This window comes from Dryobates pubescens, chromosome 20 (assembly GCF_014839835.1).
Source record: "Dryobates pubescens isolate bDryPub1 chromosome 20, bDryPub1.pri, whole genome shotgun sequence".
NCBI classification, from domain to species: domain Eukaryota; kingdom Metazoa; phylum Chordata; class Aves; order Piciformes; family Picidae; genus Dryobates; species Dryobates pubescens.
In genome coordinates, this window is record NC_071631.1 from 3,764,988 (window position 1) to 3,896,249 (window position 131,262).

General features: G+C 49.8%; 4 protein-coding genes across 8 annotated transcripts; 2 read left to right on the forward strand and 2 right to left on the reverse strand.

The window, feature by feature from the left end:
- Positions 1-6,793: 6,793 nt before the first annotated feature.
- C20H1orf216 (chromosome 20 C1orf216 homolog) lies at positions 6,794-10,030 on the reverse strand. Its single transcript, XM_054170657.1, has 2 exons — positions 9,949-10,030; positions 6,794-8,422 (listed from the first exon to the last, which is right to left on the reverse strand). The coding sequence occupies exon 2, from the start codon at positions 8,404-8,406 to the stop codon at positions 7,576-7,578; it is 831 nt and encodes a 276-aa protein (XP_054026632.1). The 5' UTR covers positions 8,407-8,422; positions 9,949-10,030; the 3' UTR covers positions 6,794-7,575.
- A 14,704-nt stretch (positions 10,031-24,734) lies between these two features.
- On the reverse strand, positions 24,735-41,213 carry CLSPN (claspin). The gene is made up of 25 exons (XM_054170990.1): positions 41,144-41,213; positions 40,284-40,413; positions 39,295-39,743; positions 38,349-38,516; positions 37,908-37,994; positions 37,598-37,670; positions 36,962-37,070; positions 35,697-36,250; positions 35,049-35,240; positions 33,945-34,129; positions 33,209-33,411; positions 32,830-32,894; positions 32,008-32,213; positions 31,366-31,526; positions 31,063-31,289; positions 30,717-30,831; positions 29,956-30,046; positions 29,565-29,662; positions 28,298-28,462; positions 28,080-28,201; positions 27,563-27,687; positions 26,700-26,811; positions 25,807-25,889; positions 25,448-25,609; positions 24,735-25,261 (listed from the first exon to the last, which is right to left on the reverse strand). The coding sequence occupies exons 1-25, from the start codon at positions 41,156-41,158 to the stop codon at positions 25,148-25,150; spliced, it is 4,011 nt and encodes a 1,336-aa protein (XP_054026965.1). The 5' UTR covers positions 41,159-41,213; the 3' UTR covers positions 24,735-25,147.
- Positions 41,214-42,957: 1,744 nt separating this feature from the next.
- On the forward strand, positions 42,958-121,192 carry LOC104307356 (argonaute RISC catalytic component 3). 4 transcript variants are annotated; one of them, XM_054170529.1, is made up of 19 exons: positions 42,958-43,329; positions 46,253-46,418; positions 47,093-47,213; positions 48,197-48,378; positions 105,342-105,478; positions 108,384-108,518; positions 111,552-111,639; positions 111,783-111,930; positions 112,187-112,306; positions 112,547-112,669; positions 113,382-113,515; positions 113,968-114,152; positions 114,888-115,047; positions 115,681-115,771; positions 116,584-116,778; positions 117,033-117,167; positions 117,485-117,586; positions 119,155-119,354; positions 120,670-121,192. In XM_054170529.1, exons 1-19 carry the CDS (start codon positions 43,311-43,313, stop codon positions 120,776-120,778), a joined length of 2,550 nt encoding a protein of 849 aa, XP_054026504.1. In that variant the 5' UTR covers positions 42,958-43,310; the 3' UTR covers positions 120,779-121,192. The 4 variants fall into 4 exon arrangements, with proteins under 4 accessions (XP_054026504.1, XP_054026506.1, XP_054026503.1 ...); XM_054170528.1 differs by lacking the exons at positions 42,958-43,329; positions 46,253-46,418; positions 47,093-47,213; positions 48,197-48,378 and adding exons at positions 90,741-91,053; positions 100,157-100,328; positions 102,915-103,035; positions 103,569-103,777; XM_054170531.1 differs by lacking the exons at positions 105,342-105,478; positions 108,384-108,518; positions 111,552-111,639; ... (10 more) ...; positions 119,155-119,354; positions 120,670-121,192 and adding exons at positions 48,767-48,903; positions 48,990-49,124; positions 49,308-49,395; ... (9 more) ...; positions 56,300-56,499; positions 56,819-57,210.
- Positions 62,890-83,565, forward strand: LOC104307358 (argonaute RISC component 1). 2 transcript variants are annotated; one of them, XM_054170532.1, is made up of 19 exons: positions 62,890-63,032; positions 70,793-70,976; positions 71,705-71,825; positions 71,955-72,136; positions 72,383-72,519; positions 72,648-72,782; positions 73,049-73,136; positions 74,392-74,539; positions 74,842-74,961; positions 75,792-75,914; positions 76,660-76,793; positions 77,986-78,170; positions 78,327-78,486; positions 78,889-78,979; positions 80,744-80,938; positions 81,048-81,182; positions 82,059-82,160; positions 82,844-83,043; positions 83,354-83,565. In XM_054170532.1, the coding sequence occupies exons 1-19, from the start codon at positions 63,008-63,010 to the stop codon at positions 83,460-83,462; spliced, it is 2,574 nt and encodes an 857-aa protein (XP_054026507.1). In that variant the 5' UTR covers positions 62,890-63,007; the 3' UTR covers positions 83,463-83,565. The 2 variants fall into 2 exon arrangements, with proteins under 2 accessions (XP_054026507.1, XP_054026508.1); XM_054170533.1 differs by having other exon boundaries at positions 70,799-70,976.
- Positions 121,193-131,262: the final 10,070 nt, after the last annotated feature.

Consider the following 131,262-nt stretch of genomic DNA (forward strand, 5'->3'; position numbering starts at 1 on the left):
CGGCGCTCCCCCCGCGCCGGGTTATCAATCCCTGCTCAGCAGCGCCAGCGCCGGGCTGGGTCCTCTCCACTGGGAGCCCTTTTCCTACCCTCTGGCCACAAGAAAGACCAATGTGGCTTAATTCTGCACAGTATCAACACCAAACAGACTCAGCCCGACGCTACTGGCTTCTCTTAATTCGTCTTTGTACTCCTGGTTTTTCATGAATTTTTAAAAACTTTCCATTTCTCTGCCTCTTCCCCGCCGGCTCCGGGTGGCTCTGTGGGGGTGTGCGTGCCCCTCACGCCTGCCTGGGCTCTGCAGCCCTCTCCTTGTCCTCCCGGAGAAAACAAAGGAGAGGGGAAAGTCAGCTCGGATCTCCCCAGCCTGGAAAGTTTTTGGCTGGGCTGGGAAAGGAAATCTGCTGCAGCTCAGCTGAGGAAAGGAGAGGTGCAGTGGTTATCAGATCCCTGGCACCTGGGTCCTGGCACAGCGTGGTGGCAGGGTGGCATGATGCTCTGCCTCTCATCAGTATCCCTCAGATGTAAAGCGACAGATGGTGCCACTTGGAGGGCAGGGCTGGAGCGTGGGGTGGAAGGAGGCTTTTGGAAGGGAAAAGAAAATTATCTGAGCCCTCAATTCACTTGAACACAGCCTGGATGTGGCTCTGAGCAATCTGATCTAGTGTGAGGGGTCCCTGCCCATGGCAGGAGGGTTGGAACTAGATGATCCTTGAGGTCCCTTCCAACCCTAACAATTCTATGATTCTATGATTCTCCATCCATGAGCAGGAACTGAGAGCTGCCTTCTCCCTCCTAGTCCTTTCCAGGAGGCAGAGAATTTAAGGCAGGAAAGAGGGAAATGAAGATTCCAAGATGGAAAACACAGATCCCATGAACACAGCCAGGCTGGGCTTGTCCAGAGGCAGTGTTTTGCTTTGAATATAGCCACAGATAAGCTGGGAGCCTCCTTCCACCCATCCTAACCGGAGCCTGGCTCCTGGGGCATGCAGCCCTGGGGGTCTGTGTCTGCTGAGGATGGCAATGCTGTGGTGCCACGCATGTCACAGCAGCCCCCAGCCCCATCCTAACGTGCAGCTTCCCTGGAGGCATCATCTCCCCTTGTCCCACCCAACAGAGCATTGTGGTGAGCCCCCTTTGGGGCTGGGGAGGTGTTTCTTGGCTGTCCCAGCAGAACCTTTGTCTTTAAGCCCTCAGTCGAATGCTGGTAGACAGGCAGCTTGCATGGCACTTGGATTGTTTTCCCTTTGGAGGAATCAAGTGCATCATTGTGGCTGCTGGGATTCAAACTGATGGTTCCAGGGCCCCAGATCTTTCAGTGCTGATGCTGAAGAGCAGGAAGGCATTCCCTGCAGGAAGATATTCCCTGCAGGAAGGCATTCCCTGCAGGAAGGCATTCCCTGCAGCGAGACAGCCACTACATCAGACAGGGAGCACGCCACGGAATAATGATGTACAACTGGCCTTGGGGCACTCTTTGCAGCTTGATTGGCCTCGGTAGCAGAAGAATAACCAAGACTTTATTGCTCCTTTTCTACTGATCTTTACTCCCAGCTGCTTTCTTGGAGAGGCCTGGGTCCCCATACCTCATCCCACCAGTCGTGAGTTGCTGGCCAGGTGCAGAGTGCAGGTGGTTCCCAGGACAGGGCTGTGCTGCTGTGGGCTTCATCCCTGCAGGAAAGCCCGACACACACACACACACACTCTTTGCCCAAGACGGGTGATGAGATCTGGGCACCACTTGGAGCCTTTTCCCCCTCTTCCTGCAGGTGCAGTGAGCTCCTGGAGCTGCACCCCGTGTCCTTGGCTCTAGCAACCAACCTTTGAGGGCTGGGCACCTCTACTATGAAGAAAGGGTGAAAAAGTAGGGACTGTTCATCCTGGAGAAGAGGAAGCTCCAGGGAGACTTTCCAGTGCCTTTCAGTGCTTAAAGGGGCTGATCAGAAAGCTGGGGACAGACTTTTGTGCAGGGATTGTTGTGATAGGACAAGGGAAGATGGGAGATGCCCCGTCCCTGGAACCATTCCAGGTCAGGTTGTTTGGGGCTTCCTGCTTTAGTCACAGGTGTCCCTGTTGACTGCAGAGGGTTGGACTGGATGACCCTTCCCATCCAAACCAATCTATGATTCCACAATTCCATGACTCTCTACTGAGCAGAGAGCACCCTGCTGCTCACCCCTTCACGCCACGTCCCCTTCACCAGCACCCAAACCACCTGACATGCCTGGGCAAAGCCCTTGCAGCAGCAGTGATGCCCAGGAGCTGACTTCTGCCCTCTGAAATCCCCACTGCCCAGGCAGGAAAAAAGAAGCAAAGAGCCTTTTCCACCTGGGAAGCTGTTGGCAATGCCCAGCTCCTGGTGCTGTTTGCAGAGGGCGAAGGTTGGAGGGATGCAGGTGGTTTGGTTTGGGTTGTTTTTTGCCTTTCCTTATGAGAAGCCATGCTGCAAACAGCCAGATTTCTAAGATTTCTCTATCATTAAAATGTAAATGAAAACAGACACGAAAACAATCTGAATTTCCAGCCGAGTTGCTCTTGCTTAATATTCTACCCTGGAGGGGGATGTGCGGAAGCAACAACATTTCAAAGGGAATCATTAAAGAAGGCAGGCTCAAACTGTGTTTTCATCAGATACCATGGCACAGCCCAGCACTCAGGGTCTTGCCCATCCTGCAGCTGCTGGAAAGGACGAGCAGGGAAGAGCTTTGGGAAAAAGAATCATCCCAGGCGGGGTGAGGAGGACACACCCCCCACCCCCACCCCTCACCCCTGCCGAGCCAGGGCTGTGCTGGGACGTGTGGCTGCTTGCCTGGCCAGGGAGGGTTGTTAGAGAATCCCAGAGGCTTGGCGTGGCTGGGGTTGGAAGGGATCTCTGCAGATCATCCACTCCAACCACCCTGCTAAAGCAGGTTGCTCAGGATCACACTGTTCCTCTCATCACCAGGCAGGGGCAGGACAGTTCCCCTCCATCCCTACCCTGGACCCAGACCTCCATCCTTTTCCCCACTGCCTCTCCTGTCCATCCGTGCTTCCTGGCCTTCAGGATCCATGCTGCTCCATGCCAGGTCAGGAGCTGCATGGAAAACACTCCCACCTGCCTGACTTCAATGCCCACAGGTGGGATGGCAGAGCCCTGCCCAGGGTGCAGTGAGGATAGAGTCCCTCTACTCCCCACCACCCTCCTGGACCTCCCAGCCAGCAGCAGGTGCTCCCAGCACAGCAGCACATATGTATCCTATAAGGGTTGACATCATCTCTCTGGACAGCTTCTGTGAACTGGGGAGGGACAGTGGTGGTAAGACCCTGGGGCTGCCCAGGGGTGTGGAGCCCCTTGCCACGCTATGTACAACATTCAGGGCAAGGGGAGCAGCCTTGGCTGGGCTCAACTTGCCAGCCAAGAGCAGGGGAAAGCCTTTTCCTGCTACAAACCAAGCACAGGAGATGTGGAAGTCTCCAAGACACAATAAACAGGGGATCCCAGGATGCTTTACATGTGTCCCAGTCTAGATCACTGGATGCTAATGGCCCAAGGTGGTTAATGTTCTTCTGTACTTCCATGGCAGCAGTTATCACATCATTCCATTTTATTTTTAAAGACTTCTTTTTTAAGCCCACCAAATACTGGAAGGAGTTAGAATGGATTCCAATTACAAGGTAGAATATTTCCCTCCAAAGCTTCAATAAATAACTTGATTTATTTACTTTTTTTTTTGGTTAATGCTCTTATTTTAACCTCCAAAGAAAGGCAAAGTCTGCCAAATCTTGCTCAGTGCAGTAAAACCAGCCCAGTGTTACAGGGATTTCATATCATAATAACAACAAACTTCCAGAGGAGACCTTAAAAACAAAGGACCCTGTCTGCTGCTCATGGAAATTCAGCCTCATGCCCTGGGGACTGCAGCTCCTTTTTCCCTGCATGCCAGGGAAGCCTTCATGTGTGAGCCCCATCCCCTCCATGACTCCCTGCTTCTCCACAGCCCCTCATTATCACCCAGTCCCAAGCCCACCACGGGGAAAGTTGGAAGAGACTTCTGAGGGTCAGCCAGTCCAAGCCTCTTGCTAAAGCAGGGGCACCCACAGCAGCCTGCCCAGGGGCACAATGGCCAGGGGGGTTTGGAATCTCTCCAGAGAAACTCCACGATCTCTCTGGGCAGCCTGCTCCAGGGCAGCCTGCTCCAGGGCTCCCTCACACCAAAGAAGTTTCTGCTCCTGTTCAGATGAAACCTCCTGGGTTCCAGTTTGTGCTCATTTCCTCTCGTCCTGTTGCAGGGCACCTCCAAGAAGAGCCTGGCCCCATCCTTTTGCCCCCCAACCTTTAGGTATTGGTAATGGCCTCATCCAGAGTCTGATGCAATGCTCAGTCCTCCCCCTGACCTGGCAGCCTTCAGAGCCAAAGCATCTCCTCTGAGCCCCCAAGAGCTGTGAGCCAAGAATCCATCCCTGCTTTTACCAAGGGTTGGTAAAACCAACCCTAGAGGATGGAGATGTCCTCAGAGTGGTCCCCAGGCACATCCCTGTCCAAGCTGGTGCCTGCCCATTGCACCCATCCTGCATGAGGCTGGATCCACACCCACAAGAGAGCTCAGTGCTGGGTGCAGAGTTCCAGCCCTCTGGGGTGCAAGTGCCTGGGGGGCTTGAGTGTGATCTTGGCTCCCCCCAAGCTGGCCCAGGCTCAGCCTTGCAGCTTTTTCTGTCTTTATTGTTTTTCCCCCTGCAGTTGGTCAGGATTTTAATTAATTCCCAAATCTCTTTTGGGCAGTGGAGCTGGGGCTGGAAGAAGCTCTGTCTGAAGTCGATTTTGCAAATCAGGCCTGGCCATCTCAAACCAGCTCTGGGGGCAAAAGCATGGGGCGGGGGGGGGGGGCTCCCAATATCCGAGGGGGAAGCCTCCTGCTTGTGGAGCAGATCCTCCCCTTTGATGTCCTCCCGCAGTTATTCTTTCATTTCTTGAGCAAATAATCTGGATTTTCACAATATTTACCTTGGAAATAATTATTTGTGTAAAGCATTTGCCCAAGATAAACAGAGAATCACTGGGTCTCTGCGGGGCTGGGAGGTCTCCCGTTGCCCTAAGCCTGCCCCGGAGTGTGTGCTCCGTGGGCAGCAGCCGGGGTGGAGAAGGGGAAAGCCTTGGAGGTGCATGTCCTGATGAACCTGCGTGTCCTAATGAACCTGCACGTCCTAAGGAAGCCAAGGAGGGCTGGGGACAAACCTCCTGGTAGCCCAGGGCACGTACAAGGGTAGAAAAAAATGCAGCCTCTTCACCCTTCATGAATGATGTCTGTAAAAGGGGCTGTTGCATCCCTGAATTCCCACAGATTTGGAGGCTGTAAAGGAGAAGCAGGGAGGGGGGAGGATAAAAAAAAGGTGAAGGAAGGTTCAAAGACTGCTGCAGCTTCGGTTTTTCATCTCAAGTTAATCTCTGCAAGGCCTGAGGCAAAGTCACCTTTGGGTCAATACTCAGGTGTTTTTATCTGCCATCTCCATCTGCCCTGAGCTGCCCCCCAGCCCTCCCCAGGCTGCCCCTCCAGCCCTTCCCAAGCTGCCTCCCAGCCCTTCTGACCAGCCAGGGCTGCAGGGCAGGGCGGGGGGTGCCTGGGGAATCCAGTCCCCCTGGTTCCAGCCAGGTTCTCCCAGGGCAGAGGGTAAACCCTGGACCCATGCTGCACCCCAGCACCAGCTCCCCACCACCCACTGCCCCACAGCTCTGGGGACAGAGCAGAGCAGTGAAACACTGGAGATTTTAAAAGCAAAAAGGGTTTCCAGTTGAGCATGGATTAACTGCCAGGTTTGGGTCAGTGGTGAGCGCCTAGGGGTGGGAGAAGGGTGCCAGCACCCTCAGCCTGCCACCCACCTGCAGTGACCACAGGGTGGATGCTCCCAGCAAAGACCCACTGCATGCCTGGCAGGCTTGGGAAGGGCAATAAAAGAACAAATCCACCTGGGCTCAGCTCTTTCACCTCCAAGGCTTTTATTAAGGTGTGCAACATGCCCACAATCACGGCTGGGATATGACACAGGCAGCAGGCACTGGGCAGCAGCACGGCAAGCGGGAGGGTGATGAGGCAGCAAGAGCTTGCAGGGACACTGCATGGGGTAAGCCCTGGTCACAGGGTGACCTCCAGAATGTCCTTTCTAGCAGCCAGTTTCACACAGATCCAGCTTTTAGCCATGGGTGGAGGAGGCTCAGCCCAGCCCCTGGCCCATGGGTCATTGGTGGGCTTGGCTATGGTTGTTTATCTGTGGTGCAGGAACTTCTAGTGGTCAGTGGAGGCTTGGAGGTGTCCAGGCTACCAGCTGCATGTCCATCTGTCCATCTAGGTGCTGCTCTCTGTCACCAGAGCAGGGTCCTGCTGAAGTCATAGCTGCCTCCCAGCTCTGCTTCTCTAATGGCAGGAAGAAGAGCAGTTCTGAAACCTCTCAGAATCCTTTTCCAGAGGAGAAATGAATGTGTGGCTTTGCAGAGTGACCCTGGAGACGACAAGGAGCATGGTCCCCTCCTGGCTGAGCCCTCACTTGCAGCAAAACCACCCCAGTGCTGCTCCTTCCACCCCAGCACCTTCCACAGAACACACACCAGATGAACAGCACAGCGCAGCAGGCACACACAGCACCTCCTTTTTAACCTCTCTTTGAGAGGACTGCCGTTTGCATGCTGGAGAAAACCTGGATGAGGAAAAAAATACCCTTTGCTTTCCAGTGATAAAGGAACAGAAACACCACCAGCAGGAGCCTGCAGCCTCCTGATCACGCACTGTGCTGCAGCAGCTCCTGCACCGACAGACCTGCACTGGCTGTGAGGAGAAGTCCTGATGAAGCCTAACCCTGAATCTACAGGACATGGATTGGATTGGAATCTGTTGACATTTCAATGCAAGCATTCTGAGGTCACTTCTCAGAACAACTGGTTGGGTTTTGGGTGGTGGTTTTTTTTCTTTCCTTCTCTCTCCCTCCCCCTCTCTGTGAGTTCAGATCTTATCTGCACAGCTTTCACCCGGTGCAGTGGGGCGAGTCCCTGGGGCAGCTCAGTGCACCCTGCTCACCAAAAGCACCAGCCGTGGCCGGGGGTGGCTGGGTTCTGCTGGTGTGGGCATGATGTGAGGGATGAAGTGAGCTTGTGCCCAAGCACATGCTGAAGAGCTTTACCCAGGCACAATTATTAAAAGCTTCACTGCCCCAAGGCCCTCGTTGCCAGGCTCCTGCACGAGGATCTCACCCAGCCTGGCACATGTGTGGCTCAGGCAGGCTCACACAAAGGACCATAAATGAGATTTAAGAGATGAGCTTGGTCCCATCAAGCTCAGCAAATCCTGAGCCCCTGAGGTCTACCTAACCCAACATCCCACAGCCCCCAGCCCAGCAGGACATGGAGCAGGGACAAGCTCCTGTGCAGAGGGAAAACCAAGATGAAGGCTCTGGGGACTTGCAGCAATGATGGACAGGCATGGGAAGGACAGGGTGGGCACCCGGGGTGCCCAGTGAGTGCTCTGCACCAGTGTATGGTACAGTGACACCACCAGGCAGCCCTGTGCCAGCCAGGAGGGCAATGGCTGGGCTGGGCAGCACCAGTGGCATCTCAGGGGCTGGGGGCGGCAGCCGGGCACAGAGGGCCGTGCTGCATGCAGCGGATCAGCTCCTTGCGGTTGTCCAGGATGGTGTCGAAGCTCTCCTGCAGCCGGTTCTGCTGCTCCACCACTCGCTGCTGGAGGCCGTGGATCCAGCGCAGCAGGGCCAGGCGCCGGTACATCACCAACTGGATGTGGTGCTTCTCCTTCTCCTGCTCCTTGAAGCGCTCCTTGTCCTGCAGATGCTGCATGGCCTCTGCCAGCACTGGGAAGAAGGTCCCCGGCTCAGACTCGGTCATCCCCGGCGGGGGTGGGCTGCCGGGGAGGGGCGCAGCGGCAGAGGGGTCCCAGGAGCTGCCGCAGGCACTGTCGGGGCTGTCGATGCTGAGGGAGCTGCTGGCGTAGCCGTTGTCCTCCACGGGGGAGCTGGGCGGCTTGCTGTACCCCACGGCTGGCTCCTCGCTGAGAGGGTTTTGGCTCCCAGCCCCGCTGACCTCCGCTCCCTCGGGGGGGCTGCGCAGCCCCGGCTCGGGCAGACACAGGCGGGTGGCACCCGGGCTCGGGGCGGCGTCTGTAAGCCGGCCCTGGCCCATCTGTCTCTGCGTTAATGACAGCAGATTATGGGGTGGATTTGTGGTGTTTTCGTTCCGGCTGCAGCCCTCCTCCAGCAGGGTCCCCGGCGCTGGCCGGCTCCAGTTCTCGTTGCTGTCATACACCTCTCCCACGAAGTTGGAGTTGGAGTCCTGCCCAGGCTCCGGGATGGCCGTGCCCAGCGCCGGGACCCCCTGGCCCTGCCGGAACGGGGCACTGGCACGGGCACCGGGCGGGCAGATGGCAAACATCTCGCTGGTCTCCTGCCTGCAAGAGACACAGAGGCATAATGTGCCTGTGGGGCACCAGCCTGGCACAACCAGAACTCTGGGCAGCCACAGGCAGAGAAAATACTCTCTGATTTTATTTTATTGCTGTTGCAGGTGTTAAAAAAAACCCAAAGAGTAGATGTGGCACTTTGAGACATGGTCTAGTGTCCACGGAGGTGTTGGGTAGAAGGCTGGATGTGATCTTAGAGGTCTCTTCCAACCTTAATGACTTTATGAATCTATGAAAAGAAACTTCTTCCAAGCAAACCTCCACCAGCCCCAAATTACTGCTCTGCACAAACTCTGCCACCCTCCCCATGCTGGGCTGTTGGTCAGGTCTGGTCTCCACCAGCACCCAAACCACTTAACCCCACTTGGCTGCTTCCTTCTCCACAGGACTGGGAGCAGACAGGACCAGAACAAAGCTAACCCAGCATTTCTCGCTGGGTCACTGGCAGCGAGGGCTGGTCTCCAAGCGCTCCCAGCGAGGCCACGCTCACAAGAATCACATGAAGGAAAACCCATCATTGAGTGTCCTGGGTTCACCCTGGGAAGCAGCACAGAGGCAGGAGGGGCCCAGGGTGCAGCGTGCACTGCTTAGAGTGTGGGGCACAGGAATGGAAAGAGCCACGAAGATGCATCATGATGTGGTACAACCCTGGTGCCACCACCTCTATTATGGACCCTACAGCTCTGGACCCCGGGGCTGGTGATGCCCTGCAGTGTGCACTGTGCCCAGGGCTGGACAGCTCAGACATGTTCGTTTGCAAAGGCAAGGCTGGCACCAGAGAGAGAAGGGAGAAAGTCTGTGTAGGGCTGGCCCCATCCTTGCTCCCCGAAGGCTGGGGACCCCCCTGCTCCCCAATCCCCAAGAGCCTGGGACCCTCAAAAGACCTGAGACCTCGCAAAGGCTAGGACCCCTTGAATACCTAAATCCTTTCAAAGGTTCTCCACCCCAGTCTAAAACCCCTCCTAAGACTAGAACCTTCCCCAAAAGCTGAGATCCCTCAAAGGTTGTGACTCTCCCAAAGGCAGGAACCCCCTGAAAATGAGCTCCCCCACCTCCCCTCCCCAAAGACCTGGAACACCTCTAAAAGCAGGGACTTCTCTCAAGGCTTGAGACGTCCCCCGAAGATCTGGAACCTCCCCCAAGAGCTGAGACCCCCCCAAAAACTGGGACACCCCCGAAAACCTGTAACCCCCACCCCGGAGCCTGGTCCCTCGCGGACGACGCACCGCCGCCCCCTCCTCCCCCCGCCAGCAGCTCCCCGCGCTGCCCGGGAGGTGCTCCCGGCCCCGCCGCCGCACGGGTGGATGCGCCGGGGCAGATCCGTGCCCGCAGCCCCGGAGCCGCTGATGGGGACGAACCGAGGAACACCCCCTGCACCCGCAGAGCCCCCCACACCCGCGGGAACCGGCGCCAGGCCCCTCCCGCCGCAGCCGCATTGCGCCGGGACACAGGCGGGAGCCGGGGCGGCGGCTGCGACCCCCGAGCGCAGCCCGGGCCCGGCCGCGAGCACTCACCGCGGCCCCCGGGCTCGGTCCCGTCCCTGCTGCCGCCGCCGCCGCCACGGGTGGGAGCGGAAGCGGCTCACGGGGGGAGGTGTCACGGCAGCACTTCCGAGGGCTCCGGGCTGCGCCGGGGGGGGACCGGGATAGGCGGGAAGGACACGGGGATGGGCAGGGGGGGCAGCCGGGCGGCTCCCGGGAGCTGCCCGCTGCGGCTGCACCGACCGGCGGTGCTTGGGGGGGGTGGGGTGTCTGTCTGTCTCTCCATCCGTTTTTCTGGCCCTCCATCTATCTCTATCCTACATCCTATAGCCTCTATCTCTATTGCTGTCTATATCTACATCTGTATTTGTCACTGACTCAGCAAGTCATGGAATCATTTGGAGTGGGGAAGACCTTTATGATGCTCAAGTCCAAGCATTAAGCCAGCACTGCACCGTGTCCCTCAGCACCACATCCAACCAATTGTTTTGGTTGGAAGAGCTCTTAAAGATCAGCAAGTCCAACTGTTCTCTAACTCTGACAGATCTGGTGCTAAGCCATGTTCCTCAGCACCACATCTCTGCAGCTTTGAAACACCTCAGGGGTGGAGATTCAACACCTCCCTGGGCAGCCTGTTCCAATGCCTGACCACTCTTACAGGAAAGAAATTGTTACTGATGTCCAACCTAAACCTCTCCTGGTGCAACTTGAGGCCATTTTCCCTTGTCCTATTGCTTGTTACTTGGGAAAAGAGACCAACTCCCACCTCACTCCAACCTCCTCTCAGGGATTTGTAGAGAGAGCCAGAAGGTCTCCCCTCAGCCTCCTCTTCTCCAGGCCAAACAACCTCAGTTCCCTCAGCTGCTCCTCACCAGCCCTGTTCTCCAGATCCTTCCCCAGCTTTGTTGCCCTTCTCTGGACACACTCCAACCCCTCAATGTCCTTCTAGGAGTGAGGAGCCCAAACCTGAACCCAGTATCTGAATCCAGTGACTTCAGTGTGCCCTGGTCCTGCTGGTCACACTATTCCTGATCCAGGTCAGGATGTCACTGACCTTCTTGGCCACTTGGGCACACTCTGTATCATCTTCAGACGCTGTCAGCCAGCACACTCAGAGATATACCATGTATGACATGGCCTGTGTCTGTAAGCATCTATAGCATCCCACAGGAAATTCCTCCTGGAGGAAATGGGGAAATTCCCACCTGTGTCAGCCTGGCCAGGGAGAAGGGAGCAGAGGGCCACAGGTTGGAGCTTCTCACCACCCACAGCCCTGACATGGGATGGGAGCCATGCTGAGTGCATCCTGCCGTGGGCATTGTGGCCAGGTTTGGGACATGCTGACTCTTTCCCAGTGCCTGCCCTGTGGGTCCCGTGAGCCTCAGCAGATCCCTGTGGGGACAAGGAGGACAGTGGGTCCCACACACTCAATGGGGTCTTTATTCTCCTCACCCAGGGCTGGGGTGTCCATGGGCTGGGAAAGGAAAAGACTGAGCAACATCAAACAGCTCCCACGAGTGCTGGGCTGGCATGGGGGGGTCACATGAAGCACCATGAGTGTTTCAGGAGATAAAGGGGCTTTGTTGGGCTTGGGGCTGTGCTGGGGGGTGGGCAGGGAAGATGCATTGCATGGTGGCCAGGCTGGTGCTGAAGAATCCCACCCCCCCTCCTTGTTGCCCACAGAGCTGTCCTGAGAGGTGATCTCCTGCTGGGTCCACCCAAAGAGACCTTCACCAGCATCCCGTGGGAGCTCTGGGAGAGACATGGCATGAGCACAGTGCCATCATGCCAGAGGCTTTGCAGCCCAAGCCCACCCCATCCAAAACCAGGGCTCAAGGCATCCCACCTCTCCCAGAGGAAGAGGAGGAGGGCATGAAAGTGCTTTAAGTCTGGATGAAGAACCTTTCCAAAGCTCTGGACTGCTGGAGGTGAAGCTGGGGGAGAAACCCCATGAGCAGACATTCCCCCATGACATTGCAGGGGTTGAGAGCAGAAGAGCAACACTCACGAGTGACAAATTCTTTTAACTTTCCAGCTGCCTGACAGTCCCCCAGGCAGCTTCTCTTGCTCCAGGCTGCTCCAGCCCCAAAGGCTTTGACACCTCCATCGAGGAGAAATAGGTGGGGTAGGACCAAGAGCTGTAAGTAGGACACTTGTGCTGCAGCACTGCTTCTAGGAAAGCCTGAGATGAAAGAAACAAAACCTTCCCGTCACACAGGAAAGGCAGAAACCGACCCAGACAGGACTGGGAATGGGCAGGAAAGGAAAAAGAGCTCGGAGGAACAATGGGCTCAGCTCTGCCTTGGGCTGAGCCTTGGCTTGGAGTGCTGGGCTGTGTCTCACTCCCATTCGGAGCCTGAACTCAAAGCAAAGCAAATTATTTGTCACCGAGAGGAAGGAGAAGGTCTCATCCCTTCAGGGGCCTTCTCAGGTGTACCGGGAGGAGCCACAGCTGACACAGACCTTTTTCAGCACCGGTTTGGATCTCAGCAAGCAGAAGGAAGCTGGAAGTTCATCTGAAGTTTGGCTGGTGGGGTAGGAGCTGGGTTTGCTCCTCTCTCAGCTTTACTGTCATCTTCCCCTCCTCTTCCCCCACTTTGTTCCAGAAATAAATTAAAAGCTCTCCCTGCAGGAAATTAAAAATCGTTTAAGAAGACAGAGCACAGGAGCTGATGTGCTGGGGTTTCAGAGCTGGGTGACCTGGGTGAGATGAGCACGGTGCACCACAGGGCTTGGAGAGAAGAAGGGTACTATGGTGACCCCCACAGAGCCACTCCAGAAGGAACTGGCACCAGGTTTCTCCAACAAAGGAGGTCCATGGGACCTTGGATGCATCATCCTTGCTCTGGGCCCAGCATCCATCCCAGCTGTGGGACCTTCCTCGCACTCAGGTGGCTTCCATGACCATTGGGACCTTGCACCAAGACAGACCTGGCCCTGGCCATGGTAGAAATCATCCTTTAAACACAGCCCCTGCTGGGTGCTCAGAACAGGCTGCAGGCTGCCAGCTGCTCCTCATCTGCTGTGTCCTGCTAAGTGATGTAAGATGCAGCCTGCCATGAGCTTTGAACAAAATTGGTCCCAGAAGGAGTCTTCACGCTCAGCCCTGTGCCCTCCTGACATCAGCCTCATGCCATGGACACAATGCTAGGTGCCCAGTCTCTGTCAGGAAGGAGAGACACAAGGAGCTCAAAGCTACCCAGTGAGGGAGGGGTGAGGGGCTGCAGTTCCTGCAGGGTAATGGGCACATGCATGGTTGTGTCCAGTCCCACCAGCATGGGCTGGGATGGCAGAGGGAGGGGAAAACAGCCTTCAGCATCAGCCAAGGGCAAGGACCCCACAGCCTTGCTGGGGAGCTGTGGAATGCAGGAGCAGGTGAGTGCTAGTGTTGCTGGCCCCCAGTTCTGCCTGCAGCCCTTCTGCCCAGGGGACATGTGCAGTGCATGCCCACTGCACACCCACTGCATGCCGAGAGCACACCCATAGCACACCCGATTCACACCCACTGCGTGCACACCAGTGCTTGGGCTGGGAGAATAAGGGAGCCCTGGTGCATGGAGAGGCTGCGTGCAGGGCAGGGTGTGGGCTGGAGCCTGCAGCACTAAAGGAAATGAAACGTTTCTTTGGGAGATTTCCACATTCTTCCCCTTTCCAGACTCCCTTTGGTTCCCATCTCCAGCCCTGTCCTGCATGGGGCACCAGCCTGAGCAGGGAGCTGGGCAGGACCCCTTGTGTGGGCATGTTCAGCCTGGGCAGGGAGCTGGGCAGGACCCCTTGTGTGGGCATGTTCAGCCTGGGCAGGGAGCTGGGCAGGACCCCTTGTGGGGCTGTGTTCAGCCACGCAGTGATGCTGGGATAGGATCAGCTGGGCATCTTCAGGGCCAGGAGCATCCTGGCAGCAGCCCACCTGGCACACAGCTCACTCAGGAGCCACCACCCTACCGGCTGACTCAGCTTAGGACCCCAGTGCTGGGATGGGCAACCTGTCCTGAAAGAGTTAAGGGTGAAACATGAAACAAAAAAAAAAGACGACGAGAAGACGACAAAATTACGAAAGCACAAAGTGCCCTGAACCACATGCGACCCAACCTCCCCTCCCTCCCCGCGCTGCTCATCTGAGTTTAATAACGGAGCAGGGAAATCTCCCAAAAAGCTCCCGGAGAAATTAAAGTAAACAGCAGGCTGCCCCCCGTGCCTCGCTGCCCTCTCTGCCCCCCGTGCCTCGCTGCCCCCCTGTGCCTCGCTGCTCCCCGCTGCCCCCCTGTGCCTCCCCGCAGCTCCCTGCGCCCCGCTGCCCCCTGCAGCCTGCTGCCCCCTTGAGCCTCGGTGCCCCATTCGCTGCTTGGCCACCACCGCTCACTGCAGGCTAATTGCAAACACATTCCAGTAAATACCAGGGGGCAATGGGGGAGCTCTCCCAGCACCCAGCCGAAATCTGGGCTGAAACTGGGGTGTAAGTTTGGGCCCAGGTCAGTTGGGCAAAGATAGAGCTATGGGGAATGCTGTGGACCAGTGGCTCTGTGCCACATCCCTGGCTGTGAGGGGCTTCACACTGCTGAGGCTTCAGGTCCAACGCTGCTGGTGGGAACAGAAGCCACTGGGACCATCACACTGCCCAGTGTCTGAAGGCTGGGGCTGAAGAACCTGTCAGGAGTGCTGGTGGGTCCTGAGGGAGGAGGAGGATGGTGCTATAAAGAGTTTGTCCTTGTGGCCTCACAACATTTAAATCCTGTGGTCTTGATAGATCTTGGTCACTTTCATAGGCTGAAGGAAAGAAAAGCAGCCCCAGGCTGTACAAGTGCTGCTCACTGCTCTTCAGGGAGGGGACCACAAAGCCACCAGCCTTGACAGGTTAATGGGAGCTGAGCATTGCTGCCAGCCTGGCCCTAATCCACCTTCACCCCCATCCTCATCTCCACCAGCTCCATCTCCATCCCCATCCCTGTCCTCCAGTGCCCTCACACCCAGCACCCCACGGTCTGCATTTCCCATGGGATTTTCTGGGGAAAACACCACTCAAAGGCAGGGAAAGGGGGCAGAGTGGGTCTGCATCCTCTGCCTCTTTCCCCTGCCTCCTTCCCCTGTCTCTGTTCTCTTTGCTTTCCTAACTCCCAGCAGAGGTTCATGACAGTTCAGGAGCTGTGTTCTGCCAGTGGAGTGAAGCTCCTCTGGGCTTTATCTGCTGATGAGTTACAAAAGGGGAACCTTGACACCAGCTCCACCCCTCCCATCAGAGCAGGACCCAAAAGTCACCATTTCCTCTTGGCCTGTGAATCACTAATAAGCTCCAGACAGAGTGGCCTGATGAGGAAATTGTTTGGGAAATGGGGGAGGAAGGGGCAGGAAGGGGCCCACAGCTCCACTGGTGGCTCTGGGTGGCTTACCCCTTGGTGTCACCTCCCTGTGCTGCAGGACATCACTACCTTGGGGTCTCCAAATCTGCTCCAGCCAGGGGCCACATCTCTAGCCCAGCTGCAAGGGAGGGAGGTTCACCATTGGCTGGATTTGTCCATCTGTGAGGGTCTGGGGACAACAATCCCTGTCCATCTCACCCTGTGGGTTTTCCTCTGACCTCTGGCCATCAGCTGTGCCAGGGTAGTGCCACTCTAGGAAATCTCTCCATCATCTGATGGAAATGATGGTGGGTGGGCACCCACCAGCCTCTGAGCCCTGCACATTTCTGGGCTGTCCCTGGCCAAGGCAGACCCAGCCATCAGCTGCAGGAGCTCTCAGCTCACAAATGATACAAGGGCACTAGTGCCCACAGGTTCTGGGATGCTGCTTGGAGTGTGTTTGGGAATGGCTGTGCTCCTGCCCTCACCAAAACCCAACCACTCCCAGCAAAGCAAGCTCCTGCTCCTAGGAAGGTGTGGCAAGGAATTCAGAAGGTTGTGGTGATCAGCTCAGAAGGTTGTGGTGATCAGCTCAGAAGGTTTTGGTGCAACAAGACCTATTCTGTGGACAGTCTGTGCCAGTGCTTAGGGCAGCACCATCCTCATCCCGTGCTGGTCCCCGACCACTCAGTCCCACAGCGATGGGACTGTCCCCTCCTGCCCTGCAGACGACAGAGCAGCACAGCTCAAAGCACCTTCCAACTGCTGCACACTTGTCCTGGAACAGAAAGGCTTCACATTTGGACCTCATAACGCAGAGAACTACAGGATTTGGAAATTTCAGTCTTGGCCTCAAATCTGATACATTCCTCAAATGCTTTAATTTATCCCTTTGTCACAATTTTGGAGCAGAGGTTGGGCTTCAGCTGCTTTGAGCAATAACTGCAGCAGATTCTAACCTGAAGGATTCATCTTGCATTGCCTTCATGGAAATTAAATGTTTGATGGCACATCATCAGAATTTCCTGAGGTGGGAACTGCTCCTCCAGAGAACTTTGAACAAGCTCTAATCAAAGAACACTTTGGGGTTGTGGTTTTGTTGGGTTTTTTTAATCTCAGCTTCCCCTTCACCTAAACTGAGACAAAACATCTGTGAAAATTCAACCACAGCAAAACTGGCTGGAGAAATTAAAACTGGGGGTGTAAGATTCGGGGGCTGGCCACGTTGCAGCCAGGTGGGACAGGCTCTGCTCTCAGGGTGTTGGTGTGGCCTGCACTGCTGCAAGTCCCCGTTCAAGAAGGCTGAAGAGGGTACAGCAAAGGACTGCGAAGATGCTGAGGGGACTGGGACATCTCTCTGATGAAGGCAGAGGGAATTGGGGCTTTTCTGTCTGGAAAAGAGGAGACTGAGGGGGGATTTCATCAATGCTGATCAATACTTCAAGGGTGGGTGTCAGGAGGATGGGACCAGTCTGTTTTCAGTGGTGCTCAGTGGCAGGACAAGGGGTAACAGGCACAAACTTGGGCATGGGAAGTTCCAGCTAAACATGAGGAGGAACGTCTCTAATTTAAAGGTGATGAAGCACTGGAGCAGGCTGCCCAGAGAGGTGGTGGATCTCCAGAGCTGGACGTGTTTCTGTGTGACCTTCTCTAGGTGACCCTGCCTTGGTGGGGGGGTTGGACTCAGCGATCTCCAGAGGTCCTTTCCTGCCCCTACCATGCTGTGATTCTGCGAGCTGGGTCTGGTGGTGGGGAGGCTTCCACTGCCCATCCCCAGTGCCCTGAGCATCGTGCCAGCAGCACCTGCTGGGGCTGCCACTGCTGGGAGGTAGCCAGGTGCCAGCCCTGGTGTGGCTCAGCACATGGTGGGTTCCCCACAGCAAAAAAGAAAAAGCTCTTTTGAACTGAAAAAGGACCTTTTCACCCAGAATCGCAGGATCCTTATGCCTGAATCCTCTGCTTTTCAATAGAAATAGAATAAAAATACTTTTCCTGTATTTAATTTCAGAAATCAAAATAGAAATTCCAAGGCTGGATTCGTTTTCCCTTCCTCTTTCTTCCTTTTCCATGGCAAGATGAAGTGACAAAAGGGAAGTTCAGGCTCGAATCACCCTTTGTCACCTGAGCAACCTGCTCTAGCTGGGGGCATCCCAGCTGAGTGCAGGGAGCTTGCACCAGATGACTCTAAAGGTCCCTTCCAACCCAAACCATTCCGTGATTCTATGAGTGGTTTAAATTCCCCCAGGCTGTGAGCTGCGATGGGAAGCAAGAGGCAAACCCAAAACTCCTGTGGGCTTTTGGGTGCATTGGGAGCACCTTTCCTCAGGGACGGCACAAGCAGGCAGCTGGCAGCTGCTGGCTCCTCAGCTGTGATACTGGCCGCGGGTGCCCCGGTGCCAGACAGGGAACGGTGGCACATTTTTGAGGTCAGAAAGCAGATTTTCCAGCAAGGAGAGCAGCTTGCCAAGATAAACCCCAGCTTCCTGCCGGGTCGGTTCCCATCAGCCTGTTTGGGTCCCGGCGAGACGGACCCCGGCGAGGGGCAAATTCTCTCTGCATGGGTGAAATTCCCCCCGCCGCCGAGGTTATCATCCCAGAACAGGAACCAACAATATCCTTTCATTTAGACACTAATTTGAAAAATGTGCTGCAGCTGGGGGAGGAAGGGCCCTGGCTGCTCCACAGCCTTTGAAAAATCCAGGCGGGAGCCAAGCCAGAGGGAAAACAAAACCCCTCGGGGATGCGGATGGCTCAGCGATGCCGTGGGCTGTGCCCAGCGCGGGTACCAGTGCCATGGGCTCCAGTTGTGCTGCCTGTGCCAAGGGGGATGATGGGAAGAGCCATGATGTAGCCAGGCACAGGGACGTTCCAGGGCACCAGGGTCATCCTGGGGCACCAGAGACATCCCAGGGCACTAGGGACTTCCTGGGGCACCAAGCCCCCATGTCCCAGCTGGTATCAGGGAAATCAGGCGGCTCAGGCTGTCCTGGAGCTGAGAGCCACATCCATAATGGGGTTTTTTTGCCTTTAAGATCATCAAATCCAACCACTGTCTAACTATCAAGGCTGGTATTAAGCCTTGTCCCTCATTCAGGTCTCCAGAATCCCAGCATGGCTGGGGCCTTAAGAGACCTCTGGTGATCATCCAGTCCAACCCCCCTGCTAAAGCAGGGCACCCACAGAAGCTTGTCCAGGATCCCAATGCCCAGGTGGGTTTGGAGTATCTGCAGAGGAGACTCCACAACCTCTCTGGGCAGCCTGCTTCAGGGCTCCAGCACACTCACACCAGAGAAGTTTCTCCTCCTGTTCAAATGGAACCTCCTGGGTTCCAGTTTGTGCCCATTGCCCCTTGCCCTGTCACTGGGCACCACTGAGAAGAGTCTGGCCCCATCCCCTGGGCCCCCACAGGTGCTTTAGCTCTTGCTGAGCATTGATCAGGTCCCCCCTGGGGCTGTTCTTCTCCAGGCTCAACATCCTCAGGGCTCTCAGCCTTTCCTCCTCATAGAAATGCTCCAAGCCCCTCAGCATCCTCCTGGCCCCGATGGGCAGGATCAGCCCTGGGATCCCGGGGTACATCCCTGCTGGGGGGGTGCTGGGAGCACTGGGATGCAGGATGCTGGGACACGATGGGTCACCGGGAGCCTGGGCTGTCCCCAGGCTCCTCCACGCCCAGACAAAGAGCGCCGGCTCCTGCAGCCCCCCCAGCAGCTGGCACTGGGGGGACATTAATCCCACAAAAGTGCTGCTCCGGGGGGGGATCAGTGGGAGAGGTGAGGGGCACGCTGCTGAGCCCCCACCATCGCTGCCCCCTTCCATCCCCCTATTGACTGCCTAAACAGTTCTTTGGTGATTACAATGTCAATATTGCCTTTCATGGAGTAAAGGCCTTTTATGGGATCCCCACACACTTAACCACTTAACCCCGGGCACAAAAAGAGCAGTGAATGAGCTGTTCAGAGGCTGCTCGTGCAGAAAAGCAGGAGCTGAATGGGATTTGGGGAGCCCTGTGTATCAATTGCTATGCTTGAGGGGCCCTCAATGGGGCTTTTGGCGTTCGAGCATGTGCCAAAGGGCTGGCGTGGGGCTGGAGGAGTGGCAGGGAAGAAAAGAGAAGGAAAAAAGCAGCTGCTTCTCTGTAATAAAACAATGATTTATTCATAGCCACTTGGGGAAGGGGCTGAGGGGGAGAACACAGGGAAGTGCCAAAGTGATGCTTGTCCTTCTGCACACCTGGGAGGAGCTCAGGGGCTGAGCCCACCTGGGGAGCAGGAGGCTCAGGGACCCCCAGAGCTGCCCCTGTGCACCCTTGGAGCTGCCCATTGGGACCCCCAGATCATGGGGATCCCTGGAGCTACCCATTGGAACCCTGGAGCTGCCCATGGCAACAGCTTTCATGGGGCTAGGGAAAAGGGGAGCAAATTCAAAGCAGATCTGGAGTGAAAAGGCTGAGATAAAGAGAGGCACCAGGCAAAGCTAGGGCAGGAGGGATGGAGAGGTGGCAGCACATGGCTGGGTGGGTGGAAGGAGAGAGGCTGGCACCAGCCCCAGGTGGGCTTCCTGGTGGGCTGTGGGCATCCCCATGCAGAGCTGGGTGTACAGGAGCGGGGCTTGGAGTAGAGGTTGGTGGCTGTGGCCTTGTCCACCAGGAGCAAAAATCAGGGTTGCAGGGATAGGCATCACTCACCCTGGAGCAGGAAAGGGACACCAGAGGGTCATGTTCCCTCCTTGCCAGGCCACAAATGGGATCTCAGGGGAGTCACGAAGAGCTAAGGAGGAGCAGATCAAGCCCGGCTCTGGCCCTATTTTTAGGCCAGTGCAGATGGAAGGATGAAAGAGGCGGGGGGAGGCAGGGCAGGAACAGGAGCAAGGCAAACAAACGCCCAGCAGATGTCAGGAGCAGGGCTCTGCCCCTCGTAGGATGTGTGCACAGCTCCTGGAGACACTGGCTCTGCTGCCCTTGACCCACAGGGACCACGGGGTGCAGGGGGATCAAGGCAAAGTGGGGACCAATGTCGCCTCCATTGTCAGGGTTCACCCCGGGGTGGTGGCACCACATCATCCCTGAGCCCTCATTGATGCCTCTGCAAAACTTTGAAGCTATGAGCAGGAAAAATCCCAACCATCATCAGACCTCTGTGCCCCATCCAGGCTCCCTGGGCTGGCAATCAGGGAGGAAGGAAAAGGCATTTTCTCCCCCAATTTGGTGTTCAGCTATGAAAGGGCTCTTCAAAACCCACCTTCAGGCTTCATGTAAAAGAAAACCTGGTAATGCTCACCTTGGCATATCCCAAGAAGCCAAGGAGGTGGTGCTGGGGCCTTGCGAGCCCAAAGGGAAAGATACATCACCTGCTCTGCTTCAAAACCCAGCCCACGCTAGAGACCTTCTCACTGCCCAAAGCTGAGCCCCATTCATCACTCCTGGAGATGGGATGCACCAGATAATGAGTGGCTGAAAGCCAGAGAGGATAAATAACTGTGACATGGCTGCTCTTGGAGACACCCTCCCTGTCCACACTTTTGGTGGGTGCCTGGGGGGGAATCTTTCTGCCCTTTAACCCTCGTGTTGGGTTCAGGACAACTGATTAAAGGCCCAGGACAGCTGAGGTGTGATAAGCACACACCAAACATGCAGCACCCTTCTCCTCATGTGTCCAGTCCAACACAATTCTTCATGTGTTGGAAATACAGATGATTTTAGCCTGGGTCCATCTGGTTTCTCAAATAACCTGTCTACTTGATAAATAACATAAATTAAATTAGACAAGACAAACAAATAGTTTTGTTGGGGTTTTGTTGTGGGTTGGGCTTTTTTTTCCTCTCCCCTTTTCAGTCTCTTGGCAAAAAGGAGGGGGGGAAAAAACTCCACAGGAAAACATAATTCAGTGACTGCCTTGAGCCCTCGAGGAGCCAAGCAGTGGTGAAGGCTCTGATTATAAACGTGTCTGCAATGTTAACCTTTCACACCCAGCCAAGGCCCCCTCCCTCTGCTTACCAGTTCTTTTTCATGTCTTCACTGTCCTTTAGGTACCTGTCTGAGAGCTCCTTCTCTCTGCACACTCAGCAGGTAACATCCCACACTTAGCAGAGCTGCTCTCATCAAAGCTCCTGGGGGGCTGCAGGCTAGGATCAGGAGCTGAGGTCTGAAGGGCTTTGTTCCTTTTGCCCCTCATGGGGGTAAGGGAAAGTGAGGAACAGAGAGGTATATTTACTGCAGCTGCCTAACTCAGATGGAAACCTGGTGTCCTACCAAGGTGCAGCCCCTTTTCCATCTCCAAATCACAGCTGTAACCACCAAGAGTTAGCCCAGGATACAATTAGAGGGAAGTGGAAGGAGCTCTTCCTTCAGCCCAGGATGGCCCCACAGAGACTGTTCCTGTGCAGGGTGAGGTGCACCACTGCCCCATGGCTGTGGGAGGACCTTCATTCCCCCTCTGACACTCACCTTTGCTTCCACTTCTCTATTCCAGCCAGCCTGACCAGCCCCAGACCTCCCCCTTAGCCCAGCAGCATTTTCTCAGTGCCAGGAGGGATGAGCTGAATCGATACCTGAAAATGAGAAGCCAGAGCTGTGTTAAGGTGCCAGACTGGAGCTGGGGTGGGGGCAGCCCGGCAAGAGCCAGACAGGGGGCTGAGATGGACAGGCAGGAGTGCAGGCACGGGTCAGGCCCCCCCCCCAGCTCCCAGCCCCGCTGGGTAGATGGAGTCTGGCACAAGAAGCAGCAGCATCTCAGCACGTGTTCAGCCCTCCTGCCATCGAGACCTTAGCTCCTTCAGCGTGAAACACACTCGCCTGAAAGCAATTCCTGGGGTGGAGGCAGTGCTTAGCAGCATTTCACAGCCCCTGAAACTCCTGAAAGGTTGTGGTGGGGAAATTTTCCCTGAACAAGAATCTTCCCATTCTGTGCATTTCACTTTCCAAGCACTCCAAGCCCAGCAGTGTTGTTGTGGGTTTGTGTTTTTTTCACTCTTGGCTCTGGAACAAGCAAAACATATTTTGAAGGGAATGTTCTAAAGGGAAAGTGAAACAAAAATCATGGTTGTGGCTCCGTGGTGCTGAGGAAAGGCCACTAAGGCAAAGGCAACCCTCTAAAGTTGCTCTACCTTCTGATGCTAAGCTAAAAAAGCAGCAGTTATAGGTCTACATTAATTTCATCCTTTGCAACCCCATTGAGCATGGAAAACTAAGAATTTCCCCTTGAGTCAGAGCAGTCGAAGCTTCTGTCCTCCTTTTCTGTCATCCTTCTGCCCTCCTTTTGCTAGGGAAAGAGCATTCTCCTGCTGCTCTCTAGTGGCAGGATCAGCACCAAGAGGAGATGCTGAATTTCGCAGCTGCACAGATTGCATCGGGTTGGAAGAGAGCCTCAAAGGTCATCTTGTCCACCTCCCCTGCAGTCAGCAGGGACACCTCCAAGTAGATCAGGCTGCCCAGGGCCAAATCAAGTTTGATCTTGAATATCTCCAGGGATGGGGCCTCAACCACATCTCTGGGAACCTGTTCCAGTATTTCACCACTCCCATGGTGAAGAGCTTCCTCCTAATGTCCAGCCTAAATCTACTCTGCTTCAGTTTCAAGCCCTTGCACTTCATCCTATGGCTTCAAATGTAACTCTGTGCTGAAGGAGAACTCACCCATCAGTGCAGAAACCACATGAGAATTAAGTGGATGTTCAGAGACCTTCCTTCAGTTGTATTGTTCTTCAAGAAACATTTGATAAATGACTTTTCCTTCTTCATTTCATTCCCCTCCTGTGCTGGGCAACCCTCCCCCACCCAGGATAGGTGTAACCTAGCACACCTCCCATCCCAGATCCAGGTGTACAGCAGTTTCTGGAGCTGTTCAGATCACAGAATGGCTCAGGTTGAAAGGGACCTCAGAGATCATCTACTGCAACCTCCCCACCAACTAAGCTGCTCCAGGCCTCATCCAGCCTGGCCTTGAACACCTCCAGGGAGGATGTATCCACAGCCTCCCTGGGCAGCCTATTCCAGAGTCTCATCACCCTTGTACGGAATAACTTCTTCCTAAGATCCAGTCTCACCCTGCTCTCCCTCAGCTTCAAACCATTCCCCCTTGTGCTGCTGCCTCTGCAGCCTTCCTGTAGGATCCCCTCAGGTATGGGAAGGCAGCTCTAAGTTCACCCCAGAGTCTTCTCCAGGCTGGACACCCCCAGCTCCCTCAGCCTATCCTCACAGCAGAGCTGCTCCAGCCCTTGGCTCATCTTTGTGGCCTCCTCTGGACTCACTCCAACAGCTCTGTGTCCTTGTGCTGGGGACACCAGAACTGGAAGCAGTATGTGAGGTGAGGTCTCAGCAGAGCAAAGGGGATGATGAACTGGGAAAGGCAGCCTCAAGGCCAACCAGGAAGCAAGTTTTGTCTAGGAACAAACCAACCCCCAACTGTTGAACCAGTAAAAAAGAAACAGTTTTAGGGCCAAGAATTTTTATGCAAACTAAGTGGAAGACCTGAGAATTCACCCTCCACTAAACCCAGGGAGGGTGCTGTTTGTGTTGTATTCAAATATTATTGCAGCTGTTCCTAGAGAAGGGCTTAGTTGTGGCTACAAAAGCAAAACAGCTCTGAAGAAGGGAAAAGAAGGTGGGGGGGGAGAGGGGGAAAGAGAGACAAACATGTGGGAAATCCCCAGAGCTGAAATCCTGTAAATTGACTTCAAGTGCCTCCAAAATTAAACCCAGGGTTTTATTGTAAAATTGCACTCCAATTAGTACCAGAATTCTTTATAAACACAATATACAGTTAAAAATATTTTACATGCAGCACACCAGCTGTGTGCTGCTGATGGTACAACATTTACAGTCCAGGATACTTCACTGACAAGAGTCAGCAACCGAAGGAGGAGACATCAAACCACGGAGAGGTTTGGCCTTAGAGAGCAGGCCACTGCCTGGGCTCCCCCCATGGAGTCACAAGTGTCACAAAGGCTGGAGGTTGGCTCACTGTTTAGAATAGCTGTGAATGATGGTTTCCTTATCAGCCAGTTTCCTCACTCTGGGAATTTTGTTACTAGCTGCTCTTGGATGAGTGCAGTTTGCAAGAAAACAAAAGGAATGGCTGAGTTAAAGAGTTTCCAGTCAGGCAAAACAAACCAAACAACTAAAAATCAAAGCAACTAAACCCAAACACATCTTTTCCCTTCCCACATCTGTTATTCACATTCTTCCCTCTCCACACACACACACATTCAGATCCATGGGCAAGAATATAAACACTAATAAACCCCAGAAATTGATGCCCAGACCACTGCAGAACTAGGAAAAGCATTTTTGGAAGCTTCAGTCATATACTGGGGGTAAAAATCTGCTAGCATAAGAGCCTGGGACCTCTTTAACATAAATTAGAGCTTCTTAAAATGTCAAGCTAATAAATGCTCAACATTGGAGACAATCAGACACTGGGGGAAGCCACAGCTACCCTCATACTGTATGTCCTGCCACAAGCTAATCTCTGCCTTCTGCCCTCCCCCCGCAGCTGCAGAGATACCTCCTTGATCTGTGCTTTAAGCTAACTGCAGCAGGGCTGTGTCACAGCTCTCACATGAGCAGTGTTTTCAGATGGAACTGATACCACTGAGCCATGTGAGCTTCTGCAGGGACAGAGGACAATAGTGTGGGTTTCCTTAATGCTTGGGAAAGCCAAAGTTAGATTTCATTCCAAATCAAGCAAGGAATTTGTGCCCTCCCTTGCCACAGAGCACCGAGAACAAAAATAAAGGGGGAATAAAGAAGAGCATTGCCTGGAAGTGACTGGAACTGGTGAATTAAGGAGCAGCACAGAAAGTACTGCAGTTTGTTAGCCTTCCTGGTGACTGCTGGCAGATTTGCCAAACAAACTGCAGCTGGCAAAGAGATGAGATACAACCTTTGGCCCTACCCAGAAATGTTCAGCTCTCCAGGTACTGGAAAATGCTTCGGCTCTGAGTGGTTTCCTCTGTGCTGTCCACTCTGGGCCGTTTGGCCAGAGATGTTATTACTGCAGCAGGACCTCTTTTCTTCACCTGCAGGGGAGCAGGATACATTAAAATACAGAAAACCTCCCAAAAGGTGAAATTCTGAATGAGCAGAGTATCATTTAGAGCACATCCTGGGAACTCACAGAACATCTCTGATAGCAGCGCTCTTAACTTGGAGCCTGTAGGTTTAAATGATCTGCACCTGGCAGCACAACCCACACACATCTTTACCTGATGTTTTGCTTTCTCCTTTGCCTCTTCACTCTTGTCTGGAGAAAGGGTATGGAAGACAAAATTCCTGGAGTTTCGAGGAGCATTTGGATTCAGATCTGACATTGCTGCCAGTTTCTGAAGGACAGCTTTAGGTCTGTTCAAGAGTGACCCATTTTTTATCTGGAGGAGAAAGAAATGCTGCATTAAAGCACTCACACAAACAAGACTGCTCTTTTAGGAGGTTATTCTCACTAGCACAGACCACTCCCTACTCAAATGTTACCACCACACGAACCAGAAGTGGTTAGAATCCAAGGCCAGCTCACCCTGCTGTGTTCTGCAGCCTGGCAATGCCAGTTTGCAGAGCCACTACCCACCTGGACATCACTGGCAGGTCTGAATGTTTCAAAAGGGTTGCTGGGTACCAAGGTTGCATCCTTTACCACCACTGCTGGGCTGGCTGCCAGAGACAGAGAGGAGAACATCAGTTTCTGAATTCCTTTGAAAGAGCCACAGCAAGATTGAGGGAACCCTCAGCAAGCTTGCAGATGACACCAAGCTGAGTGGTGTGCTTGATGAGACTAAAGGATTTGGGTGGGTGCCATCCAGATGGACCTGAATAGGCTGGAGAGGAGAATCTCACGAGGTTCAGTAAGGCAAAGTGTAAGGTCCTGCACCTAAGTCAGGGCAGCCCTTGATATCAGTCCAGCCTGGGGGATGATGAGATTGAGAGCAGCCCTGCAGAAGGGGATTTGGGGCTGCCAATGCATGAGAAGCAGGACGTGAGCCAGCAACAGGCACTTGCAGCCCAGAAGGCCAGTGGCAGCCTGGGCTGCATCAAAAGAAGCGTGGCCAGAGATGGAGAGAGGGGATTCTGCCCCTCTGCCCTGGGGAGACCTCACCTGGAGTGCAACAGACAGTAAACATGGGGAGAGGAGAACCTACACCAAATTATACCATGAGCCATACATCTACAGAAGTCATTGCCAGAGTCTTTTACCAGTCAAGAGGGAAAATCTGGCTTTGAAACAGCTTTGCACACTTAGTGTCATGTTTTTGCCACGGCCAAGGAAAACTGACATTTACTTTCACTACATTACACAGCTTCAGCTTTTCAAGTTCTGCAAGACAGGAGCTCAGACTGGGGTAAGAAAGAGAGACACTGGAGTCTTCTGATCTGTGGCCTGCTTCACTGGAGACCACAAGCAATGGTTGGAATTCAAGCCTCCTTTGTCTTATTTGCCTGCCCCTCAGTGCACAGGCTGCTTACCTTTCTTCTGCAGGGACTTTGCAGTCACTTTTTTTGCTAGTTTCATGAACTGGCTGTCTTCACCAATTTCTTCTTCTTCTTCCTCCTCCCCCTGCTCTTTATTTTTTTCCTTCTGTAGCAGAGAGGAAATTGAAAAAGCTCCTATTAAGAATGAACAGTTAAGTAGATCAAGTCCTTCCATCATGCAAATTAATTTAGAACCATAGAATTAATACAGAATCATTAAGGTTGGGAAAGACCTCGAAGATCATCAAGTTCAATCTTCTACCCAACACCTGCATGACCACAGGGCCCTAAGTGCCACATCCACAGGCTTTTTGAACACCTCCAGGGATGGTGACTCCACCACCTCCCTGAGCAGCCTCTTCTAGTGCCTGACCACTCTCTCAGTACAGAAATTCTTTCTAGCATCCATTATTCATTTTTATTTACTTCCTGCTGTAACAGTTTCTTCTTTTAGATACTTCATCATCCTCAATCTATTAACACACAGCAAACCTATAGCATCTCCTTCACCTGACCTAATACTGAAACTTCTAAAACTGGAAGTTCTGCTCCCAGAACAAGAGACTCATTCCACTTTTGAAGCTGACTTGTCTCAGAACAGTCATTTTGCCTCTCCCTTCTGAACTACTTTCTCTCTTTGTACAATGCTGGCAGAAAAGAGCAGAATTCACAACAAAAAGCAAAGATACAGGGTTGGACTTCATGATCTTGGAGGCCTTTTCCAACCCTAATGATTCCATGAAGATTCTATGATTAATTAACAGTATTTTTTTCCAGAATTTAACTTGAGGAAGTAACCTTCTCCCATCTAACAGTGGTGTAGAGCCTGAGCACGATGCCTGTCTTACAGCTCTCACCTGCTCACGGAGCCACTGCTCTCGTTCAAATCGCTCCTTCCTCCATTTTGCCTCTATCTCAAACTCTTCATTTTCATCCTCATTATCTGAATCTCTCTGAAACAAGTCAATCTGTGAAGCATCATCTGGACAAAGAAAAAAATAAAATAAAATTAACTCATTAGCTGCCAACTTCAAGAGGCATAAAATAAGCAGACTAGGAGAAACACACACACCCCCACCCCCCACAAAAACCCCCACCCAAAACCACCCCATCAAACATGGACCCTCCCAACCCAATTTCTTTGTGAAAGACTCCATGTTCTCCTGAAAGGCCTTCTGACTGCTGTTTCATACACACACTCTCATTCCAGTCATGGAATCACAGGGTATATCTGGTTGGAAGAGACCTCGAAGATCATCCAGATCCAACCTCCAACCCAGCACCAAAGAGTCAACACTATACCACATCCCTAAATGCCATGTCCCAAGCACCAGGCCCTTCCCCCCATCTATTAACTGTGGATCAGAAAGGCACCTATATTTTTCCATCTGAACCTCCTTGTTCTGCCAGGGCCATCACTATGCAGGTCACCATCAATGAGGTATCTCTCCTGGTACAAGCGCAACTGACGCTTGTCGTCATCCAGCATGGCCTTCCTGTCAACACAGGACACGTGGAGGAGGTTAGTCCAGATAAGATCCAATAGCCAGGACTTCACACACACCAAAATCAATACTAATATTGTCACTGACATGTGGAATTTCTGTATTTGATGTCCTAATTCTGCTTCAGTGGGGAGTTCCTCATCAATCATCTCTTCTTCATACTCGTTCAGGTCTTCACCATCGTATTCATCCTCGCTCCCCACATCACTCCCTGACAGCTCTGCCTCATCTTCCATGAAATCCTGTAGTTTTCTAGAAAAAGAATGTTAAAAGAGTTCAGTTTGGTAGACCAATAATCATCACAGAGATCTCCTGAGAGCAAGAGTTAGCTTTTGACATAAAATCAACTCCTATCCCACAGGAGAACTCATGACACCTCTTCAGTGTTTGAAAAGACCACAACTAAAGCTCTTGCATGTTTCCATACACAGCCTCCCAGCACACAGCACCCCAAACTGTTGTCCCTCACATTCAGTTGCCTTCCAAATGCAATGGCAATAACTGCCAACTAGATGGTTTACTTACTAGAACAAAGACCTTAAGACATGAGGAATGACAGCAACACTCCTGCATTTTCTCTTGTGAGACCCCACCTCGAATACTGCCTCCAGCTGTGGTGTCCACATCATAAGGACACAGAGCTGTTGGAATGAGTCCAGAAAAGGGCCACAAAGATGATCCAAGGGCTGAAGCACCTCTGCTGAAAGAGCTGGAGTTGCTCAGCCTGGAGAAGGTTCCAGGGGGACCTTAGAGCTGCCTTCCAATACTTGAAGGGATCTTACACAAAGGCTGCAGAGGGACTTTTCGTAAGGGTGTATAGAGACAGGACAAGGGGGAATGGTTTGAAGCTGAGGCAGAGCAGGGTTAGAGTGGACCTTAGAAGTTCTTCAGCATGAGGGAGGTGAGACTGTGGATCAGGTTGGACAAGGAAGTTGTGGCTGCCTCCTTCCTGGGGGTGTTCAAGGCCAGGTTGGATGAGGCCTTGAGCACCCAAGTCCACTTCAATGGTGTCCCTGCCCATGGCAGGGAGGTTGAAGTAGATGATCTCTAAGATCCCTTCCAACCTAAGCCATTCTATGATTCTTTTTTTGTTCAGAAAGATGTTGTATTTCTTTCATTGTAGCCTTTTGATTTTCATCTACAATGAAAATTAGACTGGAAAACCTTTAGGGCCCACCAGTAACTTTGTTAAACTCGTGCAAGGTGAGAGCAGCAAAGCAAACACCCAGCCAGAGCCAGCACCATTTAAACATTAGCTACTGGTGCTGGGGAGGCATTGACTAGAGACTTCAATTTCTAGTGCTATTCATACTCTGTCATTTAAGATACAAAAAAAAAAGGGAGATGTATTTACAGTTTTTTCTTCACTCCCTGTCTATGTTCCAGCAGTTGCTGTTCTTCTTCATCACTTGTTTCTGCTTCTCCAGCATCACTGTCTCCACTTTTTCCATCCTGTCAACAAGGAAGTTGTCAGAAATGAAAGAATTTCTGGAAGTTTCTTTTCAAGTCTTCAATCAAACACAGACTGAGAAGAGCACAAATTCTTCAGAGGATTTGCTCTGCTAAGATGTTTTATCCTGTATGTATCACAACCTTAAGGAAACATCTTAAATGATCTCAACACTGCTCTTAAAAATGTTTCAGGAGCTTCTTCTGGAAGTCACAATAATTTACACTGATGTATTAAAAAACTAAGTAGACAAAAGGACTTCTCTTAGGCAGGATGCTGCTGCAGTTGCTTGTACCTCTTCACTATCAAAGGCATTGTCATCTGCTACAAGCTGGAAATCACCAATTTCTTCTTGCTCCTCCTCCTCCTCCTCATCTTCTTCTTCCCTAGGGGAAAGCAAATGAAAGAGATGCAGGTTTTCATTTCAGCTCAAGGGATGGCTTCATTTCAAGGCAAGATAAAACCATGCTGAGAGCTGGTCTCACATAAACCTGTGAGTGTTCCAAGAGCTGCAGTCTCTCAACAGCATTTAGCTTTAAATGCCCCAAATCCCCACCAGCATTGATGTTTTAAGACTTCAGCTCTTCACTCTCAAGGGCAATGGGGCAAGTATCAAATCCTGAGTTTGTTTCCCTCTAGAATTCCTTTTGGATCCCCCTAACATTCCCATTGTTAAGCCTCATTATCCTTTGGTCAGGTAGCCACAGACCTCCCCAGTTTAACCAATGGAGAAAATGCAAGGACTAACATTTGATTTTGGTTCCTGTACTTTGGCAACCCAGAACAGAAGCCAAGTGCCCCACATTTTAACAATCTAATGGAAGTTCTTCAACACTTCTTTCACCATCAGTGAGAGAAAAAAGATTTCCCTGCACAGCAGCTGTGGAAACAGAACACGCTGCTCGCTCAGGGGGTGATTGCTGAGCCACCAGCAATACTTCATCTCCAAAGCAGACCATGCTTGCTTACAGCTTTCTGAATTGGTGTGGAACAAGAAAACACAAAGAGTGGAGTTTTGTATGAAGTTTTGTACATTTTGGGAAGACCAGTGCTAACCTGTCTGTAGGAAAGGAGCCTGAACACAGTGCCAGAGCTTCTGCCATTGGATCTTCTATGTCACTGTCCTTTTCTGCCTTGGAAAACACTGAAGATGCCCATGTTGGAGAACCTGCTACAAAAAATAATGAGATGGCAGCTTAGGCAGGTACATTTCTGCTCTTAAAATGTTAGAGAGCATCCTAGAAATGATGTAGCATACTCCCACAGGGCTGATAAATTGTTAGAGCCCTCAGAAGTCCCAAAGCCCCACATTCTGCCTTAGTGCCTAAAACTAAAGGGCATCTTGGCACAAAGCTTATCAATTGAGTGACCAGCAAAGCTGGAAAGGGAATTCAAGACATACTCTGAGACACAAATTTTCCTGAACAAAGGTTGAGCAGTTCTTCCATGTTCTGCTTCTTGTTGCTGTTGGCATTGGGCTCGCGTTCAGCCTGGCTGCTAAACTGCCCAGAGCACAAGTCCAGTAACTCATCCATGTTGGCATCCATTGCATTCTCATCCATACTGGCCAGAGTCAGCTGGTGCTTGGAGGCCTGGTATTTATTCCTGTGTTGGCCAACATTCAAGAACCTGAAAGGAGAAGTCTGTAGTTAAACTCTTGCTGTATAGAGGGCACAAAACACCATCCTTTACACCTCTCACTTACCCATCTGCATCAAGCAGCTGGCTCTGAGTGTCATCTTCCAAAGAAAATTGGAACTGTGACTCACCAGCCCCTGGAAATAAACTCTTGGGCTCAGGAGAGGCATTATACAGATCCTGAGAATCTTCTATGGGAAGAGAGGGCTCAGATGCCTTTCCTGAGCTCTAGTCAAAGGAAGAGAAAAATACACAAGTTACTGATTTGGCAAGCCTGGAATTCAAAAGCTAGAAGGGGGATAAAACATTTCAGCTATTTGAAAGGATCAACACCACACAGGAACTGTGTCCACACTGCTCTGAGAGTCACTGACATCACATGGAGTGTAGACTGTGTAAGTACACTTCAAAATACTGACTATGCATATATTTTAGGCATAGAAACCAGATCATAGTATCTGCTTTTACATTATCTCTATTTTAATTTGATGTTCCAGAGTCCAAGTTTTTCTAACACCATTTTCACCCATTCCAATGTGGACACTTTTCAAACTCCAGGGACAGTTGGCTTTCCTGAAATCCTACTCCTATCAAAGTGTGTGCCTAGATACCACCTCCTGCTATTATTTTGTCTTGACTGTCAGATCCACCAAACAGATTGATTCACTACCCACTATCTTAATACTAGAAACAGGACTGAGAGCCTTACCTTGGAAGCAGAGCTGATAAAGCTTGTTTTGAAAAAACCTGGGGAAGGTGACCTGAAACCTCCTGCTGCAGACAAGAAGTTCCCTCCTCGGGACAATTGTTTGTTACAGGGCTGGTATGAGGGGATCATGGAGCCTATTAGCTCAAAGCTGCTGTTATGGCTGTTCTCTTTGGCTAGTGTTGGTAGAGAGAAGGAATCATCATCCTCTGGCAAAAGAAGAAACGAAATACAGTGCTTAGTAACTTCTTTCTTTTTCTGCTCCAGTGAAATCTCAAGATCCTGTTTTGCAACACTGACAGGTTGCTAAAAATTCATTATTTTCTGCTCCTGTTGGATTTCTTTCTTCAGGGAGAGAATCACAGAATTGCTTTGGTCAGAAAAGACCTCTAAGATCATTGAGCCCAACCATTCTTTAACTCTACCACAGCTGGTGCTAAGCTATGTCCCACAGAACTACATCACTGCCTCTGTTAAACACCTCCCAGGATGGGGATTCAACCATCTCCCTGGGGAGCCTGTTCCAGTGGTTAAAAAGCCTTCCAGGGAAGAAATGATGCATACTGCACTTTTAAACTGAATTTTATCTTACTGATTCCTGGCTCTTTCTATGCTGCTTCTTCAAAAATTATTTTCCTCTTTTTTTTAAGCCCTCCCATTATCTTTTTTCCCCCCCATCAGCCTAAACCTTCATAAATCATCCTATATAAACATACAGGTGGTAAAACAACAAAAATATCAAATACCAAACTCAAATAGAGACTTCTATGTGTGCCATGTTAAAAACCACACAAACCAATAGCTACCATAACAGTTCTACTTTACCTAACTTGGCAGCTCCTTTGTCTGCACCTTCTTCCAGTTCAAGCTTCTCATCAGGAAGAGAATATCTGCAATGCATGAAATAAAATGTATTTATCTGGCAACACAGACAAGATGAGTTGTTATTGCCTGTCAAACACCACAAAAAAATCCCTCATCTAGTGCACTTTAAGAAGCAGATTATTCCACTACATAATCACAGGGAAAAAAGAAAATGTATAGGAATATCTACAAATCTATATAAAGAAAATATACATGGATGCAGATATCATTACTAGAACAAGAGAGGGAAAAATTAAGTCCTTTAAATGGCATCATCCACATGTGTTGATCCCATTTGAAAGCTGCTCAGGCACCATTTTTAAGGCTTTGCTTTATTTACCCCATTTTTGAGGAGCTGTCTTTAAAAAGCATCAGTGTGGACTCCATGGAAGGTGGTTTGGGAACAGAATCACAGTGCACAGATTTCTCCAGCTTTTCTCCATCAACTGATTCTTTGTCAGTTTCTTTTTCTCCATCTTCAGTGTGTTTCTCCTCTAGATCTTCATTATCTTCCTCTGCTTCACCAAGCAGAAATTCCACATTCTGTAAGACACCCCCAGACCCAGCAGGAATGTGGTGATTATTGCCTTGATCTGCCAACTTCCCGACATAATTTGCAAGAAAAGGTTTTAACACACAGAAGATGAAGCTGAGTGACACCCACAGCTCCTACCTGCTCCTACTCCACTCAGACAACTGGCACAGAGGTGCCTGACACAGCTAAACTCATCTGATCCCTTTTGAAAAGGAAAGATCATGGCAACCCCTATCCCAAACTGTGCAGGTGACTCAGTCTTGTCCCTGCTAGCAACAAGATGAGGACACAGAGAAAATGGCACCAGGATCTTCTATACACTTACATTTTGGTTTAATATTGCTTAGACAAATAAAGTATGAATAAGTTGTTTTAGACAACCCAAACCCTCAAGCTGCCAATTGCAGGAAGCTTTTAGTCTCTAGGAGGAATTCTTGGCAATTTCCCTGATATTAAAGAGGGCACAAAAGCCTCATTTCACTGGAGAGAGGCAGCAGAATGGAGAAGCTGACTGGGTTATGCACAAATGTTGCATACAGACCTCCTGATTGGCTTCTTCCTCAGACTCAGATTCATCTGTCATCTCCTCCTCTTCCTCCTCCTCGTCCTCCTCCATCACCTCCTCATTGTCCAGTCTGAACAGCGCTTGCCGCTTTTGGCGCTCCTCGGTCCTGCGGAGCTTCATGGCCTCCTGGAGTTTAGCCTTCAGCACCCGCAGCTTCTCACCTGGGCAGAAAGGAAAGGTGAATGCATGAGATGTTCTACAGAGTCCTTAACCTCAGTGCCTTTGAGCTTCCAGTCTAATGTAACCACACACATCAACAGGGAATTAAAAATTCCTTTGTTTTCATGTTGGGATGAATCAGCTGCCGGCTGGAAGAGCCGGGGCAGCGAGTTTCCATGAGCCCAGTCTCAGAGAGACAACACAAACTCATGGATTACCAAGATTCCTTGTTATCCAGCAATGTCACCACTGCAGCACTCAGAGTGACAACAGGGTCTGGCTCACCACTGGGTCTTTTGGGAGCAATAGTATCCAATTGTCACAGGCAGATGTTCTACAGCACATGAAATCATGAAGAGCAGCTACAAACACAACCAGAGAATCACTTGGGTTGGAAAAGATATCTAAGAGCATTGAGTCCAACCATCAGCTTACCACCATGGCCATTAAACCATGTCCCATGTGCCAGACAATGGCAGTACAAGGAGAAGCAGCCTGAAACTAAGGACTGAAGCAGAGCTGGAGAATCACAACAGACATTCAGAGTCAGAGTAGATATCATATTAATGAGACCTTGATTGATGAACCTTAACAATGTGATGGCTCAAACTGCACTATCTAGTACAAGTAGACAGTTGTACCTCCCAAAGCTCTACTTTAAGTTCACCCAAATCTACCCAGCACCTAAGGCAACCTACCCAGCACCTAAGCCAACCTACCCAGAGATCTACACTGGCCAGAGCCATTTGAGAAGTCTTGAAAGACTCTCTTTTAAAATAAGGCTCAGAGGATATTAATTGCACAGATGAAGATCTCTTCAGCTCTCTTTCACAGGGAAGGACTGGGAAATAGGGAAGGAGAGAGATGAAAAACCAAAGTGTTTTCTAATCCAACCATCATCATTCATCCTCCCAAACCAACCTGGCTTTGTGTGAACTGCTTCCTCCAGGCTCTCTGCAGCCAGCACTGCTTGGACCACATCTAACTTCAGCTCCTCCTTCCCCTCAGGCGTAGACTCCTTACGGATAATGCTCATGTTGATTGTCCGTTCAGGTTTGGATTTTGATGCTCCCAGAGTGTGCCTCAGGAAACGTGCTTTCAAAGCTTCTATTTCTATAAAAACATATAAATTACATTTCAAAACACAGACCAGGTTAATCTGACAGCATTCCAAAGCACCAAGTGTTAAAGTTGTATCAAGAGTAGGTCTTGAGCATAATTTTTCAAAGGAATCCTAAAATGGCTCAGGTTGGAATGAACCTCAGAAATCATCTACTCCAAACTCCCTGCTGTGGGCAGGGACACCTCTCAACTAGACTCAGCTGCTCCAGGCTCATCCAACCTGGTCTTGAACACCCCCAGGGAAGAGGCATCCACAACCTCCCTGGACAGCCTATTCCAGAGTCTCACCACCCTTATACCCAAGAGCTTCCTAAGATCTAAACCTGTTCTCCCTCAGCTTAAAACCAGTAGCACCTGCCTGCCTGATCTAGGGCCTGAACATGGCTCTTAAGAGATTTTCTAATGACCTGGGCAGGTATGAGAGGGTTACAACAAAAAAAGCACTACCTTTATTTGATTCAGATTCATCAAGGTCTATAAAGGACTCATTGCCAGAGCAGATTCTTGGCTTGATGGACAGGTCCACCCCCAGCTCACGGAGTTTATCCAGCTTGGACTTCCTCACTTTCTCAGGTTGTGCTGCCAATCCAGGCCCACCTTGTTGATGGCTTTTCTCACACTGTGAGCCTGGTCTTGTTTCTCCCCCTTGCTCAAGGGCATCTCCTCCAACTGCAAGAGGAATTTCCTTCTCTTTTTGTTCACTACCCTCAGTGCTTAGGAGGTTAGAGGGCTGCTCTTCTTCTGTGCCATTGTCAGCTGTCACAGTGCTAACTGTGTGAGAATCATCACTGTCCTGTCTGGGCTTTTCAGCACAGGCTTCTGTCAAATTGTTCTCTCCATCAGCAAGAAGCTTGTTCACAGTAGCATCAGCATCTCTGTCAAGGCTTGTTTCTGGTTCAGTAGCTGCTGATTGATCACCTCTTGGTCCATCTCTGCAACCCATGCTGGAGTTCTTAGTGTCTGCAGATTTTTCATTTAGGGGCAGCTGATATTTAGTGGACCTAGGAGAGGCAGAAATGTTATCACCCTTGGCTGCTGTCAGAGGGGAGAAAAGGTTGAGAAGAAACCAAGAGAGAAAGAAATCACTTTCTAGTTACTATCATTGATGTGCAGGGAGAGGTGAAGGACAGAAGACTGGAAAACTTCTTTTTGAGGAGATAATCAGTCTGTATTAGTTACATTATCAGAGTATTCCTGAGAGAATTGCTGACCACAGCAGCTTGAGTATTTTACTACACATTACTCAGAAGAAGAAACAGTCTAAGTGAAATGTTGGAGTCCAGTCTAAACCTTTAATGGTTGGCCTTGATGAACATGGAGGTCTTTTCCAACCTTAGCAATTCTGTGATTCTAAACCACATTAAAGCAGCTCTGCATAAGGATGTTGCTTCATCTGGAGTAACTAGAGACCCTGATTACTTCAACAGTGTGTCTGTGCCAAAAGAGTGAAGCCTTGCCTTGTGTTAACAGTGACACACTCCTAGTTTCCAGGTGTTCATAGAATTAAAGCAGCCTAAGAAAGTTGGGTTTTTAAACCTTCCACTGAAATAACAGCTAAAATTAAACCAGCAAAAAAGCTGTGACTGTACACAGAGCAGGTGTGTACATCACCCAACACCTACAGCATACAGAAGTCCTGTTGTCCTCAAAAGCAAACCTGGGATGTCCTCAAAAGTGACATAAAAATAACATGAGGAAGATTGAAGTCTTACTTCAGCAATGCCATGGCATTTCCTTGACACAATGGTCGAGGTCTGCTCTTGTAGAATTCATGAATGCTTTTGGCCTCAGGCATGTGATACGGGAGAGACACAGAGGATTCTACAGAGAGAGAAGGTGAAAGAAAATCCAACACATCAACCAAGGCAATTATGGGAGATGTCTCAAATTCAAAGCAGCTTGACACGAGTATTTGGCAGCAAAGACACCTGAGCAGGCACAAACAGCAGAGATTAAATGGAATGCAGCAAACACTGCTGTTTGGGAAAGAGGCCCAACAGCGATGGTCTTGAAGACCAAATTGGCAGCACCTTTGTTGCTCTCATTAAGAAATTAGCTGTGATGTTAATATCAGGATGGCAGAACCACAGTCTATCACACACCTACCCAAATCTTTACAGATTGCACTGTCTTTACACAAGTTTACAGGTGCTAGTGTTTGCACAAGGATTTCTTTTTTCCCCATTAGTTAAAGACATTTTAAAACAGGTTCTTGGGGAGCAATGGTCTTGCACCCTTCAATTCTAAGGGGAAAGAAGGTCCTAAGCTTTAAGGTACATTCTTTCCATTTCTTCTCTGGATTTCTGGATACTTGATACCCCTCTACATACAAAGAATTGAAGTTTTACCTCTAATAAGTCGTTGGGTTTCACTATGTAGCTGTTTAATGGCTTCTTTACTTAACTTGGCTGCCTTCCGCTCCTTAAGGAAAGAAAAGACAGGCTTCTGAGCTCAGGAAACAAAACATGGGACTCCAGCTACACTTTCTAAACAGTTTATTTTCCCTTCTCCAACAGAAAGGAGTCAGAAGAAAGCAGCCAGTTTAAAAAAAAAAAGCATTAAAAATGGAAAACAAAAGGCATTGGGAAGCATGCAGACAAAACCCATTCAAATCACTGCAAATAATGATAGAGAGCTCTAAAAGGAAGAATACTTCACCTTCCTCTTTGGTTCTTTTAATACAGGATCCTCACTCTCATCATCAAATACATGTTTGTAGCCTTCACCCTCAGAAGAGTCTTTCTTCTACAGTGCATTGAAAAAAAATAAAAGAGATTCATTTCTTTGGTTGGATGGACACAGGCACCACCAAGGGCAAAGAAGTCACAAGCAAAAAAGTAATTGTACAGAATCATCACTGGCCAAGCAAACCCAGCAGGAGTGCTCAGAAACCAAAACAAGCCCTGCTGAACACTTCTGATAGGTTTCCAAAGCTCCTGCTGCAGCAAGATCTCTGTAACTGTGCAGGACAACATCCCTCCATCTTTAAGAACAAAAAGCAGAGGATTACCCTCTCCTCTGTCATAGCAGCAGGAGTCCACCACTGTCAAAATGTGGTTTAGTACCCACTAACAATCCTGTATCACTCTCAAATGTTACCTTGTACTTTTGAATTTTGTTTTTCACTGCCGCTCGTATCGATTCTATTGACTCTTCATCCTCTGGGGCACAATCATTTTCCTCTTCTAAGCCATTGTCAAAAAGTTCTTTGTCATCCAGAAGACATCCACTGTCATTAAAAGGATACCTCTCAACACCATCTACCTGCTGGCCACAAGAATAAAGTATTTGTGTCACTCATTTCAGAAGGTCCTGGTCAGTTCTTTGGTGTTAAAAGGTTGTGATGAAAGAAGTCGGAAAAAGTACAAGGGATCTTTAATCCAGAATCACAGAATCCCAGCCTGGTGATTGTTGGAAGGGACCTCTGGAGATCATCCAGTCCAACATCCCTGCTCCAGCAGGGCACCCACAACAGCTTGCCCAGGATCACAATGTTCAGATGGGTTTGGAAACTCTGCAGAAAAGGAGACTCCACAACCTCTCTGGGCAGCCTGTTCCAGGGCTCCAGCACTGTCACAGGAAGGAATTTTACCTTCATGTTTAGGCAGAACCTCTTGGGTTCCAGTCTGTGCCCTTTGTCCCTTGTCCTGTCACTGAAGAGTCTGGCCCCATCCTCTTGCTTCCCACCCTTTAGCTCTTGCTGAGCACTGATCAGATCCCCTCTCAGGCTGCTCTTCTCCCAGCTAAACAGCCCCAAAGTCCAAAGTTTCCTCCAAGCCCAGCAGAATAAGACAGGGAAAAGCTGAAACACCAAACAAAGCTGTTTCTGCAGGTTACAAACCCCTACAGAACTCAAAGAATTTCTGCATCAAATCATCAACCCTTAGGGTTTGAGCTATCTTTGCAGATGAAACTGATGTTCCGTGGATCCCACACCAGCAGCTGGAACGTGGACACCAGCGATGCTGAAGCACTAAGCACAGTAATCGGTAACAAATTCAACTTAGTTGAGAAAACATCTGAGATTTTCTGCTAAAATATCTACCTCTGCTTTAGGCTTCTTTCCTTTCTTCAGCTTTTTAAGGGACTCAACTCTTCTCTCCTTCTCTTTCCTTCTTGATTTTCCTACAGCTTTTTTCGCTGTCCCTTCTTCTGCATCATGTTTATGTTTTCTGTACTTTTTCCCAGATTTCAGAGGTCTCTCCTTTTCCAGCTCACCCTCAGGCAAGTCAAACTTCCTGGTTTCAAGGTTTTCAATCTGCAGTTGGTCACCAGTATCACTGTCATCACTGCCCAGCAGACCTTGGCGAATCCGATGAGATTTCTTGTTCCTCTGGGCAGAAGTGTTCCCTTCTTCCTCTCCATTTTCCTTATCTCCATCAGGAGTATCATTCTGCACAAAAGAGTCACCATCCTCTCCCTCTTCACTCTCACTGTCCTGAAGCACCTTCTTGCTTTTTGCTTTTTTACATATAAAAATCTCTTCCTCTGAATCTGACAAAATATGTTAACAGAAAAAAAAATACATGGATGCAGACTATGAAAACTCCCCCAGGATAATTAACAACCAACCAGCTACACATAGAATCCCCTATCTGTTATATTTCACAGGTGTCAACAAATCACCTTTAATTCATTTGCAAAACCCACTTCTCCCTAGTGCAATTTAGAACTGACCCAAACTGTTATAGCTTAACTATAATTAAACAAAGGCAAAGCTGAAAATCCTTCACTGAGAGATCAGTGACTTGCCTTAAAATAGCAATAAATCCTACAATGAGTAGTTAAATAAGCAACAACTCAAAAAAAGAAAGGAAACAACCAATTTAGACACTCACATCCCACTTACTATTCCTCATTCTGCACCTCCAAAGATACTTCTCAGATTTACATTTCATCTGCCCACATTCTGACCCACAAAAAAAGAAGGCAGCTTGGAGTCTGCAACAACTCCCTACAAACGTCTTTGTAAAACAAAAACTGCACCCTTGCAGGCAACAAGCACCCAGCCAAACCCATGGCAAGAGTACAGACCTCTGTCATCCAGAGATGCCATCTCCTTGCTGAAGGGAGCTGGAGAGGTTGTTTCACAGCTGCCCTGTCCGCTGTCAGTGTCACTGTCAAGGGTTTTCTGCAAGTCTGAATTCGAATCTTCTAAGGGAAGCTACAAAGCAAAAGAAAAATGTCCTTATTACAGTAAGTGCCATTCACTTATTCATGACTCTTGGTGTCCAGCTTCACTCCAAAACCCTGGTTAACCCCTTACACCATTATATTGAAATGCAACATTATCATTACATTTTAAGAATTAGTATGTACATAAAGGGAGATTACACCTTGTCAGCTTTTATTAGTATTTAAAGGGAAACTTGTGCACAGTAGTAAGACAATCAACACACTGGCTGAGCTTCATCAAACGAAAATGGTAATGGCAAACATTATTCTCCCACATCTGCATTACACTTAAATTAATTAAATAGGGACCAGCGGATGTCTGTGAGGATTCTTTACACAGGCTCCTCCAAGCCAAGAGAAAGTCACCTCAAGTTGCATCGGGGAGATTTAAGTTGGACAATAGAAGGAACTTCTTCCAAACAACGTCCCCACGGACGAGGTCGAGTCCCCATCCCTGAAGGTGTTTAAAAGATGCAGAGATGTGGTGCTGAGGGATGCACGGTAGCACCAGATTTGACAGAGTTACACCACGAAAACCTTTCCCAACCGAAACGGTTCTGGGATTCTAGGACAAGGTGCCCACCCCCGGTAGTCGGTGGCGCTGTAAGAGGGGCCTCTCCTACGTCCCAGGACCCCCGTCACGGTTGATAACCCCCAGAAATAGATTTGGAGCACGAAGAGGTTCACAAAAGGGCACTAGGACAAGCACAGGGACCGGCCCCGGGACCGAGCATCCCCCGCCCCAGCAGACACCACACCAGACGGCGCCTTCCCGGCGTGCACGGCCGGCCCCCACTCCCCCCAGCATGCACTGCGCCCACGGGGATAGGCCGAGCGCGGCCTTCCCGGCAGGCAGCGCGGGCAGCAAGGCGGAAGAGAGAACCACCGGCTATGCTGGGAAGTGTAGTCTACAAAGACCGGAGCGAACGCGGAGACGGCCTGATGCCGTCAGAGGTGAAGGGCGGCCGACGAGGCGCCGCTACCGCCATTCATCACCGTCGCTAATGCTATTAGTGCCGCCATTTCGCTCGCTGCCCCTTGCTAACCCTCCCCGGCCTTCCGCTGAGCTACAGCCAAAGGAGCCCTAAAACTGCAGGCAGGCCGCAGACTGCCATCACCGCCAGCCGTTTGAGCAGAGCAGAACAGCAGGACTCACTTCAGCGGGGGCCTCCGCTGCGGCCGCCATGGCCCCGTCTCGTTGCCGCTCCCGCCGCGTAGGAAATCGCTTCGAGTCTTCGCGCGCTGCCCCAGCCCCACCCAACCCCGCAGACAGCCAACGACTTGCCCAGGGCTGCCCCGGAGATCCAGCCCCCACGTCCTTATTGGGAGAGTCCTCCTGGCGTAGTCCCGCCCTCCTCGTCTGGCCCAATCATCGTTCACGCTTCGAGGTGATGAGCCCGCCCTGTGTCGCGTTCCTGGCGGTTAGGGTGAGGTGCGGGGTAACGCTGAGCGGGCTGGTGGGGTCGGGTACCGGCCCCTGGAGCCCCATGGATATTAGGTGGTGCGCTATCGGACTGTGTGAGTGCCGCTGGGGTCTGCAAGCCCGGCCTCCTGAGGGACACCAGCTCCTCAGAGCTACGGCCAGGCTATATCTCTGAAGAGGCCTCAGTTGTGAGGGTAGCCTGACCCTGCCGCTGTGAGCCTGTCTCTGGTGCTGCATCACCTGTGGAGGCTGCAGACCTGCTTCCGGGCATCTGTCAGGTATTTGCCGGTGGTAATTAGTAACTACCAACTGAGAGTGCAAATTCCTGGAATTAGGGGAACTTTCTAGACATTCTGTCAGTAAAAGAAAAATACTATAGAACAGTTTATTGTACTTAAGACTGTAATCTCAATACTACATTAGGAATAGTTTTCAAACCTGGCGAGAAATCTATGAATCCGTGAGACACAGCTTGATGGTGCTTTCCAGGTGGCTCCTGGGTGGTGTCCTATGGCTGTTACTGATCTCCATGCCAGCTAGTGGGCAGCCACCGATCACTGTCCTGGTTCTGCTGGTCACACTTGCTGATTGAGGCCAGAATGCTGGTGGCCTTCTTGGCCACCTGGGCACACACTGCTGGCTCATTTCCAGCCGCTGTCGATCAGCACCCCCGGGTACTTTTCCAGTGGGCATTTCCCAGCCACTGCTCCCAGGCTGGGATCGTTGTGACCCGAGCGCAGGACCTGGCCCTTGGCATTGTTGAATCAGGATGGCACCAGGGCAGCCGGCCTCAGGGTGCGCCCGCATGTTCCGTCGCTGGTGCCGGTTGTGGAACGCGGTAAAACACCGGCAGGGAACGGAGGCCGCGCTCCCATCGCCCTCTGAGGCGGAACCCTAAGGCGAGGGGCGGGGCCGCGCACGGGGAGCTTCCACCGTCACCTGTTGCCGGCCGCTGTGCCGCGCCAGCGTAGAAAGGGTGCGGGGCGGCGTGCGCGCTCCCGCGGGCAAAGGGGTGGCGCGTGTGCGCGAGTCGGCGGCAGCAGGGCAGCGTGGAGGGGCCTTTTCCTCCTCCTTCCTCCTCCTCTTCCTCCTCCTCCTCGTCGCCCGGGAGGCGGGGGGCGCGCACGGGGGGGCGGCGGCGCGTGCTGGCGGCGGCGGGGGCGCGCACGGGCTCGGCGGCGGCGCAGCGGGGGGATTGTTTGCGCCGCCGCTCGGGGAAGCGGAGCGCGGGGATCGGTCCCCGCCGCGCCCCCTCTTCGTCGTCGACCTCCTCCTCCACCTCTTCGTCCTCCTCGTCCTCCCCGCGCCCCGCCGCCGCCGCGGCCCCGGTTCCCCCACAAGGCCCCCACCCCGGAGCCAATATTCCCGAGATCAAGCGCTACGCGGCGGCGGCGGGGCCGGCGACGGGGCCCGGGGCGGTCGGCGGGGCCGGGGGAGACCGCAGCGAGGCCGCCGCCGCCGCCATGGAAGCGCTGGGACCCGGTGAGAACCGTGGGGGCGCGGAGCGGGGGATGGCGCGGCGAAGGAAGGGTCCTGGCCGGCTGAGGCCTGACGGGTCGCGGTCGGCACCGGCCCTGTCAGGCGCGGGCCCGGCGCTGGGCCCGGCGGGCCGTGTCATTGCGGGGAAAGGAGGCCGCGGGCCCGGCCGGGGCTGCCACCGCCGTCCTCGGGCGTTCGCCGGCGGGCAGTCCGGTGGGTGATGCAGGCCGGGCCCGCGGGTGACCCCGAGCAGGCCTCTGGCGTCGGGGCAGACAGGCTAGCGGGCGCGGAGGCGAATCGGCAGCCGCCGGCCGCTTCCCTCTAAAGAGGAACTGCAGCAGGTCGGTAAACTTTGCGAGGTTTGCATGGCCCCTTCCAGCGCCTGCTGAGCGGCCGGCCGGCTGCGGGGGAAGGTCTGTGCCCGAGCTACAGCGTAATTACCCCGGCCGGGAGCAGAGAACGTGTCCAGGCTGGGCTCAGAGGAAGCACATGTAGTAGGGCTGTGGGTCATGCCCTACTGCAGATGAGTCCTGTAAACTGTACAATAATAAGTTGCATTTTTGACATTGAGTGATTATTAAGAGGTTAAGGTCGTACCTCCTGTTGTTGTTTTAACATAAGCTTTGGTTAAATATTGGCGCTTTCTATATGGCATTTTCCTGCTTGTGACATGCTCTGTGATTATTCTCCTGTCAAATGTCTGCAAGAGGTAGTTCTTGACCAAAGTATTCTGTGCAGTTTATCTGTCAAGTTCCTGTTCAAACTGTCGGTATCACTGAAGTGATGTTAGTTTTGGTGTGATAGGAAATGCTTATTGATACGAAGGTGCAGTTCCAGAAAAATCCAGATTTTAAGGTAGTGGAGACCTGACTCAGAGAGGCTGCTGTGTATTTGTAGGATGCAGTGTGTCCTTTCTGACTTCCTACTACATAAGCAGATCCTCTTTCAGTTTAGTGAGTGAAACTGCTTCCTGTCTGAAGTAACGTGGTTGAGATGCTTAGTCCAGAATTGACACAGAGTAGAAGAAATTAAAAGGCTAATGGCAGATATAATATAACCATGGGCAGGCTGATCAGGTTAAAATCCTGATACAATAAGTGTAACTTGCAGGGCAGCCTGCCTTCAGTTGGGAAAACTGGGTTTAGCTTGTTTCCTGGAATCCTTTGAGAAATAACTTCAGAAAGGAAAGTTTATTACCTCCTTTGATCTAACCCGACCGAGGTCAGCCTTGCCATGCTTGTTTACAGAACTTGTCAATACCGAGGGAGGAAAATGGGTAAATATAGTTGTCATTTAATCTCTTGCAGGAGGTCAGTGCCTGCACTTACTTCAGACTAATTAGCACAGGATTAATGGATCATCTCTGTAGTATCCAAATAACTTCGACTGCCCTCAATGATTCATGCTTGTCGAGGCAGCTGCAGGGTTTTGCAGTGCTAGCTGTGCCCCACAGCCGGTGTAACTGGGGCATGCTGAGCTGCTCCTGCAGGATCCCAGGCAGTCCTGCAGCTGCAGAGTCAGTGAGATGTGGTGTGGGATGACTGTGGCCCCAGCAGCCACCCCAGCTTCGGCTGGTGATGGGTGGGCTACAGCCATTTATATGCTCTAAATACTCTGGGGTTAGTGTCCTCAGACTGGTGATTTTAACTGTTAATGCAGTAGCCACTGTATGTTTTATAAACCCAGTGGAGAAGGCTCCTTGGATTTGGTCCTAGGTTTGGTTTATGGTTGTGTTAAAGTTTATTGCTGCACCCTGAAGTGTACCCAGATAGGAGTTTCGTCCTCCTGTAGCTTCTCTTCCCTCCGGACAGCAACTGTAAACCTTTGACTATGTTTTATGATTGGTTTATTATTGCTTTGTTGTCTTCTGACACATTTCCCCCCTCTCCTTTGCTACTCCACAACAGATGGAAGAAGCTTCAGTCACGCTAAGCACTGGCAGATGTAGACCAAATCCAGGAAAAGGCTTGATGTGCAGTGTCAGCTGAGACTGAGTTTGATTTTAAAAACATCTGTTTAATCTTGTTAACATGGTATCTAAGATCTTAACACTTAAGGAAGTTAACTAAAGACTTAACTAGTGACTAGCTAGTTTTGTGAGTGAGACAAGTGTGAGTACTTTTTTCAAACCTCCAATAATTTCCTCCTTAGAACTGTACCTGAAGCTCTTTTGTCCAAACACATTATCTTCTCCACATCTATTCAGAGCCTGTATCTGCCTTTATGCTTTCTCCCTTATTCTTAGAAAGCCTAACCCTTCCCTCACTCCTTCCCTTTTTGTTGGAATTTTAAATTGGCTGAATTTTTAAAAGGGGAAAGTCTTTCACTCCTTTAAAGTGATGTGTTCATAGTGTTAAGGAAGGAACAAAACTCTTTCAACCTAGATTCAGTATTGAAATATGGTTTAAATTTAGCTTAAAATCAAAGTATCTCTTACCCATTTCCAGCTAATACCAATTTTCAGATGAAAATTTGGGGTAATGTCCTAAGTATGCCAAAAGTGACAGCCACTGACTGCTGAACTTTAAACCTGTACTGAAAATGATGAAAAAAATGTGGCTTGTGTGGCTGTGGGCAGGTTCTAGAGGTAATGGTAGGAATGTATTTATCTTTACATGGCATAAAAATATGTAAGATGTAAATCTCAGGATTCTGTGAAGTTCACACCCACAGTCATGAATAAGTATCATTAGTTTTGAGAGTGAGTTGTGGCTCTGTCCCATGTGTGCTTTAGGGAACGTGGTTTTTTCCCTGGCAGTTCAGAGAAGCTGGAAGGCTGAGCCACTTGGAACACCTCCATTTGCAACCTCAGAAAGCTACTTAGGATTTCTCTCTGCCCTGTCAGAGAGTCAGCCACAGTGCACCTGAAAGGATACAGCACTGAAGGATCGATTACACCTCATACATATTTATTTGACTTCCCCAGGGCCCCCAGCAAGCCTTTTCCAGCCACCCCGCCGCCCGGGCCTGGGAACTGTTGGGAAACCCATCCGCCTCCTTGCCAATCACTTTCAGGTTCAGATCCCCAAGATTGATGTTTATCACTACGATGTAGATATCAAACCAGAGAAACGCCCCCGAAGAGTCAACAGGTAGGAGTCATTTAATTAAAAAGTGACACAGTCTTTGTGCCTGAGTGTGAGCAAACTGTTGATCCTGGAAATCCTTCAGCCGCCCAAGGCCAGGGAGTGTCTCTGCAATGGGCAGCAGCTGCTGGGCACTGAACCATAATACAATATTCTCCTTATTTTTATGAAGAGTTTTGCAATTGGCCTGTTCTCTGAAGGCTCTAGGAAATGTACAAAGCCTTGAACTACAGCTGGGTTTATTTTCCAGTCCCTGCTAATTGTTCCACAGCCTGTTATACAAACGTGTGCTAGCAGCTGAGGGGAGGGAATTCAGCTTGCAGATTGACGCAGAGCCTCTTAGGGTCCTCATGTGGGTGCTTTGTCAGTAGAATCAACCCACAGAGCACTCCCCTCATCCCAAAGTAGATGCTTATCTTTGCTCCTGTGTTTGAACAGCTCTCCAGATCCCATTGTCTGTTTTGGCTGTGTCCCTGCTGACAAAAACCTTTCCACCTCAGTGTGGAAACCTGGGTGTCTTGCTCCGGAGATGACTTGTAAAGCTCTTCAGCTGCTGCCTGGGGGGAGTTTTGCTGCATTGTTGTTTCTCCTACCTTGCTCATTTAAGAAAATATGAGAAATTAATATTAGACTGTGTAAGACTATTGCTAGATCTTCTGTTCTTTGACCTAACTCTGCAGAGAGGTGGTGGATACCATGGTGAGACACTTCAAGATGCAGATATTTGGGGATCGGCAGCCTGGGTACGATGGGAAGCGCAACATGTACACAGCTCACCCCTTACCCATCGGCCGGGACAGAGTGAGTGTCAGCAGGGGCAGGTCTATGCTTCTGTAAGGAAACTGTTACAGTGTCATTTGCAAATTGTTCTTGCATTGTCTTAAACCCCCCAAAGCTGTCACACCTCTTGGTGCCATCCTGGAAACACTAGAGAGTGCCCATCAGGGATCTCTAGGAACTTAAGTGGTGTTTTACTTAAGTCTCTGACTCCCAGCTCTTCACCTGGAGAGTTTGACAGTGAGCATGTGAGCTAGCATTGTGCTCTTTCAGCTTCAGGCAGATTGACCTTTTTTCACCCTAATAGAAGCTTCCCTTCTCTGTTTTAACCCCCATTCTGTTGCAAAATGATAAAAGTCATTATGGATGACAAATAGGCTGCACTGTGGAGATACCTCCTCCTGTTCCATAAAGACAACCATATCAGCTGTACTGGCTCTTCCTGTTCTGGGCTGTGCTCACCAGCACCCTACCTCTGATAGATTGCAGTCTGTAATGACCAGTCCTGATGGGAAACCAAACCCCATTCTCTCTCCTCCCCAGGGTCTGGTTATTTGTGGTGCAGTGCCATGAGGAACAGGTAGGATGAGCTCACACTGGCACTGTGTGAGAATGATCCCAAATGCTGTGCTGGAGCTCTGAGATTTGTGAGTCTTCTTTTTGACCAAGAGGTTTTCTTGCCTTTCTGTTTGGTTCTCAAGACATCTTGTTATGAATTGATTGACTTAAAAAAAAACTTGACTCACAATTCTCCAGAGCTTTGATGTCACCATACTAATTGCTGCTTAAAATTTGCACTCAAAGATACCTCAGTGCAGTTTCTGAGATTAATAATGCCAAGATTTTGAAATCCTATGGAAACTGATTGTAATATTTTAAGAGAATAACACAGACAGTGTCAAAAATACAGATCCAAAGACTACTAAGAGAAAAGTACACCATTGCCCAGATCTGGGATGATCTGCAATCCATAATGAAAGCTTGTGCTTAATTCTGTTCTGTGTCAGGTGGATATGGAGGTGACACTCCCAGGAGAGGGCAAGGACCAGACATTTAAAGTCTCCATTCAGTGGGTGTCAGTCGTCAGCCTTCAGCTGCTGCTGGAAGCTCTGGCTGGGCACTTGAATGAAGTTCCTGAAGACTCTGTGCAGGCTCTTGACGTGATCACTCGGCACCTTCCTTCCATGAGGTGGGTGCTTTGGGTGCCTTCCTGCCTGCCTTGATCTTGTGCCTGTCTTAACACTTGTGTTTGTCAGGACTGGCTGCTGTTCTGCTGTTACTCTTCGCTAAGGTAGAAGGGATGAGTGATGCAGTTGTGTAATTCAACCCCTGCCTCACAAATATGCACTAGAATAGGGAAATCTGATCTGAACTCAGGACTTGTGTCTGCTGGTCATGTTTCTAAGGGGAATTTGCTGTAGCCAGCACGGTCACGAAAGGCTTTGTGTGCCCGTCATGAATTAGCTCCAACAGTTCTGCTGTGCTATAGAAATGTGTTTTAAAGACCATAGGCAGAGACGTGAAAAGGAGTATTGGAAAGGAATTGTCAAAGTACAAATTGTCTTATCATTTTTCAGGTACACTCCAGTGGGTCGCTCTTTTTTCTCCCCCCCTGAAGGTTATTACCACCCCCTGGGAGGTGGCAGGGAGGTCTGGTTTGGTTTCCACCAGTCAGTCAGGCCTGCCATGTGGAACATGATGCTGAACATCGATGGTATGTAGGAAATTCTGTCTCATTAACGGAACAGAGTTCTTCCTGCTTCTAAATTAAGTCCTATTTTACTCCTTTTTAAATCTTAGTGTCAGCAACTGCTTTCTATCGTGCTCAGCCTATCATTGAATTCATGTGTGAGGTGTTGGACATTCAGAACATCAATGAACAGACCAAACCTCTTACAGACTCCCAGCGTGTCAAGTTTACCAAAGAAATCAGAGGTAAGGGCTTGTTCTAAAGCTGCTGCCACAAAGCACTGCAAGCCTGCTCATGGTGCATTGTAAGGAAAATGGGCAAAGCCCTTGAGCAGCTGGCCTGTGCTTTTTTTATTTTTGCCTTCATCTTTTTCAAAGGTGACTCCTGTGCCTGAATTTATTTAGGTGACTTTTGTGTTGGGTTTTCAGGTCTAAAAGTGGAGGTTACCCACTGTGGGCAGATGAAGAGGAAGTACCGTGTGTGTAATGTGACCCGGCGGCCGGCCAGCCACCAGACGTACGTACACCAGTGGGGATGAGGGGGGAATTCTTTACAGTGAGGGGAGTGAGGCACTGGAACAGATTGCCCAGGGAATTTGTGGATGCCCCTTCCCTGGAAGTGTTCAAGGCCAGGTTGGAGGAAGCCTTGAGCAACCTGGGCTAGTGGAAGGTGTCTCTGCCCATTCTGAGGGAATTGGAACCAGATGCTCTTTAAGGTCCCTTCCAACCCAAACCCTTCTAGGAATCTAGGAGTGCTTTCTTAAAAGTCATGAACCTCTTTGTGCAAGAACAGCCAGTTCTGGAGGTGAAGCAGCTCTGTGGCTGTTCAAAGGTGTTTAGTTTTAGTGGAACAGAGGAATAATAATCATTTAGACCTCTTTTACTGCCTTTCACCCAGGAAAAGTGAAGCTGAATCCCTGGGTTTTAAATATAACATAATTTTTAAAGTAGCTATGAAAAACGCAGTATATAGTCTAAAAAACCCTAAACTTTTCATAGAGAAGAGATCCAGTAGCTAAGGAAAAGAAATTTTCCATACCATCTTTTCCTTTAAAAAAAAACATCTTGAAAATTCTAACCAGAACAAATGTCCTTTGTAGGTTTCCTCTGCAGCTGGAAAATGGGCAGGCTATGGAGTGCACAGTAGCTCAGTATTTTAAGCAGAAGTACAGTCTGCAGCTAAAATATCCTCACCTTCCCTGTCTCCAAGTAGGACAGGAACAGAAACACACATACTTACCACTTGAGGTAAGAATCTGGCTTTCTCTTGCACTGTGGTGAATCCTCTGAGTATAGAAGAGGCTGTAGGGGGTTCTTGTGGCTTTCAGTGTGTAAAGGGCTGAGCAGAAGGCTGGAGACAGAGGTTTTTAGCAGGGTCTGTTACAGTTTTTAAACTAAAAGGGTGGACATTTTAGTTACAAGGAAGACATTTTTCACTCTGAGGGTGGTGAGATCTTGTCCCAGGTTGCTCAGAGAGGTGGTAGGTGTCTCATCCTGGAACCATTCCTGATCAGGTTGGATGGGGCTCTGAGCAATCCAGCTGAAGATGTCCCTGCTCACTGTGAGGGGACTGGACTGGATAAGTTTTACAGGTCCCTTCCACCTAAAGCATTCTATGATTCAGTGTCACACAGTGTCAGGCCACTCCTCTGTGTTCCATGCAGGTGTGCAACATCGTGGCAGGCCAGAGGTGCATCAAGAAGCTCACAGACAATCAGACTTCCACCATGATCAAAGCAACCGCAAGATCTGCCCCAGACCGACAGGAGGAAATCAGCAGACTCGTAAGTGGCTTTTCCAGCTCAGCAGTCTCTGTGTCACTGCCTGTGGCTCTTCCAGTAGCACATAGAATCATGAACAGAACGACCAAGAGCTGCAGAGGTTAAAAATTCTGTCTTCTTTAAAACAAGTCTTTTTTCAGGGGTGCCCAGAGACAGGACAAGGGGTGATGGGCACAAACTTGAACATGGGAAGTTCCATCTAAACATGAGGAAAAACTTCTTTGATTTAAGGGTGACAGAGCATGAGAACAGGCTGCCCTGAGAGGTGGTGGAGTCTCCATCTCTGGAGACATTCCAAGCCCACCTGGACACGTTCCTGTGTGACCTTCTCTCAGGTTGGACTTGATCTCCAGAGGTCCCTTCCTACCCCTACCATTCTGTGTAGATAGAAATCCTGTTCATGGCAGAGAGGACAGAGGCACCTGAAGCATTTGATGGAGCGACATAAATTCATTTTTTGTCACTAGGTGAAAAGTAACAGCATGGTTGGTGGGCCAGATCCCTATCTGAAGGAGTTTGGCATCGTTGTCCATAATGAAATGACAGAGCTGACAGGCAGAGTTTTGCCAGCACCAATGCTGCAATATGGAGGCAGGGTGAGTTTTCCATGCTTTGTGAAGTGCCTTGTCCTGAGGTTACTTGGACTCTTTATTTTCTATGTCTTCTCATAAGGCCTCCTTTCTGTGAGCACTCTTCTGCTATCAGCAAAACAAGCAGTACAGTTCTTTTGGTTTACTTTTTATTTGCCTTTTGTTTTTTACCTAGAACAAGACTGTGGCCACACCAAACCAAGGTGTGTGGGACATGAGAGGGAAACAGTTCTATGCTGGCATTGAGATTAAAGTTTGGGCTGTTGCTTGTTTCGCTCCTCAGAAACAATGCAGGGAAGACTTGCTGAAGTAAGTATTTCCCTATTTATTTCAGGATCCCTATTTCAGGGTTTATTCTCCTCCTATATCTGAAGGATGATCTGCAGTATCAGTTGGTTTTAATGTATCTAATAGTAAAAAGAGGACTAGACAGTCCTGCAGTGTCTTAAATGTTTACAACCTGGGAGGAGGCTGTGGCAAAGTTCTTAACTTGATGGAAAAGCATTAAATCCCTCACCACTGAGGCTGTGTTTCCTGCTCTGGAGGCTACATTCTACTCACATCCTGTTGTTTTTACAAATAACTGACTGTGGCCTTCCATTCTAAAATCTGAGTTATTTTTTCCCTTGACCTTTACTGCCTCCCAGGCAACATGTGCCACTTTTTTCCCCCCTCCCCCCTGGTCCTTCAAATTACTCTGAAATGTGCAGCCAAAATCATGCTTAGATAAGTTTGGTGGATGAATGAAAATGTATTAGAGCTACCAGTATTAGTTTGGGAACCTGCCTCAGAACATCCAACTCCAAATGTGTGTTTGTTTCATCAAAACTTCTAAAATTACAGCATCAAGCTTATGAAATGTCCTCCAACAGGATTAGAATCACATGAGTTCCTCAGAGTGACAGAACTGCTAACAGATAGTGACTAGTGTCAGCTTGGAAGGGCTGTGAAATAGCTGCAACAGCTTAGATCTTGTTGATAAACCAAAGGCAAAGTGCTGACCCAGTGAAAAGGGCAAGACAGAGCCAGGTTTGTCATCTCCAGGAGCTTCACGGACCAGCTGCGCAAGATCTCCAAGGACGCCGGGATGCCCATCCAAGGCCAGCCCTGCTTCTGCAAATATGCCCAGGGGGCAGACAGTGTGGAGCCCATGTTCAAACACCTGAAGCTGACCTACGTGGGGCTGCAGCTGATCGTGGTGATCCTGCCCGGAAAGACGCCGGTGTATGGTATGGAGGGGAGGCTGGGAAGTGTCCATCAGTTGTGCAGAGAGTGGGCAGCTTGTTCTGCATTTCAGTGGTGAGAAGGAGGCAGAACAGGCAATAGGAAAGAAGGCTGGGGGAAAAACCCTTTAGCCCTTCAGGACCTGAAGGGGGCTTACAAGAAAGCTGGGGAGAGACTTCTTTACAAGGGATTGTTGTGGTAGGGTGAGAGGGAGTGGATTGAAGCTTGAGGAGGGCAGATTTAGACTGGAAATTAGGAAAAAAATTCTTTACAGTGAGGGTGGTGAGACACTGAAACAGGTTGCCCAGGGAGGTCATGGATGCCCCCTCCCTGGAGGTGTTCAAGACCAGGTTGGATGAGACCTTGAGCAACCTGGCAGGGAGGTTGGAACTGGATGACCTTTAAGGTCCCTTCCAACGCTGACCATTCTATGAATCTATGATTCTGCTGTTTAAAAGGGGGATTTGGAGATGCGATACTTGTATGTTACCAAAGATGGTACTGAACATTTGTCAGGGAACTTTTTATGGTAACATTTGAAAACAAAAATTAATAAAAGAAGGCAGCTGGAACCCCTGACTGCAGGTAACTGCAACCACTAACTTCTCTTTCTGTCACAGCTGAAGTAAAGCGGGTTGGTGACACTCTCCTAGGAATGGCCACTCAGTGTGTTCAGGTAAAGAATGTGGTAAAAACCTCACCACAAACGCTCTCCAACCTGTGTCTGAAGATAAATGCAAAGCTTGGAGGAATCAACAATGTGCTGGTACCTCATCAAAGGTGAGATTAAATCTAAAGCTCTCCTTCAAGTCTGGTTTGTTAAGCAAAGGGATGTCAGTTTGTTGTGTTAGCTGCAGTGACTCCTGTCAAAATACTGCCTGCTTTAGAAATGCAGAGTCTGGAGTGGACAGAGAAGGATGCTTCTGCATTCAGAGTCTGCCTAGTGAGCTGGGGATCATCTCTCACACACTGTGTGTGCAAACAAGCTGACAAAGGCTTTTTTTCCCCTCTGCCTTTCCTCTGCTCAACTCCTTAAGCACCCTCTATTTCCTTCCAAACTGGATGAAAAGGAGGAATGACTTCTGATAAGTGCTTGTAACTGCCTGCCTGTCCCCCTTCTCTTTTTCACTTTCTGTTCTCTCTGGGTTAAAAGAGCTTGAAGTGGAGAACTTTGTCTGTAAAGCTCCTGGCAGGGTTTTAGTTCTGTTGAGTGGTTTGGATACACTTGCTTCAGTTGCAGCATTTTTTTTCCTTCCTCAACCCCATTCTTTGTTATTATTTTCCTTGATCCAACAGGCCATCAGTGTTCCAGCAGCCAGTGATCTTTCTGGGAGCAGATGTCACTCACCCTCCTGCTGGGGATGGGAAGAAGCCGTCAATAGCGGCAGTGGTGGGCAGCATGGACGGGCACCCCAGCCGGTACTGCGCCACCGTGCGCGTCCAGACCTCCCGCCAGGAGACCTCCCAGGAGCTGCTCTACAGCCAGGAGGTCATACAGGACCTCACCAACATGGTGCGAGAGCTGTTGATCCAGTTCTACAAGTCCACTCGTTTCAAGCCCACCAGGATCATTTACTACAGAGGAGGAGTATCAGAGGGACAGATGAAGCAGGTATTGTCTAATGATTTCTTGTTGCCTGTATAAAGGGATTGGCCCTTGAAAAAAAAATCTCTATCTGTAGATTGGTTTTGTTATGGGGACAGTGAACAGTTGCATTGAGTTCTGGTCAAGCAGAAGGAATATTTCCTGGAGTACTGTGTCCAGATCTGAGTTTCCTAGCTCAAGAGAGGGAACTACTGGGGAGAGTCCAGCAAGGGGCTATGAAGATGGTGAGGTGACTGCGAGGGGGCAAGGCTGAGAGACCTGGGGCTGTTTAGCCTGGAGAAGAGCTGCAATTATCCTGTTAGATCATATTCCTTGCAAACTGACATTTCTATGTGGAAAAAAATATAATAGAATGTGTACTGAATTCAGCACCCAATAATTGCATCTTCTACTTGTAGGTAGCTTGGCCAGAGCTGATAGCGATCCGGAAGGCCTGCATTAGTTTGGAAGAAGACTATAGACCAGGAATAACCTACATTGTTGTGCAGAAAAGGCACCACACCAGGCTGTTCTGTGCTGACAAAACTGAAAGGGCAAGTAATGTTGACTACATAAAGAGGAGGTGATGGCAACAGGAAAGTAGTTGTTTGGTTAAGTGGGGTGGTATCCCTTTTGCCCACCAGCACTGAATCAATCCATAGAAGCAGCAGCAGTTCTGCACAGGAGCAGGTTTTCTGTACCAAAATAACCACTTCCTCCTGGGTTTTTTCGTCGCTTTAGATGGAGCAGCCAGATGGAACAGCTTGTTCCCAGCCCCTTTTGGAGCAGGGATACTCCATATCCCTGTGTTTGTGTACCTGGAGCTGCAGCCTGGGTTTTTCAGGCTGGGATTCCTGACTGTAAACTGAACCAGTTGTTCAGTTTGTGGCCTGTGCTGTCCCTAGATGGGTTTGTAAGATTTGGCCCCGGCACAAATCCACAAGCCAGCTAAGGAGCCTTTAGGAACATCCCTGGTTTCAACTTTGCTTTAAAAATGCAGATCTCAGGGGGGCTGAGTGCAAACAAGGATACAAAAATAAATTTATTTCAGCTAACCTGCAGGTTCTGAAGATCCTAAATTACTTGTGTAGGCTTTATCCCACTCTGCAGTTTTAATGGTACTGGCAAGTATTTTCTTTTTCTCTGATGACACACCAGTTGGATTTGGTGAAGTTTCTAAAAAGGAACTCTCAGAGAACATTTAATTCCTCCTATGTAAATGACCTTAAAATTTTTCCACCTTTCTGAGCAGTAAATTCTCAAACAGCTTTAAGCAGAGCCTACCTTAGGAGGTATTTTTGGGTCATTTTCAGAAAAAAACCTGTGGGCTAATAATAAACTTTCCTCACTAGGTGGGTAAGAGTGGCAATGTACCAGCAGGCACTACTGTGGACAGCACCATCACACATCCTTCTGAATTTGACTTTTACCTCTGTAGCCATGCAGGAATTCAGGTAACGTTTCAGTTCTGCTGCCCAGGCTGCAAGGACTAAACCCTTAGCATTGTTCTGATGAGTAATGTTGCTTCTGTTTATAGCTTGGCATACTTACAGCTGCATCAGCCCTGTGCCTATTTGGCACTTACACTTCAGTGCACTGGTTGAAGGTGCAGCCTTCAGGTACAAACTCTGTTTGTCAAGGGAGGTTCTCCTTCCCTTCTGCTGTGCCCCAGTGAGGCCACAGCTGGAGTATTGTGTCCAGTTCTGGGCTCCCCAGTTCGAGAGACAGAGAGAACTACTAGAGAAAGTCCAGTGGAGGCTATGAAAATGCTGAGGGGCCTGGAGCATCTCTTCAAGGACAGGCTGGCAGCCCTGAGGCTGTTGAGTCTGGAGAAAAGCAGCTTGAGACGACATCTGATCAGTGCTCAGCAAGAGCTAAAGGATGGGGGGCAGGAGATGGGGCCAGATTCCTTTCAGTGGTGCCCAGTGGAAAGACATGGAACAATGAACACAAACTGGAACCCAAGAGGTTCCATCTGAACAGGAGGGAAAACTGTTGGTGTGAGGATGCTGGAGCCCTAGAGTAGGCTGCCCAGAGAGGTTGTGGAGTCTCCTCCAGACAGATTCCAAACCCAGATGAACATTGTGATCCTGGGAAGCTGCTGTGGGTGCCCCCACTTCAGCCAGCGGGGTTGGACTGGATGTATTCCAGAGGCCCCTTCCAACCCCACGTGCTGGGGTTCTGTGTCGTTCTGCGTTTCTGTGGCTTCTGTCCAGCTGACTGCTCGTCTGTTCTCCCCAGGGAACCAGCCGACCCTCCCACTACCAGGTCCTGTGGGATGACAACTGCTTCACCGCAGACGAGCTGCAGCTCCTGACCTACCAGCTGTGTCACACCTACGTGCGCTGCACGCGTTCCGTCTCCATTCCAGCTCCTGCCTACTACGCCAGGCTGGTAGCATTTAGGGCCAGATACCATCTTGTGGACAAAGATCATGACAGGTAAGGAACTGTGCCTTGTCTTCTTGGTAGCCAGATAACAGAGCTGAATAACAGGTATTTAAAAGAAACTCTACAGTGAGAATGGTGAGACGCTGGAACAGGTTGCCCAGGGAGGTTGTGGATGTCCCCTCCCTGGAGGTGTTCAAGGCCAGGTTGGATGAAGCCTTGAGCAACCTGGGCTAGTGGGAGGTGTCCCTGCCCTTATCAGGGAGTTGGAACTGGATGATCTTTAAGGTCCCTTCCAACCCCAGCTGTTCTGTGAATCTATAGACTGCATGGCCAGGCTGTTGATGGCTCCTTGTGTGCATTGGTTTTGCAGTGCTGAGGGCAGCCACGTGTCAGGACAGAGCAACGGCCGCGACCCTCAAGCTCTGGCAAAGGCAGTGCAGATCCACCACGATACTCAGCACACCATGTATTTTGCTTGAGAGCTTTTTGGAAGATGAGGCAAAACCACCAACCCATGCAGTCCTGAAATGGTTTTGAACACCTTACTTGCTCCAGCGAGGGCCTGGTTGATTTCAGGCTGCCCACTACCAGCAGCTCTGAACCGTCGCACTGAATCTGTCCATCGCAGCAACGTCTGATGCACCAACACAATTGAGCCATTTGTTTCTTTGGGGTTTTTTGTTTTGTTTGGTTTTTTTTCAGTACTAGAAATTCATAGACTTGGTCTTTTCTGATGCATTGGACTGAATTTTTACCTCAAAAAAGAAAAAGAAAAAAAAAAAACAAACAACAAAAAAAAGGTGCAAAAGGTTTGATCATCCTGGAGTTTTTCAAGGGACTTGGCACGAAAGGTTTCTAGAGAACATTCTGCTGTCGTTTTTAAGTTCTCTTTCTCATCCCTCAAGCCTGATCATGATGACTGCTCCCCTTCCCCGTGTGCACTGCTTTAGTGAGTACCTGTGTGATGGCAAAAAATGGTTTACTCCAGTTAAAAACGTTCTGTCGTGTGGGGCCATAGGTTTTTTTTAATGGAGATTTTAGACTTCACTACTGTAAAATGCCTTTTAACCGAGGTAACTTTTCACAGGTCTTGGCAGGTGTTGTTTTTTTTTTTGTCCTCCTTTGGTTTTGGTTTTGTTTTGTTTTCTTTCTTTTTTTTTTTTCCTAATTAACCTTTCTTAAAAAAAATTAAAAAAAAAAAATCTCTGCAGACTTGGGGCTGCAAGGAAAAAAAAAAAACACACACAAAAAAAAAATAGACAAAAAGCAATTGCACTATAATGCGAGTTTCAAATAGGTGGTTCTTGTTCTGTGAATGTGTAATATATAAGCAGATGGGTGATGCCTGTCAGTAGGTTTTAATTGTAATGGTTACAGATTAATACTGCCATGGTATCTTCACAAGTTACTGAACCATCTTTCTTTTTTTTTTTAATTCCCCTTCCCCCCCTTCTGAAAAATGATTAAAAAAAAAAAAAAAGACAAAAAAAAAAAAAGAATTTAGCTTTTAGGTATTTTGCAGACTTTTACAGAAGTGCCCACTTGATGCTGCTGTGTGGTTTGATAAATCAAAAGTGATTTTAAAACTCTTTTCTCGTAGGAGGTTTAACTTTGGCAATAAATCTATTGATTTTTTTTCTTTCTTTCTTTCTTTTTTTTTTTTTTTTTGTTTTTGTTCCCCTTTGTTTCCTAAGCCCCCTCACCCTTCCCCCAACAGTGTAATTTTCTAGCTGAGGATTGTGCATGAGTTTAACCCAACCGACTTTTCTCGTGTCCTTTTTTGGGAACACACAGATTTGGCAGTTTCTTGAGACTTCATTGGAAAAGACACACACCTCCATGCTTTTTTTAAGAGGATTCTTTTTAACTGTTTTATATTCACTGTTGGTGTCCTGTCTACAACATTTTTTATAAAGCTTGGAAAACTGGATGTTACGTGTAGGAAAGGTTTGCCAATCTGTACAGTCTAAATGTATTGTGTGACAGGCAACCTGAGGACTTGTTACCAGCATTTTAACCCTGTTTTTGGTTTTGGGTTTTTTTTTTCCCCTTCCCTGGGAATCTGGGTTGCCCCCACAACTGCATCCAACAGCATGTTTAACCCATGTGAGTCCCATGTATTGATTCTGTCCCAGCCTAGAAATTAGGGATTCTTTTTAAATCTGCTTGGCTTTTTTTTCCCTCTTGTTGTTTTTTCAGCTGCAATGTGTAATCAAGAACAGGGGCTTGGTTTCACTGAATACTCTTGGAATCCATGAGCATAGTACCTTGAAAGTAGATCCCTCTTAGTGTTAAACCTGAGTTAGAGCAGATTAAAAGCTTGTTCCTCCCCTGAGTAGAGCCGACACCACTGCTTTGGTAAGAGAAGTTTGAGAAGTCCAACGATTGCACTGTGGTCTCCAACACTCGTGTGGGGTTTGCTGCTAAGTCGTCTGCTGTTCCAAAGCTTAGGAACCAGCCCCCTCCAAATGTCAGCAATAGGAAATGCTGTTTCCTTCAGTCTTTAAGCTTGTAAATAAATTAAAAGTTTACATTTCTCAATGCTGGGGTTTTTTTTTCTTTCAGTTGTACCCAAGTACACTGAACTTAGTTTTCAGGCAGTTTCAGAACCTTCTTTCAAGGAGTAAGTTTAAACTTTTTTCGTTTCTGTTGCAAATGGGACTGAAGAGAACTCTGCTCCTGGCATGTCCTGTGCACAGGTTTAGATTTAAAGAGAGAATTCTTTTTAGTTTTGGGTTTGCTTTTGGGTTTGGGGTTGGGGTTTTTTTTTGTTGTTGTTGTTTTGTTTGTTGTTGTGGGTTTTTTTTTAAAGAATACCTCACTTGTGTAATAAAATCAGGACACGTGGGTGGGAGACTGACCGCTGCTTCAGCTCTAGATGGCTGCTTTTCTCAGTACTTGTTCAGGGAGAATACAAAAAGAAAAAAATCTTTTTAGAATGAACTCTGACTGACCCAACACACGTGGAGAACTTTGGCACCTTGAAAAGAAACTGCACCCACCTTAGGTGGTAGGATCCAAGATCGCTACGTTGAGTTTGTGCACTAGGCAAGAATGAGGCTGGTTTCATCAAGGGTGCGTAATGAAATACTGCATTTTATCACCAGTTAGTTGTCCAGTGCCAAGCACTCCTAGTTCAGATTGAGCGAAGTGAGAGCCTCTCCTTTGTTTGCCTGTGACCGGACTAAATATTTGACCCCAGATTGTCAGCCCTCGGCTGGCCCCAAGCCATGGGGTGAGGACCTGAACTCAGCCTTGTATAAGGGGTGCAGTGCTGGTACTTTGGGAGAAGAGCTCTCAAGTCGAGGACCATTGTGTGCCACTCATGGCAAGATCAAGGTCCTGGCAGCGCTGTCCCATGCAACTCTGAGGCTGGAGGTTGGGCTTGCCAGTCTGGACTAACCCCTTGGGCCTGGCTGAATCGTTATGCATGTGTCAATCAATGGGAAGATGTGCATTCTGTAGATGTAGTTCATAGGGTGTTTTGTTTTGGGGTTTGGTTTTTGTTTGTTTGGGGTTTTTTTTATAAATAAAGCCTGTTGGCCACTGTTTTAGCTCTGTGGTGTGAAAGATTTAAATGTAGCAAAGTTTAAAGAGTTGGGGAAGGGGGTGGTTGATTATAAAGGGCAGATAGCCCTTTTTCAAAGCAGTTCTGCTTGCTTGGTGAACAGCCGATTCTGACCCAGCTCTGGCAGTCCTGGTGAGCCCATCTCAAACACTCGAGCAGCCTGGCTTAGGTGTTGTGAGTGCCACCACGCAGGGCCGTGCCTGTGGCCACATCCAAACGTCTGCTCCTGGACACAGCAGTCAGACTCACTCAGGCTCTGCCCCTGGGCCGGGGAAGGGCATCTCTGTTCAGAGCCAGCTTGACAGAACCACCACCACCCCCACCCCAAACTACCTTTGTGGATGTGCTGTAGGATTTTTCTTGCTCAATAGCAAGGGAGTAGCTCTGCTTTCATTTTAGGAAGGCAGGGTTGGGAGGGCATTGTATCAATACTGTTCAACTACAAGGTTTTTTCCTTGTGCATCGGAGGAAAGATCTTGTGAATATCACTTTGAGATTTTCTTATTCCTTGCTATTGACATTTTCCTATTTCTATGTCTAGAGGCTGAAAATTTCAGTGTAAGATGTTTGCATTTGTTCTTTTTTCTTTTTTTTTTTTGACTTCTGATGTAAGTTGTTTTGTTTGGTTTTGGGGGGGGGGGGGGGTAGGTGGGGAGGGGATCGGTTGGTTGGTTTGTTTGTTTCTCTATTGTTAGACTTGTAATGTTTCCAGCTGTATTTTATTCAATGGGGACTGGATGTATGTCTATAGCAATACGAGGTACTCATTCTGGCTGGGTTAGCAGCCCCATGTTGCAGTAAGATGCTGGTCGTGTGCAACTTGCAATGTATTTTATGAGTTGATTTTGTTGTTATTTTTATTATTATTATACCTTCTTTCTTTCTTTCTTTCTTTTTTTTTTTTTTTAAATTTTATTTTAGCCTGCAGGGATATTTTGTGTTCATGTGTCCAAAAATAATAAGAATAAAAGAAGACAAAAAAAATTGGCATTCTTGTGCCAAATGTTCTGGTTTTTATTTCCTTGTTGATGTCAAATAAATGCAATGTACAGAGTGAGCAATTGATAACTGCTGCCTGTAAACAAATGTCTTAAATTATTTAACTTTTAATTAAAACTTGTACACCATGTGTAACCTGTGGAACTCATTGCCACAATCTATTTATTTCTGATCAGAGAATGCCTGGAAGGGACCTCTAGAGATCATCAAGTCCAGCCCCTCTGCCAGAGCAATATTACCTAGGGTAGGTCACATAGGAACATGTCCAGGTGGGTTTGGAAGCTCTCCAGAGAAGGAGACTCCATAACCTCTCTGGGCAGCCTGCTCCAGGGCTCCAGCACCCTCACACCAAAGGAGTTTCTCCTCTTGTTGAGGTGGAACCTCTGGTGTTCCAGCTTATACTCTTTGTTCCTTGTCCTGTTACTGGGCACCACTAAAAAGAACCTGGCACCTTCATCTTGACACCCACCCCTTGAATATTTATAGACATTGATAATATTCATTCTCAGCCTTCTCAAGACAAAACAGTCCCAGCTCTCTTGAGTCTTTCCTCAGAGGAGAGGAAATGATGTGGTAGGGCTTGGAAACTTGATATACCATGGAGCCCATGTCTAGTGATGGAGATACCCAGGAAGCCCCTCTCTATAGTGATACTAAAAGGAGGGTGTCACTGCTTCTGTGGCAGCCCCCCCATGGGGTGTTCAGAACAGGGGTTGGTTTCTAGTGCTCTCAGAAATTCCATAGCAATGTCCAGAGAAAATGTGGTGTCCTTAAGAGTGTGTCTGCATGGAGCAGTGATTCTGCACTGGAGTCACAGATTAACAGATGAAAGCTCTTTGCTTACTCATTTTCTCCATTTCAGGGGAGCTTTGTTGTTTCCTTGCTAGAAATAGGATGGTGAGGACAGGAAAAGAGTTTGGTTGAGGCCAAAACACAACAGCTATAAATGAACCCAAGACACACAATTGCTTAAGATAAGGAGCATCTTGGGCAAAGCCTTGCTTCCAGGCTTGGAATATTTTTTTTTTGTAGTGGATATCCTGGGAGTTTGGGAACCAGGATGGGTCAGCCGTGAGTCTGAGAGCCCAAAAGCAAGAGATGACTCTGTCCCAGTGCCTTCTGAGAACGATACAAAGATCATCACTTGGATGGAACCCCAGGAACTGGGGCTGGTGTCCATCAGTCTCCCCATCCCAGCCCCCAATGTGCCTTAAAAACCCAACTGCAGGTGGATTTGTCCCCCAGGGCTGTCCTTGGGGACAGCAGGAGCTCCCCATGCCTGCTCCTGTGCATGGACACAACTACACCATGGAGTGAGAGATGAAAATGCTTCAGTAATTTGAATTTCTGTGGGTTTCTTCTATTTCCTTGCACGACACAGACCAGGATTACAAACCTCAGCTCATTTTGCACGGGGAAAAAAAATAATGAAGGAAGCAATTCTTCAAAAGAAGGGTAGAGCCCAAAAAAGGGATTAAAGAGAGTCATAAAGGAAGCATCAAAAAAAAAGGGGGGGCGAATGAAGAAAATAATTAAAAAGCGGAGGGGAGAGAAGGGGGAGAAACAAAGAGTCAAAAAAGGGAAAGGGTCAAAAAAGGGGAAAGAGCCAAAAAAAAAAAAGAGGAAAAACTGAGTCCAAAAAAGGGGGAACTAACCCAACCGTGGCCGTGGCTGTGGAGCGGGGCAGGCCGGAGCGCGGGCGGGGGTCGGTGCGCCGCTCGCAGGCCCCGGACCGAGCTGCCCCTCGCCGCCGGTCCCAGCCTCGCTCTGAGCGCTCCGCCTCGCACGGGCCCAAGATGGCGGCGGGCGCCGCCTTTGTTGGTGGCGGGGCCGGGCGGCGGCGCGTGCGCGCTGAGGCGCGGCGAGAAGCGGCTGCGGCGGGCGGCGGAGCAGCCCTGGCCCCCGGCTCCGGCCTCGGCCCCGACCGGCCCCGGCCCTGCCCTGCCCGCGGCTCCCGGCCCCCGGCTCGGTAGCGGCACCCGCGTGGATGGGATGGAAGCGGGACCCTCGGGAGCAGGTAGCGGCAGCGGCCTGCGGGAAGGCCGGGGAGCTGCGCACCGGGGGGCGAGCAGCGTGTGGCCGGGGAACATGCAGCGGGAGGCGAAGAGCGTGTAACGGGGGGCTGGGACCTGCTACCGGGAGCAAGGAGTGTGTGCCGGGGAGGGTCGAGAGCCGGGAATGAGGGGCGAGGGGTGTGCAGCGGGGGGCGAGGGCCTGTGAAGGGGGCCGTGCAATGAGGGAGGTTGCAACCGGGGGCGAGTCTACAACGGGTGTGGGGGGCTGCACAATGAGGGCCGGGAAGCTCCGGTCTGGGAGCCGAAGGGGGTCTGTAACGGGGGGCAGTGCGGTAGGGGGGGCACGAAGGATGTGTGGGGTGCACGGGGGCTGCACTGGGGGTGCGGAGGGATGTGCGCCCGGGGGTGTGCGGTGGGAAGAGCTGGGGGGTGTTGGGGCTGGGGAGGGGGGTCTGAGTGTGCCGGGGGGGGCTGTGCAATGGGACGCTGTCGGGAAGGCTCCTTTCCGGGCCTGCAGCCCACCAAGAGGGGCTGGGAGTGTCGGGGAGGGGAGTGCTGGGCAGCTTTGCGGGGGGCACAGGGCTGGCAGCTTTGTCCCCCTGGGGTGCCTTGTGGAGGCAGGGCACCCGGTGAGCGGGCAACGGAAGGGGTCTGTGCGGGGGAAAGCACCCGCGGGGTAGTGCACAGCTGGAGGTCTGGGGGTGCCCCAGAAGTGCGGTGCCAGCCCTGTGCAAAGGGCCTGTTTTGCATAGAGCAGCAGCAGCTGCTGCTTGACTCCCTGTTCGCTTCCTGAGCTCCCTGGCCCCCAGAGCGGTGTTTCGGGGCACAGAGTGCAGGCCAGGAGCTGGCAGAGGCTGGCGATGCCACACGCCGTGACAGCACGAAGCGGCACCACTCCTGGCACTGGGGCACGCACGAAACCAGGGCTGGTGTGTGGCCAGCTGTTGGTGAGGGACCACAGGGGCTCAGCTCCAGGGTCACCCCGTGTCCCCCCACCCCTATCTCTGCACACCCGGCTGCAGATGGGAGCAGCTGGCAGTGCTTTCTACCCCAAGCCCCTTCGTGTGGGCTCAAGAAAGCTGCTCCCCAAAGCCTACCCAGCCGTCACATCAGCAGATGCTCGTTCCCGTGCCCAGCCTAAGCATCGTGAACTTGTGCTGCCAGAAGTCACAGAAGGATTTTGGTGCCCAAAACAAGGCAGGAGGAGGGGAGAGAGCAGTGGGGAGTGATAACTGTTGTGTGCTCTCTGGCTCTCCTGCCAGCAGGTTCGCTGCTCACTGTAACATAGCAGGAAAGTGCTGCATCTTTACAATCAAACTTTGGTCCTTCCTTGCAGCATTATTTCAGCGAGGCACGGAGATCTCTTGGTGTCTGTGTTACCTTCTGCTTGCTGGTGCTTTGTGTTTGGGGTGATTTATTGGCCGCTGGAAGCTGTGATTTTGGCCTTGTCACAGGCTTTGCCGGCACCTCGGGGCGATGCAGATAACGCTGCCGGCGCCTGCACCCTCCTGCTCCTGCCAGCTTTAACAGATTCTGCTAAGATGCTTTCAAACAGCCTCCTGGATGGGACGGGCAGTGCTTGGAGGGAATTGCTTTAGGTTTGAATCCTGCTGACTGCCCTGGGGTGGTGGGGGCTGTGCTGCTGTGCTCTTGGGGGACTTTCTTTTCCTCCCTGTATCAGGTTGGGGGTTGTCTGCTCCCACCCAGGTCATCCTTCATGCGGAGCTGATGTTTACCCCATGCTGCAGGAGCTGCTGCAGAGCCCACCCTGCCTTAGCATCCCTTTGGCTGCCTATGGGCCCCAGGTATGGGGCTGAGCCTCCCGTGTGAGCTCTGACGATGCTGTGTGCCTGCATGTGCCCAACGTGAAGACGCCTGGAAAGGTGTTGGGGAACCCAGGCTATCTTCTGACCTGCAGGCACTGCGTGGGTTTTACAAACTGAAGTCTGTTTCCCCCCCAACTTTTCGTTTTCTGTATCCCTCACAAACTTCCTAAATGCTGTTAATCGTAACCGTTGCCTTCCTGCGCTGAGCCCTGCAGCAAGCCCCAGAGCTGCTCCGTCGGTTGGATCTCTTTATCTTCAGGAAACATGAAATCGCTCGTGCTTGGTTCTGGGACGGGATTAGACCAAGAAACAAAGCTGGGAGAAGCACCTTGCCTGGAGACACGGCCGCTGATGATTTATCTCTGAACACTTTCTGCAGCCGCTCTCTAAACCCCGGGAAGAACAAAACAGGGGCAATTTATTAAGATGGCAGACGGTGCAAGGGAGCTAAATCGGGCAGAAAAGCGCTGCTCTTTCAGCAGGGTGATCTGTGGTCAAGCTGTGTGTGGGTTTTAACCTCCTCACCCAGCTGCCAGCTCTGCGGGGCTGCCTGTGGCGTGGCACACCCGACACGGGGGCATGGTGGGATGCAGAGAGGAGCTGACGTCGCCTTTGTCCTGTCCCCTCTGGCGCTGGGTCTGCCTTTGTCTGCTGCTCCCAGCGCTGCGCGTCCCTGGCTGCTGTCTGGAAGGTCAGCAGGAGACCCTGCAGGGTGTCAGCCTTTGCCTGCTCCAGGCACCATTAATGGGGACTGTGGGGTCACACAGTTCAGACAACCACTCGGTGTGTTTGGAGGAGATGGTGGCACTCAGGTGCCAGCTGCTTCTCACACCCCCTTAGAGGGATCAAAAAGGGGCATGTGGAGCTGTTGGGCAGCCAGGGTCAGCTCAGCAAGACCTTCATGGGTCAAAGTGTGCCACTGTGGGTCAAGCTGTGTCCATGCCGCTGGCCTCCCTATGCTTCTCTCCCTGGAGCCCAGGCAGCTGGCTTGGTGGCGGTGCTCTCGCTGCTGTTTGTCTGGTTCTGTCGCAGCATCTGCAGGTTCAGTCTCTGACCCAGCTTGGAACCATGGGACTGTGTGTGCCAGAGCATGATGGCACTGGCCTCTGCCATGGCAAGGCACCTATTTAACTTGACACTTTGGAGTTTGATGTGGCACAGTGACGCTCTGCAGTGCTTGGCACTCAGTGTCAAAGATACAAAGAACCAAACGGCTTTCAGAAGTAAACACCGTGGTGAAACAGATTGGAGGCAACTTGACACTTCTCTGGGAAGCAGCCACCACAGTGCAGGGTGGGAGCAGTGCTTGGGCAGCTTGGACTTCACCTCAGGAGATGGGCTCTGGGCACAGGATGTGTTCTGTGCTTCACAGTGATGGCTGCAGCCCCGCGTGGGTGTGATCTACTTAAACTACATTTCAGTGTCAAACCAAAAGTGCCTGCAGCCACCTGCACCTGGTTGTGCTCACAGGGCCTTGGGAAGGAGCAGGAAGAGGTGAGATGCTGCTTCCTGAAGTCTGGGCTTTGTGGGACAGTGTCGGTCACAGCTTGGAGCTGGTGGATTTGAAGATGTTGAGCGTGAAGACTGGGAAGCCAATTGCTCACTCCACCACCACCTTCCCTGCTGGTGGTGCTGCTTGCTTTACTTCCCGTGGGAGTAGCAGGGGGTTTTGCCTCCCTGTGAGTGTTTTCACTTCCCTGGCAGGTTCTGGGGGCTGTTTTAGGGTGGGACACGGAATAGGTTACCCAGGGAGTTGGTGGAGTCACCATTCCTGGAGGTATTCAAGAAACGTGGGGACACGGCACTTTGGGATGTGATTTAACGACTATGATGGTGTTAGGTTGGTGGTTGGACTGGATGATCCTAGAGGTCTTCTCCAGCCCCGACGGTTCTATGATTCTAGGGCTCGGAGCAAGGATAGAGCATGCCACGTCTCCGGCAGCGCTCGGCGTGCCGCAGCCCCGCTTGCCGATTCCCGGCGGGATTTCGGCGGGGCCGGCTGCGTGGGGAGGGGGCTGTGGCGGACCGGCCGCCGCAATAAACCTCCCTTTTGTCTGGGCCCCGTTCCCGCGGCCCCTCGGCTGAATGCGGCGCTGGGCAGGGTTTCAATGGCAATGGTAATTTCACGCCGGCCCACCGGCGGCTCGCCCGGGCGCAGGCAGCTGTTGGGCAGCGGGGTCGTGTTCCCCAGCTGTTCCAGTAAAGCACAGAAAACAAAGCCACTTCCAGCGCTAATTACCCCAACTGGTCTTTCACCTTGGCAGCGCTGCTCTCGCCGCCGCTGCCTCTGCCCGCCGGTGCTCGGTGGGCACCCGGTGAAGGGGCGATGGTGGCGGCGGCGATGCTCCCGCTGCCGACGCGTCCCCGGGACACGGCTTTTGTGTAGGGCGGTCTGTGGTTCCTCCGGGCTGCTGAATTTATAATGGCAGGCGGATTCCATCCCCTCACTGCCCGCATTGTGCTGCAGGAGCAACATTGGCCCCTCCAGCCCCCGGCCCCGCATTTACATGACAAAGTGGGAGCCTGTGCAGCTTGCCATGGAGAGTCGAGGCATGCAGAAGCCCCTCTGTCTCTGCGAGGTTTGGGATGCTTTTTAACCAGGCTTCTACCAAAGGAGATCTGGCACATTTTGACCCTGTCCCCTTTGCTGCTGCTCCCTTGGTGTAGCTGGGGACTGCAGGCACAAGGTGCCCAGGGATGCCACGTCCCTCTGCCTGGGGTTCCCTGGCACAGCAGACATAGGTGATGCTTCTTGCATCTTCTCACAGAAGCCCCCCACTACCAAAACCTTGCCACACAAACCCAATCCAGCCCTGAAGGCCCTGGCTCTTGGATGTGGTGCAGAAAGTGTGAGCCCAGCCTGTGTTCACCAAAGGGCTTTGGGCTCTCTCCCACCATAGCTGAAGTGATTGTTGGCCGAACCAGAGCCCATCCCTGCACACCAGGTACCACAGCTCTCATCTGGTGTCACCCCTGGACCCCTCTCCCTGTGTTGACTCCCCCTATGTCACTGCTCTCATGAATAACTGCATCCCAGGTAGGCATCACTGTGCCAGGCTGCTTGCAGGCACTGGGAGGTGATGGCTTTTGAAATATCTTCAGATCTCAAACTCATTTGGACAGGGAAAAGTCATTATCACTCCCAGCTTCACTGGGCGTGTGGCATGCTCCCTGCGGTGAGCCTGGGGCTGGGCTGCCATGGAGGTTGCTGTGGCTGGTGCTATTTGAGGACCTTGAGTTTGCAGTCACCAAAATAAAAACCCTCTGGATCAGCTCAGGGATGAATTTTCCCATCCTTCATGGATTGATCTCCTGTCCTGATCTTTGCACAGCATCTGCATCCCGTTGCCATGCTGCTCCCTGGATGCAGCTTGGCTGCCCATCTTTGTTACCTTGTGTTTGCAAGATCTCCTGGCTTCCATCAAACTCTTGAGTCAGCTCCTGCTCTGCTGGAGGCTGACTCCTTCATCTGTAATTCGTGATCCTGCTTGCAAGGCTTTATGTTGATAAAGCATCTCATGATGCTCCAGCAAGGGGCAGAGTGTAGTGTCTGGGCTGACCAGTGCAACGCTGGGATTGTGAGATGGGTGTGGGACCACTGGGTTGCTCCTCTGCAGCTCCTGCCAGCCCCAACCCTCCCACAGTTCTTTTCTTGGCACCCAAGTGTGCAACTGTGGGTGCTGCCCTGAGACCCCTGCATCTGTGGGGGACACTCTGAGCAGCATTGTCCTGTCCTGTTCGTGCATCGCTGCCAGCATCATCTCAGGGATGAGCAGGTCTGGAAAAGGAGCACCATAAGGTGCTGGCCTTGGAGTGGTTGCAGGGCAGGCAGCAGAGAGCTGCTGTCCTCTGGCAGGTCTTGCAAGTGGGCTGTGTGGCTTTTTGCTCAAAAGGCAGAGCAGGGACCGGAGGCTCCAGCAGCGCTGGCAAATACCCCTGATTGCAAACCATGATAGAAAAATGCATCAGCTCACAGCCAGGGAGCTGGAGAGTGCCAAGAAATGTTTGTCATGTGGAGACATGAATTGCACCACGAGTAGCTCATCTGAAAAATGCCATTCTTAAGATGAGCTGCCCCTGGAGTGCCTTTATCTCAGGGGTGCTGGTGGCTGCTCTGTCCTGGAGCAGCTGTGAGTGCCTGGGGGAGGTCCAAGCCCCAGGTCAGCCTTGAAGGTCTCATCCTGCTTGTTGGATTGCTTAAAGTCCTATGCTGCCTTGTTCAAGGAGGTGCTGAGACTGGGTTAGCTCCTGGTGGATTTTGGAGCTCCTGGGCTCATGCCACAGGGCAGAAGCAAGAGTAGAGGTTGGCTTGGCAGAAGCTAAAGCTGCACTTCAGCCCCTGGGTGCTCACAAGGGTTGTCCCATCCCCTTGTCCTGTGGTGTGGTGGCCTTCCAGCAGCCAAAGTCTGTTGGAAGATGTTTTTATGTAGCTTTAGAAGACTGTAGGAAGATAAGGATTAATTCTATATTAAAAAAAAAAATAGAGAAAAAAAGAGGTTGTTCTCAGATAGCTTTGTAGGACAGTAGGGGAGATTTGCCTTTGCTCCAGTTAGAGAGAACTGTTTTGTCTTTGACTCTGAGAGTAATGTAAACACCTTGGAACTGAAGGAGACAAGCTGGGTAGAATTTGGTTGGATGTGATAAAGTATTGTTATTTTGACCTATTGTGTGCCTTAATTACATGTATGCCAGTAGCACATGACCAGTTGAGATGTGACATGTGCCTTCTGAGAGCCTAGATAACTTTGCTGTATAATGTAATAAAGGTCTTTGCCTGCTTGCGTCTGGTCCCGAAAGCACTGCTCCGAGGCGAATCCGAACATCTACACTTTTACAGAAGTCTTTTCAGAGATGGGGTGCAAAACTGAACAGCAAATCTGGAGTTTGCTGCTCTTCTCCTTTTCTGTTTTTGATATTTTTAGCCTGGAATTGAAATCTGGATTTAAAAAGAAGGTGGCTGGGAGCAGGGGGTGCTAAGAGCGCCATGTGTTCAGGAGCCAAAATTGGAGCCAGGACGCTGTTTAGGGGCTGGCTTGGACAGTTGGCCACCCAGATGGAGTGCTCCAAATATCCCAAACGTTGTGCTCCCCACACCCATCCCAGCTGGCCAAGGCCTCATGGGGTTTGAGGAACAGAGAGGCTGCAAACTGGAGTAGGTGGAGATGGGCAAAGTGAGAACAGGGCAGGAAGGGCAGATCTCAGAATGGGGAGAGCAGAGTCCAATGCTGCTTTGGCAATATCTAGGAGTCTGAGGGTGCTGTCAGTTTAGAGCTGGGTTCAGCCCCATGGCCATGCATTGGTGCCCATCCTTGCATCTTCTGAGCTGGAAAGGGATGAGCACCTGCTTTCTTGCTGCTCTTCTGGTTGTTTTGAACAGTTCTTGTGCAGAACAGAATTGAAGTGCAGCTTTGCAGGAGCATAGGATGCACGTTCAAAGCTCTTTTAGTGTGGACATTAGGTACCACATGTCCTCCACTGTCAGGAGAACTGAACATGGCCTCCTGTCCCCACATCTGGTCAGGGAATTGAGTCAGAGCTATCCCGGTGCATGCCAGGACAGACGTGCTCGTGGCTAGGGTGGGCGATGGGACCGTTCCACCTTGTCCTCTGAAGGTCTGTGCTGCAGCCAGACCTGGCCCCAGATGAGTTGCCCTCTGTGAGGCAAAGCAGAAGTTACTGGTCTGCCTGTGGGTGGTGTGAGATCTGCACAGCTGGTGGTGGCACAGCAGAGCAGGGGGCTTGGCACTGCCCTTGGACAGCTCAGCCAGTGCTTGCCAGACGGTTGGTGCCTAGGGACCAGCTGCTCTGGTCTGCATTCTGTCACTGCCACCTCCTGCCAGGAAATGAGTACTGGGGTCCTCCTGGGCCAGGATGTGGTGATGGGAAGTGCATTGTGTGTGCGGTCCCAGCCCTCCTGATCGTTGTCTGTCCCGCAGCTGCAGGTGCATACCTGCCTCCACTGCAGCAGGTGTTCCAAGCACCACGTCGGCCCGGGATAGGAACCGTTGGGAAGCCCATCAAGCTCTTGGCCAACTACTTTGAGGTGGACATTCCCAAGATTGATGTGTATCACTATGAAGTGGATATCAAACCTGACAAATGTCCACGCAGAGTCAACAGGTAAGGCAAGTATTAAAGGTTTTGGCGCTCGTTTCCTGCTTCCAGTTTCCTTGTGGAGGCTCCATAAGTGCCCGTCTCTGTCTTCAGTGGTGGAAGCCATCAGGGTGACGTGGTGGCAGGGGTCATAGTGCTGCCTGCGTGGCTGGACCCCACCAGTCATGTTTGTGCAGCATTGCTGGTTCCTGTCCCAGACAGCCTCAGAGATCCTAGACCTCTGCACCATCCCCTGCTTCTTCGCAGCAGCTGTGTGATTTTGGCAGCAGTCCTGTGTTTAAAAATAGCAAACCTGCCCTCAGGCCATTGCCTGCTTTGCTTTTCTTTGTTTTTCTTTCTGATGTCCTCTGATTCACTGCCTGTCCCCTCCTGCCCTGGCAGCCAGGGTAGCTCTGTGCCCTGAAGGCCAGTGAACAGATGCTTTCAGTGGCTGCAGGCAGTGAGTCACTCCTCCTCACCCTCCTGGCACATGCCAGCCAGCTCTCCATGGCACACAGCAACGTGTGCCCATCAAACTCCTCCTGCTGGACCCAAAACGCCAAGCTGAAGGGCAGGGCATGTGGCTGCTTATCTGGGGGATGTTCACCTCTGCTCCCTGGTGCCCTGTGGTTCAGAAGTGCCCTGGGTAGAGAGTGGGCAGATCACAGATGATGTTGAGTTATAAAGAAAGCAGCCAAGTGAACCTCACCCTTCTCTCCCCCTGCCCCTCTTCCTTGCCATGCTCACCTGCATAGGGAAGTTGTGGAGTACATGGTGCAGCACTTCAAGCCCCAGATCTTTGGAGAACGAAAGCCAGTCTATGATGGGAAGAAGAACATCTACACTGTCACAGCCTTGCCCATTGGAAATGAGAGGGTAAGAGAGGATGACAAGCCCCATGCATGCAGCACACCCTGCCTCCTGCTGGGAAGGCCCGGCCAAAGCCAGCCTCCTCCCCTTGTTCCTGTGGGGATGCCACCATTGCTTCTCTCCTTCTGCACCCAGGTTGACTTTGAGGTGACAATCCCAGGGGAAGGCAAGGACAGGATATTCAAGGTCTCCATCAAATGGATGGCCATCGTGAGCTGGCGCATGCTGCACGAGGCCCTGGTCAGCGGGCAGATCCCTGTCCCTCTGGAGTCCGTCCAGGCGCTGGATGTTGCCATGAGACACTTGGCTTCCATGAGGTACCTGCACCCGGGGGCTGCTGGGAACAGCAGCACCAAGTGTGCCAGGGACAGGCTGCCCTGGCTGTGCTGCTGTGGCTGAGACTGGCCTTGATGGTCTTTGGGAGGAGGTGGCTGGATGTGATTGCTGTGGGGGCTCCTGCAGTAGAAATCAATGAGGTGATGCAGTCAGTGGGGCAAGCACTGGCTCGGGGGGGCCGGGGGCGTTGAGGGTGGCTGTCTGACCTGGTCTGCCCTGCTTCACAGGTACACTCCCGTCGGCCGCTCCTTCTTCTCCCCCCCTGAAGGTTATTACCACCCCCTGGGAGGCGGCAGGGAGGTCTGGTTTGGTTTCCACCAGTCGGTCAGGCCTGCCATGTGGAAGATGATGCTCAACATTGATGGTGATGTGTTTTTCATGCAGGGTTGGGGCTGGGTGTGTATGGGGAGGCTGGATCTGGCCAGCTTTTGGCCAGGTCTGCCTGCTTAGAGAGAGAGGAGAGACACATGGTGCTGTCTGTCTGTCCTGCAGTGTCAGCCACTGCCTTCTACAAAGCCCAGCCTGTGATCGAGTTCATGTGTGAGGTGCTGGACATCCGGAACATCGACGAGCAGCCCAAGCCCCTGACGGACTCACAGCGAGTGCGTTTCACCAAGGAGATCAAAGGTAGAGCCCCTGGGGATCCATCCCCAGACACTGACTGGCTTCTCTCCTACCCTGCCCCTGCAGCGAGGTGGGGGTACAGGGCTTGCACCTTGCAAATGTCTCCTGGGGCACCGTTGCTGCCTCCACACACTTCACTGGATGTCAGTAAGCACCCCTGCTCTGCTGACAGTTACTTCTTCAGGGCAGGTGGTGGTGGGGACTGTGGGCAAGGGAAATCCTTCCCACTTTTACCAGTGCCTCTGCTGTGTCTCCCTGTCCCACCCCAGGTCTAAAAGTGGAGGTTACCCACTGTGGGCAGATGAAGAGGAAGTACCGTGTGTGTAACGTGACCCGGCGGCCGGCCAGCCACCAGACGTAAGGCAGCTGGGGAGCAATGCCTGCTCTCCTCCTCTTTAGCAGCTGCTGGTGTCATTGGGGAGAGCTGGACAGGAACTGCCAGCCTGTGATGGCAGAAGGGAGATGAGTTTGGGGCTCTGCAGCTCACACAGGATGCAGGGGAGGGTGGGAGGGTAGAGGATGCTTTGTCTGGCAGGTGCCGTGCTGCAGCGGGCGGGAGCTGACATGCCAGGAATTGTCCTAGATTTTACCTCCTGAGTTTGGTTTTCTTCTTGCTTAAAATAGGAACTGTCAAAGCAGAGGTTTTGTCAGAGGATAAAGTGATTCCCTGCTTTGAAATTCCTTGCATGTGCCTGGCAGCAGCCTGGCCCTAGGCTCCTCCTTGTGTTGGGGGGCTGCCTTGCTCCCTGCACCACCCTGCCAGGGGGGGCTGTAGCACTGCCAAGGTTCCCTCAGCACCAGGCTGCTGGGTGCTACAGCCCATGGTGCTTCCAGGGCTCATCACTGGAGTTTGCCCTGGAAACTGCCCTGGGGAAGGCTTGGAGGCAAAGTGAGGTTCAAGGCAGAGGCTGGGATGAGAGTAAAGGGACCCTCCAGATGTCTCCATTGGGACAGTGCTGGGGCAGGAGGGGCTGTCCTGGTGCTCTCTACTGGGTGCTTGCTGAGTGAAGCTGGAGGGGAGGAGAGATGTTTTTCAGCCTGCACACCCTCTACGTTTTTGCAGTGTTTCCAGAAATTTTTCCATCAGTAGAGAGGTAAAAAAAAACAAGAGACAAAAAACACAACAAGAAATTTTGGCTCCTGCTGTGCAAAGCTGAGCAGTGCTGGAAAACCTCTGCTCCTAGTGCCTGCCTGATACCAAACCAGCGGTGGCTCAGGCCAGCACTGTTGGGCTGCAAAGCCCCAGGAAGGGAACCTGCCTTGCCACAGCCACATCTCCTCATCACACAAGCTCCCAGGGAGGGCACCAAGCACATCTCAGGTGCCAGTGTGCTGTATTTATTACTTGGCAGTGGCATGCATGGCATGTCCTGCAATCAACATTTGCCTTGATGAGCTGGGTTAGTGAGAGCAGTGTTATTTAGGGACCTCAGACCCACGCTGGGCTCAGAGTATTTCTGACTCCATTTCTGTACTGCTTTTTGTTTTCTTTGATGGGAGCTTGGAGTGGGAGCCTGCCAGTTCCCTCTCCTCCCAGCCAGAGTCAGTTGTGCTGGAGGTGTGGAACTGCCTCTTTTGAGTGGGTGTATCCTTCATGTCCTGCCTCTGCCAGGTTTCCCCTGCAGCTGGAGAGTGGTCAGACAGTGGAGTGCACAGTGGCCCAGTACTTTAAGCAGAAGTACAACCTGCAGCTGAAATACCCTCACCTACCCTGTCTCCAGGTTGGCCAGGAGCAGAAGCACACATACCTGCCCTTAGAGGTGAGTGCTGGCTCTGCACTGCTTCTTGCCCAGTTTTTGGGCACCGTGCAAAGCAAAGGCAAGTGGCCTTGGTGGCAGATGCATGGCAGTGTGTTGTGGCCACTAGTTGCCTCAATTTTGACCTGGCAAGAGCCACTTTGAGTAAGTGAGGGAGGAGACCACCCTCTAAAACACCGTTTCCCTGCAGCTGCAGGCTTGGCTCCTCCATCTGGGGCTGTCTGCAGGGCCTCGGTGCCATGACCATGATCCCCTATGTCTTTCTGTCCCTGACACATGGCTGCTGTCTCTCCCTTCCCCTGCAGGTGTGCAACATTGTGGCAGGCCAGCGGTGCATCAAGAAGCTGACAGACAATCAAACATCCACCATGATAAAAGCAACAGCCAGGTCTGCCCCAGACAGGCAGGAGGAAATCAGTCGCCTGGTACGTGGCAGGAGGCTCTAGGAGGGCTGGGAGGGATAGGGCTGGGGCTTTGATGGAAGATTATGGTGTCATGTCTTTGATGGACCTTGTAGCCCTGCTCCTCAGCTGCTCTGTGCTGGAGAGCTGCAGCCCTCTCAGAAGGTGCTGGTGGGGTTAAGTGGTTTGGTTGATCCCCATCTTCTCACTGCATCCCTGGTCAGAGACACCTGCATGGGTGTGTAGAGGAGCCCAGCTCAAAGTGACTGTGGAAACTCAGGTGCAACAAATTCAGGTCCTTGTGCTGATGGAACCTGACCTGAAGGGAGCTGGAACTAAAAACAGGAAAATGAAGTAAGAGAAATGAGCCCAGCTCTGGGAGGGGTATGTGGGGACTGTGCATGGTGGGGCTCTGGTGGGAGAACTGTGTTCAGGTCAGGCTGGGGTGAGCTTGGGGAACCCAGCTCTGCCAGGGGCCAGGCAGGAGCTGATTCATGGTGCTGCTATTGCCCAAAATGATGTCTCTGGGCTGGGGACGCTTGATTATTCCTTCTGGGACTTGCTAGTCTTGCCAGTAGTAGTCTTGACTCTCTTACTGGTCTGAACCTTCAGCATTAAATCTCAGGAGCCGGTTCTGCTCTCAGTTGCACTGGTCAGTGTTCAAAAATCAGTTGGGAGGAGAGGGTTTCACCCTTGGTGTTGAACCACTTGCCCTCCTCTTACAGAGAGGACTGTTGCTTTGTAGAGAGTAGGACTTGTGGTGCCCACGTTGCCCAGCCAGCTGAAGCCGTGTGGGGTGTAGCAGTTGATCTCACTCCCTCCTGTGGCTCTTCCTTCCTTCCTTCCCTCTGCAGATGAAGAATGCCAGCTACAACCTGGATCCATACATTCAGGAGTTTGGGATCAAGGTGAAAGATGACATGACAGAGGTGACGGGGAGGGTGCTGCCGGCACCCATCCTGCAGTACGGAGGCAGGGTAAGCAGGGCTGCCTTGGGCAGGGAGATGCTCTCAGACCAGAAAATGCTGTTTCTGAGCAAGACTTGTGCTGCCTTCAGGTTCTAGGTTAGAGCTGGAATATTTTGTCAGAGTACCTTGGGTTTGGGTGGGGGTTTTTTTATACTGTTAGAATCATAGAATTGTTTTGGTTGGCAAAGCCTTCTGAAATCATGCACTCCAACCATTGACCCAACACCACCATGGCCACACATTTCTTCAACACCTCCAGGGATGATGACTCCACCACTTCCCTGGGCAGCCTATTCCAATGCCTGACCAGTCTTGCAGGAAAGAAATTTTTCTTAATCTTCAACCTAACCCTCCTCTGGCACAATTTCAGGCCACTTCCTCTTGTTCTACCACCTCACGCTAGGGAGAAGAAACCAACCCCCACCTCACTCCAACCTCCTTTCAGGCAGTTGTATAGAGCACTGTGGTCTCCCCTCAGCCTGCTCTTCTCCAGATTAAAACAACCCCAGTTCCCTCAGCCACTCTCTGCAAGTTGTAGCTGGGAGTCATTTGGTGAGCTGAAGATGGATGCTGAGGGCAGGGCAGCTCAGGTGAATTTTCCATCACCCTTGAGGAGCTGAGCTTGCCAAGTGCCCATCACTGAGCACTCCCTGGCAGTGCAGGCAGGTGGCTGCGATGGGGAGCAAGACAGCAGCGCTGGAGGTGCTCCGTGGGCAGGCGGTGGCAGTGCTCTGACCCTCTGCTTGCCTTGCAGAACCGAGCCATTGCAACTCCCAACCAGGGCGTGTGGGACATGCGAGGGAAGCAGTTCTACAACGGCATTGAGATCAAAGTCTGGGCCATTGCCTGCTTTGCCCCGCAGAAGCAGTGTCGAGAGGAGGTGCTGAAGTAAGGAAGGGGGCAGCCCTCGTGTGGGTGGGGTGATGGTGGGGAGCTGTGGCCACCCTGCTGCTCCCAGCCTGGGCCTGCACCTCCTTCCCCTAATGTTGGGTCTGAACTGCTCATGGTACAGATCTGATGCAGGTTCAGGCTGGGGGTTCAGGCTTGTTTCCGTGAGTTGATGCAGGGTGCCTGTTTATCCTGGCTGCAAACAAGTCCCTGAGCCACCCATGGCAAAGCATGAGGGGTTGGAGTCAGCACATCCGCCCATGGGAGCTGGCAGTCAGGCTCTCCTCCATCTGCTCTGTGTGTCAGGTAGCAGCAGTGTTGTGATCTGACACTGCCAGCCCTGAAGCTGTACTGAACTCTGAGCTGAGTCTCCTGAGAGAGATGGGCCTATGAGGGATATTTCATCAGAAGTTGCCCCAGTACTTGGAGATGGTTTAATTCATGAAGGAAACATCCTGACTCACCACAGGGTTTTATGACAGAGAATCCTCGAGCTTTCTGAAAGTCTTTGGTAGCTCAAAGATTCTCTGCTGCAGTAGCAAAATGATGCAGAGTGGGGACAGTTTATCTGACTTAGGGTCACCTTGGCTTTGGATTCTGCTGGGGACTCAGGCTCCCCCTGACCAAGAATGGATGCGAGGGAAGCATTTCGTGTGCCTCCTGGCTGTTTGGAATGGTTTGGAGCAGCTCAGAGTCTCCACATCTGCAGTAACTGGGAGGAGGTGGCAGTGACACTGCACTCTTGCTGTGACCAAAGGGGGCAGAGCTGGGAGCCCTGTGCTCCTTCTGGCTCTCCCTGCATCAAATTGATCCTTGGCTGTCCAAAAACACGGAGTGTGGCTGAGCGCTTTGTCTGGTTTGGTAAGTGAAGGTTTGCATCAGCTTTGCAAATGACTTGGAGGTCCAGCAGGGCTGCTTCCCCTTCTCCAGCTTTCTCATGTGGAGCAGCTCACATTCCTGGCACTTCAGGAAGTCAGTTCCTGGGTAGGGTCACCAAGAGGGGCCAGGTCAGCTCTTACACATGTTGGTCTCTTGTTTCCTGCACTGTGCACTTGCAGGATGCTGTAAAGCCATAGGCGTGGTGCTGTGATGTCCCAAACTCTGTCCTCTGCTGCACCTCTTCTCAGTGCCCAGGGTGCATGGCAGAGCTGCCATCTGGGCTCAGGGCTCACTGTTCTCCTCCTGGGCACAGGAACTTCACGGACCAGCTGCGCAAGATCTCCAAGGACGCGGGGATGCCCATCCAAGGCCAGCCCTGCTTCTGCAAATATGCCCAGGGAGCAGACAGTGTGGAGCCCATGTTCAGACACCTCAAGAACACCTATTCAGGGCTTCAGCTCATCATTGTCATCCTGCCTGGGAAGACCCCTGTGTACGGTGCGTCAGGGGCTGGGGCAGCCAGGGCTTCGCTGTGGCTCAGCAGGGCTGGCTCTGCTCCTCCCACAGTGCTGTCCCCTCCCCATTTCCCAGGGCGCTGCTGGAAGCAATGCTCTGCCAGCGGCCTGGCTGCTCACCTGCTTGCTCTGCCCACAGCTGAGGTGAAGCGTGTTGGGGACACCCTCCTGGGAATGGCCACACAGTGTGTCCAGGTCAAGAATGTGGTGAAAACCTCCCCGCAGACCCTTTCCAACCTCTGCCTCAAGATCAACGTCAAGCTTGGCGGGATCAACAACATCCTTGTGCCTCACCAGCGGTTAGTAGGGACCCTGCCTTCTCTGGGGGCTTGGGAAACAAGTCCCTGGTGGGGTTTGTTGGCTTTACCTGGGGCCAAGGGGAGCTGTGGTTTGCTGTGGAGAGTAGCTCTTTGAAATCGTAGAATCACAGAATGGTTTGGGTTGGAAAGCACCCTAAAGGTCATCTAGTTCCAAACCCCTGCCATGGGTAGGGACACCTCGCACTAGATCAGGTTGCTTAAGGCCCTGTCCCACCTGAAATGGGGGTTTGCAGCCTGTCTCACCTTGTGCTGAGCTGTTGATGTGTCCAGGCTGAAGCTCAGGAGATGTCCTCTGTGTGGTGGTCTTGCCTCTGTTGGGCTGTGCATCACCCTGAGATGGCTGCAACAGGCTGAGTGTTGCTCTCTCTTCTCTCCCACCAGCTCTGCTGTCTTTCAGCAGCCGGTGATCTTCCTCGGGGCTGATGTCACTCACCCGCCAGCAGGAGATGGGAAGAAGCCCTCCATCACCGCTGTAAGTTCCCTCTCTGAGGCCACCCTGGGTGCCCAAGGGCCCTGCAGGGCTGCCGGGACTGGAACAGAACTCTTGTGTCCATAAAGGGACTCTGCCACTTACGGGTGGCACTTCTCAAGGTGGCCCCATGCCCTGTCTGGCTTTTTGATCCCACTCCCTGGGCAGTGGGTCCTTGATCTTACCCTGCCTCTCTGCAGAGGAGCTGCAGTTTTGGGGAGCTGCTGGTAGCTGCCAGCAGATGGGGCTGGTGATTTGCTGGACCCCTCATAGGGTGTGAGGAGTTCGGTGTGGCTGCTCCACTCACCAGTCATCCCTGGGCATCCCAGTCCTGCAGTGCAGTCCTGAGAGGGACCTTCCTCTGGCAGGAGAGCTGGGGTTTTGGACATGGGGAAGAACTTGGGGAGCCTGGGCTGCTTCTGGCTGCTTTTGGGGAGTAGGGTTTGCCTTCACCTCAGACGAATGATGACCATCCACCCAGAGAAGGGCTGCTTGTGTGCTGGTGAGGCTGGGTGGCAGCTTGTGCCTTACCTCAGGCTGGGGCAGTGAAGGAGGGTGTCAGGTTCTCATGGTGTCTGTTTTAATGAAGCACGTCAGCATTTTCCTATTAAGTTCTTAACGTCCCAGGACTCATAGCTCAGGTTTTCCTTGGCATGCAAATGCCTCTTTGGAGGAGTGTGAGAGTTTGTTGCTGTTCTGTTTTTTTTTTCTTTTCTCCTAATTAGAAGAGGTTGGGAAATGCTGCTGGCTGTTTGCTGTAGGTGTGGGTGGGACAGAACAGTCTGTTTCCTGGCGGCACCACTTCCCCTCCAAAAACATCTTCTGTGGGGTTTTTGTGCAGGACCACTCTGGGGAATTTTTCTTTAATTCTTATGAAAGCTTTTTTGGAGCTGCAGGGGAGAAGGGTAGAACTTTCAGGATGCCATGGTCTTGTTCTTGGTGTGTCGTTAATTAGCCCCTAGAAGGGGCTCTCTGGCTGAGGTTGTGCCCAGCAGCTCCCCTGGCACAGCCTAAACCCTGTTTGCAAAGCAAAAGTGAAACTGATACAGAGGGCAGGGGCAGGAGACTCGATGTGGGGGCTGCTGAGGATGTGGGGGCTGTGGTGCTTCCCCTCCACTCAGGGGAGCATGGACCACATGGTGCAGCTGGGCACTTGACTCCCAGCATGGGCCAGTAGCTGCTTTGACACCCATGACTTATGGTGCACCTTCAGCCCTGCATCACTGCCAAGGCTGGCTGTGCTTGGCCTCTTCGCCCTAATGTCTTTGAGGTGACCCCCTCTAGAGGGCCTGGGTGCAATGGGAGCTCCCTGCTTGAGGGCTGCCGTGTGGTGACTCAACCAAGTTACATATGTGGGGCAACTCCAGGGCTGAAGCGGGGCCAGGGCAGGCATGGGGGTGTGGTGCCAGCAGATGCTCTGTGCAAATGTCCCGGTTCAGGCAACCCTGCTTGTGTTGGGCAGCAGCAGCCCCCACAGCCACATCACTCAGTGGCACCAGCCAAGTTGTCTCGCTGGAAATTCCCATAGACAAAGAGCAGGGCAGAGTATGAAACCAGGACGTGGCCACGAACAGGAATGTCCCTTTGGGCTGCTAGCTTCCTGTCCACCATTTGCTGTCCCATCTCCTGATCTGTGAGATCAGGTGCTCTGCCCATGGCCAGCTGTGGGTGTTGGCAGTAGGTGGAGGCCAGGAATGTCTCATGTGTGTGTCCCCCACCATCCTCCCCACTGTAAGGCTTGGGCCTGGCCCATCTCTGTCGCCGCAGGTTGTGGGCAGCATGGACGCCCACCCCAGCCGGTACTGTGCCACGGTGCGCGTGCAGCGGCCTCGCCAGGAGATCATCGAGGACTTGTCCTACATGGTGAGGGAGCTCCTCATCCAGTTCTACAAATCCACACGCTTCAAGCCCACCAGGATCATCTTCTACCGTGACGGCGTTCCCGAGGGGCAGCTCCCGCAGGTGAGGAGCCCTCAGCTCCCCATCAGCTGGCACGGCAGCACTGGCTCCCATGGGGGCTCCCTGTGCATGCTGTTGTGTCCCCTCACCCTGCGTGCCCTTGTCTCTCCAGATCCTTCACTACGAGCTCCTAGCGATCCGAGACGCCTGCATCAAGCTGGAGAAGGATTACCAGCCTGGCATCACCTACATTGTGGTGCAGAAAAGGCACCACACTCGGCTCTTCTGTGCAGACAAGAACGAGAGGGTGAGTGCCACAGAGGGGCTGGGGGCGGCTGATTCCTCTCTGGCCTTTGGGAAGAGCCAGTCCTGATGTTGCCAAGGAGAAAGCTCACCCCTGGCAGGCTGGGAGCTCTTCCCTGGGTGAAACTTGCTGCCTGGTGGCCTCCTGCATCCATGCAGATTAGGTTGCTTCTGGAAAGCCAACCAGCTCTTTGCTGTTACTGGGAGTTCCTGGGTGCTGATGGTCCTGGGTGACTCTCCTGAAATAGCCTCTGTCAGCTTGAGGACATCTGGTGTGGTGGTTGCTGTGGCTGCTGATGTGACAGGGTGAATAACCCCTTCCTTGCTCACAGCTTGTTCCTCCATGCTGTGCTCTGTGTATGTGTTGACTGCTGCAGCTTGTCCTAGATTGGATCTAAATCCAGTGCTTAGATCTAGTCCAGCCAAACTCTGGCTCTACCTGAGCATGAAGATTTAATCTTGGGAACCAAGGACAGGTTTTGATCAGGGTGCAGAAGCCCCAGCCTCATGGTGTTGACTCCAGTGTACACTCTGCAGAGATCCCTGGAGCTTTGCTCACTTAATCATTTTCACAGTAGGATGGGCCAGTGCCCAGCACTCACCCTGTCTGCTTTCCCTCTCGTGCTGGGCATGGGGCCTGGTGCTTGCAGAAAATGCCATCCAGCCTCTTCAGGCTGGAAACAGAGCAGGGTGAGCTGCTTCTGTTCCCCCTTAATGGGCACCTGGGGAGCAGCTCTACATGGTGCTCTCAAACATGCTGAGATGGGGATCCTGTGCTGGGGTCCCTGGCGCAGGGCAGGGTTGTTAGAGACACTGCTCTGGGCAGCTGGAAATAACCAAACTCTGCAGCACTTGGATCTCTGTTTTCTGTCCCCTGTAGATTGGGAAGAGCGGGAACATCCCAGCAGGAACAACAGTGGATACAAATATCACCCACCCCTTTGAGTTTGACTTCTACCTGTGCAGCCATGCAGGCATTCAGGTACTGTGCTGGGAGCTGGCTGCTGGGCTGCTGCTGGCTCTCCTGGGCTGTTGTTAGGGGCTGTGCTATGGAGCATCTGACCCAGCCCTGCCATAGCCTCCCTTGGGCACCACAGCCACAGCTTGTTCAGTTCATGCTGCCATGGCCTGCTGCCATACAAGCAGGTGGCATGTCCTGGATTTTTCTCCTGGAGCCAAGGATCTCCTGTGAGCTTTTCCTGCTTCAGAGCAGCCAGTTCAGCAGCTTGTCAGCTGGTGTCTGAGCATGCTGGGCTCGCTGGGTACCTGCTCATCAGCAGGGTCCTGCTGTCTGGCCATGGGCCTGAGAGCCGTGGCCAGCAGCCCTGCCTTCAGCAGGGGCTTGCAGTGCAGCTGCCTTTCTGCAGGCATCCAGGGTTAGTCAGAAACACACTGAAAAAGCTGCACTCCTTTAATCTACAGCTGCTTCTGTCAGGTTCTTTGGCTTCTCTCCTGAGGACAGCGGGGAGCTGGCCTGGTTCAGCAGGGAGTATGGTGCAGTGGGACTGTGGCAATGCCAGGGGCAAGAGTGCCTGGGCACAGGGCAGCAGAGTTAATGCTGGTCTGCACCTTGGTGCTGGGTGGGTGCTCAAATGAGGGAAGCCTAGGTAGCTCTTCTGCCCAGGCTGTCTACAGCACCTCTCACTCTGCCCCTCTCCCGCCCAGGGCACGAGCCGGCCGTCCCATTACTACGTGCTGTGGGATGACAACCGGTTCACGGCGGACGAGCTGCAGATCCTCACCTACCAGCTGTGCCACACCTACGTGCGCTGCACGCGCTCCGTCTCCATCCCCGCCCCAGCCTACTACGCCCGGCTGGTGGCGTTCAGAGCCCGCTACCATCTCGTGGACAAGGAGCACGACAGGTGAGGGGGCTCTGCCCCAGGACAGCCTTTCAAAAACCTGCAGGGTTTCATTTCAGAGACCTGCAGGGAGCTGCATCCTCATAGTTCCCAGCATAAAGGAGGGTTAAATCCCATCCCAAGCCTGGAGGAGCATCCCCAGCACGTCAACGGGAGGTGCTGGGATCATGGCAGTGCCAGGCACGGTCAGTGGCAATCTACAGCCTCTCAGTGCTGCCAGCACTCACAGTCCTTGATCTGGGGGGAGGGGGCGTTTCTCGATGTTCCTATGGGGGGAGCACGAAATAATTGCAGTGATTTCCTTGCTTTGCAGCGGCGAGGGCAGCCATATCTCCGGACAGAGCAACGGCAGAGACCCCCAGGCCTTGGCCAAGGCTGTGCAGGTTCATCAGGACACTTTACGTACCATGTACTTTGCTTGAAAGCCTAACTTTTGTTACCTCACTCAAGAAAGCTTTCAGATTTGTAGGAGCCATACAAAAAAGGAAGCGTTGGGACACCTTGTGTTCGTTTGTTTCGTTTCGTTTGCCTGTTGTTTTTTTTTCCTTTTGGGTTGTTTTTTGTTGTTGTTTTTCCAATGAGAAGTCACTGCAGGGCAGGCAGCGTCGATTGCGAGGCAGGAGACCAGCACCACAGGGACAGAAAGCTTTGACACCTTTCTAGGATTGGAAGAGACTTTTGGACAATTTCTTTTTGCTTTGAAAACTTTTTTTTTTTCTTTTCTTTTCTTCTTTTTTTTTTTTCTCCTGGCTTGTTTTGTTTTGGTTTTGCCAAATTTTTGACCTGACCAAACACAAATGAAGGCATTTCAAAGGAGGGGGATAAAACTCCCAGGAGGTGGAAGCAGGTTCTTTTGTTTTTTCAGTTTTAAGATGCAATACTTATAGACTCCAGACTGTGAACTGGCGACTTTTGGTCCTCCGTTGCCCACCAGGCGCTGGTAGGTATTTTTGGTTTGGTTGGTTGGTGGTTTTTGGGGTTGTTTTTTGGTTGTGGTTTTGTTGTGTTTTGGTTGGGTTTTTTTGGGTTTTTTTTGGAGAAGTGGGGAAGGTTGGTTTTTTTTTGGGGGGGGGAAGGGAGGGAGGGCCGGGGGGAGGGGATTTTTAGAGCCTTAAAACAGAAGACTTAGATTTATAAAACTAATATTTTAGAATATGAGATGCTTTAATGGGTTAAGGGGAAAACAAAGAAAAAAGAAAAGAAAAAAAAAACACAAAGAAAAAACCCAACAAGTAGTTTCTAGGAGAATTCTAACACTAACAGTTCCCTCCCACCCCTCCCCCCCCCCCTCCCCCAATAATCCCCCCTCCGTGTAACGTAAGGCACCCTAGCACTTAGCTCAGACTGAAAACTGTCTTCCTCGTGTTCCAAGCTAGTTTAGCTGCTGCCACTTGAAGCAACAGTCACAGACTTTTCCCATGGGTGAGTGCCTTACTATGATGCTGCAAAATTTCCATGTGTTGTTTTTTTTTTCTTCAATCTCATAAGGAAAAACAGTTCACCTTCTCTGGGTGGTGGCCGTGTTCCCATCGGAAGGAGTTCATTTCTCTTTTAAGCTGCAGTTTTGTGTTTAGCTCACGACCTCACGGTGGTTCAACTCCATTCAAAGATGTGCACTTTTCACACAGGACACCTTTAATGGCTGCTGACCCAATTTTTATTGTTTTGTTTGGTTTGGGGGTTGTTTTTTGTGGGTTTTTTTCTCCTTTTGTTTCCAATGTACTGCTTGTTACTTAAAACTTCCTGACAGGTGGAGGTTTCTCCATCCCGTGAGGACAGAGATCGCTGTCGATTTGATTTCATTTGGATTTTTTGGTTTCCCCCCCCCTTTTAGTTGTGTTTTATTTTTTTTTCCCCCCTGAATTTTTACAATGGACACCAGGATTTTTTTTTTTTTTTTTACTAAACATTATTTTTATATGATACCGAGTCTGTTGCCAAAATACACAAGTCATTAACCTCCTCAGAGTTTACATCGTTGCACCTCCCAGGGCTGTGCGCTCGCACCAGAGATCTCCCAACGCTTCCTGTCTGCTGAGTGCCACCATGTGCAGCACCGGCTGACCCCAGCTCCCCCTCTCCCCTGTGCCCTCAGCACATTTCTGCCTGGGCCAGCTGCTTTCTTAAGTCCTGCAAACCCCAATCCAGCACCTCCACACTGGCACCCTCTCTGCTGCTAGGTTTTGCTGCTCTTTTGTGTTATGGGCTCACTGATCCTGTGCACAGGGTTGTTTGTTTTTTTTTTATCCTGGAAGCACACTAGATTGGTTCCTCAGAAGGATGAAATCATCACTGTCATGGGGGTAAAACTTCTCCTGATTTGTGCTGGAGCAGGAGAAAAGCCTTTTCCCCCACAGTGACATAGAGGCTGCTTTTCAGACCTGTTTTGCTGCACAGAATGACCACAGTGGCAGCAACTTCTTACCAATATCCTGGGGGCAGGTGGTTTGGTTTTTGCAGGGCAGTGCGCACAGCCCTTCCTTTGAGAGCAGAGCCGCCGTGCTCACTCCCACCCAGCTGCTCCAGGGCTGTGCACACCTCTCCTCCTGCCAGATGTCAGTGCTGGCCCACCAGGTGCACTGCCCCTTGTCACCTCACCTGGGCAGAGCACACCTTTCTGTTCTGTACCTTCTGATGGTTCACCTTGCCTTGCCTTCATGGTCCCGTTGGCCCACTGACCTGTCCTGATGCCGGGAGTTCGCTCTTCCCGTTTTCTTTTTGGGCAACGTCTTTGTGCAAACCGAAGGCATCACTACGCTATGCAAACCAAGTGCTGAGCCCACTGCTGTCACGTGTGGTGAAGATCCTACCTTGTATGCAGTCCTGGTTTTCCTCCAGGCTACAGCATTTGGTTCATATTCTTCTCCTTTGCACCTTGTGTCAACCTCCACTGCTGTATATCGGCAAGGTGATGGGGAGGAGACCAGGAGCTAATCGTGGTCAGGAGTGAGCTCTAGGAAGGCTTTTAGAGAGTAGGGAACACATCAACACTAAGTGTCCACGTGAGAAGTCAACATTCCTGTACACAAGTGCCTGCATAGTGACACAAATCCAGCACCTCCATCTCATCCTCTGAGCTCTGGCTTGTGTTCATTGAAAGCAGAATGATCTCAGAGGGGCCCTACCCGCTCCCCCTCTGTTAGAAAGCCCCTGGGTAAGAGTGAAATTGGGGTTAAGGTCAAGGTTCTCTCTCTGCAAATCAGTTTGTTCACCAGCATTACAACGGAAAGCTCCTGGCTGCTGCCGTTCTGCAGCGAGGGGCAAAGGTGTTTTGGTTTCTAGTTTTTTATTTTGGTGTTTTAGTTGGGTCTAGGATTCTGAAATGTCTTTTAGTAGCTGTGGCATCTCTCGTGCCATTTTTAACCATTTGAAAAGACATAGTGTGGGCATTTACAGAAACAGCTCGTTGCTCTGCAACAGCTTTGTTGGGTTTTTTGTTGTTTTATTTTTAACCTTGAGACTTGAAATGTAAAATGGACCTTTAAGATTTGCACTCATTTGTAAGGTGGCTGTTCATAGAAAACTATGAATGAAGACTTGCTGATGTAGCACCTACTTTTAACAGCAATTTTAACTACACAAAAGCTTCACAGCTTCTGAAACTCTCAGCTGTTGACTTGCAGATCGTGTTCTGCCCTTATTTCACCCTCTGCGTTGGGTTTTCATGGTTTTGAATAAACAGGAAAAAAAAAAAAAAGCCAAACTCCATAGCTGCTGTGCCCTTTGAACCCTCTTTCCACCTGGAAGAAGTCGAGGAGGGGTCCGAGTTCCCCGCATGTTTTGTATCATGGACTATGCACCTTCTGCGCGGCTCCAGCCTTGCCACCCTTTCCTTGTCCGAGATGCAAACGGTAACTGCATGTTGAGGTGCTGTGCATTTTTGCTCCCTGTAGCAGATAGGTGTTAACCCCAACACATATCAGGATCTGTAGTTAGCCACAAGCCCCACACGGGACATCCCCAGCAGCTGCCCAGGCTCTGCCTTCTCCCCGCGCTCGGGGCTCCTCCCGCTGCTGGAAGCGTCACCAGGTGCTTGCCGGTCTGGGGGAAGAGGAGTGACTGCCAATTCCCTATCGGTGGTTGAACGCTGCTGGTCTCCCTTATCTCATATCTGAGCTTACTGGGGGCAGGGGGACCCAGCAGCCCTCTCCCCACAGCTTCCGGGGGTGTTCTGCTATCCACAAGCCTACAACTCGATGTCTTAGTGTCAAAAAGGCCAAGCGTTCAACGTTGCCTCCGCGGAAGGTTTTCTTCTGGGAAAAACGAGTGTGACGTGACATAAAAGAATGTGCTTGCTTCAGGAAGGGAAAAGCCAGGCAGCAGGACAGCAATAAACAAGAGAAACGAATATCTTGCCTGAGTGATTTGCACTTCAATAGTTGTGAAAGAAAACTGATGGGACTCCAGCGCTTTTGTGTTCCATTTTTAGCCCCTTTCGTACCTCCTTTATACGAGCAAGCGTCGAACTGTACGTGGGGTGTTTACAGGACACTCTCTTTGGGCTGTTCCTTTTCTTGTGGGTTGGGGGTTTTGTTGGTTTGGTTTTGGGGGGGTTTTGGGGTTGTTTTCTTTTTGCTTTAGCTTGAACTCTGTATGGTCCCTTTGTTGACTAGATGTGAGCAGTTGATGTACAGTACTTAACAAGCAGCAGCACAAAACTTATTTTATTAAGGAAATGTGGCTTATATTTTAAAGGTTTGGATATTGATTGGGTTTTGTATGCGTGGAATGAAAACTGCTAAAGAGTAGCAAAATCCTTGGATTAGGCCAAAAGAAAATACTGTAAGATCATAACCACCTCTTTATAAAAGAAATTGGTATGATTAAAGAGCTCCAGAACACTGTATTTAGGTTTGATTTGATTGCTTTATGGATTACTCTTTTTTGGGGTTGTTTTTTTTTCTTCCTTCCCCCCCCGGCCCCTTGGTCATGATTTTTCGCTTGCAACGTTGACTCTGCAGTCCCAAGTGTCTGTTACCCTGTAACTGTTGGCAGAAGACCTAAATAAAAGCAATGTGAACACGTTGGGGTGACACTCCTGAGTCAGATGGTGGGAGGGAAGGGCCTGGCTGCTGGTGGAGAAGGGCTGGAGAGTGACGGTGAAGTGCTGACTGGAGCTGAAATGCACCTGCTACTGGGGAGGATCCAACCTTTCATTCCAGGTTATGAATCAGTTAAGGGAACAAAGATGTGTTTAAAGCTTGTTGGAATGTGGTAGCCAGGCCCACTTTTTGAAATGCCATCCCTCTGAGAACCAGCCTCCTTTGAGCTCCGTGGGCTGGCAGCTCCGGGGAACATACATCACAGGATGCTGCTCCCCAGCCACCTCTTGGTCTTCAGGGCTATCAATGGCTGTTGCCTGCAAGGTGCTTGAAGGATGGATTTCAGATTCCCTTTGGATTGGGGTTAAACCTGATCTGTAGGCTTTCTGCACTGCATGATGTTTTACATTCCCAGCACTGGAGTTTCTTGCAAACAGCCTCATCTTCTCCAATGCCAACAGCTTATGGTGGTGTCTGTGGGGCCAAAACTGGAGGCTGGTTGCAGAAAATCTCTGAATCCTTTGGATCTGCTGGTGCTGTGCCTTGCAGATGTGCACTGACATACCTTGAGATGATGAATTATTTAGCAGCTGAGCTGTAACTGGGGTTTTGAATAATGCTGAGCAGTTTTAAGGAAGTGCTTGCTAATGGCAGGTATGTCCTCGCTGGCTGCTGTAGGTGATGCAGAATGTATTGACTCAGAGCAACCATCCCCACAGGTTTGCTGCCATCCTCCTGCTGCTTTTAAGGTTGTTATCACCTGCTCTTTAACACTGCTACACAGAAGAAATCTTCTTTGGCAGTTTCAAGAGGGCTGTTTCTGTGGGAGAGGTATCAGAGAAATTGTGCCTTGTGCAGCTGGGTCTGAAGTCCTGGAAAACAGGTCGGAGTCCTGGTTTCAGATGTTAGCTGGGCATTTGAGCCCTGGCACTCGGTTCTGATTACAGGGGCAGAACCAGGAGCGCTTGGTACCGCCAAGGTACTGCAGTTTGCAGAGATCTCTCTCTCCACCATATCTGCTTGATCTTGGTGATCACATTTCCCCATCCCTCTCAGGATTTCAGTTCAGGAAATATTCCAGTAGTTTACTTTCAATGGGCATGGGTTCAGAATCCCGAGTCTGGAGCTTAAAAGTGATCCAGCATGATCATTCTTAATGATGCTGAAACCTGGTTTATGAATCTCCAACTCCTCTTGGCCCAAAGGTCCAGTTCTTCAGTACCTCCCCAGCTGTTTACCTGGGGACAGGCTCCTCTCACCACCAGGCAAGGTTGCATCTTCTCAACAAGTAGCAGGTTCAGATCTGCTTGAAGATGTCTCAATATATAGTTCAGACCAAAAAATGATCTTCTGGGGACAGACGACATAAAGGTGCCACTGCCCATCACTGAGGTGGGTACTTCGGAACCCCTTCCCCACAAGGACACAGTCACTTTGCTTGTTTCACTCTCTGCTTTGTTTGGTGACAGCTTGGGTACCAAATCTGTAACAGTGGTACTAAACCTTATGAAGAACACTTGAGAAAAGGGCAGCCTTGTGCTGTGAATTGATGTTGATGTAGCAAATCGTAATCTATTCTGCTCAGTCCCAAATTAATTTAATCTCATAGCTCCTCTGCAAATGGAAACAATCAACATAAGCCAATCCTTTGGTTGCTTGGGGAATGCAAAAGGATAATATGGATTTATCACATTCTTCAGTCAGTTGAGTGTACACTTGTCGGATGTTTTGACATCTCCCTCCCAGAGGAGGCTGGCCTAAAGCCTTGGGGGAGGAAGGCTGTGCAGTCACACCTGCACCCTATCTGCAGCAGCTTTTAACATTTTAGCGCTGTCTACAGCTGTCCCAGTTTGTGCCTCACCCTGCCGTCATCTCTGTCCCCACGACCTTGCTGAGCCATTTGGCAAGGCGCCTCCCGGCCCTGGGCGCGCTGCAGTCACACACGATGTCTGTTACCAGATGTTTCACTCAGAGGAAAAAATGTGTTCACTGGGTGTCCCTGGCAGCACGTAGGGAACGTGCCGGCAGCCGCCAGAGCTCCCGGCCAGCACGTTGCCGTGTCCAATAAACAGGGAAAGGCTCGGCGTGGTTCCTGAGCGTGACTAAGGCCGAGGCGTGGAGTTTCTGCTGGTGGAAAACCAGCAACGTAACCCACGGGGAACTGGGCTGGAGCTCCCCAAAGCCGCCGTACGCTCAACTCCCGCAGCAGGTTCGGCCGGCTGGAGGGAAGAGAAGGCACAGGGCGGGTTGTAGCTCTGAGGTACCGCGGAAACCCACCCTGTGCTTTCACCTCCGACTCTTGAGGGCCCCACAGGGGAAGGCGGCGGGCACGGACCCGTTGCCCCGCCGCGGCTCTGGGCACAGCCTGGTCCCTTCTTCCCCTCACTGCCTGACGGGCCCGCCCGGCTCCTCGGCCGTCCCGGCCCGCCCAAAGCCTGGCCCCGAGGCGGCCCCTGCCGCTCCCGCCGCCTTTTCCGCTCCGTCGCCGAGCAACGACGCCGGCTCGCGCCTCCGCCGCGCGACCACCGCCCGCTTCCGGCCCCGCTTCCTTCTCCTACGCGCGCGCACGACCGCCCGGAAGCACGGCCCCCGGAAAGGGGCGCGCACGCGGCTGGGCGTGCGGGGGTGGGACTTCCGGCGGTTGGGGTGCGCGTGTGTGTGTGTGAGTGAGAGTGCGCGCGCGCGCGGCGGGGCAGAGCGGCAGCGCGAGCCGGGGCTGCGGGCGGCCACGCAACTTCCGCCTGGGGGGCCCCGCGCGCCGCTGCCGCCGCCGGAGAGAACGGGACGGGACGAGAGGTCCGGGCGGCCGAGGCGACGTGCCGGGCTGCGGCCTGTGTGGAGCGGGGCAGGACCGCTGCCCAGCGCAGCCCAGAGAAGAACCCCCAGGCCGGCCGCCGGGCCCGGCTCAGCGGCGGAGCCCGCAGCCCTGAGCGGCTGCGTCCAGCTCCATGAATGGAAATCGGCAGCGCAGGTGAGGAGCGCGGGCGGTGGCGGGGCTCGGCCGCGGGGCGGGGGAGGGCGAATGGGCATCTGCTCTGCCCCGCGCCCCCGCCCGCCGCCGCCGCTCGGCTGGAACTGGGCTTCCCCGCGCGTTTCACTCCCCACCGCGGTTCCCGCCCCGGTGGAGCGGCGTGTGCTGGATGGACTAGAGCGGGAGCGGCGGTTCCGGGCCGTGGGGGTTCGCCTCGAGGCTGAAGCGACCGGGGAGGAGTTGTGCCCCACCGGCCGCGCGGGAAGAGCCACAGAGCCCCGGTGGTACGGCTCCGGTCAGCGGGGACAGCCGGGCTCTGTTCCCTGCCGGGCGGCCCGTTCTCCCGTACGGGAGAGAGCGGAGGATGAATTTCTTGCATTTCATAAGCGGTGTTGCCCATGCAGTAGCTGTAGGCCGCCTTGCATAATCTCGTAACCGTGATGGTGTCTGAGACACAGCGTGAGCACCGAGGCTCAGCCTGCGAACAGCCGCCGCCGAGGGCCGGGTTCAGCGTCTCCTGCCCGGCAGAGATGAGCTCCTTGGCCCTTGTGCAGCCGGTGCCTGGACTCAGGAATTTTAAGGCTGATCGCGCGTTCCTCCGGGAGTGCTAGCACAGCCCCATCCCAGCGTCTCTTCATTCCTGCTTCCAGTCGCTTGAGCCTTTTCCGTGGGAAGCACATCCTTAATATTTATAAACTTCGTATTTAAAGCATCTTTTGAGACGGGGAGAGGGAGCTTACCCTTCAGTTTGCCAAAATAATTCATCTTCTGATGGAAAAGTGGAAGGAGAGTTCAGATTTGGGCTGTGCTTAATGTGTGATGTAGTGAGATGGCAAAGGGCACGTCCAGAGCTACGTGGAGCTCCATTTCTGTCACTTCAGGAGGTTCCAAAGTGAGTGGGAATGTGAGGCTGAAGGTGTCAGGACAGGAGATGCGTTTTCATCATTCCATGTGTAACTTACATGGAGGTAGAAGTTGATCCTGGACTTGGCAAGAGACATTTGCCACCCAAGCTATTGTCACTGCTCAGTGAAGTATGTGTTAGGGGTGAAACTGTTGTAGGAAGATGCTGGATTGTAGCAGTTTGGTGGATTTCAGGGGATACCCTCCTGAACTCAATGTTCAACTCTGATTCTAAGCTGATACAATTCAAGCTGTCCCATGATAAGAAACGGATTTGCAAGAGTTAGCCAATAAACTTTTCAGTTCTGCTTTGGTGTGAGGTTCCCTGTGGTTAGGCTCCAAAATGTTCAGTTTTAGCACAGCACACAGTCAGCTCCTGAGGGGCTCAGCAGGAGAGGTGACTCTTCCCACTTCTGCTGTGCAGTGAGGGGAGCATTGGTGCTGTCAACATCCCCTGTTTTGGGGAGTCTTCTGGCACTCAGACCATGGGATTGGCTCAGGAGGTAACAAACCATCCTTGGCAGAGCACATCAGGGTTGAAGTTCAGTTGTAAAAGGGAGGAGGAGGTTGGGACCTGTTTCCTTTTCTATCTGTGAAGGGAAAACATGAAAGAGAAAAGGCAAGAGTGGAGTAGCAGGGTTGTGAGTACACCTGGAGTAAAGCATGTGTGTGCCAGGACATTTGAGGTGAAGCAGTGCTGTAGGTGTCTCTCTGCTTGTGCTGCAGGCTTAGCTGAGGAAATCTAGAGTCTGCCTCTGCCAGTCTATACAATTTGAGCAGTTTAAAGTAGGAGCAGGTGAAGCTGGGCATGCAGGGGGCAGGTTACAGTGAAATCAAGCAATGAAACACTCCCTGTCCAGCACTGGAGTGAAGTAAAAGCAGCTCTTGGTCACAGGTTGAATTTAGTGCCATCCAGCAAGTGAACTCCTGAAGGCAGGAATGTTAAACGGTTCTGCTGTGGAACTGGGGATGCTCTGTGGTGTCAAATCAGAGCCCTGTGTATGGCTTCATTTACAGCTCATTAGTTGTTCCTTCAAAGGTCACAGCTTTTTGTGCTCCCAAGTCTTTGATTGTGATTTTCATTCAGTGTTGCAGGTTTTAATGAAGCATTACAGACACCTTCAACCTTCTGTTTGCTCCTCTCTGCAATCTATGGGCAGATAAAACACTGAGAACTTGATTTTTCTCTCTCTGTCCTCTGAGCAGAGTTTTGGGAGGACCATTAAAAGTCTCATTTTTGTGGGTGGGGTAGAAGAGGGAAGGGAATGAATCATAAGTGCTTTCCAAACTTACTCTACCCCAGAGCACGTGTGAAGTGAGACACAATGGGAGTTCTCCTCTGGAGTTGCACTGGAAGCTGTTTGACTCACAATTTGAACTTTACAGATTGTTCCATCCTCATGGCTTCACTTCCTTAGTGGGAAAGGTGTGGTTTGTTCTGCAGGGGCCTTCCTAAAATCAAGAATGTGAACTGAATGTGTCTTGCCTCTTGGTGTTCTGCACTTGGATATTATTCAGGCAGTAAGCTGGAAAGGAGGGAAGTTGCAGCTGACTAGCAGGTAGCTGGCCAGCAGTTGAAGGTTGATGAGTGTGGGGGAGGAATAATGTTCTCAAAACAGGAAATGGGAAACCAGGAAAATGAAAATGAGTGCAGTAAGAATTCTGTATGCATAGATTCACAGAATGGGGTTAGGTTGAAAGGGACCTTAAAAACCATCTAGCTCCAACCCCCCTGCCATGGGCAGGGACACCTTCCACTAGCCTGGGTGACTCAAGGCCTCATCCAACCTGGCCATGAGCATCTCCAGGGAGGGGACATCCACAGCCTCCCTGGGCAACCTGTTCCAATGTCTCACCACCCTCACTGTAAAGAATTTCTTCCTAATCTGCAGTCTAAATCTGCCCCCCTTCAAGCTTAAAGCTTAAATGTTTCCTTGCAAAGTCGGGGGTGGGGGTGGGGGTGTGTCAGTGTGAGCACACGGTAGGAAAGGCTTCATGTGGGGACAAAAGGTGGTGACAGTGAAGGTCCCTGGAGGTTTTTAAAGCCAGGCTGGATGTGGGCTCTGAGCCACCTGATCTAGTGTGAGGGGTCCCTGCCCATGGCAGGGGGGTTGGAACTGGATGATCTTTGAGGTCCCTTCCAATCCTAACAATTCTATAAGATTGTGTCAGTTTGCCTTCTGACTTTGGTGTGTGGAAATACCTTCCTGCGAGGAGTATCCTTGTGTCTGGGGCTTGTTCTCCTCTCCTCGAGCAGCTGGGCATTAACTTCACATCGTGCACATAAGCTGCTTCTGTTGAGCTGGAAGTTCTTTATGATTGGAGTTTGAAGGGCTCAGAAGCATTTATGATCTTCTAACTGCTTCCAACCCCCTTTGCTGTATTTCCATAACCACGTTAGAGCAGAACAAGTTAGCGCAGAGCATTAACTTGTGCACTTGGCTGTCGCCGAGCCTGGCATCCAAACGTTGGCTTCTGATGAGTTGTAACACGACTTATTATCTGAAACCTTGCAAAGAAAAAAGCCCAAATTACGAGTAGGAATGTTTAGAAAACGTGGATTGCATTATTCATAACTAATGCAATGCCACCCAGCGAGGCTGCAGCCACAGAAATAAGGCAATTCATGATGTCTGGCAGGAGTAAGGAGCTCCATTATTGAAACCAACATCTAAATCTAATCTTCCCTCTCTATTTTGTTTTAATCTAGAATTAACTTATTTTTTTGGTAGTGATAGGATTTTCTTTGAGCTCCACAGGCTGGGCCTCTGAGTCCAAGCAGAGGCCAGGGGCCCTCTGAAAGGGAATCTTCCCCCCCCCCGACCCCGTCTCCACGCTGAGCTTTCTCCCGTGTGCAGGCTCCAGCCTGGCAATGGGAGCTGCTGGACAAATCTGCCTTGTGCTAGCCACCCAGAGTTAAATAATATTTTACCTCTTAAGTCCTCTTAAGGCTGTTCAATCACCCATTCAATTAGAGATTTGGAACTGTTTTGTAAAGAAAAAAGAGACCTGTTAAGTAATCACAGAATCACAACAGCTGTGGATGGGGTTTTGTTTATTTATTTTCTGATGCTGAAGCCATAGCAGGAAAAGATCTTTCTTCTTCTGGAGGCTTGGTGCAGATGACTTCTCCTGTAAGGAAAGGACTCTCTGAGAAAATCTGTGTTTTCTGTTAGCATCGTGCTAGGAAGGAGCGTTCTGCTCCACGCTGTACAACTGCCTTGCGTGCCAAAAGCTGCAGTTCTCTGTAAAATGGGTTGTTGAATGTGTTTGCAGGTTTCTGTGCTCCTGCTCTCCCTGTTGAGGCTTTATTCCTTTGGTTGCTAGGTAGATTCCAGCCTGGCTTTGGATGCAGACCAGATGTGCTCTGTACCGCCGGCTGCACTGCCATGGAAATCACAGCCAGGCTGGGGCTGTTTTATCTTTATTGTCACATCTGTAATTCCTCAGAGGAAGAGGTTCTGATTCAGAGCTCATTTAAACCATTGGAAGTGCTGCCATGTTGGGCTGGGGTAGGAGCTGACTTCAACAGGGCTTGGCAAACTGGATCTGAATAAGGACCCTGCAGTCTTCCACTGCATCCAAGTTCTGCTAGAGTGACTGGTTCCTGTGTCACCTAATCACACCTGAAGTTGTGGATGTCCCTTCCCTGGAGGTGTTCAAGGCCAGGTTGGATGGGGCCTTGAGCAACCTGGGCTAGTGGAAGGTGTCCCTGCCCATGGCAGAGGGCTTAGAACTAGATGATCTCTAAGGTCTCTTCAGACCCAAACCATTCTATGAATCTATGAAACTCATGGACAGCTGCCCAGAGTGGAGCTTCTCCCTTCCTGGTGGCACCAGGAGCCTAAAGGTTCCTCCGTCTCCCACGGAGCCAGGCTGCGCTGTGGTGGTGCTTTTGGAAAGGCTTTTGAGACTTCAAGTGACAGCTTTGGTTCTGCAGTGGTTAAGTGACATGGTTCTGCCACTCACAGCCATTCCCTGCTGTTGAGAAGAATACAACTTGTAGTGGTTTGGGTTGGTGTGTTTATTTCCATCAGCTTGACACAGGGCTTAGGCATGAGCCGGAGTGAGTCACCGATAGGATCCAGGAGCAGGAGCTGTCCTCGGAGAGCGGCGCTTTGTTGTTTGTGTTTTACTGGGGTTTGAGTCACAGGTTTGAAGCCAGTGACACAGACTTTCACAACGTGCAATCTGGCAGCTGGGTGGCTTTTGCAAGCAGGATTTTCCCATGGGTGCTGGAGCGCTTGGACAGCCATAACAGAATTCAGTTGGAACAGAGTGGTGTTTCTAAGGTAGCTTGGCCAGGGGAGCAAAACCAGATGTGCTTGGAAATCATTCCTCAGCAGTGAGCAGGCCTTGCACTTCATATTTGTGACCAGAGAGGTGTAGAGATGCAGCTCAGGCAAGGACCAAAGGCAAAGGCCTGAGCTTGAGGGCAGTTCTCAAGTCAAAGAAGAGAGATCTCCAGGGAGGCTTCTCTCTGCTCAAGAAAGACAAAGAGCTACTGGAGAGACTCCAGTGCAGGGCCACTAAGATGCTGAGGGGACTGGAACATCTCTCATGTGAGGAAGGCTGAGAGAGCCTGGGGCTGTTTAGCTTGGAGAAGAGGAGGGATCTTATTAATGCTTACACATACCTAAGGGGTGGATGTCAGGAGGATGGGGCCAGACTTTCCTCGGTGGCCCCAGTGACAGGTCAAGAGCTAATGGGCACAGTCCTGAACATAGCAAATTCCATCTAAACACGAGAAGGAACTTCATTTGAGGGTGGCAGAGCACTGGAACAGGCTGCCCCAGGAGGTGGTGGAATCTCCTTCTCTGGAGACTTTCAATGCCTGCCTGGATGTGTTTCTGTGTGACCTGCCCTGGGTGATCTTGCTCTGCCATGGAGGTTAGACTCAATGACCTCCAGAGGTCCCTTCCAAGCCCCATTATTCAGTGATTCTGTGATTCATTGGACACTTTACTCCTGTTACCAAAGTCTGGGTTTGAACTCCTCCCGAGGTGAGCAGTTTCCTGAGGAGCTGTGTGTGGTGCAACTCAGCCAGGGAGGCTGAAGAAAGGCCTTGTCCAACAGCAGGTATTGGTTTGCTCCTCGCTCTTTCCCAAGGAGCAGAAGTGGAGGACTGCTTGTTGTGTACTTGGCTTTGGGCAGAGCATTGCTTCCATGCCCCAGGATTCTGAAGAGCACCCTGCCTCATTAGTACCCAAAGGTCATTTCTCAGTTTGGGGGCTTTGTCCCAGTGCAGCTGGTCACCAGGATTCTGGCTGAGCAGTGGGATGCCATTCCCAGCAAGGGCTTTGTCACTCCTCCAGCAGAGCAGTGCTCAAACGTTGAGCTTAGTGCCCCTTCCAGGGGAGACAGTGACCAAGGGCTCAGCCATGCTGGATCTCCCTGTTCTGTGTGCTTCAGCTTCATCACCTAACCAACCTTCACACAGAGCATCTCCACACAGACTTTCTTCTGTGCTAACAGATTTTTAGCAACTGGTTTTACATTTTACATGATTTTAGCAAATGGGGTGGGTGAGTCAGGCCAGGCTCTAGCAACCCTTTTCCTGTCCTCTTTATTTCAGCATTTCCTACAGATAGGAGCTAAATATAAACCATGGCACGTGTGGCAGCGTGATATTAAAATCAGCTCTTGAGTCATTTGTGTCACTCAAGTGTTCAGTAGTAATTTTTTCTGCATGTGCTTGCATTCTGAAAATATATCTGGAGTAAATCATGGAGCTGCTTTTACTGGTGTGACAGTATTAAAATGAAGAGAAAGTTGAAGAGAACAGATGCTTGGAACAAGTTTTGCATAAGCAGAGTCTGTGAGGCTGGTTTAAATGATGCTTCTTGGTTTGTGTTCTTGTTTCATCTCATGGATCTGCTGGAGAGGGTCCAAAAGAGGGCCACAAAAGTGATCAGGGGGCTGGAGCACCTCTGCCATGAGGACAGGCTGAGGGAGCTGGGGATGTCCAGCCTGGAGAAGACAAGGCTCTGTGGAGCCCTGAGAGCAGCCTTCCAGTACCTGAAGGGGGCTACAAGAAGGCTGCAGAGGGACTGTTTCCAGAGGTCTGGAGGGATACAAGGGGGGAGAGACAAGGGTTTGACAGTAGGGAAGAGTAGATTTAGATTGGCTGTTAGGCGCAAGTTCTGCCCCGTGAGGTGGTAGAACACTGCAACAAGTTGTCCCAAGCGATAGTTGAGGGCCCATCCCTGGAAGTATTCTAGGCCAGAGTCAAGCAAGGCTCTGAGCAGCCTGATCTAATGGAGGATGTCCCTGCTGACTGCAGTGGGGTTGGACTAGATGACCTTTGGAGATCCCTTCCAACCCAAACCGTTCTCTGACTGTATGGCTCCAAGCCAAGCACGCTGAGACGTTTTTGGTGGGTTTCTGGGTAGATTCAGCCCAAGGTCACAGGGGAGCTGAGCTTGGCTGCTCACCTCTTCCCAGTGCACAGCTTCCTCCAAGACAACATGATTTATTTTTCTTTTCCCCAGGAATGATGGAGATTAATCAAAAGGCAAATGAAACAGTTTTGCCAGCCCTTGACATTTTACCTCTTATCTGAAATGAGTGGGCTGGAATTGCTGCCTGCGTCACCGAGTAGGAGTAGAGGGGAGAGCTTGCAACTAACTTAACCAACCGCTCTGTGAATCCTGGCATTTGTGTGATGAGTAATTTCTCAGAGCTTGGGCTACAAAGCATCTTGGTTTTGTTGTTGCTTCTTGATTGCCAAGAGATATTTTGAAGTGGAAATACCAGAAGAAATTCCTGAAAGGGCACTGGGTTTTACTACTGTGTTTGGTTTTGTGAAGCATGAGCAACCCGGAGCTTGAGCTGAGGATTCTCAGCTAAATGAGGCACAGTAAATTAAATCAATAAGCAGATGAGAATGTGACAGCTATTCCTAGACAGATGTTCTGAACTGGCTTTCAACGTGCCCATCTCTTACTGCAGATTTGGATGGTTGCTCTGAGTGGCTGGGGATGTGCTTCTCTAATGTGTGAGTAATCAGGAGGTTTACAATCCTGAGTCTTAATCTGAGTATTTCCTCTTCTGGTCAGTCAGCTTTATCCATGCAGTGAGACAGGAGGTAATGGGTTTACTCCTCATCCATTTTCAGCCAGCAAAGTTCAAGAATCATCTGCCCTCACAGACCAGGCTAATGATGGCAATGAAATTAAGAGTTCATCAGGAATAGAATCCCAGAATCCCAGCATGGTGGGGGTTGGAAGAGACCTCTGGAAATCCAGTCCCGCCCCCCCTGCTAAAGCAGGGCACCCACAGCAGCTTGCCCAGGACCACAATGGCATGGGGGGGGGTTTGAAATCTCTCCAGAGAAGGAGACTCCACAACCTCTCTGGGCAGCCTGCTCCAGGGCTCCAGCACCCTCACAGCAAAGAAGTTTCTCCTGTTCAGATGGAACCTCCTGGGCTTCAGTTTGTGCCTGTTCCCCTTGTCCTGTCCCTGAGCATGACTGAGAACAGTCTGACCTCATCCTTTATCTCTTGCTGAGCATTGGTCATATCCCCTCTGGGGCTGCTCTTCTCCAGGCTCAGCAGCTCCAGGGCTCTCAGCCTTTCCTCCTCACAGAGATGCTTCAGGCCCCTCAGCATCTTTCTAGCCTCCACTGGGCTCTCTCCAGTAGTTCCTTGTCTTTCTAAACAACACAGCATCAGTCCAGATCTGCTTCCAGATTGTTGTATTCTGTGTCATTGGGGTGTTCAGAGGAGACTTTCAGAGCTGTGTGTGTTGGGGTGGCAGACAGGATCTCCACAGTGAAGGAAAAGCAGCTTCTCTTTAATTTGTTTTGAAAAATCTCCTGATGTTGTTCATGCCAATCACAGACTCATCAGTAAGACAACAGCCTAGATGTGGGTGGAGGCTCATGGAGGAAAAATGGGCAAGTGTCCATTTGGAGCTGAATAGGTTAGCACCCTGTGCCACCTGTGCTGTCTGGTACAGCTCATTGTCACTTCTCCCAGCGTGCTGGCTCTGCCTGCTCGTCCCTCCAGCTGGTTCAGGGCATTGCCTAACAATGAAATTACCTAGAAATGAATAAGTCTGAAGGGGAGACAAATATGTCCCAGCAAGGGGAATGGAGCATTATGTATTTTTAAAGTGCTGGGGTGTAAGCAGGCAGCACCTCTGCAGCACAGACTGTCTGCTGGGCTGATCTCCTGACCTCTGATTTCTTCTTCTGCAGGACCCGTCGGGGCACAGCCCCTCCTCATGGTGCCCAGACGTCCTGGCTATGGCACCATGGGCAAACCCATTAAACTGCTGGCCAACTGCTTCCAAGTTGAAATCCCAAAGATTGATGTCTACCTCTATGAGGTGGATATCAAACCTGATAAGTGTCCTCGAAGGGTGAACAGGTAAGAAGGCGAAATTTCTCTTCTTAAATTATACTGATGCTGAAGTTCTGAGCAACCTGGTGAGGTCCATCCAGTGTCTGGGTAGCTTCAAATCTGAGCATTGTGCTATGGAGACCTGTCTGCAAGTTCTCAGAAACATCTGTGAGATGGGTACAGAGCTTTTCCCAGCTTCTCTGCACTTTGGTCCTGACCAGATGCTATGAGGTGGGTCAAGCCATGTGTGCTCACAGGACTTTCTGAGCCATTCATCAGCAACCTTCATTCATCAGGGCAGCATAAATAAGGTATAGCTGCAGGCAGCTACCTTTTTTGGTTCCGTACTGGCTGGTGAATCATTTGAGTTAGCAGGAATCTGCTCCTCTGGGTGTTTTTGTCCTCAGTTGATATTGAGATACATTGCAGCATAGGATAATCTGAAGGTTTCCTCAGTTTAATTCACTTGGCTGCTGTGCTCAGGAGCTAGTGCCTAAAAGCCATGCCTGTAGGTACAGGAGGAGACAGCCTTCAGCTGGAGCAGTGATGTGAAAGCACCACACACAAAATTATTTTCCCTCTGTTAATAGAATTTCAAGCAATCATCTCTAGTGTTTGTGAAAAGGGGCAGTCTTGGCTTGAGCTCCACCTGTGTCCTCCTCTCTTGTTACAGCATTGTGTATAGCACATTGTATCCCATCTTACTTCCCTGTCTGTGCTGTATTAGGGTCAGGGAAATCCTTTCTTTCTAGACTGCTGGTTAAATGGACAGAATATTGTCATCTTCTCTATCTGTTCATTCAGTGATCCAACAAACTGTGTATTGAGTGCTGGGTTCTTCAGCCTTGACAGATTTTTATGTATGGTCTTAGAATCATAGAATGGTTTGGATTGGAAGGGACCTCCAAAGCTCATCCAGTCCAACTGCTATCAGCAAGGACATCCTCCACTAGATCAGGTTGCCCAGAGCTTTGTTGAGCCTGACCTTGAATATCTCCAGGCATGAGGCCTCAGCTACCACTCTGGACAACCTGTTGCATTGTTCCACCACCCTCATGGTGCAGAACTTGTTCCTCACATCCAATCTAAATCTATTCTTCCCTAATTTCAGACCATTGCCCCTCATCCTCACCCCTCCAGGCTTTTGCAAGCAGTCCCTCTGCAGCCTTCTTGTAGGCCCCTTGCGGTACTGGAAGGCTGCTCTTGAGTCTCCCCTGAGCCTTCTCTTCTCCAGGCTGAACACCCCCAGCTTCCTCAGCCTGTCCTCCTAGCAGAGGTGCTCCAACCCCCTGATCATTTTCATGGCCTCCTCTGGACCCTCTCCATCAGGTCCATGTCCTTCTTGTGTTGAGGGTTCCAGAGCCGGATGCAGTACTCCAGGTGAGGTTTTAGCAGAGCAAAGCCAAGTGGCAGAGTCACCTCTCTCAATCTGACTTGGTGTATTTTGTACTAAACCTCATCAATTTGAGGATCCAGAGAAGCCTTTTGAGAACAAATACTTCATTGAAAACCTGACATGAGAGCTGTCATAATTTTTTTTGCAACATTTCCTATTTCCTGTATTTCTTCTCTGCACTGAATAACTTTTCCAGGAGTTGCTACTTGCTAGTCTCTTGTGAAATCCATTTCATCAGTTGAAGTTCAGGGTAGGTGAAAAGCAATTTTTTTTCCCCTCTTTCATCTGCAGCTCAGGTGGTTTACATTTTAACAATAGCTTATTGCTAGGGTCTGATCCTGGCTGGTGAAGAAGAAAAGTGTTTTGTTTCTCTGGAATAAGAGAATTGTGATGTATGAAGTAGGATAGAGTTGGTGTGCCACTGAAACGCAAAGAGTGCCCAAAGAATCCAAATCCTGAAGGCTTGTTTCACTTAGAGGCATTGCAGAAGTCTCCTGGGATTTGATATGTCCACTACTGAGAGCAGGAAGCCTCTTTTCTACCAGATGAAGATTTTATGGAGGTGTAATTCCAGTGCCTGGATCAGGTCACTGTTTTCCTGATTGTCATCAGCTTAGATTCTCCCAACTTCCCTTTGTTCTGTAGCTGCCTGTAAATTTGATCAGGCTCTTCCTTGATTTTGTTGTAAAACCTCAGATTAAGGATTTAAAGTGAAGAGACTTTTTTTTTTTTTGTCAGGGTGCCTCATTTTTATACACACAGTGCAGGCAGGATTCAAACCTCTTGTTAATTGAGGAGCAGCTGAACGTTACTGGGTAGACTCCAATTAACTGCTGCTCCTCTGAGCTGGCACAGCTCTCCCTGGTGGGTTTGTGCTAGTTTTCTCATAAAACCCAGCTTGTGGGTTTCTTCCCAAGGTAAACCTGTCCTTGTTTTCTACCACAGAGGTTGTACAAAGGCCTCAGTCATTCCTGGGACTTTCTGAAATGCTTTCAGTAGCCATCATTTTCCATGATTTGAGCATTTGGCTTGCTGATTTTGTTCTTGAGTGCTTTTGTTTGTTGTTTTAGCTGCCTTTTGTGAAGCACCTCTCTGGAGTACCAGTGGGTGTGGAATCATTCACTTGAGTAATGTGATTGTTGAAACCCAAGGGGATGTGGGAGCCACTTTCCAGTCTGCTTTGAAAACATCTTCAATGTAAATATCAACTTTTCTAGGGAGGTGGTGGACTCAATGGTGCAGCATTTTAAAGTGACAATATTTGGGGACCGTAGACCAGTTTATGATGGGAAGAGAAGCCTCTATACAGCAAATCCACTCCCTGTGGCCACTACTGGGGTAAGATAACTGGGGGAGGGGGAGGGAGGGGGCGGGGAAGAACGATGCTTGTGATGGCTTTGTAGGAAAGAGAAAGGAACAAACTCAACTTGTGACATTGCTGAGCTCGAAACTGAGAGTGTCTTACAGCTTCTGCACTGAAATGGAGTCCTGCTAATGTGCTCTCTGCAAATTCCAGTGTGCCTGCAAAGATTGCATCCAAGACTTCCCCTAGGATGTAGCAGCCTCTTTCTACAGCAAAATCTGTTAAAGACTCAGTTTTACACACTGTAATCCAATACCTGACAAGGAAGTGCTGTTAAAACATCAAACCACAGGTTAAAAGTTTTCTGATTCCAGATGAGAAAAGCTTTTGTGCTTGGTGAGGGCCCAGTTCTCTGTCTTTTGTGCATTTGCTAAGGTACTTCCATCCAAGGTGCTGTGTCCTCAATAGCTGAGGTTTTGAGTCTCTGGCCCAGTTCTAGGAAGAGAAACTCCAAGCTACCAGCCATGGGATTAAACAACTGCTTCTTTTGTTTTCCTCCCCCACCCAGGTGGATTTGGATGTGACATTGCCAGGAGAAGGTGGAAAAGATCGTCCCTTCAAAGTGTCAATAAAGTTTGTTTCTCGGGTGAGCTGGCACTTGCTGCATGAAGTTTTGACAGGAAGAACCTTGCCTGAGCCTCTGGAACTAGACAAACCTATCAGCACTAACCCTGTTCATGCTGTCGATGTGGTGCTACGACACCTCCCCTCCATGAAGTAGGTTCACTGTCTTCCTGCAGTTTGTCTTTACCTGAAGTATCCCCACTGGGAGACCTTCATCCCTGTTTCTTCACAGGTGAAGAGAGGAAATGAAGCATTCCCCGTAGGCAGCACAGCTGGTTAGCTGAACGGGGGAGAGGGAAGCTAGAGAGGTATAAATGTGTGTTTCTGGAGGCACTGAAACTCCAGAGCAGCTGATGGATTTGAAAAGATCAAACACCAGGAGACACTTAGAATAGGCCTTAATTGAAATGCTGTCAGATTATGGTGTGCTGCAGCCCTGCTTTCATCTTGCTTGCTGGAGCTGAGCCAAGCAGCACCCACCTGATGGCTTTGACTATCTTTAATTCATCACCCATCGATGGTGCATTCTTCTTGTGGTTTATACACACACTGGAGACCAGGTCCCTCTCCTAACAAAGTCTGTTATTCTCTGATGTTTCAGAGTCCTGAGATAGGGAAGCTCAAATTCATTTTGCTTTATTTGGTTAGTGAATTCTAAAGTGTGATTGCTGCTCTTAGGCTGGAGGATGGTTTTGCACTGGTGATTCTCACTGGGTGTAACTGGCTCTTAACAAAATGACTTGTGGTTTTCTGGAAGCCAGAGTTCCTTCCCTACCCTTGACCCTAAGGAAACATGAGAGATGTCTGGAGAAAAGAAGGCTCTGGGGAGACCTTATAGCATCCTTCCAGTACCTGAAGTGGGCTACAAGTTGGGAAGGGCCTTTTTACAAGGGCTTCTAGTGATAGGATGAGAGGGAATGGATTGAAGCTTGAGGGGGGCAAATGTAGACTGGAGATTAGGAAGAAATTCTCTACAGTGAGGGTGGCGAGACACTGGAATAGGTTGCCCAGGGAGGTTGTGGACGTCCCCTACCTGGAGGTATTTGTGTCCAGATTGGATGAGGCCTTGAGCATCCTGGGCTGGTTGGAGGTGTCCCTGCACATGGCAGGGGGGTGGAACTGGATGATCTTCGAGATCCCTTCCAACCCAAACCATTGTATGAAGCTGACATCTGTGCTCATGCCTGGCCATTACAAATGTGAGGAGGTGTGGAAGTTCATGAGCAGCTGTGTTCCACCTGAGAGAGAAACAGTAGTTCCTCTAGTTCTGGGTTTCCACCATAGTTATGCTCTCAGTGTGCCTGGTGCTCAAATGCCCCCTTAGTAAATCGTGGACATGGCTGTTTGAGGCTCAGCCCAGTACATGCAGTGCTGTTGTACAGAATCTGCTCTGGTGCAGATGATATTTTTCTTGAAGTGGAAGATCAGGAAGGGTAAGTTAACTTAGATCTTGATTTGCTGTAAAAACTGGAAGTGGTTGTGCCTGGCTGAAACTGGGAAATGTTTGGACCAAATTTAAAGCCACTGCAACGGGAGCAGAAGAGTCCAGAGTGTGGTGTTTGAACTTGGTTCCAGGCACCGATTCCTGATGCACAACCTTCCCCAGAGTAATAATGCTGTGTGTTATCATCTTTATTAGGGAATTCTTTCTGCTTGGAAAGCAGTAGTTTATATCTGGAAATCAACAGCATAAACATGTGGTCATCTTTTTCCCTAGGTACACTCCTGTGGGCCGCTCCTTTTTCTCAGCTCCAGAAGGCTATGATCACCCCCTGGGGGGTGGCAGGGAAGTCTGGTTTGGATTCCATCAGTCTGTTCGGCCTGCCATGTGGAAAATGATGCTCAATATTGATGGTAAGCTGCCCTTTAGGGTTAAGAATAAAGATAATAACACAACATGCCTGTAGCAATAGGAGTGACCTTCCCATTATATCAGTTTACTGTCAGGTGCTTGAGTTTCTGGTGTGGTGGTAACTTTTGGTGCTCCCTCCACATAGGGATTTAGTCACCAGAAGCCACTTTGTACACTGATTTCTTAATTCATCTTGTAAATAGTGAAGAGTTACAGTAGCCTGGGGGTTGGGGGGGGGTGGTTGCTGGAATTTATATCAGAATAAGAAATGTTTCAAACTTCTCATTGCTTTATGGACAAGCAGGTTTCAGCTGGAAGATCTTCATGCTTGTGTCTCATTGCTCAGTTTTGAAGATTTAGTAGTTGTCTCTTGTGACATCCTGAGCTGTGGAGTCAGCCAGCTGCAGAAGTTGTAATGATAATGGTAGAGTGAGAGTGCAATAATGAAGTGTATGTGTGCATATATTGGCTTCCACTGCAGCCAGTTCAGGCTGGACCTGTACAGCAAAGCCTATCTTAGAAATCCAAGTCTTTTTTTCCCTTTGGAGTTATCATTATGTTGATGTTTTGGCAGAAATTTACCTGTTGGGGGGCAGGGGGAAATGTACCTAGGAAGGAGAAGCCTGGCAAAGCTTGTTTCCCTGCGTCCTTTTCTGCCTGGGTAGGGCCACAGTAATCCAGGCAAGCTGCTCAAGATGTGTCTCTGTGCAGCTGGCCACAGTAGGTGCTGCTCAGTGCTTCCAAGAAAACTGCAAAACCTATCCCAAACACTTGTGTGAATAGGGCTAATTGAGATGGGCTTTCTTATGCAAAAGCAGCTCTGCTTTGCACTACTTTATTAAGTCCCAGCTGAATGCATCTGAGATCAACTGGTGCATGTGTCAGCCTCCCAGTTCTGTAGGCAGGCTGAGTCTATTTAGTTGTTAAACCCCTATTGAAAATGTCAGGCTTGGAGGTGCAGGTGCTGCTGAAAGTTTTCACTCATTCAGATGCTGCTCTCACTGTCTGTTTGAAATGCTTTAGAAACCCAAGGTAAACAGTCTGGCTGTTCTGCACTGGGTTAAGCACACTGGGTCAGGCTGTGCTTAGCGTCTGTCATGGAGCAGGATAAAATGTTGCAGATGATGCTGAGCTTTCACAGTGCAATGTGTTCTGGTTTATCTGAGTTGTGGATGATGTTGTTGATGTGACTCCAGATGGGTTTGTTCTTGTAGAATTACCTTTCAAACAGCAGCTGTGGTGGAGCTGTTGTTGGAAAAATGAATGTCAAGATCTTACCAGTCTGAGAAATAGTAGTGATAGGATGAGAGGGAATGGATTGAAGCTAGAGGAGGGGAGATTGAGACTGGAGATTACGAAGAAATTCTTTATGGTGAGGGTAGTGAGACACTGGAACAGATTGCCTGGGGAGGTTGTGGATGCCCCATTCAAGGCCAGATTGGATGGGGCCTTGGGAGCCTGGTCTAGTGGGAGGTGTCCCTGCCCATGGCAGGGGGGTGGAACTAGATGACCTTTGAGGTCCCTTCCCAACCCAAACTTGGATGAGTGTGTGAATCTGAAATACCCAGTGCTAGTGTCTGCATGGGGGAACTGCAGCTCAGGTAGGACAAGAGTATTAATTTACACCAGTTGGCTTCACAGAAAGTACTTCATAAGTTTCTCCTGCCAACATTAGAAAGCCTAGCAGTCCTAATTCCTGCAGCAGAGAGAGCCTAGCAGTAGTTCCTGCAGCAGGCATTGTTCAATCCTTTCTGTGAATGAGAAACTGAAGAGCTTCATGAGCCACGATTGACAGCACAATCCCTTGGTGTTGTGGTTTGAGGCTTAGGAAGATTACACTCAAATCCCATCACTTGATTTTTCTTCTGGTTGTTGTAACTCCTACAAGGTTCCCTGCAAAATCTGTTTCTCCCCATGTTGCTGTGGGAGACAAACCAGAGTGCTGCCAGCACCGGGTGTCAGCTCTTTGTGTGTTCATTCAGCCCCCAGCAGCCCGAGGTGTTGGCCCCAGCGTCTCGTGTGAAGTTGGCAGCCTGCTAAAGTGACACATGTCTGAAGAATGTTGTGTTGTGTTAGCCCAGAGATGTGGTGGGTTTGGTACAGGAGAGCTGGAAAGCTAAGAAAATGCTTGTCAAGTGGGTTTTGTTTTCCTGTTATTGCCATTTTAAGTTGTAAAGGTATGGAGCAGTTGGCTTGTGTCTGAGCTGTGTCTGGTGCCTCTCACCTTCCCTGCACTGGGGTGTTTCAGTTGCTTATAACCTTTGTCAAGCAACTTCTTTAAGGTCTTCCTTCCATCAAATGAGTCAACTCTCCTGCTTAAAACTGAATATACTGACATTTAATGGCATTGTGTCATTAGTATGCAGGAGGGTAAGAGATTTTGGTAGATCCAGGGCTGCAGACATCTAAAGTAAGATAATTTGTGTACAATCAAAATAGTCCTCATGTTTCTACCAAGTATTGTTGCAGTAGTTGAGCAGATTGTGTCCCTGACAAACTTGACAGTGCACATTGAATCATCTTAGCTTCTCATGTTCAGAATCCTTCAGCAGAGATCCAGTAATGCTGCTTCTGCTTGCAGCTCCATACAGGGCCCACAGAGAGTCTCTCAGGGACATTGCAGCTCTCTAGAAATAAATTATCTGGGGAAAAGCCCTTTGAAAACCCTGCAATGCAAGGTGGTTGCAGGATGACTGTGCTGGAGGCTGATGTGTCACTGTGGGCCCTGTGCTGGCTTTTACACTTTTTTGCAAGCTTTGCTCATCTGCTTTTAAAATGCTGTGCTGCACAGCGTTTGCTTGAGGGTTATGTGGAGTTTTAGAAAGCATTTATTTATGTACTGCTTCACAACAGTCTGACTTGGGTTTGGTTTCTGTTTTTTTACACTTCCTATTTTGCTCATTTTAGTTTCTGCCACTGCCTTCTACAAAGCACAACCTGTCATTCAGTTTATGTGTGAAGTTCTTGACATTCATAATATTGATGAACAACCAAGACCTCTGACTGATTCTCATCGGGTAAAATTCACCAAAGAGATAAAGGGTGAGTAGAAATGTGTCTGTTCTGTCCCAGCCAGCACAATCAAGGCCTTGTTTGAACTGGAAACCTCCTGGTTAGCATCAAAAGGGCCCTATTGCTGCTAGGAGAACTGCAGTGTGTGGCCCATTTGTAGTTCTAGTCCTGAATGAGGCAATGAGCTCTACAGAGATGAAAGCTGAGAAATGAGGAATGTTCCCAGTGGCTTGAAGAGGGAAAGAGAAAGTGTGTTGCTTCTGGCCTGGATGGAGGGAAATTCTTTGCTGGATGGCTAAGCTGTAATGGGCAAGGGGCACTGAGGCCACAGTGGCGTTGTGCTGTAGCTCTTCTGTTTAAATGCTGAGGCAAAGTGGAAATGGATTTCAAAGCTACCATCACTGCTTCTTTGGAAGTGTGCTATTGTAGTGACTTCTAATAGCCCAGTGCCTTACGGAGAAACAAGTGCCACTTGCTAACTCGCAGCTGAAAGCCAAATTCCATTCCAAAGGAGTTGCATAAGATGCTGCTTTGAGTAGTTTCACTCCATATATGCTACTTGGCTTTGCCTCTGCCCATTTCATTTCATTCCAGGGTGATCTGCAGAGAGAGAAGCCTGGAAAGAGCTCAGCTCTGCAAAACTCTGCTGCTAAACACTCCTGTTATTTGATGCAGGATTACACCATATTGAAAGAGTGGATAGTCAAAAAAGAAATCTCAACTGTAGTCATAAACTGATGTGTTCACAGAGGGATTATTTTGTAGCAGTCCTGACATGCCTCCCTTTTACACCTACCTGTCTGTCTTCATTCTGGAAGACAGGTAACTGGGGAAGGAGAAGCTGTCTCTGCTTGCTTGTGGATTCCTCAGAGACTGCTGCCGCAGTCAGACGATGCTGAAAGGTTACCTTTGCTGTCAATATTTATTTTTACTACTGTAGTATCTGGGGACTTCAGCCAAGATGTTGTGATCACAGAGAGTGAAGCAAAGCCTGCGTTCCAGAGTTGGCAGCCTGAGCGGCTCTGTGGGAGGGCAGCGCCTTCTGTAGTGCCACAGCAGATTAATGACAAAGCAGTGAATGGGTTCCAGATCTCTCTGTGATCACAACCCTTTGCTGCTTGGCCACAGTGCTTCGTGGGTTCCTTTTATTTCTTTTTTGTGTGTGTGTATTTTCTCTTAATGCTCGTCATGGTTTAAGCTCAGCTGGCAACTAAGCCTCAAGTGGCTGCTCACTCACTCCTCCCTGCCCTGGTGGGATGGGGAGGAGAATTGGAAGAAAGAGGTAAACTCCCCTTGAGACAAGAGCAGTTTAATGGGGCAGAACAAGGAGAGAAGAAATAACAATGACAAGACTAATAAAGGAGTATATTTAAAGTGAGTGATGCACAATGCAATTGTTCACCACGCAGAGCATGATGCTCAGCCCTTTCCTCAGCTGTGATCCTTCCTCCTCATGGCCAGCTCCCCCAGTGACAGACTGGGTGTGATGTCCTGTGACCTAGGATATGGTGTGGAATATCAATATCCCCTTGGCTGCTCTGCCTCCTCCCAGCCTCTTGTGTGAATCAGCCCTAGCCTAGCCCAGCCCAGCACGAGGTGAGAGCAGGCAGTGATGGCTTAGTTTTGGTGATGCCATGTCCTAAGTTAAGGTTGCAGTTAGTGTTACCAGGAGTCAACTAAAGTCCAGTTGGAAGTTCTTTGGGATGTCTGTGTCCCTCGTAACTGAACACAATAATCACTCTCTGGTGCTTCAGAGACCTGATTTGACATGGGGTATTCAGTCTGAGGTTCCCAATGCACAGGAGCCTCATCAGGACAAGTCATCCAGCTGCTCTCTCAAAAGCCTTCATGAGGAGGCTATAGGTTGAATTTTTTGGGGCATTAAGGCTCTGTTTTCCACTCCCTTTTCTTCTGTGGCTGATGTTGTGCAGCACTGGTGTGATAAGCTCAGTGCTGCCAGCAGATGTTGTCTGCTCTCTGTAGAGCCCAGACAGTGCACACACAGAAATAGCCCCAGAAAGCCTCTGTGAGCTGCTGTTGTTGCTGTCATTATCCTTGTGCTTGGAGATGGAGATCTTCAGCTGCTCAAAATCTCAAGTTAAACTCGGTCTGTGAAATGAAAGAAAATGACAGGCTGAATGTGAGCACAAAGCTAAGGGGGGGAAAAATGAGCAAGAAGGCAGAAATCTTGGTTTGCCTTTTTAATTCCCATTATGCTGGAACTGCTGATTTTAAGAGGTATCATCACTGAGAATGAGAAGAGAACATGGTGAAAACAGCTGTGTCTGAGGTTAGTCATGTGCCTGCTAAATGAAAGTGCCACAAGAAGTTTAGATGACAACATTAAATACACTATGATTTGGTTTTGAGGATAATGCCTGATTAGTCAGGAATCAAATTATCATGGAAGCAAAATGTTTGGAGAAAATTAAGTTCTCATCTTGTGCTGTTTGACCCTGGTGAGACCACACCTGCAATACTGGGTCCAGTTCTGGGCTCCCCAGTTCAAAAGAGACAGGGATCTGCTGGAGATAGCACAATGGAGACTGTGAGGGTGACTGGGGGCCTGGAACAGCTCTGCTATGAGGAAAGACAGAGAGACCTCAGGCTGTAAACAGTCTTGAAAAGAGAAGGCTGGGAGGGGGATCTTGCTGATGACTATAAATATCTGTGGGGTGGGTGTCAAGATGAAGGTGCCAGACTCTTCCCAGTGCTGCCCAGTGATGGGACAAGGAACAAGAGGTACAAGCTGGAACCCAGGAAGTTCCACTTCAACATGAGGAGACAATTCTTTACTGTGAGGATGCTGGAGCCCTGGAGCAGGCTGCCCAAAGAGGTTGTGGAGTCTCATTCTGTGGAGAGATTAAAACCCCACTTGGATACATTCCTGTGTGACCTGCCCCAGGTGACGCTGCTTTAGCAGGGAGGTTGGACTCAATCTCTAGAGGTCACTTCCAACTCCTAACACTGCAATTCTGTGACACTGATCATCAAAACTGTTGGATTAGAGCATGCAGACCTTTGTGCAGTTGTGACATGAGGGGCTTTGGTGCTTTTGTGCAGGTCTCAAGGTAGAGGTGACTCACTGTGGCACGATGAGAAGGAAATACCGCGTGTGTAACGTCACCAGACGGCCTGCGAGCCATCAAACGTAAGCTGCTCTTTGCCAGTGTAAAATGTGTGACAGCTGATCACTAAAGGTGGAACAGGACTTAATAACTTCTTAGTCTGGGGGGTGCTGATGCTTGCCAGCTAAGATTTCTGTCCATTTTAGTAAAATCTGTGTCTTTTCAGCTTTCCTTTACAGTTAGAAAACGGGCAGACTGTGGAAAGAACAGTAGCACAGTATTTCAGAGAGAAATACAACCTCCAGCTGAAATACCCTCATCTTCCTTGCCTACAAGTGGGACAAGAACAGAAACACACCTACTTGCCTTTAGAAGTAAGGAACCTCTTCTGCTACATCAGCTTGTTCTTGGTGGGCTGTGTCATTCTGCAGGCCATTGCAGCAGGGCACTTGGCAGGACCAGGTGTTACCTATTCTACACCTTCATGCTTTTATTTCTCTAAGAAACTATCTACATTTTATGCCCTTCAAAGTTCAGAATTATGAGAGAGGCTATGCAGGGGTGGGGTGTTGTGTCTGTGTGGTGTGTTGGGATCTAAGTGTGAATTGACACTTCTGGGTTTCCCTTCAGGTCTGTAATATTGTAGCTGGCCAGCGCTGTATCAAGAAGCTAACGGACAATCAGACATCAACCATGATAAAGGCCACGGCAAGATCTGCTCCAGATAGGCAAGAGGAGATAAGCAGACTGGTGAGTTCTTCAATTTCAGTTGTGTGTTACTAAATGACACTGGGATCAATGGCATTAATGCAGAAATGTCTTACACACTTCCATGACCACTAAACCGTGTCCCAAAGTGCCACATCTACTCCTTTTTTGAACGCCTCCAGGGATGGTGGCTCCACCCCCTCCCTGGGCAGCCTGTTCCAATGCCTGACCACTCTGTCAGTAATTAGATACTTCTGTAACATGGAACAACTCTTCTTTTAGGTGAGAAGTGCAAACTATGATGCAGATCCATTTGTTCAAGAGTTCCAGTTCAAAGTGCGGGATGAGATGGCTCATGTGACGGGGCGCGTGCTGCCAGCCCCCATGCTGCAGTACGGAGGGCGGGTGAGGCTTTGGCTTTCTGCTTCTCTTTTGGAGACTCATTTCCAGTGCATGCTGACCATTTCAGTCTCTTCACTTGTACTGTGCAATGCAGGGATCAGTTTGAATGACAAACTCTGCCTTGCTGCCCAGGCTCCCGCTCTCTCTGCCTTGCTGCCCAGGCTCCCTCTCTCTTTGCCTTGCTGCCCAGGCTCCCTCTCTCTCTGCCTTGCTGCCCAGGCTCCCTCTCTCTCTGCCTTGCTGCCCAGGCTCCCTCTCTCTCTGCCTTGCTGCCCAGGCTCCCTCTCTCTCTGCCTTGCTGCCCAGGCTCCCTCTCTCTCTGCCTTGCTGCCCAGGCTCCCTCTCTCTCTGCCTTGCTGCCCAGGCTCCCTCTCTCTCTGCCTTGCTGCCCAGGCTCCCTCTCTCTCTGCCTTGCTGCCCAGGCTCCCTCTCTCTCTGCCTTGCTGCCCAGGCTCCCTCTCTCTCTGCCTTGCTGCCCAGGCTCCCTCTCTCTCTGCCTTGCTGCCCAGGCTCCCTCTCTCTCTGCCTTGCTGCCCAGGCTCCCTCTCTCTCTGCCTTGCTGCCCAGGCTCCCTCTCTCTCTGCCTTGCTGCCCAGGCTCCCTCTCTCTCTGCCTTGCTGCCCAGGCTCCCTCTCTCTCTGCCTTGCTGCCCAGGCTCCCTTTCTTTCTCTGCCTTGTTCACTCACTTGAATTTCTGTTGCTTTTGTTTCCACAGAATCGAACAGTGGCAACCCCAAGCCATGGAGTGTGGGACATGAGAGGGAAGCAATTTCACACTGGGGTTGAGATCAAAATGTGGGCTATAGCTTGCTTTGCAACACAGAGACAATGCAGAGAAGAAATACTGAAGTAAGGCATGTCATGGTTCAGGCTTTGGACTGTTCTCTTAATGAATCTGTCTTAGTGGAAAGATGAATATAAGATTTGTAATGAACACTTTACCTAGGCTTAGTAATCTGAGATGTTAAGGAGAGAATCCAAGCTGCTTTCCATCCTTGCTGGAAGCTCCAGCCAAACCCTGTACCTAGATATACTGTGGGGTTTTGGTCCTTTGATGTTGCTGCTCTCTATGTAGTTCCTTCTGATGACTTGAATGAAAAGCCAGACTTTTCTTTTGCCCCATTCTGGCCTGTGGTGCTTCAAAACTGTTGCGTAGCTCCACATGATGAATGTGATTCAAATGCTGCTTTACATTCTATTTGGAACCATCTTCCTTTCAGTAATGACATTCTCTGTCCCCTTCTGCTTTGGTGGTTGGATGCTGTTGTCCTGCCAAAATTCAAAGAGCTTCTCCTCTCCAGGGGTTTCACAGACCAGCTGCGCAAGATCTCCAAGGACGCCGGGATGCCCATCCAAGGCCAGCCCTGCTTCTGCAAATATGCCCAGGGAGCAGACAGTGTGGAGCCCATGTTCAGACACCTCAAGAACACCTATTCAGGGCTTCAGCTCATCATTGTCATCCTGCCAGGGAAGACCCCAGTGTATGGTAAGGGAAACCCTCTGTCTTTACCTGTTTGGTCAGGTATCCTGAGAAACTCACTGCCCAGCATGTAAGGACCCTGTCACCTGGAGTACTGCATCCAGTTTTGGAATATGGATGTGCTGGAACATGTCCAGAGAAGGGCCATGAGGATGATCAGAGGGCTGAGAGAGTTGGGGTTGTTCAGTTTGGAGAAGAGAAGGCTTCAAGGAGACTTTTTTGTGGCCTTACAATATCTGAAGTGGGCCTACAAGAAAGCTGTGGAAGGATTTTTTAGGGTGTTGGGTAGTGCTAGGACTAGAGGGAATGGATCCAAGCTAGAGGAGAGTTAGATTAGGTGTTACAAAGAAGTTCTTCACCATAAGGGTGGTGAGACACTGGAACAGGTTGCCCAAGGAGGTGGTAGAAGCCACATCCCTGAAGTTTTTAAGGCCAGGCTGGATGTGGCTCTGGGCAACCTGATGTAGTGGAAAGTGTCCCTGCCTGTGGCAGGGGGCGTGGAACAGATGATCCTTGAGGTCCTTTCCAACCCTGACAATTCTGTGAATTTCTTCAGACATTAGAAAACCAAAAGTTTTGTGTCTGAAGATAAAATGAATTGGAAGCAGGTCTGGGCATGCAGGTAGGTTGGAAGTTATTTTGCAGAGTATGCACATTGAAATGAATATGAGTTAAACAAAGACCAAAATCCTGCGAGGATTTCAAGCAGCCTCAAGTTGTATCCTGATGTTTGCTTCTCAGCGGAGGTGAAGCGAGTGGGAGATACACTTCTGGGGATGGCCACGCAGTGTGTTCAAGTCAAGAACGTCATTAAAACATCTCCACAGACCCTATCAAATCTGTGCCTGAAGATTAATGTTAAACTAGGAGGAATCAACAACATCCTTGTACCTCACCAACGGTAAGGCTCTTTGGGGAGACTGATTTGGGGTTTGTTTTACCAGATGTGGTTACCTTCGCTCCTTAGCACCCAAAATTTACACATGGCCAAATTTTCACATGAGCAGATTTGATCTGGGGATTAGGAAGAAATTCTTGACAGTGAGAGTGGTGAGACACTGGGGCAGGTTGCCCATGGAGGTTGTGGATGCCCCTTCCCTGGAGATGTTCAAGGGCAGGTTGGATGAAACATTGAGCAGCCTGGGCTAGTGGAAGGTGTCCCTGCCCATGACAAGGGGTTGAGGTGTTTAAGAAGGGATTTGATGTGGCACTTGGTTTAGTCATGAGGTCTGTGGTGACAGGTTGGACTTGATGATCTTTGAGGTCTCTTCCAACCTTGGTGATTCTGTGATCCCGTGATCTTTAAGATCCCTTCCAACCCAAACCATTCTTTGAATCTATGACCACTATGCTGGTTTTGAAGCTCCCAGCTTGTAACAAAGGCTGCATTGTTAGGGTTTGGCCAGAGTTACCTGCTGAGAAGGTTTCTCTGTGCAGCTTTGTACAGAGAAGCACCCCCCACCTTAGACTGAGCAATGACCTTGCACCAACTCTTCATCTACAAGCATGACTTAGCACTTTTTTCTTTTTGAAGACCTTCTGTGTTCCAGCAGCCAGTGATCTTTTTGGGAGCTGATGTCACTCACCCTCCTGCTGGAGATGGAAAGAAGCCTTCCATTGCTGCTGTAAGTTTTATTCAATTAGTGTTGGGTTTTTTTGGTCTTGGGTAAATGTTAGAAGAGTAAATGCAGCTCATGGACTACGTCTGTGTCAGATATCTTTGCCAGCTCTTTGCATGCATTTCTAATGCTGTTAAAAATCATCTCCTGGAAATTAAAAGACAGCCTCATACTTCAGGCCATTGCCTTGGCTTTATTTTTTTTTTTTTTTTACTTATAATCAAGGTAAAATAGCACTTTGTTAAATCATAAAGTTCTGCAGAAATATTCTGAGGAGAATAATGCAGCTTTGTGATGTTAGATGATAACATTTTTCTGTTTTTAAAGGAGAAAAATGTAATTAAAGGCCTGGTTTAGCAGGAGTGGTTTTGATACCTCTCAGCTTTTGCAGTGGTACAGTCCAGGAGATGGAGGTGGTGGTTGGATGCTTGGTCAGTCCTTATTTTGTCTCCTTGGTGTTGCAATTTGCATTGATTGAAGTGTTTGAAGTCACTAAGGCAAACTGCAGTGTTTCTCTGTGTAAAAAGTGAGAATACTTCAAGGTAAAAAAATGTCTGTTTGGATTGTAAGAAGATACATGAGTGCTGTCCACAAAGAAGACTCCAAGGCAGATAAATTCTGCAGTTGTGTTTCAGGGTGCTTGGAGGTGTTAAATCTGCATCTACTACAAGCTGTGGTTAAAAATGTTTCTGTGGTGGTTGGTTTGCTGCGAGTGTCTCCTGCTTGAAAATTGCTACTCTTGCCTTTTTTTACTCTTTTCATTTGTCTTGGTACAGCTTTGATCTTGAAGTCTTGACTCCTGTCATCTTCTCCTGAAGGTTGTAGGTAGTATGGATGCTCATCCAAGCCGGTACTGTGCCACGGTGAGAGTTCAGCGACCCCGGCAGGAGATCATCCAAGATCTTGCCTCCATGGTGAGGGAGCTGCTCATCCAGTTCTACAAGTCCACACGGTTCAAGCCCACACGTATCATCTTCTACAGGGATGGGGTCTCTGAAGGACAGTTTCGACAGGTTGGTTCATTTTGTGGCGTTCTTGAAGGACTCTGTAGCTTTGTCCCAGTCCCCCTGATCCAAATGCTGTGCTGCTTAAGGCCTTTAAGGTCATTGAGGTCTTAAAGGTGATTTTGAGAAAGCCTATCCCTAAGAACTTCCTAATTGGGTTGCAAAGTTGCCCTTAACAATGTTAACTACAAAGCATTTACTTGGTGTTGTGTGTAGAAGGCAATGGCAGGAAAACCCAACCTGTTCTGTTCTTACTCTTGCAGGTTTTGTATTATGAGCTGCTGGCCATTCGAGAAGCCTGCATCAGCCTGGAGAAGGATTATCAGCCAGGAATCACCTACATAGTGGTGCAAAAAAGGCATCACACACGATTGTTCTGTGCTGACAGAACAGAAAGGGTAATGAGCACCTTATGGGAACATGCTTCTCAGTAAATGTGATTGTCTTTGCCTTCAGGCAAGGTGGTGAATTGATAGCACAATGTTCTGTGTTGAGGTGGTGGGGAGCCATAGAGTGTCATTGTCACACTTGGAACATCTTGAACACCTCTGCTATGAGGATAAGCTGAGGGAGCTGGGGGTGTTCAGTCTACACAAGACCGAGGCAGTTCATTCACTGACACCTGGCATGTCTTGAACAGAACCTGTGTTTGTAATTACAGCTGAAGTCTGTAGAGATCTTTTAGCTGCACTTTCTAACAAGGCCTTTCCTCTAGGTTGGACGAAGCGGCAATATTCCGGCTGGCACAACTGTAGACACAGATATCACACATCCATATGAGTTTGATTTTTACCTCTGTAGCCATGCTGGAATACAGGTATGGCTGTTTCTGTGTAAGTAACTGTGGATTTAGGACATGTTGGCTTTCTCCCTTTTGTGCCACTTCTGTTTGCAGACAGTTACTTAGTAGAGGAATGTCAGGTAGCTCAGTTTTGTCCCAGGTATCACATTGTGGCTTAAGAGGTGCTCTCTGCTACCCCTTTAAAACTTACATTGATGGTGAGTGATACTTCTTAGAATTGATTTTAAACAGTTCACCTTACTTTGTACCTTTGAAAAGAAAGCTTGCTGTTTTAATGATTTAGAACCACAATGAAACTAACATCGAATCAAGCCCTCCAATGTAAACTGTTTGGAGGACTGAAGGCAATGTTCATTTGCTGACTAAATGCAGACTGGTGAATTACAGGCTGTGGAAATTAAATCCAGCAGTGTGCTGGTATTGCCAGCAGCACTGTGGAGTCAACTTAATGACAAAAATTGTACCAGAACATGGCTTAAAAATGGAGGGTGGGAGGTTGGAAATAAACTCTTTACATTTTTACCCTATGAGCCTGACCACTTTGTCACAGGGTTTGGTTAAGTTGGGTGGGGATCTCCAGTTTGGGTTTATTCAGGAGTTAAATCTCCTGTTACTTTTCTCCCCTTACTTGTCTGTTTCTATGCTGGGTCTGGGCAAGCTGGGGTTTGACCACTTGGAAGTGAAAAATAGTCTCAATCCAAACTGAAGCAGAAATCCCAGAAGCAGCTCATTGCTTTTCATATAGCAAGCCACAAAAATCTCAACTTAATTGATACTTTTAAAATAGATGTATTTTTAAAAGGAGAGACTTCTTGCCAGGCTGAAACACAGCTATTGACCTAATTCAGTTACACTGCAAGATTTAACTCTTTGTAGGGGAAATTAGGAGAGAAAAGGAGCGTTCCCTCCAAAAACAGTGTCTTACAAAGTGCAAGTCAAATCATTTAAGAGTTCCTTAGAACTGTACTTGGTATCCAGAGCTTCTTCCTAATAAGGAAACATTCAAGTACTGATGGTGAAAGTGTGTGTCTGGGAGAAACCTTCACTCCTTGACATGTACAAATCAGACTCAGCATAATGCTGAAGAGGAAGGCAGCTCCTGAAGCTGTAGGACATTGTGTGGAGGTCAGGAAATGTTTGGGCTTGTGTAGGAGTTTGGAAGCTGGAGCTGTTTCTAGTCTTCATACTCTAAGTTAAGTTGCTAAGGGGTTGGAAGGAGTTAAAAGCAGTTATTTCTCTGGGAAATGTGTCTTGATGAGGAACAGTTTTAATTGAAGGTAGTTAAGAGGTGGTGTAATGGTGGTTTAGTCATGTTGGAAGCACATTTTGATTGTGGAGGGGTATCTAGAAGGCACAAAGGTGTTTTTTTCCAGGCAAGAATAATTACAGTAATATAATCATGTAAAGCATGTTAGGGCTTCTTATTAATCATTAAACACATTTAGGGCTGCCATAAAAACTGCCTTTTCTTTGGCTGCTGTTATGTAGGAGTTCAGACAAGATAGTCTGGCCCTTTCTGAGCTTAAAAATTGATGATTGTTTGGCAAAGCCAGATGAGTGAATCGCTGTTCCCTTCTTCTCAGGGTACCAGCCGTCCCTCACACTATCATGTTTTGTGGGATGATAACTGTTTTACTGCAGATGAACTTCAGCTGCTGACTTACCAGCTCTGCCACACATATGTGCGCTGCACACGGTCGGTGTCTATCCCCGCACCAGCCTATTATGCTCACTTGGTAGCATTTAGAGCACGATACCATCTTGTGGACAAAGAACACGACAGGTAAGTGACAATGGAAACTTCAGGTGTGCTGTCCCCATTGGTCTTTGCTCCATTGTTAGGTATAAAGCCATCTGACTGGAGATAATTACTGCTCATTTTGCAGTTAATGTGCTTCCCTCTGGGACTAGTTTAAGATAATGGTTCCTGACAGCTGCTGCTCAGCGGCAGGCAGGGGTGGGTTGGGGGATTCAACTGAGTAACACTCAAATTAAGAGAGTTTTAATTGCATCCAGGGAGGTTTAGGTTGGATATTAGGAACAATTTCTTCACTGCAAGAGTGGTCAGGGATTGAAACAGGCTGCCCAGGGAGCTGGTGGAGTCCCCATCCCTGGAGGTGCTCAAGAAACCTGTAGCCATGTCACTTCAGGACATGGTTTAATGGCCATAGTGGTGTTGGGTTGATGGTCGGACTTGATGATCTTAGAGGGCTTTTTCCCATCAAAACAATTCCATGATTCTGTGCATTTACTTCAATGTTCTGTTAATCCTTTGATGTATTCTGAGGGAGGAAAGCCATGCATTTAGGGTTGTTTTTTTTTTCTTTAGAATTAGAGGAATCATGAATAAAGCAAAGGTTAAGTGCCTGCCACTTACCTAACTCTGCTTTCTACACCAGAAGTACTTTATAACGTTCAAGCCATCAATATATTTGTAACAGGCTGATTTATAGATGAACAGGCTGAACAGCTGAGGTGAAGGGATTTGTCAGAAGCCTTGAGGTTGCTGGATAAGCAGAGAAGTAGATACTTTTTTTTTCAGTATACCATTCTATTAGTGTTGCCATGGTGCTCTCCTAAGCGTTGAAGAGACGTCAAAGTGGCTTTTTGATGAACATGGACATGCTGAAGTGGGTCCAGAGGAAGGCTGCAAAGATGATCAGAGGGCTGGAGTACCTCTTCTGTGAGAGAAATGGGGTTGTTCCCCCTGGAGAAGAGAAGGCTCTGGGGGGAACTTATAGCTGCATTTCCGTATCTGAAGGGGACTTACTGGAAGGCTGGGGAGGGACTGTTTAGAAGGGCCTCTGGTGACAGGAGTGGGGTGGTGGATGACACTGGAGCAGGGTTGGACAATAGGAAGAAGTTCTTCACTGTGAGGGTGGTCAAACACTGGAATAGGTTGTCCAGGGATGTGGTCAAGGCCCTGTCCCTTGAAGACATTCAAGATCAGACTCAATGTGGCCCTGGGCAGCCTGCTCTAGTTGGAGACGTCCCTGCTGACTGCAGGGGGAATTGGACAAGACGCCCTTTGAAGGTTGCCTTCCAACCCTACACAATCTGTGATTTACAGCCCTGCTTTACCCCTGTCTTTCTGGCAGTGCTGAAGGAAGCCATGTTTCAGGACAGAGCAACGGCAGAGACCCGCAGGCCCTGGCGAAGGCCGTACAGATTCACCAAGACACCTTACGCACGATGTACTTCGCTTAAAGTCACTAAGATGGGAGCATCACTCAGCGAGAGGAGGAAGAACTGAACAATTTAAGCCACATACAATGTATGTTTTTTCCAGTGGGGTTGGTTTATGGGGTGTGCCTCCGAAAAGCTGACACTGGGGCAGGGGTTGAGAGGCTTAACCCTTAAATTGACACGAGGAAGATTGTTTACTTCATCGAGGAACACGGCACTATTATGCAATATGAAACCAGCCAACTGCTTTTTTTTGTTTGGGTTTGTTTTGGGTTTTTTTGGCACAGAAGCATTGCCATCATCATTGGTTTCTTTTATTTCATTTGGGGTTTGTTTTTTGTTTTTCTCCTAGTTTAAAAACCCTTTTTATGCCTTTACCTCAAGTTGCTCGGCAGCACAACTCTCTTCACAAAGGAAAACATAATGGTAAAGTAAAAAAAAAACCACACAAAAAAAGGCAAATTTCCTTTTGTAGGAACAATCACAGAGATTGTTTGGGGGGGGAGAAGTGTGCAAAAAATCAGCAGTTTTAGGAGGTGGTGTTTTTTGCTCTCAGTATTGCCATCAAGCATTCAAATGTGAACGCATCCCAGCACGTTTGAATGCCCAGCACTAGCCAGAGAAAAGCTGAAGGGGAGGAAGATGTTTTGCACACTGATCCAAGAATTTAAACAGAATTTAGCCAACTGCTGCCTTGGTGTCTTTTCCTCACAGCTTTGGAGTTCTAGGCTCCAACAGTTCCCTTTCACAAAGCAAAGAAGCCAGTGGTATCCTGGGCCAGGCAGTAGTGAACACCCCCCCACCCCCACCCCGCCAAGTTGAATTTCCTAAAGCTGCTGCTTTACCTAGTCCAAAAGTTTCAATTCTTTTTCTATCTGGCAAATGAAATACCCTGAAGCTTCAAGTGTCATGTCCCATGTTTGATGGGATTCCACTTAGTAAATACCAGAACTGAAACTTTAGAGCTGAGGCTTTTTTTTTTTGGTATAAAGAGAGAAAAAAAAGCAAACTGCTCCTTTACTTGCTGCCTCTCACACCTTAATGTGATGTCACATGGATGTGTTTTGGATGTTTTAGCTTCCTTTTTTGTTTTCTTTGATATTTATTAGAGTAATAATAATGCTTTAATTTAATTATTACAGAACATTATGGTCAACATCAACTTTTTATTTTGTAGAAGTGTAACCATGTTTTTATTTTATACAAACTGACAACTTGTTTTTTGCTATCTTTTAGTGCAATAAGCGTTCTAAAGGTTAAAACAAACAAACAAACACCACCTGTGTCCATTGAAGCTGTGCTGAAGCAGTGTTCGTTACCACTAGCTGTGGGAGAATGGACACCTCCACGATTTTAAAAGGACAGAGTTAAAAAGCCTTAATTTTGAAAGGAAAGTTTTTGGGTTTTTTTTAGTCAGAAGGAATCTTTGATTTTTAGGTTTGTTTTTTTTCTTTCTTCCTTTTTTAAATCAAAAGAAAGAATAGCAAAAAAAAAAAAAAGTCTTCTGGAGTTCTGCAAGCTTTACTTTGGCACTCCAGCATTTTGATTTAACAAAGGAATTTGCCATATTTTTGGCTTTGACATGCAGAGGATGTTTGAGAGAAATGGAAAGGGTTGGGGTTGGGTTTATTTTTTTAATTAGGATCCAAGTTTTTACATGCTCAGTTAAACCTACTTGACATCAGTGGAAAAAAAATAATGTCTGGGATTACTAAGGGTTTTTAGGCTTTTTTCCTCTTTGATAATGACTTTCCTTTTAAAATTAAGTTATTGGTAACTTCATTTCACTTTGCAAATAAAGAGGGCTGGGATAGTTCTAACGTGTTAAATCACTGAAATGTGAAACAGATTAATGGGACTCTCTTTCATTCCACTTTAAAGGTAAACCCAATATTTAAGATGTCAGAGACGAGCATTTATTCAGTGAGGGGGACTGGGGAGTTTTGCACTTTGTAAACTCGTGAACTGCATTTTTTTGACTGTTTTTATTTGCACTGGTTCATAGAATATATACTGCAGATAGTTTGTATGGGCATTGCTGTTATCCCAGCCCTCCTGACCTCCACCTGCTCTCCACATGAAAACCAGCGGGTCGGCATCGGTAGCTTAGCTCCTCTCTCCTGAAACCCCCTGTTTGCCAAGATACTGTATTTTGAGCCTAAAATCTGAGCCCATTTTGCTTCAACAGGCATGAATCTTTCCCCCTCCCCCCCACCTTTTTTTTTTTTCTGCCAGAAGACAAAGTACTGTATTTTGTGCATTTGTTTGTTGTACTGAGATGTCCATAGTGCTGTTGACAACACTCCCACAGAGCTTTACTAACCACTCCCTGTACAGACAAATCTTATCTCCCAGGATTGAGGAAGATAACATAAATACTAACTTTGCAAGTCACAACTGCACTGGAAATAGTGGTGACAGTGGCCAGCTGGCTGCTGGCTCAGGGGGTCCCTAAGAGGAGGAGGTGGAAGTGTGATGAGGACAGCTCAGCAGTCCCCACCGTGTCTGACAGGGGTCTCCGGAGAGTCATGAGCCTATGTTGGCTGAATGGACCCAGCCACGCTCTTCAGCTTCTTCATCCGCTTGCCCTTCACAGAAACCTGCTGCAGGGAGGTTGGGGAACGAAGGAATCCCGGCAGGGTGCTTCCCAAATACGTCTCTCGGATGTTCTCCCTGGTTTGTGACCTGCCAGTTTTCTCTTAGAAGCTCTCTAGCTGTTAGTTCTGTTTATTAAAGAAACTGGAGCAGTGTAGATTTAGGTTGGACATTAGGAGGAAGCTCTTTTGCTGTGAGGGTGGTAAAATACTGGAACAGGTTGCCCAGGGATGTGGTCGAAGCCCTGTCCCTGGAAATATCCAAGATCAGGGTCAGGCTTTTTCTTTTTTGTCCCCACGGAAAACTGGTTTCAAGTAGAGACTTTTTGGGTTTAATTTTTTTAGGATTAAAGAGAAAAAAAAAAAAACCCAACAAAACAACCAAACCACCCAACTCTTTTACAAAAAAAAACCCCTTCTAGTAGATTTCTGGCATTTAGCTGAAAAACTCCTTTTTATAAACCCTCCTATAGCACTCCCTTCCCACGCCGCCGTACGCTTCTCACCCTGCCCACGCTCAGCGACCGCTTGGAGAAGCTTCGCTCGCTTGCTCGCACCCCAAAAAAAATGAAGAAAGAAAGAAATGAAAGAAACTTCCCTGGGGAAAAGTGAATTCCTGCTTTTTTTTTTCCTCTTTTCTTTTCTTTTTATTTAAAGAAAACCCTGGTTTTCATGTGAAGAGTATTTGGATGTTTTAATCTCTCCTCTTGGTTGTGTTTGCAAATTTCTCTACGTCAAGTGCCGATTTACTTCTTTGTATTTCGAGTTGTGAGGGCCACACGGTGATGATGCTGTAGCTGCTATATTTATTTGAAAGGAGATGGACAATTACTGCACTAAGGAATGAGGAGATAAGCAAGGAATCAAGGTTAGTTAGATGTCTTGGGTTTCTTTTGGTTGGTTTATTTCCCACCCCCCACCCCCACCCCCCTTTTTCTTTTTCTTTTTCTTTGTTTTCCCCTCCTTCAAGAGAGAAATCAATGGTGTGAAATATCAAGTTGTTAACAAAGGGTGCTGTCATTTTAATGGAGATTAAATAGCCAGATATTCTTCCTTTTGTTTAAAAACATATATTTTGATGTTTGCAGTTTTTGGGGGGGTGGGGAGGGCTTGGGGGAGGGGGTTGGGATTAAATGGTACCTCATCCGTGGTGGCAGTTTCCAGTCTATTTTCAGAGTATATGGATTTCTTTTATTTTTGTACCTGCTCTCCTTTAAGAAAAAAAGAAACAAAAAAAAAAGAGAAAAAAAAAAAAAAAGAGGAAAAAAAAGTTAATAATAATAATCTCTCAAGTTTTATGTGCTGTTTGGGGAAATCTTGGCATACCGGATCCCTCCCCTCACCTTTCTGTTGGGAGCTGGCTGTATATAGTCCAAAGAGGGACGTGGGCAAAGGCTGGCACTCGTGCTGCCCCTGCAGATCTGCTGGCCTCTTGTTTTATGCCTGCCTAGGAAATCAGTTCCTGGCTCCCAAGCCGCTGTACCAGTTGACTTCACCAAGACCTCGCTTGTAATTAACAAGTGCCACTAATTGCTCCCGTGGTCGGAGCACACACACAGGGCTGGGCAAGCAGCAGCTGTCCGCTATCGGCCGCAGGGACCTGCAGCTGCAGCCCTGCTTCGGTGCCAGCAGCCGGAGCTGCTCCCGGGGCTGCTCCCAGCCCAGCCGAAAGCCTTGTCGAAACCTGGCAACTCCTAGATCCAGGTTTGGAGAGAAGTTAGAACCTTCTGTAGTTGAGGCATTGCAACATCTGCTGCCAGAGCGACTGCCTGCACTGTAAGTAGCAGATTTTTCTTCGTAGGGCACTTGAGCCGTGGGCATTTTACTCAGGATCGCTGTGTTACTGGTCAGTGTGGGATCTGGTTATATGCAGCCAACAGTTATTTTTATAGGCTTCAGTCTGGCATCCTTTTGGAAGCTCGGCCACAGAAATGGTTTTCAGGAGTAAAATGGGTTTCTGGAAGTTATCAACCAAATGATTTCAAGATGCTTTTGGTCCTAAACTGTCCCCTCTTCATGTATAAAGTTTTGTCCTTAAAATGATCAATGTGAGACACCAGGTAGTCATCTTCTGTACAAATCCCAGCTGCAAATACTGGTTTTCTACTAGTCTTGAAGTCCACTCTGGTGAAATTCCAAGCTCAGCCTAGACTTATGAAAAGCTTGAGGCCTTTTTTTTTTAACTATTACTTTAACACTTCATATCTTGTCCTCTTCTTGGTATTTTCCCTGTTTTGTGAACTGAGGGTTTAGAACCTTGCTTGAAGCACTTTTTGTAACCAAGGAATTGAAAGCTCAGATTGTAGGGAAGCTATAAATCCAGTTTTTAGAGTTTGCTAATTTCTAAGTGGCCAGCATAGTCTCTGGTCACATCAGGCAGATCCTCTGTCCCTTCAGTGCTGGGGAGTTTTGGTGGCTGCCACTGGCAGGTTGTTTGGATGTAGGGAAGAAACCCGTCGGGATGTCAAAGGGAATGATTCTTGTCCATCTGTTCTACCCAAAGATGGTACTTCAGGTTGATGCCAGGTGTCAGGATATGGTTTTTGTTTCAGCACACGTTAGGTAGAACTTTGCTTAGCCAGTTCCCTCATGCTTTTGTGTAAACCTGAGCAGGCAGTGGTTAGAGTTGAGCTAACGGAGGGCTTTCCGCTAGTAGAAGATTTTGTACTTGCAGTAGTTGAGGTTTGAATGCAATGGGTACAGAATCCTACATTTTACCTCCCTAGCAGAGTCTCAAGAATCCTGATCTCTATGACACTAAACCAAAAACCAAACTGTTGTCCCTCAGTAGGCAAAGGTGCACCTGGAGGGGAAGGAACCATGGGGGAGAGGCTAGTGAGGGAAAATGTCGAAGCATCCATTTGACAGAAACAAAGGTGTGGGTGGGAGGCTCCCATCTGCTTCCCACCCGCCCTGCCCTGGCCTTTCAGGTCTTGTCTGAGGTGCCCCCTCACCTAACACGGGTAGTTAACAAAGGGTCCTTTCAAAACAAATCAGTTCCACTGTTGAAAACTTGGAGTGACTTTTATTTTTTACTTTTAAGCAAGACTGTCCTCAGAAAGTGCCTTTTTAGAAGATGGTGCTGTAGATTTTTATTTTCCAGTTGTACGTGGCTGAAAATCTAAGATAATTTATTGAAAATGCCAAGTGTTTGATGGTATCTTTCAGGTACTTTCAAGCATCAGCTTCTCTGAGTCAGGACCAAGAATAATGAGGAAGGTGTTTCCATTTGGAGGGAGAGGCGTTGAGGAGTGATCACCAAATTCAGCTGGTAGGCTAGGACTGGCTTGGATCTAGTCAATGCAATTTACCCCTTCACATTGAGGGGGGCTGGGGGTTGTAGGAGAAGCCACAGCACAGGACTCTTGGGGTGATGTGATGAGTGCTGAAAGGGAATCCGTAGCTACTGGACTGAAGGATGTCATTGCTGGGGTGTAGCAAGCTCCCATAGATGAAGTGGACAAACTGATAGCTATCTGAAGGTTAGGAGCTGGCCAGTCCCGCTGTGAACAGACCTCAGGTGGCCTCTGTTGCTGAAGGAAGGATGTGCCTGCATCAGTGGGATTTGTCATTCCAAACTGGGAGCTTTGATAACGCTGGATGGGAGCAGCTTGGTGGGGTAGGGGATACTTTCCTGCTCCAAGGGTTGGAGAGAAGAGGGTCCATGGTGGGTTTGGTGAGCATTCCTCTGGGTCAGGAAAAGCTGTAGACTAGACTATTAAACACTGCACCTCAGTAACCTTGTAATGCTGCATAAAGTAATAATAATAGCAAAGTTCTGCTTTGATTACACTGTAATGTGCTTGCACATGCCTGCAAAAAAAATAATCCACACTTTCAGTTTTGTAAAGGTCTTAATAGCAGATGTAGGACGTTTTTTCTTTCATGATGAACCTTGTCCCTTATCATGGTGTTTCTGTATATTTATCAGTGATCTGTGTGCAGCTCATAGCTCTCTGTGTCTGGTCTGTATGTTGCTTTTAACACTTATTTTTTAATGGGGTGGGAGGGAGAAGTTTCTGAATGTTTTGGGGTTCTTCTCCAAAGTCAGCCCTACCTAATCACCTGACTGACTGAAACAGCTCAGCAGGCACAGACTGCTTTAACTGGTACCTTGTTCCTTTCAAACTGAAGTGACTTTTGTGTTCATTTTCCTGCTGTTCATACAGCGTTGGACATTGAAGGTGTGGAATAACTTCATGTCAGTCAGGATATTTTGGAATATCAGGAGCTTAAGTGCAAAACTCCCACTTGAATTGCAGGTGGTGTCTTGGCAGGAATAGATAAGCTTGTGTCCAGAGTTGTTTTTGTTTTTTTTCTAGGAGTAAGCAGAACTTTCCAAAACATTTGGGCACAATCAGCAAACTATTGAGGGTACCCCCAGTGGGGCAGGGACGCTGTCTGGAGCTGCCCACCCCTCTGTATTGGAAGGGATGCTGTTGGATTATTTCAGCACTCAGGCTGCCTGTGAAGACTGAGTCAAGGACCTTTTTGCTGTGTAGCTGCTTCTGATCCAATTTAAAGTGAACTGATGTCTCTGGTAGTTTGCTACCAACTTTCTTACCAATGCCACTTTGTTGGAATTTCAGCTTGCAACAATGTGAAATGGTTTTATATCCCTAATTTCTTAATGTTCCTAGGCTAGGATTTAGAGAGCATGTTTTCAGTCTAAATTCTGAGCCAAAACTGTCTTCTGTCCCTTTTAGTAGTAAGCATTTTTACCTTGTAGACCAAAAAGGGCCAAAAATCTTGTACCATCAGCTTGTTTGCAGCAATACTTTCCATCTTCCCAGTTCATTTTCTATCTATATTTAGCTAATACTGAAGCTGTTGAGACTCTGAAGGAAGCTGCTGCCTCTTCTACCAAAAGAAATGAACTCGTAGCTGAGGATGTTGGTTTGCTGGGCACAGATCTCTTCCTAGACGTCTTGCAGTGGTGATGATGAGCTGAGGCAGTCGTGGGTTGAATTACAGCAGAAATGTGCTGTGTGATTGCATCCCTTGGAGGGTGCATGGTCCGATTTAAATACAAGCTAATAAACCACTGAAGACGTAGGCACTTGAAGTCTTCAAAGGACAAAATACATCACCAAAAAAATCAAACAACAAACCAAAAAAATCCAGATGTGGAGAGTTTTGGATTCTTCTTCCTCCTCCTTCCTGACAGTTTCAGGATTTGCTCTAAATGATGCCACTCAGAATGAATTGTGCTGGGATTAATCCTAAAGCCCACCTGACCCAGCTGTGTTTTAGGAGGAGGAGAAGTGGTGTCTGGGCTGTTAAACCCATAGGAGAAAGCTCTACAAAACCCAAGGAGGAAACTTGTCTTCATATTGAAAAAGCTGAATATACTGATGATAAACTCTCATGCTGCTAGAGCCTCATGAACCTGTATCCACAGCCTACCCAAAAAGACCTCCCCATGACTACTTCAGAAACTGATGCATGAGGGGAGGGAAGCATTTTCCTGTCTTTTCAGAGTGCCTGTTCACCTCCCAAACGGACCTGTAATAGCTGTACAGATAAACTGTTTTGTATTAAAACCTTGAAGCTACCTTACTTGGTCAAACAGCTACAAGTTCAAGTGATCGGTGCTATATGAAACAATGGAGCCAAGGGGGTTTGTGAGCAATATCTGAGCCCTCCATCAAACACAGATGCTCCAAGAGATTTCTGGTTGCAGTTTTCACACAGTCCACACTGAAGTGTGCCTGGCTACCGAGAACAGCAGCAGCAGGCAGTTGTAGAGTTAATTTTGCTGTAGCACTACAGTTGCTCTGCTCTTCCTCAGCTCTTACCTACCTCCCTGTTCCCTTAGGCAGGATCACTCTCCTTCTGCTGCCTATAGAATGAGCCACGTTGAGCTGTGTGGAAGGTAAATCAGCTCTGGATGTGAGGGGTGGTGGGAGTGCCATGGTGATGAAAGCAGTTGCCTGTGGAAATAAAGGTCTGGTTCGGGAGTGGAGTGGGTTGGGCTGGGAGTTGGGTGGGTGCCAGGTAAGCCGTAGTGAGTTCAAGCCCTTCAGGGAGCTTGATGGGAAAGGTCAGACATTAGCTTAGGTGTCCTGAGCTGTTTGTGTCAGACTTGAACTCGTTGAGAGCAAGCATGTGCCTTTTTCTGATCAGGAACAGAGCTGGCAAACTAGTGTTTGCATTGGTGATATGGTTAGTGGTTTCATTGAGTTGTTTTTTAAGGCTTTGAAGTCCTTGGTCGGAATGGAGTTAGTTTTGTGTTGAATTACTTCAAGAGAGCCCTGAATTGTTTGTGAACTAGAACTAATCAGAGAGGAGAAGCTGTTAAAATAGTGTTTCTGGAGAGTTAATGGCATCAAATAAACTTCCTGGGAGACTTGCAGGTTTTTTAATGAACTTAACCTTGCTTCTATTTCTCTGTCTAATGAGAATCATTAATTCTGCCTTTATTTGAATGTTGCCTGTCCAGTGATGTCTTCACTGTGTGCTGTGCTCCTGCAGCTTTCCATACACTTCAGTGCTTTTTCCCCCCTGCCCTGTTGGGTGGCTGTAAGGAGATGAAGAATGTTGTTCAGTGGATGTTGGGGAGCAGTGCAGAGCTTTGGTTCAGTGAGAATGTGGAGGTGAGGATGAAGCATCACAGATGATGCCTCAGGAACCTGTTTGCCAGCAGCCGAGGGGGATGATGTCTGCGTACAAGATCGTGCGGTCTCTTGGGTGTGGAAGGAGTCAGCAGAGTGGTACAAGGGAAGAGATCTTCCCTGTGCTGTGGTATCAAGGTAGTGGTAGGGTGAAGGCTGTGTGCTGTGCAGAAGTAGGCAGCTGTGTCCTTAGGGGCTAGTTTGTTCTTAATACCACTAAAAGTGGATTTTCAGACCGCAGTGGAAGAGCTTCTCAGTTAGGTTGTATTTTATGTGGTTTTGAGATACTGAAGAATCATCCAGCCAGGAACTCTGGTCTCGCTGCTGGCTCTGAAATGGGTTCCCTCTCTGACCTTGGCTACTTGATTCTGCCTCCTTTTTCACCCCATCCTGCAAATGTTTGTGATGATTCACATCGCCTTACGAGAGCCAGCTGCTGGGTGGGTGAAGCACGCTGTGGAAGTGCTGACAAACCTGTGCACCTCCTTGCACGTTTGCATTTCCACTTAATACAGCTCTGGAGCCTGTCTGCCACGAGCCCCTGCTCTTCACTTGCACCTCATCCCAGCTCTGCCTGAGGAAAGCTGTTGGGGCTGGTCCCATGATGTTTACCTGTTGCTTTCTTTTAAGGTAATCCATTTATTGCAAAAGAGAACGTCGGAGGGCAAGTTTATTTAAATGAAAGGGGTTGGTTGTTTTCTTCATTGCTGAGGATTATGTAGGTCTTCTAAACACATTTGGCAGTTGGAAAATTAATACCTACTGTAATACTATCTAGCAACACAGAAAAATGTGACTGTGTGTTGAGTTCAGGGCTACGCTAGCCCATAAATCATGGGTCCACAGCCCATTTTAAGTACAGGTGTGCAAAAATAAGCTATTAAAATAGTTACTAATAAACTTTTATTATGCTTACACTTGCAAATCTCTTAAACATATTCAAAAGCAGTTCCTTTGATAGAAAAATCCCTGTCTTGCCAGTTAGTGTTCACTCAGACGTACAGCAAAGTGCTACCCACTGGAGCAGCGCTCAGCGTAAAGACCCTTTGGAAGGTTTTGAACCTAATGGTGTGCCAGCAAAGCAGAAACTAGAGCAGGGCTCTTAAACTGGGGAGGAATACCTCTCCAAAAAAACCTGAGAGGAAGCCTGCTAGACCTGAAGTTTGCCTTCTGGCAGCTTAGAGGTGAAGAAAGCTTCTTTGGGGCGCACGGTTTCGTACATCACTTTCCTCCTGTGGCTGTAGTTTTTAGTAGTCTCTGGACTTGATTTCTGATCTTCAGCCAAGTGGTCTCATTT

Excerpts from the sequence above, each read along its gene's own strand:
- C20H1orf216 (XM_054170657.1), bottom strand. The coding sequence starts at position 8,406 with ATGTTTGCCATCTGCCCGCCCGGTGCCCGTGCCAGTGCCCCGTTCCGG.
- CLSPN (XM_054170990.1), bottom strand. Across the intron at positions 35,241-35,696 it reads TGAATCTGAATCAAATAAAG|AAATAGAAGCTTTGAAAGCA; the intron begins GTAGTGCTTTTT and ends ATGTTTTTATAG. Across the intron at positions 27,688-28,079 it reads GTTCAGATGGAAAAATATAG|ATGATGCTTCACAGATTGAC; the intron begins GTGCCTTTCTGA and ends TTCTTTGTCCAG.
- LOC104307356 (XM_054170531.1), top strand. Across the intron at positions 54,086-54,477 it reads CAGAGGGACAGATGAAGCAG|GTAGCTTGGCCAGAGCTGAT; the intron begins GTATTGTCTAAT and ends TTCTACTTGTAG. Across the intron at positions 54,613-55,410 it reads GTGCTGACAAAACTGAAAGG|GTGGGTAAGAGTGGCAATGT; the intron begins GCAAGTAATGTT and ends TTTCCTCACTAG.
- LOC104307358 (XM_054170532.1), top strand. The coding sequence starts at position 63,008 with ATGGAAGCGGGACCCTCGGGAGCAG. Across the intron at positions 70,977-71,704 it reads TGTCCACGCAGAGTCAACAG|GGAAGTTGTGGAGTACATGG; the intron begins GTAAGGCAAGTA and ends TCACCTGCATAG. Across the intron at positions 82,161-82,843 it reads GCAGCCATGCAGGCATTCAG|GGCACGAGCCGGCCGTCCCA; the intron begins GTACTGTGCTGG and ends TCTCCCGCCCAG.